General features: G+C 38.2%; 1 protein-coding gene across 3 annotated transcripts; it reads right to left on the bottom strand.

Annotated features, from left to right (window-relative positions):
* Window positions 1-60,100: 60,100 nt before the first annotated feature.
* MOXD1 (monooxygenase DBH like 1) lies at window positions 60,101-140,474 on the bottom strand. 3 transcript variants are annotated; one of them, XM_057528010.1, is made up of 12 exons: window positions 140,109-140,474; window positions 119,273-119,419; window positions 117,465-117,632; window positions 117,247-117,330; window positions 82,330-82,509; window positions 81,611-81,713; window positions 80,283-80,449; window positions 78,980-79,171; window positions 77,059-77,118; window positions 73,090-73,232; window positions 62,054-62,222; window positions 60,101-61,570 (listed from the first exon to the last, which is right to left on the bottom strand). In XM_057528010.1, the coding sequence occupies exons 1-12, from the start codon at window positions 140,370-140,372 to the stop codon at window positions 61,427-61,429; spliced, it is 1,821 nt and encodes a 606-aa protein (XP_057383993.1). In that variant the 5' UTR covers window positions 140,373-140,474; the 3' UTR covers window positions 60,101-61,426. The 3 variants fall into 3 exon arrangements, with proteins under 3 accessions (XP_057383993.1, XP_057383995.1, XP_057383994.1); XM_057528012.1 differs by lacking the exon at window positions 78,980-79,171; XM_057528011.1 differs by lacking the exon at window positions 82,330-82,509.
* Window positions 140,475-144,179: the final 3,705 nt, after the last annotated feature.

Genomic DNA, 144,179 nt, shown 5'->3' with positions numbered 1-144,179 from the left:
TATCACAGATCTTCAGACACTGATTAATTTTTGCTTTTTTCCTTTTCTTTCTTTCTTTCTTTCTGTCTCTCTTTCTTTTTCTCTTTCTTTCTCTCTTTCTTTCTTTGTGTTTCTGTGTGGATAAATTTTATTGATCAGTCTTTAAATTCAGGGACTAATCCTTTTTCAGCTGTGTCCAGTCTACTGATAAGTCCACAGATAAATTTATTTCTGATGTTATATTTTCAGTTCTATAATTTCCATCTTATAGTTTCCATTTTTCTGATGAAATGTATCATCTATTCATGCATGTTGTTCACTTTTCCATAAGGCTCTTTATCACATTTGTCATGGTTATCTTTTAAAATCCTTGTCTGGTAATTCCAATATCTATGATAACTGTGATTCTTCTTTTATTGACTAATTCTTCTTTTGATTTTGTATTACATTACTTCCAGTTTCTTTGCCTGTCTCATAATTTTTTGTTTGCTTCACATGCTGTTTTTCTGTCTCTTTTAAGCTATACTTTCACTTGATCTACAGGTTTAGTTTCTTTATTCACTGCCAACACTTTTCTGCTCCTTGTCTTTTCCTTTGTTTTATTGTGTCTCCTTGCATTTTTATCACATTAGTCTTTTTTGAATGCCTTGGAAGTAGTGAGCTCTTTTATTGTGAATAACCAAGACCCCGGTTCACAAGATACTTGCATCTGTTGAAGTCTTAAGACCAACAAATACTTCGATTCTTCTATTTTGGAGAATTCTGGCTCATAGCAGAAAAAGATTGAGGAAAGGTATTATGAAGGATGAGGACTTGAAGAGCGGGTTAGATATTGACCAGCAGAGAGGAAAAGGGAAGCATTTTTGACAGAGAGAACAAAAAACACAGGGATAAAGAAAAATAAATAGGACATTTGTACGTCTGTGAGGAGATGAATATGATGAGAGCAGTTATGTGAGGTCAGAGAAAATCCTGATGAAAGAAAATTTTTAATTCTCCTTTCCCTCCTTGCCATTTTCCCCTTAGGATTAAATGATATGAGTAATATAATATCCTCTAAACTACCTTCTAAACAGAGAGCTATCAATGATATTTCCTGCCCTAATATCTTTATATTTTAGCCTCTATGTTTAATAACCTAATCAAAATACAATTAGGTTGTTTTCCATTTAGACTTGACTTTTCCTTGCCACTCTAGATTCTTACCTCTAAATGTCAAAACAAATGATATGAAAGTGATGAAAGAATTTCAACCAAATGACTGTTTCATCTCCGAGGGATTAAATCACCAGTATGAATAATTTTTCAGTGAATTGGTTCATTTTTTTACCCAATTTGCCAATCAATAGAGTTAAAATAATTGAAGTATCTGTGTAACTAGCAATGAATCATGAGACCAAAACTCATAATTTTCATTTTGTCAACTGCCAAGCTAGAAACTGTTTTCTCTTCCATATAAACCTTTACATTCTCTTCTGTGACCTTTAAATTCTCGACTCTGTTGGACTTCTAACACATCAAGAACTCCATCGCTATTCTACAAAGCACAAAGAGTAATCACAAAAAAGTGTCTGCTCTGTGGTAAAAGAAATTCCTGACAGGTTCCTCCCTAAATAAAAATAAATGGAACGACTCCCATAAAATTCATGTGGTCCACACAGAAATAGTTGGACTACATCAAGACCTCAAAAATGTCTGGTTAAAAACATAAGAGCCACACTGGGATAAACTTCCTATTGATGCAATCTCTCAGATCATGGAATCCCCATTAAGAGAAGCTTATCACTGTCACCTTTGAGAAACACACTGGGCGAAACACCAAACAGTAGAAATAGAAATCACGTATTACGTGGAGGCACAGTAAAACTCCATCTTATCTCTAAATACTAAGATTCTCAGAGATTCATGTAATACATGCATTTTTGCCTGCTATTTAAAGGCGTTTCTTGAGTTACAAGTTATGTAGGCATATTTTGCCCATGTGTTTTTGGTTCAGAATCTCTGACTTATTCGATTGTTGATAATCAGTGAAACAAAATGAAAATGTTCTTATTTAGACCCCTCTGTCTCCAAATCCTAGGATTTCAGCAGTGTGCTCAGCACTGGTGATGGAACTCTATCTTGACTCCCTATCTAATCTACGGTGGGGTGAAGGACCTACATTTATGAGAGGGCTGGCTAGGACAAGGCTGCTTTCTGTGGCCTTGGAAAAGAAAAATTATTAGGTTGCCAAGGATTGAACTCATAACCTATTCTTCATTAACTTCATTTTATTCCTGCCTTGAAATGTAGAACTAAATTGCCTTTTAAGAAACTAGTACGAGTGTAAGTAGTAGTATTTAAGACATCTGGGTGTTACTTAAAGTTGAATAATTGTTATGGCAAAGTTTAGTCATAAAATGATTAAAATCACAGTATATGTGCAAGTAAAAATATGATGGTGAAGATACAGATATAATGTCCAATAACTAGGCTGTATTTGAATAGTGACCCCACACTTCAAAATAGCAGATAATATTTTATGCTCTTGGAGTTATTTAACACAGAAACTTCTACTTTGCCTGTATGCTTCTTTTAACTAGGCTATAGAAGCATCCATAAGAAATATATGAATTAGGCATACCCCTTATATAAGCACCTTAAAATATTACTTATGTCATCTTTCAATCTGTCTTCCTCCCTAAATTTTGGAGAGGGGCCATTTCTTTTTACATTTGCATCCCAGATTCTAACTCAGTTCTGTCATATCCTTTAATGAGCATTTATACATGCAATGTCTAGGCAACTGAGAATTCAGTATCCAGTTTATTTGCTTCTTTTTGCCATATATAAAAACAATGCATGGAAATGGAGCAGAAGTAAACAGGACGAAAGAAACATATTATCATACAAATACACTAATAAATTAGTTATTCCATGTAGAACTATTTAAGGCTGCTAAGTACCGTCACCAAGCCAGTAACAGTTTATAGGCCACAGTTTGCATAATCGGAAACCTCTACATATATAAATCATAAAAAAGGTTTCTGTAAAATAGTATGGTACATCTAATTTAATTGTTATGGCTTCATTTCTACGAATGGGATGATTGGCAGAATTTTACTCCTTATCAGTTGCCAAATACAGCCTAGCTTATGTACTTCTGGTGTTTTATATACATTTTATGTGACAGGCATGTGATTCTCTCAACAGCCTGTAACACCATAGCTATGGGTCATGGATGTGGTTCTTGTGTTGTTCACAAGATATTTCTGCAACTTGGATATGGTTCTAGGTATCACTGATGTGGTTTACACGTCTTAAAGAATTTTTTTTCATTTGTTGTTGTTGTTGTTTTTCTTCAAGGAGGGACTCATTTAGAATTCCTTACTCTGCAGGATTTGGGGTTGTCATATTGAAGAGAACAACCTTGTCGTGTTAGGAGAGGAGCAACTAGTGTATTTGATGGAAGGTTGACAAAAGTGTTTTGTCCCTGGAGTTATTTTTATTATATGACTACTGTGTTCTGCCAGGAGGACTGAGACCACCTACCCGTACATTGAAAAACACAGCTGAGATCTGTCTTTGTGACCCAGACACATGCCCTCTCAACTTTTCTCTGTCCTTAAGGAAAACATCACAGCCCAGGCCAGATGAAAACAAGCACATTTTCCCCCGCTTTTTCTGTGGGAAAGACGAGCTGAAACCAAAGCTAATATATTTGAAAAATCTGGGAAAAAAACAGAACAGATTTTTAAAAAGTCATTCCTTTAGCCCCATCGGTATGTTACTTGCAGGAGTCTTACAAAGAAAACTTCTGTTGAAGTGGAAAACACTGGAGGAAACCCATGTTATGTGAGACTTTAATTCCCTGGAGCTGGGAAAGGTGAAAGAATCAGGTCCCTATACTCTTGGACTGTTTTCATTCATTACCAAGAATGTTTATGCCATTGATTTTAACCACTTCATCAGGAATCCCCTTCATCTGCTTGATATAGTTAACACAAATTGGTTGAAGCTAATTTTTAGAAGCTATACTATTATATAAAACCCATTCATGAGGAAAGACAAAGATGCAGAAGAGGAAGAAGAATTGACTTGTTCATTTTTTTATTCTCTGTATTTCATCACCCTTATTTCAACAATACAGCCTTGCTACAACTTCATGGAATCTCTGATTTATGTCTTAATGCTTTCTTCTTGGATGGGATACATTTGTCACAAAATACCCAATTTTACATAATGAAATCACAGACCCTGAGCCAATCTTGTCAAACCATTGGCTCATGTAAAGTTAAATCACATAATATAATTCCTACACAACAACCTTTCCCATTTTGTTTAGTCACTCTATTCCTGGCAAATATAATTCAACAATACCAAAATGAAAATGGCTGGGCCACTTGGTATTTTGCATGTTGGACTCCCCCAACTTTCCACCAAAACAGAGGTTCATTTCTATCAGACTAAACAAATTAATTTAACAGGGTAAACTTTAGATCAATATTTTTCTAGCTTTTTGGAGTTCGACTCACATTAAGAAGTATATCTTACCCCAGGTCCCATATATAACCTGACACAAATTTTCATAATAGAATACTCATGATTATTTTTTCCCCCTAGGAACTAAATTTATTTTTTATTTTATCATATTCATTTTTCTTTCTTTTTGTTATAGGAAGAATATTTAACATGAGATCTACTCTTTTAACACATTTTTAAGATGTACAGTACAGTATTGTTAAGTATAGGCACCATGTTGTATAGTATGCTCATGCTTATTTTATATGGTGCTCTTCAATATGGTCTGTTCTACTTTATTCATGTGACTTATTTGTTTGTTTTCATTACCCACGAATGTGTCATGAACAGTAATTTGAAATACATAGCTTTAGGTAACATTATCTATGAAAGCCTGGCACAGAATAAAATTGCACCTAAGACCATTAGTAATAGCCAACCCTTATTGAGAACTGAGCTTAACACTTCTTTTATTTATTCATTATCCTACAGACCTCCATCACAAGCATACATTTTATAGATGAAGGGCGTAGAGGGGCAAATATCTTACCAAAATTTACACAGCTAGTTAGTGACAGAGCTTTGATATGAACCCAGGACTACCCAGGTTCTTAGCCACTAAATTAACACCTAAACAGAAGGCTGAGTCTTGGGTCATGTCCTAGACCTAGAAATATTCTGTTGACCCCAAACTCTTGAAATTAGAGAAGATATTTATGAGGCCTTACATGGTTCTGAGAGGATCTCTATAGCTCTAAAGTATTTACAGCCTTCACAACAGGTCTCCACATTGTTATGTCCTTCAATGAGCAGAAGAACAACTAGACACTTGTTTCATGGTTTTTTAAAAAAAGTAAAAATCCTAAATATGATGTCACAAAAAGGTAAAGTTAGTTCACTGCTCTATCTATGCTTATATATAAACATATCTCATCTCCAAAATGTATTCCCTTTGTGATGGGGCAAGTTACTTAAACTTTGTCTCATTTAAAGTGAGGATGGGGGCTTCCCTGGTGGCGCAGTGGTTGAGAATCCGCCTACCAACGCAGGGGACACGGGTTCGAGCCCTGGTCTGGGAAGATCCCACATGCCGCAGAGCAACTAAGCCCGTGTGCCACAACTACTGAGCCTGCGCGTCTGGAGCCTGTGCTCCGCAACAAGAGAGGCCGCGATAGTGAGAGGCCTGCGCACCGCGATGAAGACTGGCCCCCGCTCGCCACAACTAGAGAAAGCCCTCGCACAGAAACGAAGACCCAACACAGCAATAAATAAATAAATAAATAAATAATTTTAAAAAAATAAAAAAATAAAGTGAGGATGCTCATAGTGCTTATTCTGTAGGTTTGTAGTGCAGTTTAAATGAGTTAATGCACATAAAATAGTATAGTGCTTGACATGATAGTCAGTGTGCTGATAAAAGCCTAGCTATTAGGATTTTTACATCTATACCCTTCCATGAAGAAAAACTTTTTCATATGACTAGTATAGTTCTCTGTAAATGGAAAAATCTCTTCTCAAAGACACACACCCACTTACTAATTTGAACTAACAGAAGTCTGAACAGAGTTTGAAAGAGATTTCTCTTTAACAAAATGCCAGAAATTTCCATCAACCACGTAAGTTAAACAGTGAATACATAGGTATTGTGCATTCAAAATCAAGTAGTAATAGTAACATAAAAGAAAAATCAGGGCTTCCCTGGTGGTGCAGTGGTTAAGAATCCGCCTGCCAATGCAGGGGACATGGGTTCAAGCCCTGGTCCAGGAACATCCCACATGCCTTGGAGTAACGAAACCCGTGCACCACAACTACTGAGCCTGCACTCTAGAGCCTGTGAGCCACAACTACTGAGCCCGCAAGCTTAGAGCCCGTGCTCCGCAACAAGAGAAGCCACCGCAATGAGAAGCCCGCGCACGGCAACGAAGAGTAGCCCCTGCTCACCGCAACTAGAGAAAGCCCGCGCACAGCAACGAAGACCCAACACAGTCAAAAATAAATAAATAAATTTATTTTTAAAAAAGAAAGAAAAATCAGAGTATGCTGTGAAAAAAGAAATAAAGAGGATTAAACAATACAGAGGATTGTTAACACATTATTCCAGAATAGTTTTTCTATTCTTAAGCTATGGTGCTCATGGTTTGTAGGCAGCTGTACATTCTGTATGAAAGACTTTTATACACTTTAATATAGAAATCCTTAAAATCTTTTCTTCATGTGCCTTCTGGATGTAAACTATTGTGATACCTTATATTCCGAGAATCTGGGGTTTGAAAAGGTGATCTGTGAAGAATTCTAAACCATGAGATTTATGTCAGCAAAACATAATACTACTCATTTCTGGGTAGAGAACTAATTTTGAGATCTATTTGGATCTAGGCTCTCAGAACAATAAGCTCATGAGAGTCAAGGACAGTGATAAATTGATATTTTAAGGATTGCAAAGAATCTAATGAAGAGACATAAGTTCTCTGGATGTCCACTGTCCATTTGCTGCCCCTGCTCTTGTGAATGTTGTTGATAATAATGATGAAGAAAGTCTTTATCTCCTGGATAACTTTGACCACAGGGATAAAAATAAATCTCTTCGAATTTTCTTTCCTTAATTTTTAAAATGAATTTTTGATGGATGAAAGGTGCCTTAGGGATGGTATCTCTGGAAGCAAAGGGCTGTTCTCACAGGTTGGGGCCTGTGTGACTTGCCTTTGCAGCTCCCCACAGTGTTATGGCAAAGACAAGTTAGGCTTGGCCTGGAAAAATAGCTCTCTGCCACTCTCTGGATATGTGCATCTTCAGGGCACAGGCTGCCAAGACAAACAGGCACCATCAGATTCCTTTCTACCTCCCACAGAAGAATGGCCTTATTGAGGATGACCTCTAGAATGGGGAGAAAGGATTCATTCACCCATCACTGCCTTAACCCTCCCAAATTCTTAGACCCCTCACTTGAACCCTGCAGGGGATGCAGACAATCAGCAAAAGAATGTTTTGGTAAACACCATTTTTCAGACAGTCCTTCATCAGTGAAAAATGAAGACATACCGGAGCTTTCCTCTGCTTGTGCTGCTGTGGACAGGTTCAGGAAAGTTGGGAAAGCTGGCTTTTCAAATGCCACCTTGCTGCTGAGCATGGCATTTATAGACCTACATATCCAAGCAGATATATTTAATCTAAAGGTACTCACTAGCAGGATGTGAGATTTGCCCTTGCTGCTGGATAAGAAGTGTCAGAATGTTAAGAGCTGGAAAAGATCTCAGAAATTAATTAGTCCAACCCTCTTTCCACATAAAACATGCCTTGCTTGTGGCCCAATAATTCATAATCACTCAAGAAAATGCTTACTGTATGAAATTTCTCAAATAGTTTCATAAATTTGTCTACCATTCCCCAACATTTTTGAAAACATTTATTTTAAAAGGCAATGGGCCTAAGTAACCTGTTAATTCTGATGCATGCAAACTGTGAGACCAATGAGAAAATACTTTGAATTTGGGGAAAGAAAAATCTATTATTAAATATATGCACTACAAGCATCATTATTATAATTATCTGATTCTAAAAGCATTTTTATTTGGTATGTTTTCAAACTAATAAGCCAAAAGCAATTATTTTTCTCGCTGGCTGATATGTTCTAAGCTCTAAACTTGGTACCTTGAAGAACAGGAAAGAAGTGAGAGGCACTTCTTGCTCACAGAGATGTGGCAGAAGTGAAGGTATTACAATGCATTCAGGAATCGAGAAGAGAACGATGGATGAGACGGAACCAGATGGCACAGCGCCTATCAGCAGGACCCTGCGCGAAAATGGAGATCAAGGGTAATTGGGGAAAATCTTCCGGAAGAGATGGGATTTGAGTTTGACTATAGCTACAGAGGGAAATCTTTTGTTTTTACTCCATTTACTATGGTCCTCAGCATAGAGTCTCTGAAGCATGAATTGTTATGAAAGAGCTACTTCTGACCACTTCACGGAATGAAATAGCCAGCAAGGGAATAATGTGGGTTTTACAGACCACACATCCACTAGTCATTGATTGGATCTTCTGGTCCTTAACTGGTACTGTTTCACTTACCAGTTCTGTTTTCTAAGTTTAAATACAACACCTGATGGAAAGAAATGTAGGTTTAGAAGCACTGACACAACAGTGAAGGAAAAATCATATGACTTCTTCAATTATAGTATTTCATAGCAATTTAGCCCCCCATCCTAAGTGTACTTTTCAGATTTTCTCATACTAAGTCGCTCATCAGTAGTTAACATGTAAAAAAAGAATGTTTTTCAACTTAACGACAATGTCACAACAGGAACAACAACAGCAAATTCAGAGAACAAAAGGTCTTGATTGAAGTTTGTTCAGCAGCTGAGCTTAGTGTACAAGGGAAATCACTGACCACCCCCTCGTATGAAAGTATTTATAAAATTATGCCACACATGCATAATTATATGCACAAGTCAGCATATTCACCACTCTACCCAGCAAATTTTCAAACTCATTTCAGATACATCCTATTAGGTTACTCAAAGGCAGATTGCGTTCATCGCTATTTATAAAATGTAAAGATATATACTTTACTGAAACCTGAGATAAATAAATATATGTGTGTGTATCCATTTATAGTATACACACATATATATAAATATATAATAGCATACAAATCTATTTATAGCATGCACACATACCCACATTTTCCTGAAATGTAAGTATTCACTTAAACACATGAAATACATTTTCGTTGTAGAATTAGCTGCTGAAGCAAAAGTTTTCATAAGTGCATGATGGTTTCAAGGTTTAGAATAAATCCGTACCTTATCTTGCAAATGAGTTGACAGGATCTAAAAATGTTGACCCATTAGAATCTCTATGACCTATAGACTGGTGCATTAGTTATCTATTGCTGCATGTCAAATTACCCCAAAACACATGACTTAAAACTAATCATGTATTATCTCGCACAGTTTCTGTGGGTCATGAGCTTGCAAAGGGAAAGTAGGGACAGCTTGTCTCCATTCCATGATGCTGGGGGCCTCAGCTGGAAGACTGAAGTCTGGAAGTGGAATTATTTGAAGCTTCTTTCGCTGACGTTTAAGGCTTGCTGCTGGTGTCTGCCAGTAGCTTAGCTGAAACTTCAACCAGAACAACTACATATGGCCTCTCTCGTATGAAGAATGAAGACTAGGCTCCCAGGCAAGCATCCTGAGAGAAAAAAGCCAGCTAGAAACCTCATCCTTTTCATGACCTAGCCTCAGTAGTCACGTAGCATTGTTTTTACATACTACATTGATTGGAGCTTTCACAAGCCCCTGCCCAGATTCAAGTAACAGCAGACATAAATACAGGTCCGTAGTTACTTCTTATTAGGGGGAAAGGTGAGCTAGTTCTCTGGAATGGCTCTCGGAGGTCTTCTGAGGAAATGCGTAATGTTCTATTTTTGAACTGGGAGAGAAAGATTGTGTGAGTGTTCTCGCTGCATCTCTTCTCAAAACCCTCAAAACACGCCTGGACATATTCATCCTAAGGGATCACCATTTTTCTAAAATTACAGTTCAACCTTCTTAGTATGTCATAACAGCCTATGTCTCCTCCAGCCCCTGCTTACCTCACCAGTCTTATCATTCACCTTCTATCCTACACCTGATTTTTATTACATGTCAACTTTTTATTCAAAAAAAAAGGCCCAAACAGACTAAGATTAGAGGTTGGTGGCTCAAAACTGTTCCATTTTGGACTGGTTTACATAAAACCTTGGTCTTTTGTATCTGAACCCTCTATTTGTGTATTTGGCTTTTTGTTGTTGTTGTAATCGTTGTGCTTCTCAGCACTCCTTTGGCTGTTCCTTGAGAGTAAAGCCATGAATACAATCCCTGAGATGATGAGGATTCTTCAGGTCTTTCCTGGAAACTAGAGAGGAAAAATGTGTTTTACACATTTGAAAAGTTGGAAATAGCTATTCAGGCTCTGGATTTATTCAAACCACCGATGTCTAATTTGTAAAATTCTTCACATGGTGTTGGGCATAGAAAGCTGTACTAAAATTTTTGAAGGTGTTTACTTCTCTGAATTATGTATGTGTTTTTGGTCGTTTCCTTGAAGGGCACTTCTAGTTAGCACGGCTTGTGCTTCATGTTCCTTTTGGCTAAAGGTACAACCCTGTACTGACTTTTTGGTCAGAACATATTTCTTATGTTCCAACCTGTCAACAAGTCTTTGTTTAGCAACTCTTGCATGCCACGCACTGTGCTAGCTCCTTGGTATTTTGTGGTAAACAAGATTTCCGTTATTCCTGCCACTATGAAGTTGTAGACTTGTGATTATACAGAAAGCCTTGGTTTTGTTATATTTAAATCCAAAAGAAGATTATTTTATGATTGTCTTGAAAATTTATAAAAAGGATGAATTCCTTTACAACTTTCTACTTACACTTTCTTTATGATAGTTAGACTATCTGATCCATTTACAAATATAGGACAGACTTCAGCTGAAAAGAAAGGCCAGAAAAGAAAAGACAAATCACATGAAAAAAATAACACTAAGAACTTATTACTAAATAGGTCTAAGTGATTATGGGTAATCTGTTAGCCAGCCATTTCTTCCTCATGCTAAAAAACTGTGGTTCATGACATGAAAAAGGTCCAATGGCAGAGTCATAGACCTCATGTTTCTTGTATAAAGTACACTTCAAACTGGATGTTTTGGCTTCCTATATGTTTGAGAACATCTTGTTTCTTACCAACATAGAGTAAACATAACATTTAATAAGAATTTGTCACAGTTGATAGAATACTGATGCCTTTTGATGCCAAAAGGCACCAGTGACCTGGTTCTAAGATGGCTGCAGATACTTAAAGCTGCAAAGATGATAAAATCCATTCTGCAACATTTTTATGTTTATAGGAGATGCATAACTTCTGTGCATCAGTTGTATAAACAAGTAAAATAGTTTTAAATGAATTTTACTTACACATGAATCTTCTTTTCTCAGCCACAAACAACACTGCTTCTCTTAATTCCAACTGTTCGTCCAAACCATGGAGGGAAACAATAGTATTCGATAAAACTGAATTGTTGTATCAATCCTAAATACATCCACTCTTTATTTCTTTTTTGGAGTTGCTGCGAAATAAGTGTCTTCTATTAAGTTTTGGAAATTTAAGTGGTTCTCAAGAATAGTCCCTCAGGTAAAAACAACAGTAAAAGAGCCTAAAAATCTTCTTATAAATCACTACCTGACTGGTTTTTCTCTCCTGTAAAAACAAAACTCATAAAAAATTGACCTAAATTCAGTATTTAAGCCATTTTTCATATAGAGATAAATTTCCAAGTAACTTTGAAGCAATTTGGAAGACGTTTCTATCTTAATTAATTTTCCTAAGAGTTTTGCGGAAATGTTAACTTTCTTAGACTAAGATACATACCACAGTTTTTTCTAATTATCTATTATATACACTGTATGTGTATGTGTGTGTGTATATGTATGTATATATATGAAATATTTATTTATAAAAGAACAAGGCAGATCTGAGAGAGAAAAATGGACAGTTTATTTTGCTGTCTGTGCTCCTAAATACTATCAAAACATCCTCTTTTGCTGCCTATTCAAACATTGGTAAATTACTTAGCAACAACAGCATATATTTGGGGCATATTTTTTAGTTACCACATCAGTGTCAGGGATAAGAAATATTATCAGGTATGTACCTTCCAAAAATACCACATTATCAAAAAATAATAATATTGCACCAAGTAGGTCAACCATTCATTAAAGTCTAGGGTAACAGCAGTCACAGACTCATGTCAAGAGAAATTAGGGCTAGCACAATGTAGAGAAAAGTACTTTGTCTGCAGTAGACCGAATACTAAAATTGGGATATGGAAGAGGAAATTGCTCCCTCGTCAAGGTTTTTTGTGGCTTTTTTTTTTTTTATCTTTAAGCATTCATTCATCTGACAAATATTTATTAAATGTCTACTACATTAAAGACACCAGGCCTGGGGGTTGGGGGAATTGGGGAATTATTGTTCAAAGGATATAATGTTTCAGTTATGTTAGATGAATAAGTTCTAGAGACCTGCTGTACAGCACAGTGCCTTAATGATATGATATTGTGCTCTTCAAAGTTTGTCAAGAAGGCAGATCTCATGTTAAGTGTTCTCACCACAAAGTAAATAAATAAATAATAAAAAGACACAAGGAAACTTTGGGAGGAATTGGTTATGTCTATTGATTGTGGTGATGGTATCATGGTTTGCCTATGTCCAAACTCATCAAGTTATACACATTAAAATGTGCAGTTCTTTGTATATCAATTATATAGCTCAATAAATCTGTTTAAACATTTACAAAAGAAAAAAGACACTGTTCTGGGTATTTGGGGCATAACCGTAACAAACCTTCCTGGATCTTACTTTCTAGCAGGGGAGAGAGAAAATCAACATCATAGAGTATCAGTTAGTGATATGCTAACATCGCCGGTGACACATCTTAAGGTTTGAGTTTATTAACATCATCATCACACACATCAGCATAACATCACTACCTTAAAATGACTTTTATTCAGCACTCATATGAAGAACCACTAGGTCAAATACTACCCAAAGCAAGTTAAAGATACTAGCTCTGTACCCTGGAGGCATTTGATACAGAAGAAATTGCCACAAGTCAACAGAAGAAGACCAAAGTTGTGCAAAAGTTACAGTTAATTTGTAATCAACAATTGGTACTATTGAATGTGAGGTATTATAGAATGTACAAACACAGAAGTGATATGGAGATTGCCTATCTTGTTCCATGGGTCAGAAACTGACCTCTTCAAAATTTTCACCAACAAAGGAACAGACTTTCATTTAACTCAGTGAGTTGCCACAATATTTTCCCCTGACTCAATTATTTGAAGAACTCTTACGTAATCTTTTGACACTTTCTGTGACAGCAGAACCAAAGGCTGGCATGAACAAGGAAGACTCCTTCCTGGGATGAAGGCCCAGTGCAGGAGATGTTCATTGTTCTCATCAATTCTGTCTTGCTTGCAAAGAAAGCTCCATTACGGGGACAGGGTATCAGGAAAATGAAAACCAGAAAACAAAGTGTAGTTGATCTCGTTCGAACTGACCTTGCGTCCTGGATCTTCCTACCTGAGCCATTAACCATGTTCCACATTATGACCTTGCAAATTCAGGTGATAACAATTGGTGGACTTCTTATTCTAAATTGCTGAGCAATAATAAAATTGGCACAATACATCTCTAATTGGGCAGAGTCTTGTATCAGGTGATGTCATAGGGCGGTGATTGTCAAACAATGGATTACCGTTCCTTAGGTACCAGGTCAGTGCATGATACAATCAAGGACAGGGGTGTGTCCTGTAGTTCATAAGGCTGCAGCTAAATGCTCTGAGTCGGTGTTTCTCGGGATGAAGTAGTGAGCAGGAGAGGAAATGAAAATGTTAGTGTTCATATTAAATGGAAATATGTTACCTGGAATCAACCACAGAATAACTCATTGTATTAGCAGGTAAATTAGCTATCCCACAGTGGATCTCAGGGTCTCAAGGTGAAGGGAAAGAGAGCAGGTAAATTTAGCTGGAGGGAAGGAGAATAAATGAGAGAAGGGGAAAATTAAGTAAGCTATCCAATCCAGAGAGGCCGTCTTTGGGTGGTATGTAAATGAGTGATTCTCTGGGCACGTACAGATACCATTAGCAGACTGGGTCCCCCGCAGGAAGAGAGGGAGAGTAGCTGTCAAAGTGGGATGGGTAGAAAAGCCACTCTTCCTCTTTCTTCATTTTGCTAGAGGCCAGACTTCTCTGTGTGACATGAGTGGCAAATTTTCAGTTTTCATCTGGGTTCTTAACAACATAGATACACTGTTGATGGTCATGAATAATCTAACAAAGACAAAGATGAAAGCATAAAATGCAGAAGCCACCAAAATCCTTCTGAGACTGAAGGGGAAGTAAACTAATACTAATAGGAAAGAGCTGAACACATCTCCCCAAGCCACATAGTCCTTTCTGGACACACTCAAAGACTCAGCTCCTTGTCTTCTACAGGAAAGGCATATAATACCTGCCAGTAAAACTACTTACCATGCACTCTGCGAGACCCCTATTCCTTTCCAGAGGGTCCAGCTCTGTGCTAAAAAGCACAAGAAAAAGCAAATGGTTTGGAAAGAGAAGTTGTTGATGTCTCTTTTCCCCAAAGGTACTTCAAGCCATAAATGAACACACACAATCTGTGTTTATTTTCTTTTAAATATATTTTTGAAAATATTCTGTGATCCAAAATATGTGTTTTCAATTTTGCCTGCCATTCCATGACCATGAGTGATGTATTTTATCCATATTCATAACCAGGCACAAACTTTCTTTTCATAGCTCACTCTGCAGTATAAATTCTGGCGGCCGGGAGGAATTTCCTTGTGTAGCCCGCATCTGGTAATCCTTTACCGGAGGCCTGGCTCCGAATCAGTGTTTGCATTCCTCCAATGGCTCAGGTTAAATGTAAAGGAATGAGGTATTTGGGTCTTCCTTCAAAAAATTAACTGCATTTACTTTTCTCAGGTAGGATAGGACAGTATGTTCATAAGCTCTTGCTAGCTTCAGGAATGTCTAACCTGATTTCCTGTCATAAATATTTCATTTAAAAAAAAAAAGGCTTTAGAAATATGCCAGTTCAAACTCAGTGCAGACCCTTGCAACACCAGTGCTCTGTGGCAGTGGGAAACCAACACCAGAAGGTCATGGACATCCCCACTGTCCTCCTCTTCATCCCCAGCATGAGGGAAAGCCATTCCCCCGGGGGGTTTCTTCTGGGTGGTAGAGGTAGAATTGTGGGTGGTAGCCCAGTGTGTGTGCACAGCTTGGAGAGGAGGAATGTTTACTAAGGGATGACTTCAAAGCTGTCTTACAGAGGAAGTATCTGTCCCCATGTCCACCCCTGCTCCAGAGAACAGGGTTTTACTTTCAGGTAGGAATCTTGGTTGGTTCTCTCTCCTTGGAGTGACTCCTAACAGCCCTTTTCCTCTCACTTTGATGAGGTGACACTGACCCATCACAGGTTCATCCTGGTGCCCAAGCTTGGAAGGTACCATCCAATCCGTGCCTGTGGGCTGATACCTGAGATGAGCTGGCCTTTGGGAGTGGAGTTGCCTCCTAGGTTAAACAGTGAGCCCAGGGTGTTTTGCTTTTCAGAGTTCTTCACCCAGTGTCATCTTCCCACTTGGCTTTCCTTCCTGGGGCTGCCAGTGAACTGAAACTGAGAGGCTATGAAAACATACACAGGAGAGAGAGGTAAAGGAAGGGCACAGGGTGTTCCGCTGGTTTCTTGTTCTCGCCTCTCCTTACGTGGCCGTCCTACCCCAAATAAGATATCCTCCTGCTTCCTTTGATTTGCCTTAACTGGGAACGTAAGGTCAACTTTGGGAAGGAAGCAAACAGATGTATTTAAATCCACTAGGAAGCAGCCACAGAATGTTCCTTCTTTCCGAGAGTAAACAGGAGCAGGATCAGGGTGTTTTTATCATACATTTCCCAGATGCAGTTCTCAGGTTTCCCTCAATGCAACTCAGGAAAATCCTGTTTTTACTATTAAACTTGGGTTCATTCATGTGGATTTGTTTCAATCGCTGTTTTGAGTGTTTTCAAACTGACTGGCATAAAGTTAATAACACAGACCAAGGGCAGCTGTGTCAACAGAGGCCAAGAAATTATTGAATGGCCAATTCATTGATGATATTTATAACTCTTGTCTATGGATAATGTGTCAGTATTATCAGAAACAACAAGTAGTGGAAGGTTGATCTACATATACAAAAGATAACTTCATCAATCACCTTCATATTAGTAACTTGGGTATGTGTCTCTTTCTAGAAAAAAATCTATATTCTGCTTCACTCATCAATTGTATACTCAGTTGTGTATCTAAAAAGGATTAATGAGCACCTACATTTTCTGGGAACTGTGTGCCACTCAAGAGATACAAGATATGGCTTTCTTCCTTAGTAGATAATACAGGTGAGCAAACCAACAATTACAATACAATGCTATAAATATAAATTTGGAGATGTGCTTAAGGTGCTATAGAAATAAGAGGTATATATCTATGTTGTATTGGGAAGTAGGGTCTGCGAAAAAGTTTCTCTGTAGAAGAAAACTTTGGTTGACTCCCAACTGATGGATAAGATTTCCCAGGCCAGCATGGGGTAAGGAGTGTGGTGGGTTGTTCCAGCATGTGCAAAGGCATGCATACATATAAAAGAGTATTAGGAATTTGCAGAACCCATAGTGTGCTAAGATTGGAGTATAGTATTACTTTGGGGACACCCAGAGTTAAGGTGGAAAAGTGTACTCATTTTTCATGATTCATGAAAACTCTTTGATGCCATTCTGTGGGATTTGCAAGTATCCTGACATCATCACCTTCCTTGGGAAGCCAATGCAAGATTTTATCAGAAGAATGATCTACAGTTATCATTTTAGAAAGATCATTCTGGCTGTAATATTGAAGACTGATTAAGAAGAGAGGGGTAAGAGAAGACTGAGGGAGGATATTAAGTAGCTACAAAATTGGGTTTCAAATAAAAGGAAGAACTCTACAGCCTTGAAGGGGAATATGCTATAAAGTTCAGTGCCCAATCTGGGGAAAGGGTAGGTATCTGAGTGAGGGAAATGTCAAGAGTTGTAGGGCTTCCTTGGTGGTGCAGTGGTTAAGAATCCACCTGCCAATGCAAGGGACACGGGTTCAAGCCCTGGTCTGGGAAGATCCCACATGCCGTGGAGCAACTAAGCCCGTGCGCCACAACTACTGAGCCTGTGCTCTAGAGCCTGCAAACCACAACTACTGAGCCCACGAGCCACAACTACTGAAGCCTGCACGCCTAGAGCCCGTGCTCCGCAACAAGAGAAGCCACCGCAATGAGAAGCCTGCACACCACAATGAAGACCCAACACAGCCAAAACTAAATAAAATAAAATTAATTAATTTAAAAAAAAAAGAATTGTAAAAGGTCAAAAATTTTACACTACTTCCAAGCTAACCATTTAACCTGCCATAGTTTCATGGATGCTGAGAGCAGACACAGTCTCCTGTGTCAGAGACAAAGGAGAGTTTAATCCTCATAGCAATAGCAGTAGTCAGAGTATCTGCTTTTTTGTGCCAGTACCCTGAGCCTCCATGTCCATAGGGTGACATAAAGAAGGACCAGATGTCACTTGCACACACAACAGATTACATTACTGGTAAAGAACCCTGCATTTAGAGAGCCTAAAATTTTTATCATGAGCATTAAGCATGCTTGCCTTTTTCTCTAGAGGAAGATGCTATCTATATCTTCTAAGACTATGAGCAAATCTGCATGTTGTGCCAGAGAGAGACACTACTTCTGTCTTTCAAGACTCTTCACTCTACAAACATTCTTGTAAAGACAATGTTGAACAGTGGGCACTCAATGCCTGGCTTGCAAGATTTGCAGAAATGCAAGACACCCACAGAAAACTGTTTTGCAACAGAAACACCCAAGGAAAAGAAGAAATTAGAATGACTTCCAGTTCTGTGGCATGAACAACAGGTGAAGAAATTGTAGGAAAAGGAGGAGAAGGTTTGGTTTCATGTATGTATCAAAGCTGAAATGGTAAAGAGCGTGACACAAATGTCTTCAATATCACAATCACGTGTGACAACAGTTAACCTCTAAGTTCACACAGAGTTTAGATTTCTCTTCTCAATACTGTAGTAAAGAATCTCCTTAACCAGTATAGTCCTTTCTGGAAGGACTGTTGCCTGTTGCCTGTTGACTGTTGACTGTTGCCTGTTCCTGTTGCCAAGTTTGAACCAATCACCAGCTTGAATATCTTGACCTACCTGTCCTTCTGGCCTTCTAAGAAGAATCAGTGAGACTAAGAGAAACCATTGCAAGAGCAGAATTAGAAGGAAACACATAATTCAGTCTTTGACACACTTTATGAGAACTGTAGATCCTACTCAAATTTCCTCGGACTAGGGACACAGACAGTTGTCTACAGGCTGTTATCATTCACAGGGCATCCTCCAAGCTAAAAGGAAGACCACTGAGTTTGTCATGAGCTGAACAATGATTTCGGAGACCCTCACACATCTATTTGCAGCCCCACTGTAGCATTGATTTCTGAGTTGTAATTCTGGTCACAATTGTTCATCTCTTCCAATAAACCACAAGTTTCTAAAACTAGGGAGTGTCTTATTCATCTTTATATTTTTCTTGCACCTACCTTCAGTCTGATTATGTTACATAAATCAGAAATGAAAAATGTATTTTAAGTTTAACCTTTGCATTTTAGAAGCTCCTTTGTCCTCCATACCATATATCTTGGATACCATCCAAAAAGTCAAATTATCTTCAGAAATTAAGTAGAATGGCACAAACAGTTTCTACAAGCAAGATTTAGAAAATCTTATTTATATACCATTAATAGTTTATTCATGGATGAACAGAATCCTCTCATACCAAAAAAATGAATTGCTCTAATCTATATTTCCTTTCTTAAGGTCATAAGGCTTTGGTTACTTCAATAGAACAATAAATTGCTTTGTAAAGGAAATAGTGGCATCATTATATTAATCTACGAATTAAGTATAAAATTTTAGTTGCTCTGAATTTTAACAGCCCAATTACCATTTGTCTTGCCGGTAGCCTTTTTAAAGATACAATCTATTTACATGTGTTAATGTTTTTCAGTTGCTATAGATTGCCTAAGCCCCAAGGATTTTATCACCAAAACCATTACAGCATTATAAAGTGATTTTGGTATTACACAGAGAACAATCAGTGGCTTTGTATACCACCATTGACTTACATCAGAAAATCCAAGGTCTAGAGTTTTGCCACTGAATGGGATGGTAATAATAAAAAATAAAATTGACAGAAAAGGAGGAGAGAGTTTTTAGATACCTGAATAAAATGATTTGGAGCTGGGTTGTGGAGATTTATTGGGATTTTGTTAAATCAAATATTTCTTCCTTAAAAAGTTCAGCTATTGTATTAGTTTCTGAGGGTTGCTGTTAACATAGTACCACAGGCTGAATGCCCTAAACAACAGAAATTTAGTGTGTCACAGTTCTGGAGCTAGAAGTCCAAGATCAAGGTGACAGATGGGTTGGTTCCTTCTGAGGGCTGTAAGAAAGAATCTGTTCCTTGTCTCCCTCCTCTTCTGGTGGTTTGTCAGGAATCCTTGGCATTCCTTTCTTTTAAACACATCACTTCAATCTCTCTGCCTTGATATTCACGTGGAGTTCTCTGGGTGTGTGTGTGTGTGTGTCTGTCTCCAAACTTCCTCTTCTTATAAGGACATCAGTTATATTGGATTAGGACTCACCCTAATGACCTTGCGTACTTCTGTAAAGGACCCTATTTCCAAATAAGGGTCACATTCTGAGGTACTGGGGGTTAAGAGTTAATTCTGAGGGGGACATAACTCAACCCATAACATCTGTTAATATCCAAACCCCAACTTTAACAAACCTCTTCTAACGTATTTGGCTCTGTTCCCCAGAACGTACAATCTCTTTCAATGACACATATTAGCCAATGAGAAATAAATAACACTCCAATGAACTTGGTTCATTGGAAAATAATTTTTCTCAATTGTATATTTCAGACATTCAGACACAATTTTTTTTAACATAAGCAAGAAGCAAAATTCCAACTGAAGTGAGATCAGAGTTGGGTGCATTACCATTCTCAACTTCTATCTAGAATTTCAAAGATCAAGTAAAAGAAACTGAATTATGAGCTTAATTATGTCAAAGTGCCTAGGACTGTTCTGAGCACATATAAGATCCTTAATAAATATCGGTTAACTTTCTTTAAATATAGCAGTTATAAATCCTAGGCTCAAGAAATAATTTATTTCTCTATTATCTACAAAGCAAACTAATTCCCTTACAAAGTCCCCACCCACTGGGTCAAGAGGAAATTCCATCGTAATGAGATTCTAATTGTTTTGCACAGACACATCTTGCTGAACTATCCCCATCTCATCTCTCCAGGTATAACTCTTTCCAGTTCAAAAGAAAACTCCTTATCTCCTTCTTTTCCGAATCACTACCTCTGACCTCAAATATTATTTGAAAAATAGATTTTATGCCACAGTATAATCAGAAACTGACTCATCAGCAATTAAAAACCCGTTCTTTCCTTCGGGACAAAAAGATTTTAATATTCAAATCTCACAAGAAAGTAAAAAAAAAATTGTTTTAATCTTCTAACAAATTTTTTAAAAAGGACAAAGAAAAGAGAATTATGTTTCTGTAATAAAATTCATATTCAGGCTAGACTAGACTGTAACACCTGAGAGCAGGGGTCAGACCTATTGAATGCACCTCTTCATACACAGTGAGTTGATGAATGAATGAATGAATGGGTGAAAGTAGTTCTTTATCGATATGGACATAGGAAAAGCCCTAAGGTATCCTGATGGAAAAAGTGGGGGGAAAGGCAACGTATTTTCGTTCAAAGGCTTACATTTTGTAGTGAGAAAATCCATGTTCAAATTCCAGTTCTTGATGTTTCACCCATTTTGAGCCTTGGTTTCCACAACTGTAGGTAAAATGGAAATAAAATCTTTCAGAATTCTTGTGAAATTTAGAGATAATTTATCTCAACTGCTTGATACATAAAAGTACTTCACATATGGGTAGTTGTGATATTTGTTATTATTACTGTTTTGCTGTTGTTATTGTTTTACATTCCCAACAGATCCTGTAGAGCTTGGTACATAGTTGCTGCTCAGGAAAATGTTAACTATGGAAAGCTGAAGCTTCCTCATGGTTTCAGGGTCAGATAGTCTGGGTCTACTGAATATTAAACTTCAGTGTCTCACACTAAGACACTGTGGTAGATAGAATAACTCCCCCTAAAAAAGATGTCCATGTTCCAATCCCCAGAATTTGGATATGTTACTTTATATGACAAAAAAAAAGGACTTCGTGGGTATGACTAAGTTAAAGATCTTGAGATGGGGAGATTATCCTGGTGGACCCAATGTAATCACGAGACACATAAAAGGGAGCAAGAGGGTCAAAGTTAGAGAGAGAGAAGGGAGACAGATGCAGAGGTTGGAGTGACCTGGGAAGGTGGAAGTCCAGGCTGCTATCACAGAATACCACAGACTTAAAAAACATAGATTTATAAATCTTCTGATATTCCAGGAAGTGACTTCATGAGGGGAGAGAAAGACCAGCCAGAGTTGTGGCAGATTGCTGAGATTAGGTCCCTGCTATGGAAAAGTACTAGTTTCCCAAGTACATTGACCGAGCGTGAGAAGCCAACACCATGGGAAGTCATTCTGCATCTACGCTCCATGGGACGTCTTCATCCTGTAATCCTTTTGCTTTTATTAAATTGCATCTTATACAGCTTGTGTTGGTATCACAGAAGACTGCAAGAAAGAAGAGACATGATGGTCCAGAGTACATGGGATAAGAGGCAAGAAAGTCAGATAATGAGTGGATGGAGTAGGGCAGGCAGAGTAGCCAGCAGGACAGGAGAGAGCTGTGTGTAGGTGGTTCATTAGAGAGGTTCTGCAGAGAAGAGGAGAAAGTGTCCAAATTCCATGGTGATTTGTCTGGTAGATTCTTCCCCAAAGGGAGAGATGCCAGTATTTCTTTGTCACTAGCTTGTTGAATATAATGAGAATCAGACACAAGTAACAGTGCAATAATAAGAAAACCAAGAATGTGCAGTATCCTGGAACCCAACTGAAGAAAGTCTAAAGGGATGATCATTCATGTCAAATGCTGGTGATAGGTCAGATAGGATGCAGCCTGAGTGGTAGCCTGAGATTTATAGCTGCTATATTTAAATAAAGCCAATTCATAGTTAATATAAACATCTGTTTTATGCCCAGAGAGTGCTAGGCACTCAGGCACCTAATGAAGACCATAACTTTTATTTGATATTTTCCCCCCTCTTAATTGTGACGGGGTGGCAATGAACCAAACTTTCACTTTCACTGGTGTTATTCACTCACTCCCACCCTGTTACTCCTCACCCCATGCAGGATCTACTCGGATCACTATATACTCTTTGCTTTTTTCCAAACAATTCCCTCCCGTGTAATTTTCTACTTTGTGCTCCTCTGTCTTCACCCTTGTCCACCTAGCCATTCTTCAACCAAACTCAATTGTCTCTTCCTAGACTGGAATAGCCCTCTTCTTTCTTTATTTTTGACTGACATTTATTAGGGGCAACTCTATGCTGGTACTGAGCTCTCATTTTCTATGCATGGTCTCCTTTAATGCTCAAAACAACCCAAGGAGGAAGGTCCTGTTATTATTCCCATGTTACAGAAAAGGCACAGAGAAGATAAACAGTTTGCCTAAGGTTCCCTTACTAGGAAGTCGTAGGGCTAGGTTTACAATCCAAGTCTGTTGGCTGAATTCAGAACTGAGGATCTTAACTTCTATATCACCCTCCCCTCCCATTGTCCCCTTGTTCCCCTCCCTCCCCACTTCCTGCCCAGAGAGCCACTTGCTTCCTCTCCATGTACCTGAGCTCCTTCTTTCCTGGCAGTAGGGTACCTGTAGGATACTTCCTGTGTCGTTAAGCAGTTGAACACGTATCTGACTCATTGGACTCTGAACCTACACCTTTTCTCTTTTCCTCACTAGTGTATTCTCTGTGCATGGTGTAGGGGTGTATATATAGTAGGATCTACAGTAGGGCCTTAGTGTTTGTTGACATCTTTCCCTTCTCCATAGAAGAAAAACCTTCTATGTATTCTAGACTTAATACTCAGCTTAACAGCAAAGTTTTCTGGTTGTCACATAAAAACAAATATATTAATAAGAAGTTTCTTCCTAATTCTAATTTTACCACATAAGCTCCCAGGGTGACATCATTTAACTGTTGTGGTTTTTTGTTTAACTGGAGAGTTATGATAGAAAAAAGCAGAAGAAAACAGATTTTTGATGGGTATTTTGATGCAATTGATGCTGTTTGTAAAGAAGTGCTCATTTTCCAAAACCTGAGGGTTCAGAGTATGTGAAATAAAGCTGAATATTAAGGGAATGTTTTTCACATGTTTGCTTCCTATGTAATAGTAGATAAACTACTAAAATCGTCAGTTCTATACTAGGATAGCGGTTTTTTGGGGGGTTTTTTTGTTTTGTTTTTTTTTTTAATGTTTTAATGGCACTAGGAACTGTACTAAACACTGTAGGTATTCTTTTTTTTTTTTTTTTTTTATTTATGCCTGTGTTGGGTCTTCGTTTCTGTGTGAGGGCTTTCTCTAGTTGTGGCGAGCGGGGGCCACTCTTCACCGCGGTGCGCGGGCCTCTCACTGTCGCGGCCTCTCTTGTTGCGGAGCTCAGACTCCAGACGTGCAGGCTCAGCAATTGTGGCTCATGGGCCCAGTTGCTCTGCGGCATGTGGGATCCTCCCAGACCAGGGCTCGAACCCGTGTCCCCTGCATTGGCAGACAGACTCCCAACCACTGCGCCACCAGGGAAGCCCAGGATCGCAGTTTTGAAAGTCATGAAGGGAAAGGTGCTTGTATATTTTTGCTTCTCAGGCTGAGCCCTCTAGTCCGTTATTAAGACAGTCAGCATTTTAAAGAAAACTTTATCAGGTGTTGGCAAGACAAGTCTGAACCCTGAGCCCTAAACCAAAGAATAAGTTATGCACATTTGTTTGCTAATATGTGAATCATGTTCTTTTTTTTTTTTTTTTTTTTTTTTTTTTACATCTATCATGGTAAATAAACTACTTTGAAGTCCTGTAGACAGAAATGCCACCTCCCATCAGCCCCGCCTCCTGACCGGATCTTCAAAGCTGGTCTTACCCTGAAAGGTCTCTTCCTGCTGACAGCCCCACGCTGTGAGATGGCCCTCCGTGCCCAGCAGGCAACAGCTCTACCCGTGCAAGGTCATGATGCTCAGGACCTTTGTTTCAGGAGGTTTGCTATCTTACAGAAGTGAAAAATGCAATCCCCCTTAACCACATGGACCCTGCAGGGAACGTTGCTGTGGATAGATGTGCTTTGGTTCTAGTAGGGTATTTACTCCCTGAAGTATTATGTGTCAGTTTCAAAGTAACTAATTTGAATAGAAGTCTTTCTCAACAGCTTTTTATGTTTTCTTCTTCTTGAACCAGTAATCAAATGTCATTTGAGATTTTCTTCATCACTTAGTATCACCCACACAGACATTTCTTAATGAGCTCTGTTGCAAGGATATAATCGTTCTGGAGTTTATTAAAATTGATCAGGATTTGGACCCTTGCACTAAACTTATAAACATGGTTTCTTTTTCCATTTAGCTCTTTTCTCATCATTTCCTGTGGACTCACTCTCTTCTGTGAATACAGAAGTCAACGACTGCAGATCTGAATTGCCTTGGATTTGGAAACCATTTACATCTGTAGTAACCATAAATAAGTCGTGTGATATGGTAATAATTGTGATGTATGTGTGATAATAGTAAATACAGTTGAAGTGAGGGCCAGCTATGCCCTCCCAAGGATACTGTAACTGTGCCTTAGTACCTTGATTGAGTGTGTTTTTAGCAGCTCGCAGCTGCTGTATTTTTTTTATTCCTGGTTTGCAATTATACTCCAAATATATAAGGTTGCCAAGTAGATGGGTTCCTTAACAGACCAGGTACTAAAGCAGTGAGCTCATTTCTCTCATTCCTGTACTATTATGTTCATCTGTAGAGTTCAAAACAGCTTGTACCGTGTGGTGGGTAAGAGACTGGGCTCTGTAACCTGGCCTGGCAGCTTGCATATCCTTGCTCAACCACTTATCAGCTGTGTGACTTTAGGCAGGTTGTTTAACTTTTCTGTGCCACGATTGTTTTCTTATAAAATAAAGGTAATGAAAGTGCCTAACTAAGGGGCTATTGTGAAGAGTAAAAATGTGGCATCCATAGCGCCATGCTTAGCACATACTGAGCATTCAGTGAATGTTGGCTTTTATTAACATTGTTATGGCAAAACGGAACTGTAGATACTTGGTGTTTAATTGAGTCACTACAGGTGCTCCGTATCCATGATCCATCTTTAATTCCACTTCCTGCAAAGACATTTTCCAAATGTAACAGACCCTGTCTTTAAAATACCAGGGGAAAGTTGATCTGCTTTTCTTTTGGTGCTTATCTTGCTGTACCTGCCATTGCAGTTATGGAAAAAAGCTCAGAAGAGAGCAAGAACCACTGTATTGATCACCAGGACCTAAAGCGCCCAAGACCGATCAAATACTAGTTTTGAACTGAGAATAGACATATATTTATATATCATGCAGCTCTTTCACTCAAAAGTCATATATCAATTACTCCTTGAGGAATATCCCCAATTAAAAATAATCTCACAGAGGAACACTTGCCTTGAGAGTGAGTAATGTTTACCAGAAAAATAAAATTTTCCAAGTGCTTTTTTGGGCTGCTAAATCTCAGCTATGCACATCAGTAGAAAAACCAACCACCTCAAAGAATGCGACTCAGTAATAGCAACAGGACTTTACTCTCATGCCCAGACCTTTTGCTGGGAAAAGGAAAACCAATACCCCACAGGGGATCCTCCAGGTTGACTTCCTCCTGGGTTGCCCTGCTCTGGCAATGTGAGTTGACAGCCCAGATGGAACATGTTGAAACACTTGGATGCTCTTCCAACAACGTCAAGCTGAAGCCTGTGGAACATCTCTCTGATATAACTACCCTTTCACATACTCTCCCGGTTCCCTCAAGTGAAGAAGGGAGGAATGTGGATTAAAGGCATAACACCTGATCAGTGGTAACTAGTCTCTTTGGATCATTGTTCATAGGTTACAGTACCGGACAGTTCACAGTCTATGAAAATATTCATGGACTCCACTCAAAAATGTGTTATGACTAAAGGAGAAAAGTTGCACTCCATAGGGTATATATATTGTGTGGTCACTTCTAAAGACAAAAATCGTCTTTGAGGGAGGTTTAGAAAGAAAAAGAGAGGTTCATGTTAGTTAGGAGGAGGTGACCTGAAGAGAAGCATGACTGTCCTGAGGAGAGGGAGGAACTCAGCCTCAGGAGAAAGTACTACAGGCAGGACCCAAGTTTCCCGATTTGCAAATAAACTTACCACCACTTCCCCCTGCCCACTCCAACACCAGCACCCCCAGTTCCAGCTGCTCCACTTCCCTGCTTTACCTCCTCTGACGGGGGCTCTTTCCCCCTCTAACCTCCCTTAGCCTCTCCTTGCTGCAAGACAACCAAGCTAGACTGGACTCTTTACACCACCTTCTGGCAACACCTAAAAACGTTTTAAAAGGGTGTGTTTTTGTTTCTTTTAGTCAGAAGTATTCCCAAAGGTTTCACCTAGCTCTTCCTTTTCTAATTAAATAAGCTTTAAAAAAGAAAAAAACATTTAAGATAACTAGAAATTGGTTTCATACTGTTAAATAGTGTAACATATACTACTTTGTACTCTAGTAGCATAAGTTGTTGTTAAGGATCCTTTATCACCATTCTTATTTGTGTATTCTTAGTTTTGTGCTGCTGATTAGCAATGAACTTTTATGATGTAAGCTTCTTTTTTCAGTTGGAAAAAAGCAGAACTACCACTGAAACAATGAAGCAATAGTAATATGAAATATATGAAATAATAATAATAAATAAAATTTTAATGTCAGGAAGAATGTAGAGACAGAATCATATTCTGGTCTTGGTGAGCTTTTAGGGTTTCAGAACTTCATTCTCACACGTCACTGAGAAGCACAAGATAATTGGCTGCACTTCTGCTTTCCTAAGTAAATCCCTCCTCAAATGTCTACAACAATCATAGACTGCTATTATTCCCCTCCCTTCCAATAAAATCTCTACAAATTATTGATATCTCTCAGACCCTCCTTTGTTCCCAAAGTTCAGTAACTTGGAAAATATATGGTGTGTCCTACTTAAAGACTAAAACTTCCATACAAGAGAATGGTTGAATCTGAAGAAGCCTCATTAGAATGTTTGGATTGTTCAAGATAGAAAGGATGTGAACAAATAGCTACAGTCATGGACATGTCCATGGATGAAAAGAAATGTTGACTTAAAAGAAAATAACAAAGAGAGGGTTTTAGATTTAGAAAGAAATTTCCAAACTCTCATTCATTGGCTGGAGAAATGAAGAGACATAACCAAGGTCATACATGGCTTATTGGTAGCCGTGTGGGACAAGAGCCAAGAATCTCTGATCTCCAGCTCATTGGACCTTCCTACAACAGAGAAGGAGATTCAGGCCATGTTGAAATAATGCCAGTGAAGCTAAACAGGACAGTGACAGCAGTGGTCCCCCTCTAAATCTAGACTTATCTGGATGCATTGTTCTAGGCTGCATGCAATATATAGAATTCTATGTAGAAGAAGGGGAAGATCTAATCATAATTGGATGTACATCAAACCTCCTTGCCCACAGTTTTAGATAACTCCATGAATAAAGAGCCAAGGCCTTTTATATCTTCTTCTTAAAGTTTGATATATATATACAATGGAATATTACTCAGCCATAAAAAAGAATGAAATATTGCCATTTGCAGCAACAGGATGGACCTAGAGATTATCCTACTAAGTGAAGTAAGTCAGATAAAGACAAATATCGTATGATATCACTTATACGTGCAATCTAAAAAATAATACAAATGAATCTATTTACAAAACAGAAACAGACTCAGAGACATAGAAAACAAACTTATGGTGACCAAAGGGGAAAGGGGGAGGATAAATTAGGAGTATAGGATTAATGGATACACACTACTGTATATAAAATAGACAAGCAACAAGGATTTACTGTATAATACAGGGAATAATATTCACTATTGTATAATAACCTATAATAGAAAATAATCTGAAAATAATATATATACATATATATATACAACCGAATCACTTTGCTGTACATCTGAAACTAACACAATACTGTAAATCAACTATACTTCAATTAAAAAAAAAAGAAACAAGGGCTACTTTTGGATTTCTTGCCAATCACAGAAACAGATTTCAGCAGATTGTTACACTAAACGTTAATTAGGTGAATTCTGAAGCTGTTTTACTCTTGGATGTGTAGCAGCTGTAGACATGGTCCTCCAGTTTGCACAAGGAACCTCTGGTGCAGGCTTCAAATGAGGCAGCCGATGGGTAACATCCGTCTTGCATATCTCAGTTCCAGCAAAGCCAAACTTCTGTGTAGCCGTTGTCTGTTCTAATCTCTCTCAGGCAAGGATTTCAATGGAAGCTCTACTTCTGTAAATAGAAAAACATCACATCTGATTTTTGTCATATTGAGCTAAGGAGAATTTCCTTCCTGTAATGGTTCTCTCATTAAAACTAGGACACTCTTACTATTTTTCAAATGACTTTTGCATCTGCACTTGAGGAGGAAGTGAGGAGGAAGACCCATTGCTGTCTGGAATCCAGCATGCTTCCCCAGCATAGAAGGTACTGTGCTCAATGTCACTCTTGTTGAACACATGAGAGGCAGACATGCTGGGACATCCTCAGTCGTGTGAAGTCAAAGAAGCGTTTGCTGCGGGCTTTGGCTTGGCAAGCTTTGAAACATTCCCCAGCTTTTCGGAGGTATTATTATATTTTCCACACATAATGGATCCACTTTTTTATGCTGCCAAAATGTGGTATATGGGAAACACAAGATGGAAAGTTGCCTATGTTTACAGAATTCTAGTTACTGTATGTTTCTGTGATCTACACACACAAGTTAGGACCTGGGCTCAATCAGGAGAGCAATTACCCCTGACATATCACATTACTGAGCCACTAATTGGTATATGAAATGGGGTATCCAGGCATTCAGAGAACAAAGCATAAGTAGTACAAACTAGTGGCTAAGTATGTGGCCTCAGACACATTGTTGCCAACATATGAAATGAGAACATTTATCCTTTGGATTTGTTGCAAGTATTAAATGGTATAATGCAAGTACAGCAGTACATTCTAAAAATGTTACCTACCATCAGCATTACATGATGCTAGAATCCTGGGTTGAAAGTGGGAACAAGACAATAATCCAGACTTTATTTAAATGATTAGGAATATGAAAATATTTGAAATCATTTGATCAACTGATCTTTTAAAGATTTGGAATAACACCGGCTTATCCTTAAATTGCCTTCTTTAAACAGTTCATTTCACATCAGGTGCCTAGCATAGTGTTTTGCATGTAGTATTGGTACAATAATTGTTCGTCAAATAAATGAATTTTAAAATGAATGAACAAATGTATTGTTATCGATCACATAGTATACGATTTGTTCTTTTATGAAAAAATTGCATAGAAATTTATCTTTACCCTCCATTTGTCTGAACATATATGGGAGCTGTAGAAAGATTTGAATACAAGTCCATGAATTTCTGGCCCTCATTTATATGAATGTGCTCATTTCTAGTGATAATATGTTAGTCATAATAATAATATCTTACTATTGTAGGGTACCTCAACAGTTTTCAAAGCACTTTCACATAGACTTCATGGGAGAAGTAGTTGGGGATCACTGTCATTATTTTACAGAAAATAAAAATATTCAACCAGATTGTAAATTAAATGAGTACATGAAAGAAAGGGAAGAGTGTCCGCACGTGACTAGTTCTCAATACATGTTTCTTGGATGGATGGAATACATCTTTCACCATAACAAAACCAGTTATACATATTCTAAATCTACTGCTTTTTCTACTACATCAAAACAGAGATTAAAGAACTATATCTTAGTGCTTGTATCTATTTCTAATTTTACCATCTTTTTATATGTTTATGGCAAAATTATTTACCATATTTGAAAAGCAAGTTAATCCGTGCACAAATAATTTTCATTACCTACTAAGTATTAGATATTGGTGATATAAATGTGGAAAGGAAGAACTTCTTCAAGGAGTTCGTATTCTATTTGGGAGTTGGAGAGCACTGACAGGAAACACTACAAAAGAAGCATAAATGTAACCTTTTCCATGATTGCTAATTTATGGAGAAGGTAAAATGGAATAATATGATAGAGTCTAGAATATAGGACATGGGGTTGGGGAAGGTTAATGTTTTGCACAGTTATTTGAGAAGTCTTTTCTGAAGAGGCGAATGGGAAGAAGGCTGTTGTGAAGATGTTGAGAAAGAGTCTTAGTTTTTCTTTCAATAAACCTTTGTTTGTAAATGGCTTTAAGATATCTATAATTATATACTTCTTCTTCATATATTATTCAACATGATTACAGAAGGCTATTAATTTATAATAGCCTCTTCATACCTTTTTATTATTACTTATAAGCATTCTATATTAATTTTTAAAACACTGCTAATTCTCAGGGGTTTATTTATTTATTTATTTATTTATTTATTTATGGCTGTGTTGGGTCTTCGTTTCTGTGCGAGGGCTTTCTCTAGTTGTGGCAAGTGGGGGCCCCTCTTCATTGCGGTGCGCAGGCCTCTCACTATCGCGGGCCTCTCTTGTTGCAGAGCACAGGCTCCAGACGCGCAGGCTCAGTAGTTGTGGCTCACGGGCCCAGCTGCTCCGCGGCATGTGGGATCTTCCCAGACCAGGGCTCAAACCCGTGTCCCCTGCATTGGCAGGCAGATTCTCAACCACTGCGCCACCAGGGAAGCCCTCTCAGTACTTTTAAAGCTACTTAATAATTATATTTTACAGTGAGGTTGTTTATGCATATATTTTTAAATCTCTTTGTCTCTTTCTATTTCTTGCTCTAATTGGATTAAGTCAAATTTTAGGAACTAAAAATTTCCTTTTATCCTTTTTAAAAAATTCCATTCGGATCAAAACAGTCTGATAAAAATATTGGTACCAAATGATTTAAGACCAGGTGGAGTAAGATAAGAAGATCAGGAAGGCAGGAACAAATGACTGTGCCTTTTTTCCGAGATTTTGATTGGATGCTCGTTATTAGTTTTGATGTAAATAATGGTTAGTGAAATTCATGATTCAAGCAAAGCTCAAGAGATCTGGTATCTTTCACCATAACAAGACTAAATTTATAGTAAATCTGAAATAGAACCCCAAGGAAAGTCTTGCAAAGAGCCTGTAACTTTACAGTTGTTGAAGATTTTTGCAATGAAAATACCCAGAACAAAACAAATTGTAGCATGCATGGGATCCTCTCCTGACCAGCTTGATGCACCTCGGTGGATGCATCATGATGGCAAGTTAGGGGACAGGATCCACGGCCTGCTATCGGCTGTGTATTTCAGGCAGAGGAACAACCTGCAGACGAGAGAACCCAGTCTGTCCAGTCCACTGATTCAATGGCAAATTTTAAGAATTCTGTTTGCAATTTTCAAACATACATACAGTATAATGCCTAAATTGAGAGTAAAAAATTAAACTATGGTGTTTCTGTGTTCAGGAGTAAACAAGGTAAAAAATATACAATAAGGATAATAAGAAGTGATAAAAGCAGCATGGTGGGAGTGGGGGGTAGGGGCTGTGAAGATACAGACATTTATACACTATATAACTTAATTTTAAGCCACCAAACTCAGTCTTCTCAAAGGCATTTAATGCAATTCAACTCAATTCAATATAATATTGAGTGCTTAGTATGTGCCAGAACTTGGATGCAGGTCAATTTTAGAAATATCTTCAAAACCAAGCCTAATGCCTAGTATATGCACCGTAAATACTTCTGAATGAATAAAAGAATGAGTGAATAAAACTGCATGGCCCATTCAAGGATCTGATTCCAGAACTAAAATCAACCATGCTTTTTCTTTTGATCTGATTCCATCTCTTATGTTCACTATCTCACTTAATGATAGTCGTATGTTTCTAGTCACCCAAGTTGACTTTAGCTATTTCCTCACCTGGATTGGTTTTTCCATTACTGTTACAACACTTGACCACAAACTTATTGCCTTATAACAAAACCCATCTATTATCCCACTGTTCTGTAGGTCAAAAGTCCCAGTGAGCTCATCTGAATTCTCAGCTCAGGGTCTCGCAAGGCTGAAATCAAGGTACTTCCTGGGCTGGCTCTTTTTGGAGGTTCTGGGTGAAGAATCGCCATCCAAACTCATTCAAGTTGTTGGCTGAATTTAGTTGCTTACAGTTGCAGGATAGAGGCCATCATTCTCTTGCTGGCTGATAGCTGGGAGTCACTTGCAGCTTCTAGAGGCAGTCCTCAGCTCTGCCGTTCCATCTGCAACCAGCAGTGGCCAGTCGTCCAGTCCTTCTCATGGGTGAGTTGAGTGCTTCTCATTCTTTAAATCTTTCTGACTTTCTCCTCTGCTCCCAGGCAGAGAAAACTGTTTTTCAAGGGCTTATGTGATTAGACTAGCCCTATCTGGACAATCTCCCCTTTGTCATATAACAAGACATAATCACAGGAACAGTATCAGGGGGTGAGGGTTGTGGAGGCCATCCTGAAATTCTGCTTACTCTACTCCCTATAACTTCTCACTTTGAATTGTCAAGCGTTACAGATTCTCACATTCACTCCCTTGCGTTACTACTACATACAAATTAAGGAAGTGGGCTCGTGTATTTGCCAGGAAGTGGTAGGAACTAAAGAACAGATGTCTCCCATAGGCAGTAGCCCAATGCTAGGTTTTAAATAAAAGCCTAAACATCCAGATTTGGAGAGAAAAGTAGCTATTTTAGCTATATCAATATACTTTTTAAAATCTATACAGATCAAAACAAACATTTTTGCTGGCTGCATCTAACCCTGGTTTATCATGTTATAATCTCCACACTAGACTCTGCACAGATTTTTAGCTCTCCTCAAAACAGGGGCTGTAAATGTATATCTCCAACATCTGGAATTTCTCTGACACCTGTTAGGTGCTCAATTAATGTGTATTCAATGAATTAATGATAACGTTAATCTTTTAGTTAAAATAAGGTAATGGTGTATGTCATCTGCCTCTTTCACAGGAATGTGATGAGAATCAGATATTTTTTTATCTCCTTAGATAATAGACACTGCACCTGATATACGATCACAAGAGTTATTTTAATAAATGAGGAGTATGGTGTGTTTCAATGTGCAACTCTATCACTGAAATTGAGATTGCTCAAGAAAATTAATTAGGACTTTGACAATATTTATATCCACATTATTTAGAGATTGCCCAAAAGCATTTATTCTGTGTATGAAGCCATACTTTAAATACCCACAACTCCCTGAGCTAGTTTATTGGATACTTTACAAATGGACTTTTTACTCTACCTGAGGCCCAGCGTTTTGAGTACGTTATCAATCCCTGCTACACCAAGAATTTCTCACATGGCTCTTTACCAGTGTAATAGTCGTACCTAATATTATATTTAGCAGCAACTTTGATGTCTCTTCCAAAATTGAAATGTTATATGTTTTCAAAAAATAAAACGGCTCAAATGATTGAGTGGGTGCTGGGTAGGAAAGGATTAAGAGCATGAACGAGGACTTTACTGAATTATCTCAGTCAATGACACAGATAAAACGTCCATCAACATGCAATAAATTTTGAACTCCTGGGACAATTATCATACTTCATTTCCTTGGACCCTCATGCTATTTGTTTCCATAGCAAAGAAAATGCATCGTTGAGCTCAGAAGCTATCAACAAGGAAAGGTAGAAGAACTGCCAATGTTATTGCTACTGTACAAAGATTAATGGCATCCACTGGATTAGCCTGAAAATAAATTCGGAGCTAGAATGTTGTCACAGTGTCACTTAACTGTCAAAATTAAAGTGTATGGGCTTAGATAAAAGATTAAAAACAAAAGCTTGCTCTGGGTTCATCAATAAATATATGGCTTCACAGATGTTGTCTCCCAGCAGATACATAAAAGTGTTATTATTCTCTCTTTAATACCCAAATAGTAAGTTCCAAAGGGGCAAGGCACTGGATTCAGATAAATCATTAGCCATTTTCAGTAGGTAAGTCTTAATTTTTCATTTGAAGTTTTATGTGCTTTATGAAAAGAATGACATTTATAAACTGAAAGGAAACCTGGCATTCTTAAAAATTGTGGAGAAAGTTAATCTATACTTTGAGGTAGAACATTCTGATTTTTATTCTATGATTACCTGTACAAAACTAAATTTAGTTATCCAACCAATAATGTCTAGTATGCTATGCCAATTGAATTAATACTGAGTTCTCAGAAAAATAAATGAAACGAAATGAGTTATTTTAAGGGAAATAAATCTCAATCATATAAGATAGCTGCTTTTCAAATAATATCAGTTGGAATTTTAATATAACTTATGAGAATTTTGTTTTCTTCCTTTTGGAAGGGATGTTTTAAGTCAAATATAGTAACCAAAATCTACAGTTTGGCTTTCTTCCCTCCAGGCATTCTTATGTTCAATTCCCACTATTTTTAGCTTTCCGCAGTTGCTCCAAGAACATACCTTTTCTCAGAAAGCAATATTTTCTCCCTTCAAAGAGAAAAATTCAAGAGAAGTTCAGAAAATGCAGACGCCCTAAAAATGTACTTGGCCTGCTTCTTCTTAGAATTGAAAAACAATTGGCTCTCTTCAGTTCAGCCTCTCTAAAGAACAAAGGCAACAGCAGAATTTGTTGTAACTAACTTGACCAACGATAAACTACTAAACGACTTCAATACCTTCAAACCACTTATGTTCCCTACTGTTAGCTGACTTACCTTATTGTCACTGATACTGACAGTCAAGACTGGTCTTGATAGTCTACAACATATTAGCCCAAAAGACTCCACTGCCTTTTTAGTTTTTCTGTTTAAGAAAATTGGGAGCTTGGCAGTATAATCATATCTGGCTAGCATGTGATGATCAGGCAGGGTACGCAGTAATTGCATTTATGTCTTATTGTAGGGATGTGATATAATGATATATTATAGAGATGTGATATAACGTGGTATGTGATACAATGAGTTACAAATAAACAAGAACAGGTGATACTAGTATAAAAATACCTAGAAAAGTGTGAGGTCGGGCGTCAAGTATAATTCACAGGAATGAAAATGATTAAAAATGAAAACTGACTGTGGTGATTTCTACTTTCTAGGGGGTAGAGTAGTTGTTTGGATAATTAATACTGAAAAAATAAATTTCTATTCTGTTCCCTTCCACGTACAGAAGCTGTTGCAGGGGCATGGGGTAGGGAGGGTGACGTTTTAAAGGCTCTGCTATATGATGAGGTCGTTAGGTGGATCTTTGTGGATTGCTGTGTATCAATGAGTCCTTTGGAGATAAGAGGAGGCTCAGAGGTGAGTGGATCATGGAGGGTTAACTTGAAAGACACTATAAGGTGTTGGGCCAAAAAATAAAGGAGTAGAGTGAGGGAGGGGAGGCCTTAAAAAAGGGATGGATCTGAGTACCATGACTAGAGTAGTAAAGGCGACCAGAAGACTTAAGAACAGAGATGGGCAATAAATAATTTTGAGTTATATGCATTCCACAGCTGTAAAAAAGTCACTGTGTCGTATATAAACTTGGGTACAATCTGAAATAAACACAGCGCCACCAGTCTGGTGAACGCAGTCATTTTCAAGCATTAGCTCAAATGTCATCCTCTCTTTGTGACTTCGCCTGACCCACCCATCTCCTGGGAAATCCACCAGAGAAAATTAACCGTTTCTCTTTTTTTAATCAATGTTCATTGAAATATAGTTCACTTACAATGTTGTGTTTAGTTTCAGGTGTACAGCAAAGTGATTCAGTTATATATATTCTTTCTTAGATTCTTTTCCACTATAGGTTATTACAAGATATTGAGTATAGTTCCCTGTGCTATACAGTAGGTCCTTGATGCTTATCTGTTTTATATATAGCAGTGTTTATATTTTAGTCCCAAACTCCTAATTTATCCCTCCCCCACCCCCTTTCCCCTTTGGTAACCACAAGTTTGTTTTCTATGTTTGTGAGTCTATTTCTGTTTTGTAAATAAGTTCTTTTGTATCATTTTTTAGATTCCACATATAAGAGATATCATATGATATTTGTCTTTCTCTGGCTGACTTACTTCACTTAGTATGATAAATCTCTAAGTCCATCCACGTTGCTGCAAATGGCATTATTTCTTTCCTTTTTATGGCTGAGTAATATTCCATTGTATATATGTGCCACATCTTCTTTATCCATTCCTCTGTTGCTGGACACTTAGGTTGCTTCCATGTCCTGGCTACTGTAAATAGTGCTGCTGTGAACATTGGAGTGCATGTATCTTTTTGAATTAGAGTTTTCTCTGAAAAGTAACCTTTTCTTGCTCTGTGTTCTCATAGTACCTCATCCATAACTTCTAGAACTTACCTACCTGAATTATATGGTATTGCTTTGAAAATCTGTCTCATCCATAATACCATGAACTATTTTAAGTCAGGGACCTTTTCTAGTCATCTGTGTAGCCCTGAAATCCTAGCACTATGCCTGGCTGGCACATAATAACCATTCAACACATCGTGGCAATCTTCTACAAGTGAACTTTTTAAAAAGAAAGAAAAGGTAAAAATAAAAATCTTCAAAAACCACTTATTGATCAGATAGAGAGATAAATTAGCTTAAATAGAGAGAGAGAGAGACCAAAATTGTATTGTATTGCATTGGTACTTGAATTGTATTAAAGTACCAGTTAGTGTGGACCTCTAATGTTTGGCAGGTCATTGTCTAGGACACATGTCACTTTGTACATGAGTCCCTTGTAGTATTTAGAAGGTTGTATTGCTACTAATTGTTTTCAAATCTTTCACTAGACTGTAAACCCTGTTGATGCCAAGACTGTTTTATATACTTGTATACATCCCCAGCAGCACAGTACCTGACATATATAATAAGGGTCTAGAAAAGTTTGAGAAAGGAAGAAGGAAAGGGAAGAAAGAAAAGGGAAAAGTTTAAAAGGGTGGAAAAAAAAAAAAAGACAAAGGGTAAACCCTTAAAACTGTAGTATAAAAATATTACAAAAGAATTTTTTGCCAGGTTGGGGGTGTCTAGGCCAAATAAGGCTCTCAGACATGTAAGAGTTTCCAAGTTGACAGTGACTGAGCCAAAAGAAAATCTGATTCTTTCCCGTCTCCTCTTTGTTCCTCAGGTGCCACATGTGTATCTGACTAACGTCAAAACAGAAAGCTGGACTCTGTGTACAAAAATGTGCTGGCGAGCCATCCAGTGACCTTTAAGAATCAATCATTGCAAACGGGCATCGGGGCAAGAGGAAATGATCTTCAGCTGGGCCATTTCTCTTCTGCACACGCTGGCTGGCGAAGAGGCAAGCATACAGTTACAGGGAGCACAATTTTTGTTTTCAAACTGCCTGCCCAAACCTTCCAGTATTTTCCATAGCTTTACTGCAAAAAATAACACAAGTCTAACAGGATGTGAAAACTCCCTCCATGTCTTGAGACAATTCCCCTCCCTGCAGCTCAGCCTACTGGCCTCTTCTTACTCAGCCAGTGTGATCTGCGTCAATTGTTTTAGCAGCCAGATACTGAGAACAAATATTGGCCTTTCTCCTTCCTGTGTCCCTGAGTTCTCCCCTTATACACGTGCACCTGGCAATTCCCCAAAGTCAGGAGGTATTGCCTAGCTCGTATTTGCTAGCTCGGTGTGGATAAACACAGTTCATCAGTAGCTACCAGCCCTCCTTCCTTCCTCAACCCTCTTCATTCTTTCCCAGTGTAGGGTCCAGCTGCCTACCTGGGCCTCTTTTTAAAATACCCTGTAGAGTGGGATGGTAGACTCATACCTTTCCAGACCTCTAAAAACAGATAGAAAATATTGTTTGTAGGATAATATTACTCCTTTGACATTTGTTAAAGTTCTGGCTCAGAAGCTTATACATTGTTTGTCATTGAATAGTTAATGGGAATCGTCAGTTCCTGTTATTCTTCTAATGAAGACACAAGTGCGTGCAGGAAATGTGTTTTGTTTATTTCTTTGTTTCTCTGTTGTTTGCTTTTGGAACAGAAGGAGGAGGTGAGGAAAGGAAGTTGCTTTGTTTTTTAGAATACATTCTTTTAAGGTTAAAAAAAAATCTGGTACATCAGCTTTCAAAAATCATACTGTATCAGTCAGAACTTTGGATATAGGTCATTTTTTCCTAAAAGATAAATTTCTAGTTTAAGGAGGTCAATCAGAAATGAAGGTAAGCTGCTTCTGCTACTGCTAACATTTAAGAAGCAATGTTATATTAGAATAATTCGACTTTGGATATAAGATTTTGTCAACAGCTGATGATAAGTACCTGCCTGGCTGAAGAAGTTTACATGATGCTCAGAAGTCAATCTAATACTGTAGACACAATACTGTTGATTAAAAATATTTTTCCATATTGAACAAATCTGTAAACTATAGTACCTGTAATAGTCACTGTATATCTGGCTGTGAATAAAATGTGAAGATGTAAATGCTTGTGAAAGAAATTCATATTATATCCCCTGCTAAAAAACTTTATTAGCTTTGTCTTTTCTTTTTCAGATATCATATGGGAATACATTTCAAAATCTCTCATCTTTGTCCTCCGCTGTTCTTATTTCTTCTTAGAAATTTTCTGTGAATGTGTCTTTTGAGCTTTAAGAATGCATTCCTATGAGCTCAAAGCCTACCTAACCAGAGGGAGAGGCTTCTTTTCAACAAGCTGGTATAAAACTAGGTTTGTCATACAATACATTTGACATCTCTCCACTGGTAGGAGACATCATTAATTAAGGAAGCTACTTTCTCCTGCAGAGTACAGATGAGACTCAACCCTGCCAAATACAGAGCTCAGACAGCTAAGGAAACTAGCTCTTGGACTGGTTATAGAGCTGAAGGAGGTCAATTCGATTCTCTAAATTCCTTCTCAATGCCTTATACAAGCATATTTTGTTTTATTCCACTTCACAGATACTGCATTTTTTGCAAATTGAAGGTTTGTGGCAACGCTGCAAAGCTATTCGGCACCATTTTCCCAACAGCGTTATTTATTTATTTATTTATTTCCATTGAGATGAGACAAGCTCTTTGTTATGACTCATGTGTATGTACAAGATCATATATTTATATTTCCACACTGTGAGCAGATCTGAATACTTCAGAAAATCAAAGAGGGAATAATAAACCCAAGATTAAAGTATTGAAATGTAATAAAATTAATCTTTTCACAGTTTGTACACGCACAGAAGATTTTGAATACTTAAAGTCTAAGTACATTAAGCTAAGCAGGATGGGTTTCCGTATCAATTTATATTTTTGAATGTTGATGTTGAATTCAGTGCCACTGTATTACTGAAATACAATATCATATATCCCACATAAAAGAGATTGAGAATCACATGGCAGCATATGCTTGTGATCTTTATGACCCGCATTACATGATGCTGCTAGATGGAAAATGGCATATGTCTATAGTCTCATTTATTTTCTTTTCTTAAAATTTATTTATTTATTTTTAACATCTTTATTGGAGTATTATTGCTTTACAATGGTGTGTTAGTTTCTGCTTTATAACAAAGTGAATCAGCTATACATATACATATATCCCCATATCTCCTCCCTCTTGCGTCTCCCTCCCATCCTCCTTATCCCACCCCTCTAGATGGACACAAAGGACGGAGCTGATCTCCCTTTGCTATGCGGCTGCTTCCCACTAGCTATCTATCTTACATTTGGTAGTGTATATATGTCCATGCCACTCTCTCACTTCATCCCAGCTTACCCTTCCCACTCCCCATGTCCTCAAGTCCATTCTCTATGTCTGCGTCTTTATTCTTGTCCTGTGCCTAGGTTCTTCAGAACCTTTTTTTTTTCTAGATTCCATATATACGTGTTAGCATACGGTATTTGTTTTTCTCTTTCTGACTTACTTCATTCTGTAGGACAGACTCTAGGTCCATCCACCTCACTACAAATAATTCAATTTCATTTCTTTTTATGGCTGAGTAATATTCCATTGTATATATGTGCCACATCTTCTTTATCCATTCATCTGTCGATGGACACTTAGGTGGCTTCCATGTCCTGGCTATTGTAAATAGAGCTGCAATGAACATTATGGTACATGACTCTTTTTGAATTATGGTTTTCTCAGGGTATATGCCCAGTAGTGGGATTGCTAGGTCATACAGTAGTTCTATTTTTAGTTTTTTAAGGAACCTCCATACTGTTCTCCATAGTGACTGTATCAATTTACATTCCCACCAACAGTGCAAGAGTGTTCCCTTTTCTCCACACCCTCTCCAGCATTTATTGTTTCTAGATTTTTTGATGATGGCCATTCTGCCTGGTGTGAGGTGATACCTCATTGTAGCTTTGATTTGCATTTCTCTAATGATTAGTGATGTTGAGCATCCTTTCAGGTGTTTGTTGGCAATCTGTATATCTTCTTTGGAGAAATGTCTATTTAGGTCTTCTGCCCATTTTTGGATTGGGTTGTTTGTTTTTTTGATATTGACCTGCATGAGCTGCTTGTAAATTTTGGAGATTAATTCTTTGTCAGTTGCTTCATTTACAAATATTTTCTCCCATCTTGAGGGTTGTCTTTTCGTCATGTTTATGGTTTCCTTTGCTGTGCAAAAGATTTAAGTTTCATTAGGTCCCATTTGTTTATTTTTGCTTTTAATTTCCATTTCTCTAGGAGGTGGGTCAAAAAGGATCTTGCTGTGACTTATGCCATAGAGTGTTCTGCCTATGTTTTCCTCTAAGAGTTTGATGGTGTCTGGCCACACATTTAGGTCTTTAATCCATTTTGAGTTTATTTTTGTGTATGGTGTTAGGGAGTGTTCTAACTTCATTCTTTTACATGTAGCTGTCCAGTTTACCCAGCACCACTTATTGAAGAGGCTGTCTTTTCTCCATTGTATATTCTTGCCTCCTTTATCAAAATAAGGTGAGCATATGTGTGTGGGTTTATCTTTGGGCTTTCTATCCTGTTCCATTGATCTATATTTCTGTTTTTGTGCCAGTACCATACTGTCTTGATTACTGTAGCTGTTTAGTATAGTCTGAATTCCAGGAGCCTGATTCCTCCAGCTCCATTTTTCTTTCTCAAGATTGCTGTGGCTATTCAGGGTCTTTTATGTTTCCATACAAATTGTGCAATTTTTTGTTCTAGTTCCATGAAAAATGCCATTGGTAGTTTGATAGGGATTGCATTGAATCTGTAGATTGCTTTAGGTAGTATAGTCATTTTCACAATGTTGATTCTTCCAATCTCAGAACATGGTATATCTCTCCGTTTGTATCATCTTTAATTTCTTTCATCAGTGTCTTATAATTTTCTGCATACAGGTCTTTTGTCTCCTTAGGTAGGTTTATTCCTAGGTATTTTATTCTTTTTGTTGCAGTGGTAAATGAGAGTGTTTCTTTAATTTGTCTTTCAGATTTTTCATCATTAGTGTATAGGAATGCAAGAGATTTCGCAACAGCATTATTTTTTAATTAAAGTATATGCATCATTTTGTTAGACATAATACTATCACACACTTAATAGACTATAGTATAGTGTCAACAGAGCTTTTATATACATTGGGAAGCCAAAAAATAGGTGTGACTCCTACTATATTTAAAATATGTAACCAACAAGGACCTACTCTATAGCTTAGGGAACTCTGCTTAATATTCTGTAATAACCTAAATAGGAAAAGAATTCTAAAAAGAATAGATACTTGTATATGTATAACTGAATCACTTTGCTGTACAACTGAAACTAACCCAACACTGTTAATCAGCTATACTCTAACATAAAATTAAAATTTTTAAATAAAATAAAAAGCAAAAGATATAAATAAACCACAAAAAATTGATGTGACTCACTTTACTGTGATATCTGCTTTATTGCGGTGATCTGGAACCAAACCCATGGTATCTCCAAGGTCTGCCTGTCATTGTGGTTTCTTATCTATCACGATCACTCTGGGCATTCTTCATGGCCAATTTGAGAAATATGGTCATATTATGATTACCTACAGCTTTTCTACAGTACTGTAATGGATAGAAAAGGGTTTCTGACCTCTCCAGTGTTACGAGTCAGAGAAGTTTCCAGAATATTAATAATGCTAGACAAGACCTTCTCCTGGAGCAGCCAGTGCCACGACAGGAGGGTCCTGCAGCTGTGGAAGGAGCACATTCCGTTCCTTTCCTTGATCAGCCAGATTAAACTAGAGCAGGGCTCCCCTCATCTCTGCAGCCGCATTCCAGCATGGACTGGAGAGGTGCCCCCGGCACACGGTGTTTCCTACTAAGAAATGTGCTAAAATTACCCAGAAGTTCCTCAAGTCCTGGCTCGGAGGATGCCACACAATCAGCATCACTCCCTTTCTTCTTCAGCACTGTTTTCCTTGCTATTTCTGGAGCAAGTTACCTTTGGCATTTTGGAGGATTTATCATTGTTGGTCTTAAACTTGGAACTCTCCGGTAATGACCAAATAGTGGAAATTTCAGTGAACACAATTTTTGACTATATGAATTCCAGGCATGAGCTGCAAGATTCTGTTTGTGCATTTTTCCTCCACAGGCCCTACCTGGCGTTTGCAGCCTGAGTCCAAGGAAACCTCATGAAATAAAAGCTCCTGATGGTCACGTGTGTTATCTATTGGGCCACCCCTTTAGTATTGTCTCTTTGGGCCAAAAGTGCCATTCTTTCCAATAAACCATCTGGGAGTGAGGGGGCCTGCTCTTCTGAGACCAAGTCAGAGGCACCACACACAACATGGCCTCAAGCAGCTGAGGCAGGGAACCTGGTCCCTGTGAGAGCAGCCATGCTTGGGCCAGCCCCCAAGCCCTCCAAGTGAATGTCACCTCGTCTCCTTGTTACTGAGTCTAAGCCCTTACCCCACGACAGGCCAATCAATGGAGAGACAAGGTGTGGAGGCAAGGAATGGCAACTTTATTCAGAAAGCCAGCAGACCTAGAAGATGGCGGACTAATGTCCTAAAGAACCATCTTGCCCGGGTTTGGATACTACTTTCTTTTATGATACAGAAAGACAGAAGTAAGGAGGTAAAGCAAAAAAGGCCATAAGTTGCTGCAGCTATTTCCTGGTTCTGGCCAGACTCCAGAGGGAATGTGTTAAAAATTCTTCTTTCCTGCAGCTCTTCACAGATGGACCTGGTCAGGATGTTTCCTGTGAGCTAAACAAAGGCATTTTAGCTTAACATTCAGGCATGGTGGGCAGGGTTCCCAGAGGTGGATCATTATGTATGTTTTAACCTATAGGCAACCTTTCTTCAGGGATTCACTTGCAGCAAAGGCAATAGAAAACAAAAGTTGAAGTCAAAGCAACAGATCCAATATGGAGTCAGATTTGCTGTTTCCTATTATAGCCTCACAGAGGTGGTCCAGGCCAAGGGAGACAGCTGAGGGCTTCCTCTACCTATCCCAGGCTGACTCCACACCCCAACACAAACACTTGTTGGATTGCTCACCCCACCCCCTCTAGCTCTCACTTTGGCCTGACGTGATTTCCCACCCTCCGCTCCAGCCTGCTTGGTGCCCTCACCTTGCCATGACTAGCTTCTCTTCTATGTTCCTCACAGACCTACAGTCCTGCTTTCCTGCTAACAAGATAGACCTGTGCTCCAGGGCCCTTTCTCTCCAGGTCTCTAGTGTCTCTCTGGAACCTTCAAATCAAGATTCTGCTTCCCAGAAAGCAGGAAGTTGGGACAGAGCCCAGAAGAATGGCTGCTGGTGGGGTGAGGGGCCAGAGAGGAGTATGGTGCTGGGTGATGAGCACGGCCTGGAGAGCATGGACTCCTTGGCTCCCAACCGTATGCAGGTCTCTTACCTACTCTGCGGCTTGGCTTTTACATCCTAAAAACATGATCCTACTAATAGGCAAGGATGAATTAAACAATCTCTTCAAAGCCTTGAGTCCTGGCTTGGTACATGGTGCCTCTCCATATTAGTTTTTATTATTACAGGGGTACTTACCAATGCATCTCCTGAAGAAAGGAGTCTTGTGATTAGCCACACCAAAACATGTTCCAAGTTCAAATATGCCTGAGAAATGGTATGAACTGAAACTTACCCAAGGTCAAGGGAGGTTTGTAAAGTTCAGAGTCAGTTCTTCCACAGAGGAGCCTGGATAAGTTTCTTAACTGCTCTGCTTCCATAAAATGGGGCCAGTAATAGTCTCTTCCTCCTATTACTTTGTTAGCAGAAATCAGGGGCCATATATTAAACATTTAGCAAAATACTTGACAAATCATATGTGCTCAATACGTGTTAACAGGGAATATTAAAATTATTACTATTACTACAACTATTTAATGATACTGAGAATTCCTCAAGTTAAAAAAAAAAAAAAAAAACTTGTAGGGCTTCCCTGGTGGCGCAGTGGTTGAGAATCTGCCTGCTAATGCAGGGGACACGGGTTCGAGCCCTGGTCTGGGAAGATCCCACATGCCACGGAGCAGCTGGGCCCGTGAGCCACAACTACTGAGCCTGCGCGTCTGGAGCCTGTGCCCCGCAACGGGAGGGGCCGCGATAGTGAGAGGCCCGCGCACCGCGATGAAGAGCGGTCCCCGCACCGCGATGAAGAGTGGCCCCCACTTGCCACAACTGGAGAAAGCCCTCACACGAACCGAAGACCCAACACAGCCAAAAATAAATAAATAAATAAATAAAGTAGCTATTAAAAAAAAAAAAAAAAAAAGCAAAATAAATAGAAGTCAGGATGTTATAAGCTGGCTAAATCTATTAAAAAAACAAAACAAAACAAAAAAAAAACTTGTATATGTTGAACCAAGTGTTTCCCAAACTTACTTGACCACATGGATCTTCTTTCTGGTGACAAGTAGAAAACACAGGCTAAAGAACTGAACCCTTTAGAGATGCGTGGTTTTCAACAAGAACCTCTGGACCCGAAGAACCTTTCAGGCTACAGTAATATTCACTGAACTCTTCTTGGCAGGGATGGTTCATGCTGCAGAAGGCGAAATGTTGAAGAGGGCACAGTAGTGGCAAAATTATGAGCTTCAGAGCCCAGATGTGAGAGCATCCCAGCAGAGTGCCAGGAGCATGAGCCTGCAACTCAGCTGGAACTGACTCCAAATCCTCAGGGAGCCATTTTTTATTCTTTCGGGGATAATAAAGGGGAATTACTTAATCTCCCTAAACTTCAGTTTTCTCATCTGCAAAATAAGAATGATAGTGCCTACTTCACAGACCTGTTATCTAGTATAATAAATGATATATAACTGAACCTCAAAAAAACTATATCTTTGTTTTCCCTGATGGCGCAGTGGTTAAGAATCCACCTGTCAATGCAGGGGACACGGGTTCGAGCCCTGGTCTGGGAAGATCCCACATGCCACAGAGCAACTAAGCCCACGAGCCACAACTACTGAGCCCGTGTGCCCCAACTACTGAAGCTTGCGTGCCTAGAGCCCGTGCTCTGCAACAAGAGAAGCCACCGCAATGAGAAGCCCACACACCACAACGGAGAGTAGCCCCGCTCGCCACAACTAGAGAAAACCCAGGCGCAGAAACAAAGACCCAACGCAGCCAGAAATAAATAAAATAAATAAATTTATTAAAAAAAAACAAAAACAAAAAACAACTATATCTTCTTGTTATAAAAATTGTATTATTTTTATATTTGTTATTTGTACCCCAGGTTCTCTACAGAGCTAGTGTATGACCTTTGGCATGATATATTTTTGTTAGGGAACCATTGACCGAAACTGCCTGCCTTGGCCAGGCATGACGAGAACTAGTTGCCTGAGTTGTCTCACAGCAGGAGGTCCTGAGAAGGAACATCGTGCTGCCGAAAACTAATCAGGAGATTTCGGGAGGGGCCAAAAGGAGAGAGGAGACACCAGCCCATAATACGTCCTACCAACCTCCCAGAACCCTTTGCGCTGCAATCCATCTTGTCTGAGAGAGATGCATGTGCCACTGGGAAGGACCCTAAGTCAGACCAAATATGGGCCAAGCAGGATGACTGGCCAGAGACAACCCAGAAACTAACCTCATCACCATAAAACCTGAGACTGCAAGCCACGCGGCAGAGCAGTTCTCCTGGATTCCCTTACTTTGCTGCTCTCCGCCATGGGCACCCCTTCCCAATAAAGTCTTTTGCTTTGTCAGTATGTGTGTCTCCTCAGACATTTCATTTCCAAGTGTTAGACAAGAGCCCACTCTCTTGGTCCCCCTTTCTATAACACTTTTATGTGTTGACTTTGGAGGGTTAAGTGAGAAAATGTGCGTGAAGAGGGTGGCACTGGGAAAGTACGTACTATAACTCTGATCCTTCCCCCTGCCTGTACCTTCCTATGACACTGATTTTCATTTTCTGCTGGTCTCCATTGTTTCTTATATTGAGACTTTGGTGGTTTTTTTTTTTTTTGACCAGACTATAGATCCTGAAAAGCAAATTGTAAATTCTCTCCCCTCACTCTACTCTTTTCTAAGTGCCTAGAATGTGCTAAGCATATAGGAAAGTGTCTGTGATTCTCTGTGTGAAAGGAATAATGGAATGTCAGGCATTAAACCAGGCCAGTGTGGAAGAATTTTTCAGAGTAGCATCTTTTTAGAACACTGCAAACCAAAACCAAGGAGAAAATACCTTTTCTAGTTTTGTGTTCCAAAGTGAACAGGCATCACCTCTCCTGTGGAAAAGAGCAAACATAACTCTTGGTGTACTTTATTCTTCCTGAATTAAAGTATTATTATGTTGGATATGCCTTAAGTTCAAATGCAGAGTCCCCAAGTTGAGAGAAAAAAATCTGATAAGCATTTTACTCTACAGAATCCTATCTTCCCAGAACTAGTCTGCTAATTTCCAGGCCCTCTGCAGCTTCCAGAAAGCTGCAGCATGGTTACCCCTAGGGTAGAGTCAGTGGCCCCTGCTTTGTTCTGAAGGGTTTGTGCTAAGGTAATTACATGGAAAAGGGAAACTCTTCTATCTGAAAGTCTTGTGATCTCAAGTTTCTGTGTTCTATAACTACTCAAAAGGCAAGAATGGGCCTTGTTCATTTTGTGTCAACGTGACTGGGCTAAGGGATATCCAGATAGCTGGTAAAACATTTTGTATTTCTGGGAGTGTCCGTGAGGGTGTGTAGGGAGGAGATTAGCATTTGAATCGGTGAACTGAGTAAAGCAAGTTTTTTTCACCAATGCTTCAGGTCATGCAATCCACGGAGGGCCTGAATAGAGCAAAAAGGCAAAGAAGGGGTGAATTTGACCTCTCTCTATGTCTCTGTCTCTCGAAATTTCTGTCTATGTCTGTCTCTCTCTGTTCCTCTCTCTATCTCTCTCTCTCTCTCTATCTCTACGTCTCTCTCAGCTAAGACCTCCATCTTCTTCTGCCCTTGGGCCATTGATGTTCCTGGTTCTTGGGCCTTGGATTCAGAAAGGGACTTACACCATCAACCTCCAATTCTCAGGCCTTCAGACTCAGACTGAATTACACCAGCAGCTTTCCGGCTTCTCCAGCCTGCAGACAGTCCTCTCCACTCCCATAACCCTGTGAGCCAATTCCTATAATAAATTTCCTCTTATAAATATCTATATATATCCTATTCGTTCTGTTACTCTGGAGAACCTTGAATTATACAGGCCTCATAGGATGGCCATATTGTGCAAACATTTTTATATTAAAAGTTTATTTACACTCTATTTTGGAAGTTTAAAAAATAGAAAAATCAGCCATAAAAGTATACTTTTTGGGGGGAGAAACTAAATTAATATATAGCTCATTTTTAAACAAATCTATGACCTAAACATTCATTTTTTAAAAAGTAAAACATAGTGGGTAGTTATTTGCTTCATTGGTCAGTGAACTCCTTAAAAAGTAAGGACTTTATCTTTTCTCTCTATACAACTTGTATGCAGTACAATACTGACATGTAGCAGGCACTAAGTACATATTTAACACAACAAACTCCTTTCAAGTGCATTTAAAACATAAAAGTTAATTTACACAGCTTTGATTGCCTAACCCATCTATTTCATGAGAAAGATGATATCTGAATTCTAGCAGACAGGTAATATAATGTGAAGCTTTCTATTTATTCATTAAACAAAATTCAATGAAACCAGTATGTTTTTATCATGACAGACCCCTGCTAAACATTCAGGTTCTTGAGATAGAAAATTTTAATTTAGTAGCATTTCTCACAAATAAACATTGACAATAAATTTGGGGAAGTTTTATTGTTTGTTTCTATTTGAAGTAGCTAGAAACACTTAGCCATGTCACTATTTTTAATGAACACCAGACCAGAGAAGACAAGGGAAGGAAACATTGAGTTCAAAACCAATACTTTGTAACAAATGTTTTTTAACAGGCTGTATTAAGATGAACTTTCTTGTTCTTCTTACGTAATGCTAATAGGAAATGTGAAATTCTATTAGGATTGCCTTCAAGGTATCTATGCATTTCCTCAAATGCCCACCCGCCCTTTTGGCAATATTTAAATCCTTAAATTCTTACGTTGGGAGTCCGTCCAGAGAAATTTATCACTCTCTTTGCAAAGTGACATATCTACCACAAGAGGGCAGTGTCATTCTAATTCAATCTAAAAGAAGCTAAAACTCGAAACAGCACTCTGTCCTAGCTTACCAGAGAAGGTTTCAGCTGTTGCAAAAGAAACACTTGCATGTGTCTATTGTATTGGAATGGAGATAAAAGAGAGAAGTCGTTATTAGCTCAATAGTTCCAAAGGCAAGAAAACAAGTGGAATGAGAACTGTTGGTTTGTCAGCACTTCTGGTTATTTTTATTCATGCTACAAGAGGGCACCTCTTCCTCCATCACAGCTGCGCTGCCAGCCCTGAGCCAGTTTCTTTTTCAAAACTTTGGGTTGGCAATCAGCACTGTCATTTTGAAAAAAGAATATTTCTTGTAAGTAAAAGCTTAATTAAGAAACTTAAGAATTTTTTTTCATCTACTTATGAAAATTTGCTATTTTTCGAGGATGGGTTTCTGTCAAAGATGATCAAATGTTAGAACAATGAAATGAAGAGATATTTTCACTCTACTTGAGGAATTTTCTCCAGCCCCTGAGCACAGCCTCATTTAATACAGGTAATGCTGGGTTTCACATGGTCCTTAGCTTGCAGTACAAGGTTAAAAGTCTCTCACCAAAACCAACAGAAATACTTTGTTTAAACAATAGCAATTCATCCATGAAAAAGATAAATTATTTTTTGAGGAAAATGATTTCATTATTTAGTGTTACAATTCGGTTTTCAATTCTTTTGAGTTTAGCTGGAAAATTTTCTAGCTGGAATGTCTGCCCTCATTGTGCCTTTTGACTTGCAGAGTCCATTATTAAAGTCCTCAAGCCTGAGGCACTTCTGGGCTCTACAGCAGCACCTGCGACTATGGTTTCTCTTTGTCGCATTAGGGTGCTGTCTGCTCTTTAGGAAGAGGAATAAAGAGAGCAGCATGGGTGCAAATGGTTTAAGTAAGAAGTATAGACGATATGATATAACAGTAAGAATACTGATGAGCATATTTAAGTCACTGCATTGCTTTAATGAACCAACTGTGAATGTTCTAGGCCCATCCCTGAGATTATGCTTCAGTAGGTAAGACATGGCGACTGGGACTAGGGATCTTTATTTTTACAAAATTCCGCAGGTGATTCTGACACACATCCAGGTTTTGGAATCACTGACAAGGAAACTATGGCAAAAAGATCAAATGAGAGATAATAAGGACTTGAGTTAAACTCGTAACAGTGAGAATGGCAGAAAGCATTCAAGGGTCTACAAGACATAGGGACAGACAGACAGTGAGGATTGAAGAAATGGGTGAAATTGACGATGAGTTCAAATTCCAGTTCAGGTGAATGAGAGGACTGTGTGACCAATTCACAAAAAAGGAAATAGATAAGAACATAGACGTTTTGCAGCAAGAGGAGTTCTATTGGGGATATAATAAATTTGAGATTTGAAATTAAAAGTATATAACTATATATACCATAATATATATTATATATAATTATCATATATATAATATGTAGATATTATATATAATTATAATTGTATAATATAATTGTGTATATATATTTCTGTTGCTATGTCTAGTCCAATATGTTTGAGGCCAGGAATTATCATAATACAAACACTCGTGAACACCAGGGAAGACAGAACCCTATAGAGCAGGAAGGTGCTAAATCACATAAATACATTTTGTAAGGTCTGCTCAACACTTTTTTAATTTAAAAAAAAAAAAATCAAAACCTTTAGTTGAGTTTTGTGTTCTCCGATTTGGACACAGACCTCTTCATTCCAAATTTTCTTACGATCATCAAGTATAATGCTTATTTATATTACCTACTTTGTCACCATAGTTATGGCATTTGCCTCCTCAATTCAAGGTCTGTGTAGGGTTTAAGAAAAGATAAACGTCCAAGAAAGAACAAAGAGAGAATTGTAATGCACAGCCAAGGAGGGGAAATATGAAGAAGACAGAAGGGGATCATTGTGTTAAATGCAGCAGAGACATTAGATGAGATTGATCTCAGAAGCAACCTGACACTTTTCATCTGATAATTTATGATAGAATGCATTTATTCAACATATGTTTATTGAGCATTTTCTCTGTACCTGGTAGTATGTTAGGAACAAGTGAGACAACAAAGTTATAATTCTTTTCTTCATGGAATTCATAGGCCAGAGGACATAGAAAAATATATAAGGAACAATAAATCCCCCAATGATGACATCTTATATAATCATAGTATATTGTCAAAAGTGGTAAATCAATATTGTTACAATACAATTAACTCAACTATGGACAATGTTTATATTTCACCAGTATTTGCATGTACTTTTTTTTTTTAAGGAGAGGGGTGCATAGTTCTATGAAATCTTATTACCGGTACGTATTTGTGTAACTATCACAATCAAGGGACAGAACTATTCCATCACCACAAAGAAACTTCCTCATTTTACCACTTTACAGTCAAATCCTACACCCAGCCCTAATTTCCGGCAACCACTGGTCTGTCCTCCATCACTATAATTGTGTCATTTTGATAATATTATATAAATGGAATCATACATTATGTAATCTTTTGAGATTTTCTTTTTCGCTTGGCATATGACATTGAGAAGTATCCAAGTCCTTGTATCAATAGTTCATTCCTTTTTACTGCTGAGTGGTAATTCATAAGCTGCATGTACCCAGTTTATTTTTCCATTCGCCCATTTAAGAACATTTGGTTTGTTTCCAGTTTTTAGCTATTATAAATAAAGCTGCTACAAACATTCATGTAGGGCTTTATGTGGACATGAGGTTTCCGTTCTCTAGTGTAAACACCCAGGAATGTGATGGCTAAATGAATGAGTTGTAGGCTAAATGAATGCTTTTCTTTATAAGAAACTGCAACCTTTGATCAAAGTGGCTGTACCACTTTACATTCCCACCAGCAATGTGTAAGTTTATATATTTTTGTTTCAGGTCCTCATCAGCATTTTTTTCTGTGTTTTTGATTTTAGCCATTCTAATATATGCACAGTGGTATTTGTGTGATGGTTGTTCATGGTACTGCTTTCCCTTGAGGCTGTCAATTCTACAAAATCAGGAAATTTGTCTTGTTGATGACCCGGCCAAGTTTGGTGCTCAGTAAATGTGTGCTGTCTAGCTGAGAGTTTGCAAGAGGGAATGAAGACGGTGGGGGGGGGGGGGAGAGAAATGGAAGGTGGAAGGGAGGGTGGGGAGAGAACACGGAAGAAAGGAAGAAGAAAGATGAGAAATCTGTGGGACCACAGTGTCTGCTCAAACCCCAGACTATTGTTCCGTCTGCAAGAGCGGACTGCTGGACCCTCCAGGATTGAGACTATTTCTGTAGCTGCCTGGGCATCTGTCCCCACAGTGGCGCCCATGTCCTTTAAAACCAAATGGGGAGTTCAACGACGTGTTATTCCTTCTACTCTTTGGGAAGGTCACACCTACCACAAAAAGGGGAGAAGGAACACCTGTTATCCTTTGGCATTTCACCCCATAACCTTTTTCTTGATTAATTAAGGCCATTTCTACTCACAGAAGATTGAAAGAAAATGTAGCTGTTGTATATGGGGACCCATTTTAAACTTTGCATTAGACTTTTCCTCATGTTAAACCACAGGCTCCTATTTTACACTGAAGTAAATATCTTGCTGCTTTTATGGATGACAGGAGAGAATGCATTAAATGCAAATTACCTTGACAAATCCTGGTTGTGTGGCTTAGGCACACATATAGTGCTAACTACAGAAATTGGAGAGAAGGTTGTCTTAGACTCTGTTTAGTGTCCATTACTTTTTTTGCAGGTAGTCTTGTTCATTCTTTCATCTGAATACTCGACCCACTTCATCTCCTCCAACCTTCTTACCTCCACCACATTCCATTAAATTCCTTCTTCCTTAGGAAGGAATAATATATAATGTATTAGCTTTCCAATGACCAAATAATAATGTTCTGGTTTTGAAATTTTAGGCAGCAGCCAGCTAGGCAGAGTTTTTCTATTCACCCTCTAAGTATCTGAATTCATAAAGCTAGATCACATGATGGTTATCCTTTTGCCTATTTACAAAGCAAGCCCTGCGTACCAGACATGGCCTTAAGCTAGTCTCATAGTTCTGGTTACTGTGTTTTTCTACCAACAGTAAGATATCCCATAAAAGAACTTTATATGAAAAAGTTTGATTTACTTAGTCTGACATTACGTGCTTTATGTCACTTTTGGTACAAAACGAATTCAAAATTTTTTAAGTTTTAAATACTAAACATATTTAGCCTACTGGAAATTAGCAACCTACTTTTAAAAAACTTTAAAAGCATAATTGGAGATACTCTAAAACTACATATTTCAGAATTCTTTAACTAATACTTATAATGAAATTACTATAGGCAGTTCACTGTGCTAAACTGTATAGGGGTTACAAAGGAAAATGATGAAAATTTTTCAGTTAAATCACATTAGACAGTCTAACGGACATGAATTTTAAAACGATTTAAAGAGAATTTTAGAAAATTTAATATCTTATTCTAGCTTCTTCATTGTACTTGGGTCAACTTTAAATCAATCTTATGTTCATTGTAATGAAGTAAGGCAAAGATTTAACGTCAAGTCATCACATCAGAATAAGTACTAAAAGCTGCTATGACCCAGCGACTAAGCATTGTGTAACAGTCCCAAGCAAAAGTGTTTTCTGTAGGTGTGGAATATGAGCCACAGAACACAGCCCAAGCTCTCCTCCTCTGAGAGCTCTCTGCCTGCTCATCCTACCCTTCTTACTCTTGTAAGCAGGTGCTCACAAGTATAATTTATACATTAAAGCTGCATGGATCCAAATCACATGAAAAATGATATTCTTGTTAGAGATGCAGGCATATATTACTTAAAGGAAGCCCTTTTAACTGTTAAATAAACTCATCTGTAGATAATACAGAAAATAAGTTAACAGTCCTAAAAATATCACTCACATGGAGGGTAAATGCAACACTTAATTGTAAGCAATATACAGGTCAAACATTACGATAAGTAAAGCTGTAAACTCTATGTAAAAAAAAAACTATGTCCCATGGCTATCAGAACTGATGCTGTATTAGCTATGCAAAGAAAAATTAAAAATAAAAGATTCGTTTAAAGCTGTACCTACAATCTGTTTTTCTCCTGAGATTTGAACTTGAGCTTTCTTGTTCACCAGTGTATTTCAAGTCTGTAGCAGCATGTCTGGCTGAAGGGTAAATGATGGATGAAAAGTTAAAATTGTTTAAAGGCTGCACACGGACTTCCTGCAGAGCCCATATGTACAACCACATCTCAATTATGCAGGACTGCAGGAAATCTTTGTTAATTGTAAAAATGGAAGATTTTAATACAGAAAAAAAGAAAATTTCTCCAGCTCATTAGCCATCGCAAAAAGTGACAGAAAAAAACGGGCAACCCCAGGAGTAGGCCTAGTTACCATATTTGCTCATTTCTCCAAGTGCACTGCCCATATACGGCTCCTGGCTAGGGGAATGAAAGTGTCATAGTTTACTCCAAATCCTGTGCTTTTATAATTTGGAGACTATGGAGTTGTAAAGAACAGAGTACTTCATACGAGCACTAAATGGTCTGTGAAAAGTAACACTATCCTTGCAAATCCAGTGTGCCATCTGAGCGATAGGGTTTATGACTCTAGAAAGATTCACCAATGACTTCAAGCATGAAGACTCAGCCTCATCGGCCCTGGGAAACCCTTTACAGGGAGCCAGTGATGTAGATGGCAGAGAGTTCCGGGGCAAAATTTCCTCCACTTTTCCTTGTTTACAGAGTGCATTCTCGCTACTGCTCACAATCCCACTTAAGGGCATCAAGCTATTATTATTATTATTATTCTAATTTATTTATTTATTTATTTTTGGCTGTGTTGGGTCTTCGTTTCTGTGCGAGGGCTTCCTCTGGTTGCGGCAAGCGGGGGCCACTCTTCATCGCGGTGGGCGGGCCTCTCACTATCGCGGCCCCTCCCGTTGCGGGGCACAGGCTCCAGACGCGCAGGCTCAGTAGTTGTGGCTCACGGGCCCAGTTGTTCCGCGGCATGTGGGATCTTCCCAGTCCAGGGCTCGAACCCGTGTCCCCTGCATTGGCAGGCAGATTCTCAACCACTGCGCCACCAGGGAAGCCCCATCAAGCTATTATTAAAGAAGTGTATGTATATATATATATATATTTTTTTTTTTGATAGAGAACTAATGGACTTAATAATAAAGAGATTGGGAAGAAATGATTAAGATGGTTAGATCAGAATTGAAACTGAGAATTAAATTCAAAAAACGAAAACAGTGAGAGATAAGAGAACAGAAAGTTAAAGATCTAAATAATCCCAAAATCGAAGGTGAAGTATAAAACACAGCTACAGTAAAATGACAATTTGGAAATTTTAGAAAGAGGCTTAGAATCATCACAGTAAAAGGTTAAGAAACTTAAGATTGACCTTCGAGCTAAACCCTCAAAAAGAAAGCTTAAACTTTAGGTAACTGAATTTAGAATTAGCAAGAATAAAGGTAATATGGAAGGAAGTAGGAAGAGACCAACACGTGAAGCCTCAAGAGCAGTTGGAGGAATCCAGCATGTTTAAATCCTGCTTCATAGCTGACAGGATTGACGAGCAGATACACAGAGCGCCCTCTAGTGGCGAATAGAAACACGTTCCTTGTTTAATAGGGATATCTCTCTCACCCCACTCTTATATTTCCCCCATCCATCCTTATTTTTGGTTAACAGAGTATCATTATATTTAGTAGGATTATTTAGAAGAGTCCATTTTTCCAGAAATATCTTAATAAGAGAAGACAACTTATAAAATAATTTCTCAAGATGAGGTTAAGGTACTGTAATCAAATGTGGAAGAAAGTCTCATGAAGCAATAAAAAAATAGAGAACTTCAAAGCTATTCACATAAAAACTAATCATATAAAAGACAAGAAACATAGTTCATTTGAACTCTGAAATATCATTAGTTTCAATGAGAATAGATTATTTTCAAGAGGAAATAAAAGAGCAAAACAGTATTTTACCTCTTTGGAAACATAAAACATAACAAGTAGTCAGTCATTAAAGATTTTTACTTTTGAGGGAGTGATTGCCAAATTCACTCAGACCTAATATTCATTTGATAGTATCATTCACTCAGTAAAAGTGGTTTGGTTAAAGTCAAATTTCAGTTGATTATGTCTGTGAGGTAGGAGAGAAAATCTACATTTGTTATCAGATACTGTGCACCTTAAATGTGAGATCTTGCAAAGGGAGGAAAAAAACTAATATTGACAACTCATTGTGCCAGGTGCTATACCTTCATTATCACATTTAATCCACAAGCAATTTTATTAGGTTAGAAATTATTATCCGTAGTTTACCAATGGGAAACAGAAGCTTAGTAAGTCCAAGTAACTTGGATCTAATTTATACACGTGTAGTTTGTAAAGTGATTGAAACTTAGGTTTGCTATGATTACTGCAGTACAACATGCTGTCTACTTAGCTTTTCTGAATACAAATACTCACTTGTAAAAGCAGTTTTAAACACTAAGTGAGAAATGTGAAAGCACTTTGCAAATTCCAAAGCATTGTATAAATATATGGAATTATTTTGGTTGTTAAGATCTAATGGGCTTATTTAAAAATATTAAGGGAGAAATTGGTTCAATTCAGGATTACATTCTACATTTGTAGATGGTCATTCCCAATTTTCATTTTTTTTTATTACATCAATTCCACACCATTAGTCTGTGTCTATAGGTCTGAAACTTTCCAAAAATATAGTCTTATTTGTCAACACTTCTCAGATACCTTATTCATGCTATGTAATTCATTTTAGTGTATTTTTTTAATTAAAAATAAAGTAAATTCCCTTTTCTTTGTTCTCCGTAAATTGTACTAACTCTAGATTAATAAAAAATAGTGTTTGTTGGCAAAAAGAACAGCAAATAAGGAATAGACCAGTGAACACACGTGGAAGGCCCATGTCTGTTGGGCTACGCTTTGCAGCTAGCCATGAACACGTTGCAATCTTCAGAAAAATTGTTACATAAACCTGGACATGCTCTGCGGGGGAAAGTGTGTGCCCCAAAGCTTGTTCCTTGGGGAACATTGCTCCACTACAACGTGGTAGAGTGGTCAATGAGTTCGGGAAATGTTTCATACTATATAGCTTGGACTTTCAAATGCACATTCATATGTTCGAGACTCTGAAAAGTGCAAGAGTAACCCTCTTTAACTTTGTATCAATTTTCCACCGCTATTCATATTTTCCATGGAACACACCTCTCGCCGGGGGGTAGGGGATGCTGCCGTAAGTCTATTCAATTGACCATTTTCTTCTCATAAACTACCGGTTTGACTATGCTGGATTTGGATACAACTGTCAATCAAGATCTTGTAAGGCTAAGATGACCAAAAATAGATAAAACTATATAAACTATGTTTGTGGTCCAAATAATCTATGGAAAAGGGATGATTCAGGATGGTGAATAAGCATTTCATAAAGCTAAATTTATTCAGTTTGAAGGATTGACATTTATTCCCAATCCTTCCATTTAAAAAATAAATAAATAAAGATAGGAGATTTTATTTGGCTCAGCTATGAGCTTTACCGTGAGGCTATAATCTCCATCATGGCAGAGACAACATCTGTTTTTACTCACAATTATAAGCTCAACATTCTAGTAAGAGCCTGGCTCCAAGTAGGCTTTCAAAAAAATTGTTAAATAAATACTAATTATCCTGTTTAGTGACTTACTTGACAAATATATATAGTTGACAACACTATACTGGTCTGGTAATTGTCTCTAAACTCAAAACTCTTGGAATTTACTGGATTAGATGGAAGTCAATTTTGCCAAAAATATCTATTGCAGCAGAGCTTCTCTTCTGTAGTGCTATCATTAGGAGGCAGCTATCCAAACAGACATTACGTTCCCAGCCCCTTTCACATTCCAGTGAAGCCACGTGACTAATTTTAATCAGCAGAGTGAAAGTGGAAGTCATTTATGTCATTCTAGTTCAGGTCTTTCTCTGGTTAGCTGGCTGAATGCATAGGACACCCAGGCTCTAGGAATGATGGAACCCTAGGATCTTGGGTCCCTGAATCACCACAAAAAGGAAAGCCCAGGGAGATCTGCTTGGTGCTTTGTGACCACCTAGAGGAGTGGGATAGGGAGGGTGGGAGGGAGATGCAAGAGGGAGGAGATATGGGGATATATGTATATGTATAGCTGATTCACTTTGTTATAAAGCAGAAACTAACAAGCCATTGTAAAGCAATTATACTCCCATAAAGATGTTTAAAAAAAAAAAAAAGGAAAGCCAATTAGCAAATGAACCACACACATCAAACTAGTAAATGAATATGAAATAAACTTTATTGTGTTAAGCCATTGATATTTTGGAATTTGTTTCGGAAGCTAGTGTTATCTAATATCAAATATGGATTCACATAAATATATACTTTCACAGACACATACTAGAAGCATATGAACCAAAAAGTTAGAGTTGGTAGTCTCTAGATAATAGCATTAACAGATTTGGGTTTTGTCTTTTTTTTAAGTTACCATATTTTCTAAATTTTCTTCAGTGAATAGGCATTACTACACATTAGATTTATAATCAGGGGAAAAAACAGGAAATAAATGATACATATTTTTAATGATTTCCAGCTCCAAAACCTCTTCGTTTTTTGTTTTGGGATCCTTTCCAAATCCCTAGATTTTTCAAGCCCTTTGTTCTGGACCTCTAAACTGGGAATATATTCCATCCTTAGTCAGAACTGGCAAATTGCCAGTCATCCCTGCCCTCAGCCATGGGCATCTGAGGCATAATCACATTCCAATTTCTCTCTTTGCCACTGTCTAGGGAAGATCACCTGCCTGGATCACTTTACTATAGGTGGATCTTTCATTATTGCATTTGTAACTTTTTATTCTGAAATAATTTCAAATTTTAAAAAGTTGCAAGAATAGTATTAAAAAACTCCTATATCTTTCACCCACAGTCCTCAATTGGTATCATTTTACCATATTGAATTATTATTCTCTCTCTGTGGACAGATGATAGATAGATCGATGATAGATAGATAGATAGGATTCTTTTTTGAACCATTTGAGAATAATTTGAACAATAAGTTGAAGGCATCTGGCAGTATTCATCAAAATTCTCAAAAATATGCAATTATTAATATGTAACTCCACTTATAGTAACTTATAAGGCAATACTTATAGAAATGAGAGTTTTAATTATAAGAACGTTAATCACAGCAATGTTTATCATACTGAAAAATTGGAAATGGCCAATTTTGGAATATGTCCAACAATAAGAGTTCAGTTGAGAAAATTGTACAGTGCAGTTATATCCTGCTTCCAAATGTCCTCCTATTTGCTATTCATCATTGGCCTCCGTAGCCATTAAGATAAAGTCCAGAGCTCTTAATTCATCTGCCTCTGTTGACTGCATCACTCTAATCACTCTTATCACCCTTGACCCTGCCTGAGACTACTCCAGAGAAAATGAAAATGATCACCCAAGATACTTTCAACCTCACATGGCCTTGATGAATTTTGGTTTTATCACGGATGCCTCTCTGACCCTCCCCACATGGCAGCTCAAACCAGGGACCATTGTACATGGAGACTCTGTCCTCCCTTGAGTCTCAGGCACTCCTCCCTGATAGCCTAGGAAACAGGTACTGTGACTTGATCCAGGGCAGCAGTAAAAAGCCTGGGCTGTTCAGGAAGGTCTGCTCAACTAAAGAGCAAACTAACTTAGAATATAATCAGAATCCTACCAAATATTCAACAGATAACCTATCCCAATTTCAAAGAAAGAGTCAATGCCTCAAAATTATATATATTCATGAGAATTCCTATGAGAAGAATGTCAGCTTTATTCTTAGCAACATCAAGTAGAAAAATAGATTCCCCTGGCTCCAAAAATTTGAGTTTCCAAAAGCTGTGTATCCTTTTCTAGCCAGTATGTGCACCTTCTTTACTAAGAACAATGAAAACAAATATAATATTACACAATTTCCAAAGGAAATCATTTTACTTTGATATCTCAGATTCAGAAATTCTGAAGTAAAAATAAACATGAAATTTCAAATAGGGAGTGTTTGGGATGATCATATTTCTTACAAAAATATTTGGAAGGAAAATCATAGAATCTGATATAACACTTATGAAATAAAAGGAATTAAAGTTAACAATAAAATATTCCTCATAAACATTACAAATATTTCATTAGATGGACAAATTCTGAGAATCAAGAAGGAAAAACTCTGAAACACAATATTTATTTAAAAGACAATACAGTTTGTGTTGAAGACATTGTTTGCTAGGGAGAAATGGCTTAAAAATGGAATGGAAAAATGCAACATTCTTAAGTGATTGGACTGGCAAATCAAGCGGTATTGAACCACTTGCTTCTCTCAAGGAGTATGCAAGATACCACACAAAAATTTAATTTTATTTAGTTTATTAATATGATCCAAACAGACTTAGTTTAAGAAGTGAGCAAAAGACACAAAACAAGATTTGGCTAATCTATACTATACCAAGAGAACCAAAAAAGGTGACAAGATTTTCAGTTGGTGACAATTTTACGATGGAAAGTTAGTTTATTAACTAATATAAAAATACATCTACAATAGCAACTGTGACTCAGATTGAGCCAGTATGCAACACGTCTGACACCCACCATGGTCAGGGAGGTACTACAGGGACCTCACACCCTCCTCAGCTGGTTCACACTATCTGGCCTTTGCCCTGGAGCCCCACAAAACACCCCTCACAGCACAGAGTTTGCAGCCAATTACATTTTCTCCTCAGTCTACAATCAGTTGTGTACCATTTCTATGTTTCCCATAGCCTCTTTCTTTTTAGATAGTGACAGAGCTCAAGGAAAAAACTCACCTGGCCAGTGTTAGCAAGGAAGGGGGAAAAAAAGTACTTTGAGATGGGTTCAGGGTAGTTTGGGACTCAGACTCAGATAAATGAGGAGACTAGAATGGGCACCATCAGAAAGCATTGAGGTCCATGGGTAATTCACAGAAAAGGACAGAACGAGATAACGCGGAAAGGTAGGAAGGACCACTGTTACATCTGGGAAGTCACACCAAAGAGAAATAAAGAGGAAGAAAACTGGAATGGAGAGTACTTCCTTTTACACCTTTATGATGAAAACATTAAAAAAAAAAAGGAATATAGAAACCAAATCAACAATTTTAAAAAGTAAAATAACAAAGAATATTTCAATAAAATGAAATACAGAAGGAGATAAAGAATTCTTTTACTTCCACTTGACTTTATCCATAGTTTTTAAGAGGTTATATTAAGTCAGGCCAGCTTTGCTCTATTTGGGGGTCGATACATGTTATCAGATGTTTCTGAGGAAAAGACGAGAACCCGACTGACATCTCTCAGGCAGCCTGGGAGGAGGGGGAGGGGAGGAAGGGGACGTGTGAAAGGAAAGTCTCCAAGAGCTTCACCCTCACCCTTCATGCCCAAAGTGTCTTTAACCTGCACGTTAAATGTCAGGTTCGGATCTCGGAAAACCATGGTCACGGAGCCCGACAGGATTACGGGCACAAGCTCGTGGTACTTAGTGTGCCGCCCAGACCACGAAGCACAGGAGCAGCTCGAGAGACACATTTCCACGCACAGAAGTGGAAGAAGCTCCACACACCAAAGGCTCTGCTTTGTAGGGTCTTTCTATATCTGGAGGTAATGCTGTCATCCCTTGAATCTGCAAAGGAAAGAGCAGACATTGCCACTGAGTGTGTGATTTAAGAGCAGGACTGCGGCCAAGCTTGCTCGGCCCTTGCGCTTCTGCGGGGCTTAAAGGGGCGGTGGTGTGGATGCTGAAGTTGTGCACCGTCCGGGTGTCAGAACCTTAAGGATTCCCAGCGAGGGGGCGAAGAGGGCCGGACACGCCTTTGGGAAAGAAGAGATAGAAAACACGCTCTGTCTTTTTTTGAAGGTCTCATCCCATCTTATTCCTTCTTCAGCCCAACTTTAGCTTTAAAATAGATTGCCTTCTTCGAAGGAAGTGGAATCAGGAGTTTTGGGCCAATCTAAGTAATCACTGAATAAATTCGCAGACATATCAAAAGACAGCTGGACCACTGGGTTTATGGATATCTGTCTGTTCCTTTGATTGTATCTGCTGTGGATTCAGGTAAGATGTAACATCTGGTTTCCCCGAAGACTAAAACAAAGTGGGGCTTACCGACCACTCCGCGTTGTCTGTCTTGGAACACCTCACATTCACCGGCAGGCTAAGGACAAGCTTATTGAAGGCAAGACCTTCCTTTTTAGTCCATTTAAACTTATTCATTGCATCCATGAAAGAAAGGTTTTTATATTGCTTGGGGCTTTTAATAATGAAAGGCCAGGTCCTGAATTTAAAATAAATAACCATAATTAGTCATATTCAGAACAAAAGCATTACATGTTTCCATCACTTTTCAACATTCTAAAATAGACTTCATACTTGTTCATTTTTACACACATAGATAACCTAATGCAAAGCACTGATGAACTCTTAAGCAGTTGCTAGAAGTACATATAAAATAAGGAGTTTTTTTAAAAAAACAAAATTCCTCGGTTTAGTAACAGACGGGTATTACTTTTAAACAAATCGTTTTGGCTTAGAAAGCTTCCCCAGAGCCTCACAATTCCTCACGTACTTGTTTTGGTTCTAGTTAACAATATAACTGGTAAGCATTCAGTTCTGACGAGTATAATGCTAATGGTGTAATGAAGAAACGTACAGAATCTCAAAAGGTACTGAACAACGTTGGAAATTTCAATTCCATACTGTTGAAAAGCCTGACCCCTGCTGGCTGCCCTGTTTTAGCTTGCCTAAGTGACAAAAATTTTTTTTAAATTTGAAATTGAACCAGTGTTTTTAATATTCCACTGAGAAAAAAATACTCTACAGATGATACACTCTGCTTCTACTTGCTTCTCTAAAAAAATATATGTTAAATGTCCAGGAAAGAAGGACGAAATCACAGAAGAATGACATGACCAGCTTCAAGAGGTACTCTTCAGGTGACATCTTTCATTAAATATAAGTTTGATATTACTGATTCTTGAAAAAAGGAAAAGTGTAAGTGTTGGCATAGCTCAGAAATTTACATAAACTACTCCACGGACCTTCCAGGAGATTATCATGGGTAACCAGTAGGTATTTGGCTCCCTTGATACCCCAAGAGGAAGTTCCAGTGATTTTCAGTAATTAACAATGAATTAACCTCCAGCTGAGGAATCTACATTTTTAATATCTGATCTTCACAATTTCTTCATTTAATTATGTCACTACCGACTCTCTCTCTTACACACATAACCTACTCAGGCACATTGAATATTATCTTTTTAATTAAATTAAACATCCTTTATTAATCTTTTACAGTTACGAAGATACATTTTTAATGTTTAAAATAAAATCATTTCCTCTGTACTCTAATAAGTAAGACAATGAATAATACAATAGGTCATATATGAGAATCTTTATATTCTTTATTCCTAACCTTCTTTTTCCTTTAATTAAAGTCAATATATCTTTGTTGAGTTTTTTTTTTTTTTTTAATTTTATTTATTTATTTATTTATTTTTGGCTGTGTTGGGTCTTCGTTTCTGTGCGAGGGCTTTCTCTAGTTGTGGCGAGCGGGGGCCACTCTTCATCGCGGTGCGCGGGCCTCTCACTGTCGTGGCCTCTTTTGTTGCAGAGCACAGGCTCCAGACACGCAGGCTCAGTAGTTGTGGCTCACGGGCCTAGTTGCTCCACAGCATGTGGGATCTTCCCAGACCAGGCCTCGAACCCGTGTCCCCTGCATTGGCAGGCAGATTCTCAACCACTGCGCCACGAGGGAAGCCCTTTGTTGAGTTTTAAATGTACTATTTTGCACAGAGACCTTAAAGTACCATAGAGAGCAATCACCATCATACTACATTAAACATATCTAGCAATGACCTTAGATCTATAACATTGTAAATTAAATACACTGTGAAGACTCGTAGAGATACAATCCAGAATTAGTATAAAATAAAACTTGTACATGTAAAAACTTGTATAAAGTAAAAATCTGACTTGAAAGGGGCCCATTATATTTACATACAATGTCCTTTTAAATACACTAAAAGCTTTATATTTCATTAAATATAAAATAACTTTAAATCAAATATTAAAAATCAAATTTACTTTTCAAAGAGATACGGTATTTGTCTTGAAAAAAGGAAAATCAACTTCATCACCAGGGAAATGCTGGGGGTTAGTGGGGGTGGGAGGTGGGGGGCGGTGTGAAGATCATCAGCCTGTAATCACCTAAAACACCACAAGGTGGCAATGGAATCTCTGCTAAAGCACTAAGGCGGACTAAATGCCCTAAATTTTCTGCAGCCTTGCTGGTAAGAGTGAATAGTGTATTACATACACAGATGAAATCTTAAAACGTTTTACTGCTAAAACAAATTAGTAAACTAGTATCCATTTGAGATTTCACAGTATAAAATGACAGAAGAGGTATAAACACATTTATTTACTTACTATAAATATATGGAAAAGGATGTAGGAAAGGGCAAACCCAATGAATCCCATGTCGGAGCCAGCATGACAGGCTGGGTGAGGAGAAGCATGTCGCAACCCCCCTGACCTGGCATCTTGTCTCATTTGTATTGTCTCCTTTCCCTTCCTACTAAATTTGTTCAGGCTCCTACTCTGTAACATCACACCAACTAATCTCCTAACCTTTCCAGCCTGTCCTACACCACACTTCCAGATTACCATTAGAGAAAAGAGAAGGAAAAAGACAGAATGAGGAGAAATCCTGGAAAAGTAAATATTTATCCTGAGTATTTTTCCTTAAAAGACTAAGCTGTAAACCAGAAACAGGGGATGTTGAAGTAGCAAGTTCTTCTGCTCTCACTGGCACTGGGACTTAGTTATTAGAAACATTAGGAATGTTCTAGAAATTAGAACAGTTACATTTCTGCACATCTGGGCAGTGTCCAAATGACTACCCAGATATACATATAAATAGAAGGGTATTATTTATATATCACTATAGTTGATAAAAAGGATTTAATATTGATGAGTAATTTTCCTTTGTAAGCTTAATTTAATTGACCAGTTGAATTAAAAATACACAAATATGGAATAAACTTAGACTATCCAAAATAATTTTGGAAAAAGAAAAAGAATGACAAGTTTGGAGACTTTTACACATTACACACTCTTAGTTCAAGATTTACTATAAAACTATAATAATAATCGAGTGTGGTATTATAGTAAAGCTAAACATGTACCACAATGAAACAGAACTCAGAGACCAGAAATTGTCAGTATATGGGGAAATGATTTTCAGCAAACCTTCCAGAGTAATTATATAGGAAAAGGGTAGTTTTTTTCATCAAATGGTTCTTGTACAACTTGATATCTGTATGAAATACAATGAACCTCAGCATATACAACACACAAAAAATTATTCAAAATGGATCATCAACCTAAAGCTACAACTGTAAAGTTTTTAGGAAAAAAAACAGGAGAAAATCTTCACAACCTGGGGCAGGCAGCAATTTCTTACATGGGATATCAAAAGCACAAAACAAACCAAAAATGATAAAACAGACTTCAAAAACTACAGTTGAAAAAGTAAAATCAAGCCAGACTGGAAAAAAATTATTTGCAAACATATACCTGACAAAGATTTATATCCAAAGTATAAAGAACTCTTTAAAATTATGAAGGACTCTTACAACTCAGTAATTTTTAAAAAAGTAACCCAATTAAATGGACAAGAATTTGAACCATTATGAAAGAACATATATAAATGACTAATAACCATGTGAAAAGAGGCTCTATATCATGCGTCACAGGGAAATGGAAAATAAAACTACAATAAGATACCACTGCATACACATTAAAATAGATAAAATTTAAAATATGGAAAATACAAAATACATTGGAAAGATTGTTAAGCAGTAGGAGATCTTATTAATCTGGTGAAAATGTAAAAAGGTACGCTATTCTGGAGAACATTTGAGAGTCTTATGCAGTAAACATAAACTTAGTGTACAATCCAGGGATTCCACCACTAGGTGTTAACCCAGAAATTGAAAACATATGTCCATACAAGGATGAACACAATCATGTTCATAGCAACTTTCTTCATAATAGCCACAAACTGGAAAGAATCCAAATGTCTTTCAACTGGTGAATCGATAAATGAATTTGCGTATATACACACTGGGTAATACTACTCAGCAGTAAAAAGCAAAGGACTGCTGATACATACATACATATATATTCATATATATATATGAATCTCAGTATATATTCATCAGTGTAGATGAATCTCAGAAACAATGTAAGTTAAAGAAGCCAGGCACAAAATAGCATATACCATCTTATCCTATTTTCATAAAATCTAGAAAAGATCAAAGCCAATAGATAGTGACAAAGCAGTTTCATGGTTTCCTGGGGCTTTGTGTGGAGGGGGGATTGTCTCCAGAAGTGTGAGAGAAGCTTTGGCGGTGATGAAAATGCTCTATATCTAATTTGTGATGTGTTTAAGTAGGGGTACACATCTGAGAAAACTTGAGAACAGTATACTTAACCATAGGGCCATTTTATTGTATGTATGTTCTACCTCAAGCAATTTGACTTAAAAATAAATAAATAAATAACAAACCGACGAAAAAGACACAGTGTATACTTTACCAATCAAATTGTTAAAGAAGGAAACCAGGAAATCTGACTTAACAAGGCACAATTCCTAATCCTCTCGACACTCCCTGAGCCAGTGAATGTTGTGAAGCACCCAGTAAAGCTCAATCTCCCTGATAGAAGCAAAAGCTTGAGAGCTGCAACAGATTTGACAGCATGATATAAGGCCTGGGACATTCCCTTATGGAAAGGCATTCAGCCCTAACCACTTAGTAACCATTCTCTAATAGATTTTTAATAAAATCTGAGAAAGGAATAACCCATGCATTGTGATATAGAGTCCCACCTCTACACACACAGCCCTTTACCCTCAAAATATAGAAAAGGAAGTACATAAAATACATCACCCAAACTTCAAACTGTGGTGTGGAGAGAAAAAAAAACTACTCTCAGATTTGCTTAGAAGGTAGTAAAAATTCACCTATATTTTACCAGAGCAAAGAGAAGTTTTAAACAGAACTGGCTCAGCGTAAGCAAGAAATGACAAATAACCATGCAAACTTAGGGTGAAAGGAAATTATATCACATTTCATATAAAGAGACAGAAAAAATCAATTCTAGAAGAAGATATAAATCAATTATACTGGAGAGAGTTCCCACAAGTGTTTCACGCTGTAAGTTTATTTAATAAGAACATGAATTCAATTAAACAAGAGCTCAAATAAAAGATGATAAAACAACACAATGAGATGAAAAGAGGGACAGCAGACTAAAGGAAATAAATTTAAGACAAAAAAATTAATACCAAATAAGTTAGAAAAAACAGGAAGCAGAAGAGCACTTCTGAAAAATTATGGGAAAATGCTTGAGAAAAATCCCAAATAGATTAAAAAAAAGTTTGTAGATATAAGATAAAATTTTCTTGAAATGAAAAAAAGAAGTGAATATATGTACTGAAAGAACACTTTGTGTTTTGGGAAAATTTGATTCATATGCTCAACACTGAAATATGTTCAATTTAACTTATGAATTCTCCAGGTAGAGGAAGAATGAGCCCATTCATCCAAAGACATCTCCAAAGGGGGGAAAAAAACCCTATGACCCCAAAATATTATATCCAGCCAAATGCTACCCAAATATAAATGCAGAAATTTTCAAACATAAAAGAACTCAGGGCATAAAGCACATGGAAGCCCTTCTTGATTAAGCAACTTGAGGACAAAACCCTGAGGAATCAAATTAAAGAACTCAGAAATGCAGAAATCATATAAAGATTAGGGGTTATCACTGAATCTATAAAAGTTGCACTAAATATTGTGGAAATTATGTTTTAGAATTAAATGTGAAAATTAAAAATCTTGAGAATACAAAAATTCTTATATAAATAATAAATATTTGGAGGTACAGAAGGGAGGTTGGGAGAAAATGTGAAAGTGTGAATGTCCTCATCTTTATGATCTAAAACTGAAACATGTTTTTAAAAAAATGTGTTAATATCTTTTATGATCTATTTTCTCAACATTTGAGAGCTCCTTTATACAATATTATCTCTTGTAGTTAAAAACAATAGCAATGCTTATTTGTTCAACAATTATTCAATTGTGATTTAGTTTCTTTTTCTTCTGATAAATTAAAAGAAAATTAAATTTTAATATTTTTGTTTAAAGCATTGCACAAATTATAATCTTTCTAATGCTACTCTATTCATCTTCATATAAATACCTACATAGAAAAATGTCTGTAATGACATTCCATTAATGTTAGTGTTGCTTATTTCTAACAGAATTTGGGGTGATTGCTTTCGTCCTCTTTTTTTTTTTTAATTTATTTATTTTTGGCTGTGTTGAGTCTTTGCTGTACGTGGGCTTTCTCTAGTTGCGGCGAGCGAGGGCTACTCTTCATTGAGGTGTGCGGGCTTCTCACTGAGGTGGCTTCTCTTGTTGCGGAGCACGGGCTCTAGGCGCACAGGCTTCAGTAGTTGTGGCATGCGGGCTCAGTAGTTGTGGCTCGCGGGCTTAGTTGCTCCGCGGCATGTGGGATCTTCCCAGACCAGGGCTCGAACCCGTGTCCCCTGCACTGGCAGGCGGATTCTCAACCGCTGCGCCACCAGGGAAGCCCCATCCTCTTTTTTAAAACCTTTTTCTGCATTACCTAAACTCTTTATAATAAAGCCTGTGTGACTTTTACACCTTATCAACATAAAGTAATTTTTTTCCTGCAAAGAAAAATACAAACACCTCTCTTGGTTTTTTTTTTAAGAAATGGAACAAATAAGGCAGGAACTTTCCATCATATAAACCTCACTGGAACCACACAGACAGTGGTGATGTTTGGTGCAGCAGAGAATACGAATTTATCTGAGCTCATTGTCTGCTCTGTTATCTGATCTTTGGGAGTTTTTTGTTTTTCCTTAAGCCTTGCCAGATCTGTAGGAGGCAGAGAAAAACTGCATCCCCCCAAACAGACAAATCCTGAGACAGGATGTACTTGTCTCTATCTTTCCACCAATGCATCCTTTAATCCTAGAATTGCCACAGAATGTTTAAAACAAAACTGGACACCTAAATAGTCCCTACATTAAAAGCAAAAATAGGAGATTCTAGGTTATATGTTTTATAATATTCCTGTTTAGTATTGTGTCCTAAAACCAAATTAGCGATATTCTTATAAGCAAAACAGAAAAAAAGCACTCAAACCATTTCTCTCTTTCTGATCTTTTCACCAGAACCTTGTTGGTTTGGCCTTTAATGATATTTATGTCTGTGTGATGATGAACTAGACTTGAAAGTCTGATTTAAAGTCCAAACATGTATTTTATAACAGAGGCTCTTTTTCACTCATATTTTTGAAGAATAACTATATTTAACCATGTAGTTAAATGGTTTTATGTGGGCAATAACATCTCAAAACTGGCCTTGTTCTTTGAAGCAACTCTCCCTGTCTTTCGAAGTGATGAAAACCCCAACTTCAATATTTCCTGAAGGAGACCAAACGTGTGGACACTGGCAGAGCTCGTTGGGACACAGGAGCTGAACGTTTCAGAGGCTTCATGCAAGTTGAACACACAAAAAAATAACTGGACCACAGAACACATTTCATTCATCTTGTAAATACACGGCTTTGAATGTTCATCCAACATTCACTCCAACATTCTCTTGATTAGGAAAAGTTTCTAGTCAATACGTTAAAAATATTCTAAAGGGAAAAAAAAATTACTTAAGTCTTAGTAAGAAACAATATAGGGCTTCCTTGGTGGCGCAGTGGTTGAGAATCTGCCTGCTAATGCAGGGGACACGGGTTCGAGCCCTGGTCTGGGAAGATCCCACATGCCACGGAGCAGCTGGGCCCGTGAGCCACAACTACTGAGCCTGCGCATCTGGAGCCTGTGCCCCGCAACAGGAGGGGCCGCGATAGTGAAAGGCCTGCGCACCGCGATGAAGAGCGGTCTCCGCACCGCGATGAAGAGTGGCCCCCACTTGCCGTAACCAGAGAAAGCCCTCGCATGAACCGAAGACCCAACACAGCCAAAAATAAATAAATAAATAAATAAAGTAGCTATAAAAAAAAAAATTAAAAAAAAAAAAAAAAAAGAAACAATATAATCTCAATATTTTAAAAACAAGACTACATCCTAGTGTTTTTAGAATGACGTTTTATGTGCTGTTTTGATTTTTATTGATATTTTATTTACTTATTTGCAATGTAGTTATTGATTGTGAACAAAAAGGCACATATATCAGCAACCACAATACAAACCCCAGCTCCCCCATTTAGTATGTACTCTATGAGGTTGAACAGATTTTTAATCTCTTAGCTTCCATTTCCTTCTCTAAACTGGGATTGCAAATACTGCTCTACCTATTGGAATTGTGTGAAAATAAATTAAATGAAATCATGTATGTGAAAATACTTCATAACCTACAACCTAATTTACACCAGCATTTTGTTATTTGTATTTTGGTAGATACAGACTTATTGTCTAGTGGTCATTGGGTTGTCTGGATAAGAACTCAGTAGAACATATCTATGAATAGCAGGTTTAATTTAAAAAGAAGAGTGTTTTTAGTTCCTAATTTATAATCCCTATAAAATTTTGGAACAAAAAGGAGACCATAATTATATTCTCCTTCAGATCTGCATTTTACCACATCCTCATTAAGAGTTTAGTTAACCTCTCCTTAAATACACCCCCTCAAAAATCTATGTGTATCTTTTGCCTAATTACATCAGTCCTTTTCATTTTGAAAAATCCTAATCATTAGAAAATTCTTCCTTATATTAAAATAAAATCTACACTTCAAAATTTCTACCAGCCACCCTAATTCTTCTTTGTGGCACTACTAGGAATGGATAAACTCCTTTTATTCTACATCAACCTTAATATTAATAATAATAATTAATTAATAATAATTCTCAATTTCTTCTTCAAACATGTTTCCCTGCACCACTCACATATCATTACTTTCCCTTTACTCTTCTCTTTCCCTCACCATCCCCCAGAGATGCAGTCAATCAACAAGCCCAGAGAGTGCTACCTTCAAAAGCTAACCTGATTGGAACCACTTCTCATGAACACTACTGGCACCGTCCTGGTCCAAGGCACCCTCACCTCTCAACTGGACAACCACAAGTCTCCAGGCAGATATTATTCTTTCCAATCTTGCCCTCCTAGAGTCCTTGCTCAACACAGTAGCTAAATTAACATTCTTTTTTTTTTTTTTAATTATTTATTTATTTATATATTTATTTATGGCTGTGTTGGGTCTTCGCCTCTGTGCGAGGGCTTTCTCCAGTTGCAGCGAGCAGGGGCCACTCGTCATCGCGGTGCGGGGGCCTCTCACTATCGCGGCCTCTCTTGTTGCGGAGCACAGGCTCCAGACACGCAGGCTCAGCAATTGTGGCTCACGGGCCCAGCCGCTCCGCGGCACGCGGGATCCCCCCAGACCAGGGCCCGAACCCGTGTCCCCCGCACCGGCAGGCAGACTCTCAACCACTGCGCCACCAGGGAAGCCGTAAATTAACATTCTTAATACCCTATACCCTATAATAGCTTCTCTTTGCACTTAAAACCCAAAGTCCTTATGTCGCCTATAAAGTTCTACACTATATGGTCCCACTTGCTCTTAGACCTCCTCACCTACTCTCTGCCAAATTTCACTCTGCTTCAGCCAAACTCACCTTCTTGCTGTTCTTTGAACATGCTAGCCTCATACCCGCCATCCATTATACTGGCTTTTCTCCCTGAAGAGTATACTTGCATATCTTTCCTTGGCTGGCTCCAGATCACCGAGGTCTCTGCTCAAACATCACCTCCTGCTATGGTCTGAATATCTGTGTTCCGCCCCCCCCGAAATTCACATGTTGAAATCTTAATGTCCAGGGTGACATTATTAGGAGGTGGGGCCTTTGGGAGGCTCTGTCCTCATAAATGGGATTAGTGCCCTTATAGAAGCAGCTTGAGAAAGCTCCCTTGACCCTCTGCCACATGAGGTCACTGTGAGAAGCTGTCTGTCTGTGAGGAAGTGGGTCCTCACCAGATGCTGAATCTGCCAGAATCTTGATCTTGCGCTTCTCAGCCTCCAGAACAGTGACAGTTAAATTTTCTATTGTTTATAAACTACCCTGTCTATGGCAGTAATAAGAGTCCAAATGGACTAAGACACCTCCCGAGAGAAGCTCTCACCACCCTACTGAGAACAACTATATACTTCCTTCACTATCTTTATTATTTTCATAACATCTTTTAATATCTGAAATTTTATATTATGTTGTTTATTTGCTTATTACCTCTTCCCCACTCTAGCACACAATCTCAAGGGAGCAGGAATAATATTTCTCTTGTTTATAATTTTATCCTAAGTCATTTCTATTATATGCAATTGTGCAGAAAGAGTTAACACAGCAGGCCTGAGACTGCCATCCTTAGGAACACCTGCTTGGAAGGCTGACCTCTGGCTGGCATCAGGGAACTTAAATAGCAAACAATTTCCTATAAGGACATAAAACTTTCTCCAAATGATAAGAGCAATTTACTGTACCTAGACTGTCTGTACAAATGACGCTGTTTATGTTGAACACTTGCTTTCCTTCTGGGAGTCTGGAATTTTGGTATTTGCTAAGCAGAGGGTACCTATGTGACCAGCCCCCAGTAGAAACTCTGAGCACTGAGTCTCTAATGAGCTTCTCCAGTTGACAACACTTCATATATGTTGTCATAATTTGACGTGGGTGGAATTAAGCACACCCTGTGTGACCCCACTAGGAGAGGTCTCTTGGAAGCTTGCACTTGGTTTCCTGTGGACTTTACTTCATGTGCCTTTTCCTTTTGTTCATTTCTCTATATGTTCTTTCACTGTAATAAATATTAGCCATGAGTACAACTATAAGCTGAATCCTTTAGGTCTTCCTAGAAAACTACTGAACCTAAGAGTAGTCTCAAGGCCCCTGGACATAACAAGCAAGAAGGTCCCTTGGACTCCGCAATTGAAAATAATCAAATAGAACAGCACATAAAGGAATCCCATAACATGGTGATGAATCTAGTATGAAAATAAAGCCCATCCTTACCCCTACCATGAAATCTGTTTACTACTTACGTGACTGGCCTGTAGATCTCCTTAACACCAATGAACTGAAGTTGTTCCATAATGTCTGGGATACTTGCACATCGAGTAAGATTAATTCGTGGGTAATAAAGAAGGTATGAGAGACACATTTCATTCCTGGTGCTTAATCCTCCCTGAAAATGGAGATACTTTATTTAGAAAAGTATATGTTCCACCGACTCTGATACTTATAGCACACAAGCTGCAAATGTTATGCAGTTTCTTCCCATATTGAAATATCATAAATCTTAAAGCTGAAAAATAATCACTTAAAGGCCAATTTGGTTTTTCAACAGATAGCGGCACATTTAAAAATTAATAAAGTTATTTCCATCTCTTTAAAAGCTGCCTTTCTTAAATAACTTAATAATCTCCTCAAAGTTCAGTGTATGTGATGTAAACTTCTCACCACAGTGAACATTCCAGAGGATGTTCAGTAACAAGATACCAATCGGTCAGTTTCATGGAATCTTTGCCCCATTGATTGCACTGAATTTTCCATAATCTTGCTGTCATGTATATAAACATCAGCAGCTGCATACCACAGGGGAAGCACAGGTCACAGTTTGAATCTAAGTAGTAAATTATGTACTAATTAAAAAAGAAGAACAGCATCTGGAGTTGCTACAACAATGTCCAGTTTTCAAGCAAAAGTTATTAAACATGAAAAGAAACTGGAAACTATGATCTGTATTCAGGACAAAAAGTTAGTAGAAATTAATTGTGAGAGGACATGGATGCTGGATTTAGCAAAGACTTAAAAACAGACATAAATATATGTAAAGAGCTAAAGAAAGATGTTCAAATAATTAAAGGTAAATATGTTAAAAATGAGTGAACAAATAAGGAATGACATCAGACAAAGGAAAACATTAGAAAAAGGAACCAAATAGAAATTCTAGAGTTGAAAGGTACTATAACTAAATTAAAAATTCACAGGATGAGCTCGACAGCAACTTGACATGGCAGAGGAAGGAAGCCGTGAACTTGAAGATCAATCAATAGCAATTTCCCAACCCAAAGAACAGAGAAAAAAAGACTAAAGAAAGTGAAAACACCTCAGAGATCTGTAGGATAATATCAGATGTTCCATGTGTGTAATTTGAATTCCAGAATGAGAGGGAAGAGAAAAAAAGAATAGAAAAAAATATTTGAAAAAAATGGTGGAAATCCTCCCAAATTGAGTGAAAAACATTAACTTACAGACCCAAGAAGCTCAATAAATGCCAAAGATAATTATGAAGACAGCCATACTTAGACACATCATAGTCATATTGCTGAAAGCCAAAGACAAAGAGAAAATCTTGAAAGCGACAAAGAAAAATGATACATTGCATACAGGGGAGCAGTAATACAGTGAACAACTGACATTTCATCGATGGAAGTAACAAAAAGATATTGGAATCACATTTTCAACTGCTCCAGGGAAAAAGAAATTAACCAAGAATTCTGCATCCAGCAAATCATCTATCTTTCAAAAGTGAAGGTGAAAAACATAGTAGTGTTGTTCATAGTTATACATTAATGTAGTGGCTAATATGCAATGATTTTACAAATTGCAAAACAGAATGCTTCGCACTTGATGCAGGATTGGGCAAAAGGAGAAGCTGATCTGCAAATGAGGTGCAGCTGACACCTCAGTAAATATATTTAATCTGTCCTTGAGCTGGGACGGCTATTCAGAGTTATACCAAATTGTAGGAAGGGAATTGGGCTTTTGTATTCTCACATCAACCAGTCATTGGCTGCTGGCTGCCCCACTGAAGAGAGTATAACTTTAAGTGGGTCATTCCTTGACTCCGATGGCAATGTCCAGTGAGGGACACACTTCTGCTTTTTTTCTATTGTATGTTTGTCTTATGTTATGGATTTATAGAATCTATTTTATATGCTGGATACTAATGCTTTATGTATTGCAAATTTTTTTTTTCAGTTTAGAACTTATCTTTTCACTTAATAGTGTTTTTTGGGTAACCAAAAGTGTTAAGGTAATCAAATTCATCAATCTTCTAATTTATAGTTTGTGCTTTTTATGTTCTGTTTAAGAAGTTCTTACCCCAAAGTACTAAAGTTATATTTATATATTTCTCCTAATAGTTTTAATATTTTGTTTTTCGCATTTTAATGTTTAATCTACCTGGAAATGATTTTTTTGTGTATTGTGGGAGATAAAGATGTAATTTTATTTTTGTCATCTGGATACCCAACTGTGCCAGTAAATTCTTTAATGAAAAAGTCCATCCTTTGCCACTTATCTGAATGCCATTTCTATATTAAACCAAGTTTCCACGTAGGGGGTTTGTAGGTCTGTTTCCAGGATCCCTATTCCCTCCCACTCTTCTAACTCTGGACCCAAACCACACTATTAATCACCATAGCTTTAAAATAAGTCATCAAATCTAGTAGCTTGTTTCCCATCTTGTTCTTTTTAGTAGTGTCTTGCCAATTCTTAACCCTTTGCTCTTTTATGTAGATTTTACAATCAACTTGCTCCGTGTAAAAGCTAAAACTGTAAAATTTTTAGAAAATTTTTTTAAAAAAAATAGGAGAAAACCTTTGGCTAGGTGAAGATTTCTTAGTTAGACACCAAAACCCCAAATCATAAAATCTCTCTGATCTTTCTTTACTGGAATTATATCAAATTTATAAACCAATTTAAAAAGAAAGATTATCTTTGTTTCACTGAGCTTTTCTATCCATGAACACAGTACCTCTTAATTTCTTTAGGTGATCTTTAATGTCTTGCATAATGACTAATAATTTTCTCCATAGATATCAAACACATCTAATGTTATTTTATTTCTATAGGATGTGTAGCCTTAAATTGAATTTTCTTGAGATAATTTATTGTATACTAAAATACAATTAACTTTAGATTTATCAGTTTGGGGGAGGTTTTGATGTGGAAAATTACAATATCTGTAAACAATGTGTTTTACTTCTTCGCTTCTTCCTTTCTGATCTTTATATCTCATTTTTTTCTTTTCTACTACGATATTGAATAAAACCAGTGATAATAAATACCCTTGTCTTCTTCCTGACTTTAAAGAATTACTTCTAGTATTTCACTTAGTTTGATATTTGCTATAGATTTTTCACAGCTAATCTTTATCTGGTTAAGGCAATTCTCTCCTATTCCTAGTTTGCTAAATGTCCTTTATTCCCCCCATGACTGACAAATTTTATGAATGCTTTTTCTGCCCCTATTGAAGTGATCATAAGTCTTTTTCCTTCAATCTCTTAATGTATAATGGCATTAGTGTATTTTCTAATTTGAACCAATTTTACATTCCTTAGTAAAGCCCAAATCAGTCCTAACGTTACATTTTTATATAATGCTGGATTTGGTTTGTCAATACTTTTTGTCAAAGTTACTTCCCTCTGGTGCATATTGGGGACCTTTCTCGTATGGCCCATATCAAGTTTCAGTATTAAGCTTATGCTAACTTCATAAAATGAGTTGGTAGAAGGTGTTCCCCCTTTTTTTGTGCTCCCTGGAAGAGACCGAGGAAGGCATGAGTGATTTATTTCTTGAATGTTTGGCAGAACTCCCCAGTAAATCTGTTGGGGCCAGATTTCTCTTTGGGTCAGAAGCGCTAAGGTCATGGAATTTATTCTTCCTTTTGAAGTCTCGATTCATCTAAGTCCAGACTCACGCGCATGGTCATTAGCGACCACAGGTCTTTATTAATAATATGGGGTGAGGGAAAACTGAAAGACTAAGTATAGCTTTTCATGAAAGGGTCACTAAATTATACTGCAAATATTACCAAGGTATCATTAGTTAATCTGATAAAATGCTAAAACAGCTCTGATTTCACTTTTATGATGATTCATGTTCAAGACATTCAGGAATTTTGCTTCCAAATGTGAATGCTTTTCACTTTTTTCTCTTCTAAAATCAAAGTTTATTCCTTCTCCTCCACAAAAAAATTTTAATAATAATAAAATTCGTCTTACCCAAGTCATCCAGGATCTATCTTTTGTGTTGTAGCGACACTCAGTAATTAGATTATCTCCCTAAAACATAAAAGTAGAAGCTTTCAGATTGGAGTTTCATGCTGTTTCATTTATCTAATACATTTGTAGACAGTTTAATTTGCTATATGAATGCATGCATTAAGTAATTTGATTCATAAGAAGACCTTTGATCTATTAAATTCTAGGTTTGCTAGTATAATAAGCAAGCAAACAAACAAATAAGACTCTCTTTGTTCAGGCCAGACTCCACCATGTTATAGCTACATGACCTTAGGTAAGGAAATGACTCAACTGGGCACAATTTGTTCATCTAAAAAATAATGATAAAAATAGCACTTATCTTGCACAGCTGTTGGGAGGAGATTACATGACAGAACACACATTTAGTTCTTAGTACAGAAGAAGCACTTCATAAATGTTAGCCACAGATACTAGTTATTGTGATTATCTCTTCATTTACATTATTTTCTTTAAAGGTCCTTAGGTATTCATTTTCTTAAAACAGATTTATGAGGCAAATTACTAGTAATTTATTTTTCCCATACTTTCCAACCTTTTGAACAGTTCTGCACGTAATGAAAATAATTTTTTATGGCTCCCCAGTCAGGTAAGTGGACAGGCTATTCATCAGAGGGAGTGAGCTCTGGGTAATGGCCCCCAGATTTGTCCTCCCTGCCTGGCTATTCAGAGAGCCCAGAGATCAGTATCTCAACATATTAATACCCTACTTATGGCACGCCAGTTACGTGTCACAAGGAGTTCTGAGAGAACCCAATAAAACAGGTTGGAGAGTCCCAAGACAAGACAACACCATAAAATGGAGGGTAGTCCTTAAGAATCTTGAGATCACTGTTTCTCAAATTTCATCTTCCTACTCTCAGGGTGTGTCAGGGGATTTCTGCATGTAGAAAAGATATTGCTATTACTCTCACTTCATAACTAGTATATGTATCTGACTTTTAAGAAGAGAATAAGGGGCTTCCCTGGTGGTGCAGTGGTTGAGAATCTGCCTGCCAATGCAGGGGACACGGGTTCGAGCCCTGGTTCTGGGAGGATCCCACATGCCGTGGAGCAACTGGGCCCGTGAGCCATAAGTACTGAGCCTGCGCGTCTGGAGCCTGTGCTCCGCAACAAGAGAGGCCGTGATAGTGAGAGGCCCGCGCACCGCGATGAAGAGTGGCCCCCGCTTGCCACAACTAGAGAAAGCCCTCGTACAGAAACAAAGACGCAACACAGCCAAAAATAAATAAATAAATTTTTTTTAAAACCAAAAAAAAAGAGAATAAGGGTAGGAATTTATATAACGATTGAGCTTGATGGCCATTAAATAAAAAATTTGACAAAATGAAGCATCATAAAATTTTTAAAATTCTTCAGTATTATAAAGCATAAAATTCTCTTCTGTGCCCTTCCACTAGAACCCCAAGTACTGTTGCAAGCTGGATTACACACAACAGAATAATTAGCTATGTCCAAATATCTTTGTCAAATGAAAGAATTACCTTATATTCATTTTTACTGAAATGAAACTTCCAAAAACTATCTTATGTTGAAAGCAAACTTCTTACCATTACTTGAACTGCAAGCCAAAGGATTGTTAACTGGGGAGTCAAGTAAAAAAAGAAAAAAAAAAAAAGATGCTTACAGCACAAAACCCAAGTTTTTATTTTCTTTTTAAATCAACAACTTGAGTTGCCCCTGGGAATAGTAAGAAAAATGAGTTTCAATTTGGGAAACCAGATCAAACACATTCCATGTGGCTTGTGCAACAGCCATGGTGGGTGGCTTTGAGGATACGGATGAGCGATTTATTCCACCAATAGAAACCTGGCTAATTCTCAGCAGACATATGTCTCAGGACTTTGATGACATTCAGTGAAAAAGAACAAAACAATCATACTGGTAAGATTGTTCGTTCTTCCTTAAGGTACTGAAACTCCTGGAAATTGAAGTCAAAATCATCATCATAAGCGAGTAATCCCATTTCCTCCCCTTTGCGAAAATGACGCAGCCTGATGCCTCTGCCTGCCAGGTGAGCGTGGAGCAGAACAGCAAACACGTGGATGCCACTTGGCTTTTCAACTTCCAAAGCCTGCAGGGGACACAGGGGACACAGGGGACGGAGGCCTGATTAGCCCAAGTAAGCTCAGACGGTTCACCTTAAAACACACTTGTAGGGGCAACGGAGAAGAAAAGCTTACACGATTTAAGTGAATGCATGAGCTGCCAGACATTTTGAATTTGGATTTTTCCTGACTTATACCTAGCAGTGTTATCTTTGTGAAGCAATACTGGCTGGGAGAAAAGAAAAGGAACTAATGCTTGCTGAGGACCAACTGGACCACTTCTAAATATTACCTTTCTTTTTTCTTCTTTTAGTAGGTAAGAAAGCAGTCAAAGCTCCTGACAAAAAGATTCCAGTATGTTGGTAGCTTGCACGTTGAAAACTCTTAAAAGGAGAATCTATTCCCACTTTTCCAGATAAGAAAACTGAACTGGGTGAGTGAAATTAAATGAAATGCTCATGGTCCTACAGCTAGTGGTTGATGTCATGGCAATTTAATTCATGGTCTAAATGTCTTAAATAACTCAGAAGAGCACAATCTTTCCACTCCACCAGTCTGCCATACTGTCTACAACCACAATATCCTATAATTCATAAAGAATACTATCCATGTCGAAATACTTTAATTCAAGAAAAAAGAACTATAAATGGAAGCAGCCATTATGAAATACTTATATATGGTTTTCTCTTATCCAATATGTATTTTTATATTAGTTATTCTTGCTCTTTGGTTAAAGAAGGGAAGGCAACTATAAATCAGAGAAAATGAGAAAAAAATGAAAATGAATCATGGGAAAAACAAATATGGGTAAAGATAAAGTTGAGAAAGGAGAAGGGGACTACACAAACAAAGGTTGAAATTGTAAAAGAGAAAGTGAAGTATCCACCATGAAATAATCAAAGGAGGGGAAAGGAAGGAAAACACCCTGAAAATTATTCCTGTCTTTAGAATTCTACACCTGTAGTCTTCAAGATTTAAAAAAGCAATAAAGGTCCTGCTAAAATTGTAAATAATTGTTTTACAGCATGACAACAAGAAAAAGATTAATAATAAACTAACTTGGAATTTTCCAAACATAGTTTCTAAGAGCATAGATGAATCTGGTAACAACAGCTCATAGACTCAGACATAGCATACCTCTTCCAGGCATTCCAGGGTGCAGTGACCCTCAGACCGGAAATCAGGCAGGCCTGGAGGGATTGTGTGGAAGAGGCTTACCCAGAGGCCAGCCTCAATCACCCCAGCGTCGTATTTCCTTATATCTGTCGTGTGAAATAACCTCAATCCAGAATTATCTATTAAGCCTGGAACGAGCATTTAAACAAGAATCATTAAAACTGAGTTTAAGTTCTTAAAAAAGAAAAAGTTTTCCATATTCAGTTGAAATGGGTTCATTGGCCTTTCTTAAAAATCTCACAAGGGAAAGGAATACAAGCAAAGATTAATGGACGGCAACATTCAGCTTCAAAAAGAGGAATTAAAAGATGAGTCACCATATGGTCTGCAACCATTCTTGTTGCATCATGTGAACAGCACAACAACAGGCACAGTGGGGAGGAAAGATGAATAAGACACATCTCTTGCTGTGACATAGTTATCATAAGGGCGGACAGTATGACCCCAAACACTTCATAAATCTGTTCCACTATAAAATTGCTTCTTCTCTGCAGTGGTGACTTACCTACCTGTGACTACCGAACTGACCTTTGGATCAATTAACATATACATAATTTTGTATTAATTGTTGTGATTATTTTATTGTTTCTCTTTTCCACTACACTATAATGTCCATGAGGGTGGGGACATTATGTTGTTAAACACAGATCCAGCACATCATTGGTGCTCAGTATTTGCTGAAAAATTGCACGCATCAGTGTAAAATAATAACTTTAAGTTTCTTCTGTTGATAATTTCATATTAAATCCTTCAATTTTTTGGCTTTGGAATATTACATAGTGAATTCAGGTGTAAATACTTACCTCTCTTCATTCCAACATCATATTACACAGTGTCACTGCATAAATATTTTTGAGTATATTTATGGTTTGCCTATCACACAACAAAATGCTTAATATTTTCTAGTGTGATGAACGATAGTTTTTTATATATGTTTTTAGAAAGAAAATATTTTGTAAGCACCATGTATTTGGGACTAATTTACATCATAAAGGGAGAAGTCTATTATTCTACTTCCCGGTAAGTAATATGCAAATTGCTTTTTAAAATTAGTGATCACATGCGCCCATTTGCCTGGTTCATCGCTGGTTAATGACTGCTGTCCCAGTGTAACTATTGATAGTGCCCTTTTTCATTCTAAAAAAAATATCCTAATTGGATGACAAATGTATAGGTTAATTCCTTCTACCACTGGATGTTATTTTATTTTAAGTCTGTTTAACTCTGTTAAAATTAAAAGTTACAAAACTTTAAAAATCATAGGTAGAATGTATAAAGAATACACTCACCTTCCTTATATGTTGGATTGTCATAATGGACTTCCAGGAGCACATAATGAGGGTCTAACGGAGTGCCGAGGGATAATCCAACATGAGGTGGATAGGAAAAACCCTAAACAAGCAAAATTCCATGACATACAGTCCTGTGAAAATCCCTCAGAGCTCTGCTCCACCCAAAAGCCAGCCATTCTCAACGATATTTCAACGTTCTTCAACTCCATTAATCTATAGTTGATCAAATAAAATGGCTTAAGGGAAGAATTACTTCCTATGGAAAGAAAAATAAACCACCCTCATATCAAAAATAGTAGATAGGGCCTCCCTGGTGGCGCAGTGGTTAAGAATCCACCTGCTAATGCAGTGGACACGGGTTCGAGCCCTGGTCCGGGAAGATCCCACATGCCACAGAGCAACTAAGCCCGTGAGCCACAACTACTGAGCCCGCGTGCCACAACTAATGAAGCTCACGCGCCTAGAGCCTGTGCTCCGCAACAAGAGAAGCCACTGCAATGAGAAGCCCGTGCACCGCAATGAAGAGCAGCCTCCGCTCGCAGCAACCAGAGAAAGCCCACGCACAGCAACGAAGACCCAACACAGCCATAAATAAATAAATAAATAAATAAATACATTAAAAAAAATAGTATATAGAGTTTTACATGTAAGTGTTAGACTCGTAGGGGGAAAAATGATGAATTAACTACGTTACATCTCAGTAATCATTGGCCCACCTCTCCACCAATGGCCCACGCAAAAATGACAGTCTCGCAGGTGAGGAAGGCATCGGGCATGTTAGGGTGATAGCACTCGTGGCCGTGGTCCAGGACGCTGTCGCTGAAGTTGCTGCTGCACTGATAGAGCAGGATGTGATGGACCAGACTCTCGTGGCCTCTCTGTATCACGGGCTTAACCTAAGCAAGCACAGGTGAGAGGGAGGATGCAATGAATAAAAACACCCTACAACACCCTACGATAAGCATGAAACTAGCATAAATGATTATTAGTTTTTCAAAGGAATAGTTTTCTCAACTACGTAACGGTTATGTGGCTGAAGCATAATTTGTTCTGGAGATGACGACAGTGATGATGATGATGACGGCAGCGGCAAAGACAATGGCAACAGCAAAGATGCGATAACCATTTACTCCTCCAAGAATCCTAGGACTTCACTAATCTGTTGTTTGCTTTTTAAACTCACTGTTGTTTCCCTTAACATTCTGCATAGCAGCTGTTTCAAAACTGGCTTGCTCTCTTCCAGGTTTGACTTTGCCCTGGCACTCTCTGTCTCTCTCTGTCTCTCTCTCCATCTCTCTGTCTCTGTCTCTCTCTTTTTCACGTAGAAAAAAAAATCACATAGGCATAAACGCCTTCAGTCTCCCTCTCCACCACCTCAAAATGTTATCTTTACCCATCCCTACTGGCAGTAATAGATCATGTATCACCTATCTATCTATCTTTCTATCATCTATCATCTATCTATATGGTACAGAGCATAGTGCTAGGCACAAAGGAGGGCTCAATAAAGGATATTTTTATTTTAGTGATTAAAATCAAATTCTAACAAGAATTTTACCATTAGAACTTAGGAGAGAAAAAGTCACTGTAGTGATGCGCTCCTGTGACACTGCTCAAATTAGAAGAAGGAAACTGGTGAAAATAGAATAAGTGTAAAGTTGGTCCTGAAAGCGTGATTTAGGTGACTATGTTCCTTCCATTGTCCCTTCTGTAAGTTCCCTTAAGAACATTGTCCGGGAACCCAGAATGAGCTTAGCACATCCTAACAACCCAAAGAGCCTTATATCCAGAGGAAGTGGACGAGCCCTGTACTTAGCTTAGCTGGGCTATCGGTGTTGCCATCAGTTACAGGGTTCTTTGAACCTTCTGTTCATCTGCCAAAGAAGGCCTGGTGTGTTCCTAACTTTCCAAGAGTTCAGCTCTCTTAGAGCTCATCCACATTTGTGCTTTTAGCCCTAACTACTCAAATGCAAACAATTCATTTTAAAATCCTTGCTTTAGACAGTCATAAAGATGAAGTGTTTTCAGCTATTTTCCCCTAAGTCTCTCCATTTTGATTTTCTACATAGTTTTCTTTATATATATATATATATGTTTATATATATGAAAATCTAAGCAGCCAAAGAGAGAAGCAGTAGGCAGTGAGTAGAGATCTGAATGGGCAGCCAGGGGTTCAAGATTTTAAATCCAGCTTTTCTTTTGTGTTGCATAGAGTCCTGCCACACCTAACCCACACGTGCATTTTTAAAATCACATTCACAGAAAATGACGTTGCACATGGTTGTGTTTGCACTTGCCTCATCTCTAGAGGATCGTGTGCCCTGAAGACAGAAACTATTTTCTATTTTGCTTGAAAATGACGGTTATTGTTCAAGCATGGTTGTGTAATATATAACAAGTACACAGAAGGACAGCCCAGGATTTCTACGAGATTGTAGTTTCCACATTTAGTTTGAGCTTTTTTGCAAGCACTTATTTGGGCGCCTCAGTACTTCAAGGGGGACAGGAAACTGCTAATATGTCCATAGTAAAATATTCAGGCGCATGTGAGATTTTTGCTCTGTGCCTTCTAAGTTCAGGCAGAACCTGTAGGTTGTACCGAGCTCTACCAGGTAGGTCCTGGATAGGAGCCCTTAGGGCAAATGAGGGTTGGCTGTTGCCAAGGCAGCTACATAAACTAGAGGCCTTCATAATGGCACAGGAAGGGGGCGCTAAGAGAGGGTGGGGGGCAGAGTATGTAAGGCTGGGTGGTGCCTGTCTTAGAGGAGCTTCAAATAAACTTCTTAAAAAAGAACTCTTTAAGAACAAGTCCCTTTTGTATGTATAAAGGACGTGCTGAAGCCAACACCAAGTTGCCAAGCTAACAATGCATTCTAGGAACAATAATAGTAACATCTGTCTTTTATTTAGCACCTACTAACTACCAGCCACTATTGAGTCATTTCACATATTTCATTTACTATTTATAACAAATCTATAAGGTAAATGTTATTGTCTCCATTTTACAGATGAGAAAACTAAGACTCAGAGGTTTAGGCAGCAAGTTCAAAGTACCATGGCTAGGAAGTGGTGGATGGGGATTTGAAACTAGGCTGGTCTGATCCCAAGGTCAGTACCCTTCTGCTGCAACACGTTGTTGAAGGAAGATACATTGGAGATGCACCAATGACCTTGGAGGTTGCTACCAGTGAGCGGGCGGATGAAGGGTTTCACATAAGGCAAGTTGCCAACAGCTGTCAGGCAGATGTCAATGCCAGGAGGTGCTTTCAGAGCCACTGCTGAAAATCCCCATGCAATACTGCCATCAGGGGAGCAGTGCCGGACTGGGAGGGAGCGTCATGCCTGGGGCGTCTCCTGCCCTCCTTGTCACCCAGTCCAAGTACCCTTAGCCTCTAGGGAGAGGAGACAGACTGTGACCTTTAACTGTACTCTCTCCTAAGGAGAGCAAATAACAACGTCTCTCCTCGAAACCCAGTGAAGGCTTTAAGGAGAAATTAAATTGCAATCCAAGCCCCAGGTTACAAATGGATAGTACAGCCTAGAAAATGAGGATTTCCTAAGAAAAATACACTCATAAAACAAGAAGGAAACTTACTGCAGGCAAACCTAGGTTTGATCATAAGAAAATGTAAGAAGCCTTGGAAGAAGCAAAGCCCTTGGAAAAAAAGAATTTTTTTTCTACTGTGAGACAAAAGAGAGAAAGAAAGAGAAGTGCCTGAGAATGATACATAAGGATAACTACTGAATGAAGGGGCCACAGACGTGGGAGGAAAAATATGAGTTATCAAACTCCTGAAAAGAGGAGAATTTCTTGATAGAGAATTTTAAGTTGACCATGGGGGATAATTAAGCGAGACACCAAGAATATCCCCATGGATGGGAATAACCCGGTGGTGCAGGGTCCAGGTCCCAGGGAATGTGAGCTCCTTGATGAGAGCGGGACAGGGCCACTGGCTTACGGTGCCCAGCACAGGAGAGAGTTTCCCACAAAGCCTCCTGTCATGCTTAAGAGCCTAGTGACGTCAGTGCACGGCTACCAATCACCAAATGACGGCTGCACGTTATCTTCTGCTGCCACGACCAGTTCCACAAACATCTGAAGCAGTCATAGCACTTGAGTTTTATCCCCTGCCGTGATATCCTTCTTTTCTCCCAAGTAAGGCTGAGGCAGAGACCAGTGAGTACATCTGAGGAAGGAGAGTGAGGGGCACAAGGGGTCCATGCCTCACACTGCTTACTGGCTGAATGCAAGCACTCAACACTATGCTTTCTTGTGCTCTTGGTTAACAGTCTACAGGAAAGAATCTTCCTTTTGCATCACTGCCTTGTTTGAAACAATGGTGGAGTTCTATACTTTTGTATTTAAATATTTCGGAGACAAATAAGGCTTGTTTGTCTATCAGTGCTATAAGGGGCAGCACTTAAAAAGGATTCCCTATTTTGATTACTACTTCATAGGTGTCACGTTATTATCACAATCAAAATGGGAATGCCAAAAGTTGCCTCTATTCAAAAAAATATTACAATGATAGAAATTGTCAAAGAAGGTCATGGCAAGATAAAGTACACAAATATAAATAAATTGGTATTCCTGAGACTGTAATGAACATTTAATTGAATTTTGCTTTTAGTTGGCTATATGCCAGCAGAAGAAATAAATAAAAAGAAATATTTTTTAAAAGTGCCTATGGAAGTGGGTGGCAATGACACCCACCTGATGACATATTAAACTGTGTGATTGATCAGTGTTCTTGCACACAGATGGAATTTACAGACCTAGAACAGATGGTAGGCCTGTAGGCCCACCTTCATATGCAAAAGAAGCCAGGCAAGGATGGCCTGGCAGCTGCGGGTTATCTGTTAGCATGGGTGCACACTAAAACACAGCCGGAGAACAAAAACGCAGATGAAAAAGAGAGGGAAGCCTTCAACCTGAAGGATTTTAGCAGGTAAAACAGTCCCTTCAGTTAGTTCAAGAAACTGGAACTTTGGGATACTCTTTAGAGGACTTAGCAGTAAAAAAGAGAAGAAGAAGGGGCTTCCCTGGTGGCGCAGTGGTTGAGAGTCTGCCTGCCAATGCAGGGGACACGGGTTCGAGCCCTGGTCTGGGAGGATCCCGCATGCCGCGGAGCGGCTGGGCCCGTGAGCCACAATTGCTGAGCCTGCGCGTCTGGAGCCTGTGCTCCGCAGCGGGAGAGGCCGCGATGGTGAGAGGCCCGCGCACTGCAATGAGGAGTGGCCCCCGCTCGCCGCAACTAGAGAAAGCCCTCGCACAGAAACGAAGACCCAACACAGCTAAAAAATAAATAAATAAATAAATAAATTTATAAAAAAAAAAGAGAAGAAGAAGAAAAAAAAACAAGAGCTGCTAAGCATAGCCAAGACAAAGATGAAAATTAACACTGATGATAAAATAACCTAGACATTGAAAAGCCCCAGATATTTATACTGTTTCTCATGACCCCATCTTTTCTTGACCTCTTTAGTCAGGTCAAAGCAAAGTCCCTGGAACACACAGATTACTTCATAACTACTTATTGAATGGAAGTGAAGTGACTACTACCTTTTTCATGAAGCCAATATTAAGGAGGCTGTGTCATCAAATGCAATGCCTCCTAACTTCCTGATCATCTCAACTCCAGTGACTCATGCTGCATCCCACTTCCCTCACCATCTCCCAGAGATGCAGTCAATCAACAAGTCCAGTGAGTGCTACCTTTAAAAGGTAGCCTGATGCCAAGGAGCAACTAAGCCTGTGCGCCACAACTACTGAGCCTGCGCTGTAGAGCCCGCGAGCCACAACTACTGAGCCTACATGCCACAACTACTGAAGCCCACGTGCCTAGAGCCCGTGCTCTGCAACAAGAGAAGCCACTGCAATGAGAAGCCCGCGCGCCACAACAAAGAGTAGCCCCTGCTCACCACAACTAGAGAAAGCCCGTGCACAGCAATGAAGACCAAACACAGCCAAAATAAATAAATAAAACAAATATATTTATTTTAAAAAAAGGTAGCCTGAATGTAACCATGTTTTCTCAACTTTCAAATATCAATTACCTTAGTACTAACACTTGCAGAAAGAATCCTATTTTTTGCTTAATTCCCCTACACTGGGTTGAGCAATGTTCCTCCAAAATTCATGTCCACCTGGAACCTGAGAATGTAACCTTATTTGGAAATAGGGTCTTTGCAGATGTAATTAGTTAAGATGAGTTTCCACTGGCTTAGGATGGGTCCTAAATCCAATGACTAGTGTCTTAATAGAAGAGAGAGGAGAAGGAGATTCAGACTCAGACACACACACACACACACACACACACACACACACAGATGGCCATGTGAAGACAGAGGCAGAGACTGAAGTCAAGTTGCCACAAGCCAAGTAACCCCAGAAAGCAGCAGAAGCTGAAAGGGCCAAGGAAGGTTTCTCCCTTAGAGCCTTCTGAGAAAGCATGGTCCGGTCAACACCTTGATTTTGGAGGTGCCAAAATCTCTGGCTTCTGGCTGCCAGAGCTCTGAGAGAATAAATTTCTGCTGTTTCAAGTTACCCAGCTTGTGGTCATTTATTATGGAAGCTCTAGGAATCTAATACAGCCCCCCATCTCAATTTTTTAAAATAAAAAACTAACAATTCTCAGATTTTTACACATGTACCTAGGCCATGGTTGTCTCTGCATTTGTTTGTGATGTGAACTTATCTCAAATATACATTGTTTCCTCTTATTTGAATAGATCTGTAGATTAGTTAATAATATTGTATCAAGGGTAATTTCCTGGCTTTGATAATCAAACTAAGTAAATGTAAGATGTTAGCATTTAGGGAACTCTACTATTTTTACAACTCTTTTTGTAAGTCTGATATTATTTCAAAATAAAAAGTGTAAAAAGTAAAAAAATATAAGATTCATTATCTATAGCTAAATATATGTGTTATCTGCTTTTGTTTTTATTTTTGGCGGGTAAAAGAGAGGGGGATAAAATGCCCTTCTTGACTGGTCTAAGTATACTGAGCTCAGTGAGAAAAACAGGAGGTGATTAGAGCTCTTACGAGCAATTTTCCTATACTTCTTCTACCAAGTCTACCCATTTAAGATGTGACTTGTTGGAACATGAGTGGAACATAGCTCTCCAAAACCAACTTGCAGTTCTAATAAATTAAAAATTAAAACAAAAGGAAAGAGGTGATGGGTGGAATCTGTAATGAGCTGGAAATTTTGTAAATCCCCATCACCACTTTTCTGCCTGCCCGTTCTTGTTCCTGGCATCCCTCTTTACATACCCACCCGAGGCACAGGTTGCTGTCCCTGTAATAGCAGGTAAACCAGCTCTGACAAAGGTTATCCAAAGGGCACCTGGCTCGTAAAGTGATGCAGCCTATGAGAACATTTCAGCCAGAACTAGTAGTATAGATAGATGATTATAAGGTCATGTGACTATTTGCTTCCCTCTCTCCCTTTCTCCCTCTTTATCTTCATCCCTGATGGAGAGAACTCTTTGAGAATGACAATATATCTGACTTTTTTAAAATTAATTTATTTATTTTTGGGTGTGTTGGGTCTTCGTTTCTGTGCGAGGGCTTTCTCTAGTTGTGGCGAGCGGGGGCCACTCTTCATCGCGGTGCACGGGCCTCTCACTATCGCGGCCTCTCTTGCTGCGGAGCACAGGCTCCAGATGCGCAGGCTCAGTAATTGTGGCTCACAGGCCTAGTTGCTCCGCGGCATGTGGGATCTTCCCAGACCAGGGCTCGAACCCGTGTCCCCTGCATTGGCAGGCAGATTCTCAACCACTGCGCCACCAGGGAAGCCCCTATCTGACTTCTAAGAGGCAACCAAATTGAGCAAGAGAATGATATCACTGTCCCACAGATAATCCACTCTGAAAAAGTTCAGGGTTCAAAGCAAAACCCGACTTATTGATATGGCATCAAGAGGTCACAGCTTGAATGGACTTGGCAGCTAAAGCCCAGGAAATCATGTTCAAATCAGATGGAGATGACTAAAACAAATGAAGAAAAGGGGAAACCTGAGGGAGAGGAGATCTCTGGGAAATAATTCACTCCGTACTGCAATCCTGAATTCTCCTAGGAACTACCATCTTCATGCATGACCATGCCCGTGCAGACACAGTTGACCAGTTCAGGGATGGGTGCCCAATGCATCAATCCTTTCTGGTGATTTTCAAACTATGAAAAAGAACCCACTGCCTTCTAGAAGGTGGAGATTGTGGAAGAAGCCAGCCTGTAGTGAGATACAATAAAGTCAGCGCACAGAAAAGTGCCAAAGACAAGGCAGTCTTTGAATACCTAACTTAAGCTGTTCCTGAAACCAGCTGCGTCTCTGCCATTCTGTGGATTATTTATTCAACCTTTCCTCTTATTTCATGAGTCAGTACATTCCTTTCTATTTCCTAAGCTAGGTCAAGTTGAGTTTCTGTTACTTGCAACCAACAGCCCTGATTAATAATCACACAACTATATATCAACAACTTATCAATATGTGTGTGCGTTTATGTATGTGCTATCTGAAAATATCTTTTTTTCTCTTAGGAAACTTGCCATATAAAACTGCTTTGCTTTTGTTTTACCCTTTTATTTTAATTATTATTCTTAATTGGATCTGGGTAAGTTAATAACAAAGTTACTTCAATAAAATTCTCTTAATACGCAATATGGGGAAAAAAATCACCCCCTCTAACACACATAAATGTCTCTCTCCCTTGCTTATTGATTCCTGAAATTCCACGTAGGCACTTAGTACTAAGGCTGTTTTACTTGGTGAACATGCAAATACCCTTGAGAAAGGTAAAACATTATGATTTACAGTCATTAATTTCTGCATGTGAATTAATGAGGTACTTTTGCCAAACACTTCAAGCATATTTAAAAAAAAACAAAATAAAACAAAATTACCTTTAAGAAAGTTCATAACAGCATGCTTAGTGTATGTATTGTCTTTTGAATTTTTAATAGACTATTCATGAACTCTAAGATAGCTTCTGGCCCTATATTTATATATTAATTTTTGGTTAACTGAGATATTTAATAAGCTAGAGATCACCTACCTACTCTAAGAAAATTTAAATTAACACCTGTATGGCCAGCAAGGAGTAGTGGAATGACCTGGAGGTTTGGAGACCAAGTTCACTTCCTGCTGTGCCACTAACCAGCTGTGGGACATGACCTTGAGCAAGTCACATCACACTAGTTGTTACTTTCCATCAGGCTCTAAGGCTCTAGTTTATATACAGACTAGACATATAAACATAAATATTACATTCATTAATCCTCAAAACAACCTAATGAGCTTAGGTAACAGAATTTTCACACATTTTATAGAAATGGAAAGTAAAACACATATAAGTTAAGAAACTTGCCCAAGTGTCAGAGCCCTGATTTGACCTCTGGTGGCCTGCACCGGGAGTCGGTGCTCCTAACCACCACACTGACGTACTGGCCTCTTTACTGGCAGGGTAGTAGATGGGGCAGTGTCTACTCCACCCAGATCACTTCAGGTCCCTGTAGCCTTTACTGTGTACCCATCACCCAGGTTCTGGTGCCTAATTTCTAGGCACCAGAGGCATGATTTTGGATTCACTTTGCAAACAGCAAGAAGTACCAGAAAATGTACATTCCTCTAGGGAAGGTGAAAGGTAAGAGAATATGAATGTCTGGTAATCTTGTGTTAAATAGGACAACTCTAAACATACTTTATATTCTTCATGGGTGCTATGTACTGAATATTAGTGTCCCTGCCCCCCAAATTGATATATTAAAATCCTAACCCCCAAGCTGATGGTATTACATGTGAGACCTTTGGGAGGTGATCAAGTCATGAGGGCAGATGCTCATGAATGGGATTAGTGCCCTTATAAGAGACCCCAGAGAGCTCCCTTGCCCCTTCTTCCATGTGAGGTCACAGTGAAAAGACAGCCATCTCTGAGGAAAAGGTTCTCACCAGATAGCAAAGCTGCCAGCACCTTGGTCTTGGCCTTCCCAGCCTCCAGAACTGTGAGAAATAAATTTCTGTTGTTTAGAAGCCACCTAGTCGATGGTATTCTGTTAGAGGAGACCAAACGGGCTAAGACAATGGGATTAAGTTACACCTGGAACTACAAGGCAGTCACACCCTTGCTTGGCTTCTTCCCCTTCCCTAGCCTTACTCTGCCCCCTACTGTTGTCTCCTGGTACTTCCTTAATCGATCCTTTGTACATAAAACCTTGTCTTAAAGGACTGAATCTGGGAACCCAACCTAAAGGAGGTAGCATAATGGAAGAGCATTTTTGGACCACATTTTCTTGGGTTTGAATCTTGCTCCATTACCTTCATATTTACTTATTTTCCTTGAAATGTATTTGACATATAACATTGTGTAAATTTAAGGTGTACAACCTGCTGATTTGATACATTTATACACTGTAATATAATTGCATCAAACTTGTTAAAGACTAGATTTTAATTATTCCCACCACAAAAAAAAGGAATTGATAATTACGTGACTTTCTATCTCTGTTTCCTAGTTACTTAATGTCTCTATCTCAGTTTCTTTATCAGAAAATCAGTGATAATGAGAGTTACTCATAAGATTACTTGAGAATCAAATGGCTGGTACATATAAGGCAACAGACACCTTGTAGGTGCTCAAAAAGTGATGTATTATTATAAATTGGGTTCTGGGTTTTTAAATACATTTTTAACATTGTGCCCACATAGATAACAAGCAAAACTATGCAAATAATTTATTCACAAATGCCAGTATTTCAAAATCAAAATTTAAGGCTTTATGTTATAAATATTCAAGCAAAAAAATATCACCATGGTCAAATGTTTTATTGCAAAATATGTCATCATATGAAATACAAATTTATGTGTGCCTTGTCAATTTATTTAGGATTTGCGTTTCAAATTTGTAGCTATAAGACTGAGATGTATTTTCTCGACAGAGATCTTTTTCTGAATTACGACCACCCTCCTTTCTCCAAAAGAAACTTAGCTACATTGACACTTATGTGTGTTGATGTATAATTTTGAATATAAACGTTCCTTATCATTTTGCTCTGAAAATCTTTTCTCTCAAAGAGATGCCCTCCATTCATTCATTCATGCACTCAACTAATCAACTAAAAAACAAAAAAACAACAAAAAAAACCCCACACACCTATATCTACTCTACTGTTTGCTCTTTGTTAGGTGCCAAGGGGGGAAACAAAGATGCATCATACATGAATCTGACAGTCATATGGTTCATATTCTAGAACAGCAGAGAAGCAAAGGCCAGAGAATGATCATTTTTGGTTGCTTTCCAGCACTGATTCTCCCAGAAGATTTTCCTACCAGAATCCTGAACTGCTTAACTACACCATTGGGCTAAGAATGATTCCTACTTTCCCTGAGTGGCCTAAACCCATTTATGTGATCCCATCCTTGACATGAACTTAAATTTGTCAAATCACAGGGACTTTTCCATGGTGGCTGACAGAAGAGCTGTCCTCTCCCTTCCCCAAGATGCGAAAGAGAAAGTGTTACATCAGGAATTGAGGCTGCCATTTCCATACCATGAGGGAAAACAGCCTAAGCCTGAAGACAACACAATGGTAAGGGCCAAACTCAAAATGAAGCTGCAGCTCTTGAAACATCACAAACCTCCAGACTAACAGATTTGCCTGAAATAAACGCAAGCAGTGCTCAGTTGAAATAAAAATGGTTTGATGCTGACAGTAATTATCAATGACAATTATTTTCTTCAGTCACCCTTCATTTGTTTCTTCCCTCGCTTTAGACAAACAATGCAAACTGAGATGAGCACCCAAATCTGGATAAAGTCAGAAGCTTTCTTAATTAAGATTTCTGAAAAAAAAAAAAAAAAGAGTTCCCCAAATATTAGCTAATGGCTGAGTCTCTGGTTCTATAACATATTTGAAAGCCGATTTTTTTTCATGAGAACACTGAATATTTAGAATATGTCACAGCAATATGGCTTATCCTATTTCATATTTCTCATCTTCAAAATATCCTTCAAGCTACTTTCCAGTCACAACATTCATCCTACTCTACACCTCCTACACATCCTACCTGAATTATACCAATAGCCACATACTTATCTTCTTAAATGTTTAGGAGCTTGCTTTCTGGACCACACTCCATATCCCAGCCAAACCATCTTCACAGATTACTACTTTTCACACTGTAAATCTGAATAACATTCAATGGCTCCGTACCACCCATCTGGTAGCTGATCAAGTCCACACTTCTTTTTCTGACATCCGGGGCCCTCTGTCATTGGCTGCGTGTTAGTTACACAGCCCTACATGCATGAATTTCCATCCATAAGAATCACTTCTCTTTATGCATCATGTTTGTTCTTACCTCCATGATTTCATTAGCACTGTTTTCTCCACCCAATACATTACCCTTACTCAACTTTGCTTGTTAAAATCGTACTCATTCTTGAAAGCCCAGCTTTTGTTTTCCCTGGATTCCTTCTCTGATTATTTTGGCTCACATTTGCCTTGTTTCTCTGAACTTCTTTTGGGAGGCAATACTCTGTGGTAGCTTGAAGCCAAAGACTTGGTTTAGAAGCCAATGTCCAGAGCTTACCAGCTGTGTGACCTGAGGCAAATTGCTTAACCTTACTGAAACTCAGTGTTCTTATTTATAAAATGTAAATACAAACCAACTTTTAATCCATTATAAAAGTAAAGGAAAATATGTGTCTAGCACATAATAATTCGTAGTAAGATGTTGAAAACTCTACTCAGTTCTGTATAACTTAGCACATCTATCATTTTTTCCTTATTGGATGCAATAATTTCATACATGAGCTTTTTTCTCCCTACTTGGAGTAGCAACTCATTGTCCTACCGCTTGCTGACAATTCATTACATGGAGCAGACTTCTTCAAAGTCTTTATTATTTCTGTGCTTTAATTAAGAAAACAGAACATCAAGACTAGTTATTGCTAGTTATTCTCTGACATGTAATTTCTAACTTACTTGTAAGTGTGAGCTGTTTTTAAACAGTGAATTGAAGTTTTAGGTAAACTTGCATTTCAGATTCTGGCAATTCATGGAATCAAAAGTACATACTGTTTATATAAAATAGATATGATTTGCTGTTTCATACTGCAGAAAAATGGTTCAGAGAACTTATCCAACAGTGCTATTAGTCAGTGCATGCTATTCGGTGCAGCAATACATATATCAAAGGTATGAGTATAACTGGATTTCTGCCAATCCTATGCAGGGTAGAGAGACACACGTGGACCAACATGTTTTATGAAGGATAAAAACTGCAGAAATGGGGGATATCTGATAGGAACATAGCTCAACATCACAGAATGACAGGGGAGACAGAACAGTGCAATAAAAATGCATGGACACTCCAACTTTATCTAAAGTGACCCATCCTCCTACTGTGGAGAAGTGGACTATACGTTAATAGAGGAAAGAATTGGAAGCAACACTCAGCTGAGCAAACACTAAATTAACACTAAGTAAACACTAAATTACCAAAATAATGAGGAAAATATTCGCAACATTTATGTCAAGCAAAGGGCCAATTCCCTTGATATAAAAAAGGTCTGATAAACAAACAAAAAGACAATAGTAGAAACAGGCAAAGTTACATGAGTGAAAAGTATATAGCAAAGAGATACAAGTGGTTACAAATAGAGAAAAAGATGTTAAAAGTAATTCATAACTAAATAAATGGAAATAAAAACAACATACTCTTTCACCTATCAGATTGGCAACATGTTAGAAGTTTGTTAAAAGGCAATGTCGGAGAGTGGACTGAATGCTGTATCCCCCAAAAATTCATCCATTGAAGTCCCCATCCCCAAAGTGACTATATTTGGAGAGAGAGCCTTTATGGAGGTAATTAAGGTTAAATGAGGTCATAAGTGTAGGGCCCTAATCCAATAGGATTAGTGTCTTTATAAGAGACAGGAGAGTGCTCTCTTTCTCTTTCTCTCTCTTTCTCTCTCTGCCATGGGAGGACACAATGAGAAAAGAGCCATCTACAACCCAAGAGAAGAGGCCTCAGAGTGAAACTTACCTTGCTAGCATCTTGATCTTGGACCTCGTAGCCTCCAGAACTGTGGGAAATAAATATCTGTTGTTTAAGCCACCCTAGTCTATGATATTTTGTTATGGCAGCCTGAGCAAACTAAGGCAGACAGGAAGTATGTAATCGCAGAAAACTGAAAATATTTAACGTTATTAATTAAATTATATTAAATTCAGACAATGGACTACTACACAGTCATAAAAGAATTAAATAGATCTGTACATACTGAAGTGAAACATTTTCCAAGAGATAGTTAAATGTAAAAAGCAAGTGTCAAAATATATAGTTTAATTCCTTTGAAGTCTAAAAATAAAAACAAGAAAAAATATATATGTAAAGAGAGAGGACTTAAAATGTAAACAGAAATAGACATAAAGGTGTATGATTCATATGCATAGGAAATTTCAGAAAAATACAAGAAAACATTAATGATGGCTTATGAGAAGCAGAACTTGCATGGTAGAAATTAGAACTCTTTGCTTTTCACTTTATAGCCTTCTGTATTTGAGTTGTTTACACTGAAGAAATATTAATTTTATAATATATTTTTAAAATTCTGGGTTCATCACTTATTAGTTGAACGGCTCCTGACAAGGTAATTAATTGAGTCTTTTTTTCCTACCTCATAAGGTGATTGTGAGAATCACATGAGATATTAGAAACTCCTACACAGTGCATGGTATATACAAACATCATCAAATATTAGTTCTCATATTTCCTATCCATAATCTATCTAGGATACTTCCTTGAATGTTACATATATATCACATTTGTGTTATGCCATTACACTTGAATATATAATACAGAGTCCCCAAAAATGTAAAAAATGTTTATTTCCCTAATCTTGAGTCAGTGCAACAACAGTCTGTTTCCTCTCATGATTTTTTAATTTAAAATTAGTTATTTACAGTAATAATTGACCAGGATGGAACAACATACTGTTCCTCTGAGAACCCAATTATAGCGTCCGAATTTTTAAGCCCTTAGAATAAGAGAGTTTTCTTCCCCAAACCTGCTGTTAAGACTTTCCGGCCCACTGGCAGATGTCACTGAGTTGGCTTCACCTCTGAACAGACACAGCTCCTGCTGGGAGGGTCCCAGAAAAGACACCGAGACCTTTCCTTGGTTCTGCATCAAACATTTTCTGTCTCCCTGGATTGTTTTTGCTTTTTGGTCTCCTTTGAAGCTACAGTTGCTGGTCTGCTTTTTGTTTTTGTTGTTGTTGTGTGTGCGTTTTTTTTTTTAATGGTTTAAAGGCCTAATAATTCCATCCATGAAAGGACGGAACTCAATTACTAACAGATGATCCACATGATAAAATGCCATAGCCCCAAATTAGGGGAAAGAAAAAATTTAGTTTTTCATTTAGCCCAATACAACTGACATGTAAAAATAACTGATTTAATTCTGCATATTTTAAAACTAACTCTTCAAGACTTGTTTCCACATCCTGAAACTTCTAGTACCTGTGTTTATATATAATTTATCATAATAATTTTGGCAGATTTAAGTAAAGTGTATTATTTTAGCATTGATTCATCATAATTTAAGGATTGTTTTTCCTGGAGAAATTTAATAGATGGGCCAACTTTTTTTTTTCCTCTAGGAGTACGGAAATAATCTTTACATGGCATTTTTTATTTCTTCAGGCATAGTTTAAAGATTAGATGTAATTGTAAGCAATACAAATGAATAACACTGCCTCATGCAGAATTCTATGTTGGCTTTTATCCAGAGGTGTAGAATTCACTGCTCTTTAAATTTAAATTAAATTTAAGTTTAAGGCATAGTCTATTTTTTTATCTTGTAATGAAAGTAGGAGAAACTGATGTTAAGTATTTTTCTCTAAGATACAAAATAATGTCGCTTTAGAGCTGGTAGTAAATGTAGGTTTCCAAATCATAATTCACTTCATTGAATTTTGGCCCTTTCTATGACGTGTCTACAAGTAGCACAGCAGAACTGTTCAGTTCAGCCCATAAATTAGATACATAATCCACAGTGCCACACATTCAAAGTTCATTTGTTTCAGGGATAAGAGATAATTTACTGATAATTCACCATCACTGACTTGAATTTAGATTTGAGTCATTCATCCAACAAGCATTCATTAAGCACCATTGTCAGGACCTGTACCCAGAACTGAAGGTCTAAGGATGAGCATGGCACAACTGTCCTGGGGCTTAACTTCTAAGGTCAGGTAAAAAGATGCGTCCCATAGGAAATATATAGGTGCTATAGCATCCGTAATAGCTATCATTTGTATTTATGTGTACCAAGCACATTACACATACTATCACATTTCATTTCATTTCATCTTCATACCATCCAGAGACAGGTATTATTGTCTCATTTTATAGACAAGGAAATTGAGGCACAGTTAAGTCAATGGAACAAACTCACACGGCTGCTGAGTAGCAGGCTTGAATTTGCACCCAGGGCTGCCTAGCTTAAGTCCCATTCTCTGGGGGACAGTTCTTGTCTCCCTTTCTTATCCACACAGACTGCAGTGGGGATCTGAAGGGGGAGCTATGGTTAGAAAAAGAATTGGAATAAGGGTCAAAAATAATTTTGTACTTTAACACTACAGTACTGTTTCAAAGAGTCATTTGATTTTATTTATGGAACTTTGCCCTCTGGTTGGAAAAAGGGTGATAAAAATAATAAAAAAGAAGGTGAGGGCTTCCCTGGTGGTACAGTGGTTGAGAATATGCCTGCTAATGCAGGGGACACGGGTTCGAGCCCTGGTCTGGGAGGATCCCACATGCCGCGGAGCAACTGGGCCCGTGAGCCACAGCTGCTGAGCCTGTGCGTCTGGAGCCTGTGCTCCGCAACAAGAGAGGCCACGATAGTGAGAGGCCCACGCACCGCGATGAGGAGTGGCCCCCGCTTGCCGCAACTAGAGAAAACCCTAGCACAGAAACGAAGACCCAATATAGCAATCAATCAATCAATCAATCAATAAAAATAAATTAAAAAAAAAAGTTTAACCTTAAGTCAATATAAATATGAAAAAAAAAAGAAGGTGATCTCACAGAATTTGTTATTAGCCATTACTACAATTAAGAAATACATATGGGGACTTCCCTGGCAGTCCAGTGGTTGAGACTCCGTGCTTCCACTGCAGGGGGCACGGGTTCCATCCCTGGTCGGGGAACTAAGATCCCGCATGCCATGCGGTCAAAAAAATTTTTTTTTAATTTTAAATAAAAAATTTTTTTAAAGATTAAAAGAAATACGTATGTATAGTCTTTACATTTCAGGAAAGTTAAACAAATACCAGCGGATGGCTTTTATAATTCTGGCTCCCCTCTTTGTTTCTTTCTTATTCTCTACATGTTTAAACATGAGGCCTCCATAAAAAAGAAGTCCTCATTTATAGGGCAATTCCATGAAAAGGGGAAAACAACAAAACGAAGAGTGTCTCACTCAGGCTATGGCTGAGTTAACACTGCTCTTCTGTGGGTGAACCTCCACTCTAGATGGATAACCCCTCCTCCACGAAGCCTTCGCTTGGCTTAGTAAACAGGATCACACTGAATTCACCTTTTCAAAGCCCTTCAGTCTCCTGCTGCCTTCTAGCTATTTGAATAAATAAGTCTTCTCCTCTAGATGTAGGTTTCTGGAAAGCAAAGCAAGTATCTCATTAATCTTTTAAGTTATTTGCTTGCTTCTGATTTTAAAAAGTTTATACCTATAGAAAATAACATCATTTATAATAACCACCCAGAATTAATTAGCATATTGTCATTTTTACTTTGTTGTTCCTCTTTGCCCCCACTAAATCCAGCATATTTCTCTCTTCTCACTAGGCACTCAATGGTGACCTGAATGATAAACTCAGGCATTCAGAGTCTCAAGGAATAACTCACGGGTCATTAGTCTTAACAGGTCTGATCTTCTTTTTCCTAAACATGGTCTCCATCTTCTTTAAATTAAATCTCAAATAACTTTTGCAATCAGTACTTTTTATCAGAGCTTAAATAGTCTTAGGTCTGCTGTTATAGTAATTACACACAAAATGGATCTATTTATGAGAGAAACATAAAAAGCATGGGTGATTTATTCCATATTCTTCTCAATCAGATAAAAGCCACACTCAATCTAAACTTCATTATTCACTACCTTCATAGGTATTCATATGAGAGAAATGTGCAGTTTCAGAAATGTGGCCAATCTCCTTTCTTGGCAGTTGAAAGAAGAAACCTAAAAATGATCTGATAAATCGAGTTATGATAATGGTTCCAAGAAAGAACTCGTCATCTTCTCTCCCCCATGAACCATCTCTTCCTTTGGATTTTTATTCATCTTAACCCCTGACATCAAATGAGCTGCCAAGTGTTTCAACTTCCACTTCTACAACAACACTTGTGTGTATTCTCTCCTTATTTCCCAAGCCACTCTCCCAGTGGAGGCTTTTTCCTCTCACGTATACTTGTCCTAGATTAGAGGCTAAACTCCTATCTCTAATCTTCTGTATTCTAAAATCTCAACAACAAATCATGCCATTCCTCTAGTCAGAATGCAACAGTTCCGCTCTGCCTCAAGAGAAACTCACTTTTCAACCTCCTACCCATGCTCCATAGGATTCTGTCACAAGATCCTCAAACATTACTAGGAAGATCTGTTCTCTGCGCCTGTGGTCATGGCATTCCAGCCTCCTCAATCCTGAATCTGGCAAAACTGAAATGTATCCATCAGAGCTTGAGCTTTCAGTAGGATAGCTAGCTGTTTTAAACACCCCTCAGTTGGAAAACATCTGGATTCTCAAAACTTAAACATACCTTCAAATGTACTGATAAGCTCGGTAAGAAATTAAGGGAAATTTCTCAAAGGTAAATTTATATGTATATATGTTTGAATCAAAGTGATAAACAAAAACAGAAACTGAGGCTCCTATGAGAATGTATGTCTATACTATGATCCTAGAGTCTCCGGGAATAACGGTGAGAGGATAGGCTGATTGAATGATAGGAGAGGGGAGCCTGAACTTGACACATATCTCTTCCCCCTCCCCCATTTAGACATAGAATCTGGACCCCTCAATTTGATACAACTCCAGTGAAATGTAGGCTAGAAAAATCTAAATGCTACCAAAGGCAGCCAATGAAAAAACCTGCTTCTGCCACAAATCTGGGTTAATATGTCCTCCCCAAATTCATATGTTGAAGTCCTAACCTCCAATGTGATGGTATTTGAAGATGGGGCTTTGGGGAGGTAATTAGGGTTAAATAAAGTCACAGGGGTAGGACCCTCATGTTGGAATTAAAGGCTTATAAGAAGAAACACCAGAGAGTTTGCTTTCTCTCTTTCTTTCTTCCTGTGCTTGCACAAAGAAGAGGTCATATGGGCACACAGTGAGATGGCAGCTGTCTACAAGCGAAAAGAAGAGGTCTGGAAATGAAACCCACATTACTGGCACCTTGATCTTGGATTTCCTAGCCTCCAGAACTGTGAGAAATAAATTTCTGTTGTTTACCAGTTTTCTATCACACCTCTATATGAATAGCTTAAAATTAAAGGGTTGGCAAGATGTGAAGTAACTGGAATTCTAATACACTGCTGATGGGAATATAAAATGGTACCACTACCTTGAAAAACTACTTGGCAGCTTCCTAAATAATTAAACATACACACCATGCAGTCCAGCTATTCCACTACTAGATATGTATCCAAGAGTAATAAAAATATATGTCCATACGAAGACTTGTAAAAGAGCGTTCGTAGTAGCTTTGTATGTGATAGCTAATCCCAGTATGGTTTTAATTTGCACTTCCTTAATGAGTAACGATGTTGAGCAGTGTCTCAAGACATTGGACATCAATTATACCTCAGCAAACCTGTTAAAAATCACACCATGCAACACCACTATACTCCCTCTAGAATGGCTAAAAATGGAAAGCACTGGTGATATCAAGTATTTACAAGGATACAGAGCAACTAGAACCATTACACACTTTGAAAAACTGTCCTGTATCTAGGTTGAAACTGTATTCTTGGGGCAAGAGTAATGGTATGCCAATCCCAAGGGCAGACATCAAATGGCCTTATAGTTTCTACTTTCTTGCTTGGAACATTGCCACCATCTTTGAACAAGCTCAATCTGGACTTCTGGAGAACATGCTACTATAAAGGAGAGCCCACTTCCCAGCTGAGGACTCCTAGACCAGCCTACAAAGAGCTGACTCTCAACCACATGCGACAGCCCAGCCACCATTAAAGAACCGCCTACACAACCCAAGCTGGTTACAGACCTATGAATAAGCAAAGCAATAAACAGAAGAACACCTGCCAGCTGATCTGTAAACTATAATAAATGTGTATTTATTTAAAGCCTTTGAATTTCGGGGTGGTTTGGGACACAGCAATAGCTAACTGAGACAAACAAATAAAAAATCTGGAATATACAGACAAACACTATATCACACAAAGATGAAAATGAACACATGATTTTCTACACGCAAAAGCACAGCTACTCACACAGCATGTTGAGGAAAAGAAGGCAGACACAAAAGAGTCTGAATATCTGATTCTCTCTGCATGAAGTTCAAAACAGGCAAAGTTAATAAACAATGATTGAAGTCAGAATAGTGGTTATGTCTGGAGAGAAACAGTACCTGGAAGGGATCTCAAGGGCCACTTCCAGGGGAGAGGTCATGTTCTCATTTCTTGATCTTGACTCTGATTCCATGAGTCAGTTCACCTTCTGAAAATCCAGTGAGTCATATACTAGTGTTTGTACACTTTTATATATGTAACTCAGTAAAAGGATTTTTTAAAAAGGAATCGGTAAGGAATTGAACAGCAAATTCACCAAAGAGGTAATATAAATAAAAAGAGCATCAGTCTCTCACTGAAAAAAGCAAGTTAAAGCACTCATAAATACTAGTTTTCATCCATTAGTAGGCAATGAACTTAAAAGACTGAAATATTCAGTACTTGAGAGGGAATGAGGAAATATCGGCACATTGCTAGTGTGTAAACTTTAGAAAGTAATCTAATGAATAAATTAAAATTTGTAATGCAGATAACCTTTACTCAAGGTTAAAGTTTATGAATCTATAAACTCATTTATTTAATCTATAAACTATTTAATCTATAAAGTAGTTAAAATCTATAAAATCTATAACTATTTAATCTATCTATAAACTATTTAATATACAAACTCATTCATTTATGAATCTATCCTACAGAAATGAAACCACTAATACATAAGCATATACTTACAAGACTATTTATTGAAGCACTGTTCATAGCAGCAAAAAAAATTTAAATCGCCTTGAATGCACATCAATTGTGGATCACTGCAAGAATTGTGGTTTATACGTAATAGGGAACTTAATTATATAAATATTAAAGTGTATGTATTATTACAGTTTGACCTGCAATGATAAGGGTGGTAATTTGAAAAAGCAAATTTCAAAGTAATATAGATATATAGTGATCCTACTTTTGTTTCAAAAAAGAAGGGATATTAACTCAATAAAATCCTATATAATTCTGTAATTTTTTCCTTGAGCATAAAGTTATAGAAATTAACAAATAAGTCTGTTAACATTGGTTACCCCAGAGAAGTGGAATTTGGAAGAAGGGGGACACCGCTATTGTTTCTTTTATACAGTTCACTTTTTTCTTGTTGTAACAAGTTTTCATTACATCGAAAATGAAATATGTACACACGTTAGAAAATACTTTTTTAAAAAACTCCCAGCATTTAAATTAAAAATAAGAACATCTATTCACTTCATTAAATGCAGTTTTCAAATTTTATATCCAATCAGCACAGGTAGACACAAACATTATACAAAATAGACCCCCAAAAAGAAGAAAAAGCTAAAGCATTCTCTTGAGAAACAGTGCACAGCACAAACTCCTTAATCTTTCAACTAATGAGGGATAAAATTTTAACAGTTGTGATCTCTTTTCAAGATTGTTAAAGGTCAGTCCAGGAGGACATCATATCACATACAAATTTCATATGATTATTAATTCAAGCTGAAGAAGAAATAGTCTGTAAAATATCTTTTAGCACTTGGAACAAATACACTTTGAAATAAAGTGACCAACCCAAAAATCCGTTGGAATTATTTGCTATATGAGTGGAAAATATTACTCAGAGTACTGACATTTCCTGTTTATCATTTAAAAAAAGAACTTAGTTATCTAACCTTGTAAATTTAATTCAGTTGTGAATCCTACAACTTCTTGCAATGAGAGCTTGCCTTACATAACAAATAAGATACGTTTGGCAGGCTAGTTCTTAGAGGAACCAAGCTTTATCTTAAAAGTGAATATAGAAACAAAAAGTAAAGATAGTAGAAAGAGTGAACTGCAAATTATAAAGAGCTAATATACCATATGAAATCCAGTTGGATATAAATATATTTCAATGTTTACCTCTTTTTAATGTCTCAGAAAACTCAATGAGATCAAAGTGAGTTTCACAACTGCTCTAAATTACTGGACAATTACATTTAAGTAATTTAGAGCTTTTCCAAAAGCTCTAAAAGTTCTTTCATTAGGGATTATTAAAAGATGACTGAGTAGAAAGGGATATAACTCTTGGGTATATTTTTTACCTTAAAATTGTTTTGTATTTCATATACTGAAAGACGCAGATAAATAACAGCAATTTGGGATTCATGACCTAAATTTGAATCATAGTTTCAATTAATTAACTGGATGAGGAAGGCAGTTTTTTTTTCACGAGACTTCATTTTCTGCAACCATGAAATAAATGATGACAAAAGCAAACAGAAGGTTTAGAGTGTCAGAGTAAAATATATCATATGCCTTTAGAGCAGATGCTCTACAAGCATTTTCAAATAATTAGTCTGTGAATAGGTAGTGTCTCCATTTTGCCAATGAGGAAAGTGACATCCAGAGAAGTTATGTTTAAGTCACCCAAGGTCACACAAGTGGCAAATGGGAGAGCCAGGATTTGAAACCAGCTCTAAGTGACCATGAAAACAAGGTCCTCGATACTTAGGTTCATATAAGTTAAATAAATTGTGTAAGCTCCCACTGCTAGACTACAGCAATATGTTTTACAATATTAAATCCTCTGGGACATTAGGAAAGTCATCTAATTTTTCTGAGCCTCAGTTTACTCATCTGCAAAATGACATAAGTAGTAAGTAAAGCACAGTGCCTGGTACCTAAAGAACAATCAACAAATATTTGTTTTTGAAAATTCAATATTCTTAAAGCACTTTCAGAGTAATCTTGAGAAGACAGGAACTATTACTTCCATTTTGCATATGGGCATATACTGATACCAAGATCATAAAAGGTAAGAGGGGCATATTCAATAACAGGCCACGGTATTTACTGCTGTGATGAAACTGTGTTCAATTTCCATTCAAAAGGACTAATTTGCCTTGAAGCCATGAAGTTAAAATCAGCTATTGTGGAGAAAATATCCAATTTCATTAATAAAGATAAATTTGGAAAGTCTATGGAATATTTTAATAATTATGAGAAACATTCATCTTTGGAGGGTGGTTTTAAAGAAATATTTTTTCAAAGCTCAGGCAACAAATAAATAAACTATCTCTTGAGATCTTTTCTAGGTCCATGATTCAACAAAATGAACAGCTAAGTGATACAAACCTCTTGTATAAAGAAGCCCACACACATTACATACTTGTAAACTACTGGGAAAACTCGACTGATGTTGACAATGCGAATGGATATCCAACAAACTCAATAGTCAAGTCACCCTACAGTGAATAGAGCTCTAGGGAAGACCTCTCACTTCCATGAGAACTGAAAGGCCATCACTCTCTTCTGAGGAAGTGTCTGCAGCTTTTCTTTAAAGAGCTAAATGGTTACATGCATATGTGTGCAATTAAGAGGTAGCCTTGGTTTCTATTTTGGAGTGTATGATGCAACTTGCCAGAGTTCTAACATTAAGTAAAACTATAAGTTCATGACTGGGGATAAAGCTACACAATGGTATCATTCAAGATAAAATCAGTGACCCCATTTAGGTAGTGAAGGCCACAGTCTACAGTCCCTTTCAATATTTGACACTAGGGGCTTTGGTGTAGTATGCCTAAGGCATTCTCTGATCAAAAAATGCAGTTACCCTGACAACAAGTAACTGCAGGGATTCTGCATTCTAATCTGACATGACTATGAATTTAAAGTTCAGCCAGCCGCTGCTGGTTAGCTCTAGCATAGGCAGATGTTGGCTGGAGCATCAAGGATTCTTTGAGACATTTCTTCCTTGGGGAAAAGTATACAAACAGGAGAATTATCAGCAATGAGTAAGTTATGTAACTTCTCTGGGCTTCAGTTTCCTAAAATGAGGATAATACTACTACCTACTTCCTAGGGGTTTTTTTTATGAGGATTGATGACTCACAGAATGTACAGTGTTGTCAGTAAATGTTGTCTTTCATCTAGTTTCATGTTGGCGCTTAAGCACGTGAACAGGGAGGCTGCCTCCGAGTCGTCCTCACCACACCTGGATCCTCACCTAAGATCCAACTGGTTGTACTTTCCCCAAATGATTCTTTCCACACAGCATGAGACTGTGCCCAAAACTCTACTTCTCTCTCCCTTCTTTTTGCCTCAACTGCCTGTACTTTGTAGTTTGACACCATGTTCGCTTGCCAGCTCTGGGGTTTCTCTGTTATGCATGTGTGCATCTCTTCTCCCCATCTAGATTGGAAGGTCATTGGGGTGAAAGGTTATGTCTTATATTGCTTTGTATCTGACAAAAGACGTAGAATTTTCTCAAGTGGACACTCATTAGACACTCATTGATTCTTCTTTGCGATTTAGAGGATAGTAGGAAGGTATATTTCTAGCTGATTAAGCATACTGTGTATTAAGTACACATCTGATTTCTGAAACATATCACAAACAAAGTGCCTCTCCTATATTCTCAGGACTTCTCACGCCAAGCTAAAAGGCTGAAAGGCTCTAGCATCTATGTACTCAATAACAGTTATTTACATGGTCTGGCCGTTAGTCAATATTTAAGATTCCACATAGAGCAATTCAGTGGGATTTCAGTGATGAAAAGATGTCTCTTTGTTGGTAATGGAATGCATTCAAAAGTCAGGAAGGTGGTCTTCCATATACAGTTTCCAAAATGGATCCATTACATTATAAGCATTAATGTACAGAGTTAACTTCGAGGTGTCTATTTCCCTAGAACATAAGTCTTTTTTCCTTCGTAGAAGAAAGTATCCCTTATATCTGAATTAGTTCATGTTGAAATTTTATAATGAATGTCAGCTGTGGCTTCAGGAAACAGCTGGCATTTTCGCCTCTCCACTTCCACAAAAAATGTGCAATGCATCAGGAATAAACTATCTCAAAACCATAAATTGCTTAAACCTTCATGTGCAGACAACTAACAGTGCATTTCAATAGTAGATGTTTGACGTGTGTTCAATTTTTACAACATTTGTTGAATAAAACAGTGTATTACTATAAAAATATGCACCGATGCTATGTAATATGAAGAGCATTTTACGAGGTGCTATAAAATCTAATTTAAGTATGGTCTCCTGGGAAATTTTAATACATATAAAACAGTGATTCTCAACCACAGAGTTCATATCAAGATCATTTAAGGAACTTTTCCAAATGACAGCAACAACTGCCACTAACGTAAGGGCCTGGACTGCATCCCTAAAGATTCTATCCACATGGTTCTAATGTGTACCCTAGGTTAGGAATCAAGAAAAATATAATTATTCAATGAAGCAAGACACAACCATAACTTTTTTGATATGTGAGTGTAATACTCTTCTTCATAAAATAGATATATTATTAAACTCTTAGGTATAATCTGAATTTTTGATGTAGAAATACATTCATTTTAAATGCACTGAGAGGCCTGATATTTTAAAGAACACAACTGTGCAGCCTTATAAACTTGAATAGTAAATAACTGATTTATTTAAACTAAGTTTCTACCACATATATACTTTTCTCTACTAATTACTAAAAGCTCCATTCATAAAAACTATAAGAAATTTCAATGTTGCATTAAAAAGGAAATAATGGGTGTCATCCTGTTTTGAAAAGTATAGAATTTTTCACATTGAAAATAGACATCAAAATAAAATTGGCATGTTATATCCCATGAGAACACACACACACACACACACACACACACACACACACAAATTATCTTCATTCTTTTTATAATTTTTAGTATAACTTTTTATTACAGTTTATTTAATAAATTGTATGAATGTGTCGATTTATTTTATACATTTCCAGTTTTATCAATTTCAGTATTTCACTAAAGTCATAGAATTTTAAGGGTTAAAGATCACTTAGAACAACCTCTTGGTTACATAGATTTATAGTCTTTGACTTGTGTTATTAACATGAATTCAATCTCTTGAGAAGCACTGTGGTGCATCCACATGAATGATCAGCTGACCAATGCTTACTGCAGGATTAGAACCCACACTCAGTCTGGTTCTTAAGCCACTCGGAGATATCAACACTTCAAGACCTCTCTCCAACAACATGGCTCTTCTTGTTTTTAGGGTACTTTTCTCTAGGCACTTTGCCATACATTTAACTTCCAAATGGAAATGTTAGTATTTTTTCTCACATTGCCAGTGAAGGGCAATAAAGTAGGTCATTGCCGTTATTTTCACTTAACTCCAAAGAGGATTGTAACTCAGCTTATAGAGAAGGCTATGGGCTTGTTTCCAATGATCCTTATGCTACAAGACATGTCCAATAAGATTAGCAAGCTACCTTCTTTCCACTGAAGTTCCTGTCTCCCTAACATCATCTCTGAGATCTAACGTTCCGTGTCCTTTTGTATCCATATGTATAATCTTTCACCTAATCAGCCTAACTCGAATCTTATTTAAATGACTTCCTAAATCACAAATGAAACTTTATAGGTGTCATCTCTTGTTCGTGAGCATTTCCAATCCCCAAGAGTGAAAACAGTAGGCCTCTGTGTACTCAAATGCCATCCAACCAGGTCTAAGCCAGTTCCCAGGATCTTTATACTGACATTTCTGGAAGGTTCCAGGGGGATCTGCTCATGTAGCCCTCTGTCTATGCACTGATTCTATAAGACATAAAAGTAGCCTGGGTACTGAGGAACTTATTCAAATTATGTTTCCTTGATATATATCACCTAGAAAAATCATAAGTCCTGGGCTAGTAGTATTGTAGAGAGAAAGATCCACTAGTTTTGCTATGAAGATCTGTGTTCAATCTTGGCTCTGCTTCACAGAATTTGTGCAATGTTAAGGAAGTTACTTATGCCTGCCATGCCTCACTGCGTTCATCTGGAAAGTGGTGGTAATTCAACTTACCTCAAGGGAGGCTGTGAAAAATCCAACAAGATAATGTATTTAAAGTAGCAAAAAAATAGGTAAGTATTTTGCTTACATACTTACCTGTATGTAAGTAAAAGTCATTCATATCTTAATATTACCATACTTCTTAATCCTATAGTGCCATCAACATCTAGAATCCAACCTAAACATCTTAGTACTCTTTCAATAGAAGTGCTATTATTTACCAATTTTTATAGCCAATAATCATCAATAGATGGGCTAATGCTTTTCAATTTTGTCATCCAACCTTTTGAACTACTTAAAAAAAAAAAGATGTACCAGATTGGGGGTAGAGTTGGGTGGGAGAAGAGCAACAAAGAAGAATAACTATCTTTTTATGTCTGCTGAAAATTATTTAAGGCCGTAGAGTGGAAGGCTAATGGGTGATCTAAGAATGTGAAAGAATATTTCCCAGAGGTTAGTCACCAGCTGGTTTTTATCCTTGCTTAGCCAGAACAGGAGGAAATTAGCTTAAGTTTCCTTTGGTTTAGAATAATGGAAACAAGCTATGAAATCTAATTCCCAGGGAATCTTTTCGTCAAAATAAAATAGAGACTTACTGCCTACCGTGGTTTCAGTGCGGTCCTGACTTTAAGTATGAGAAAATACTAGATGAATTTATAGTCATCCATCTCTATAATCCCCATCAAGAGAAGAAAACAAGCAATTATGAGCCGATTATGCAACAGGTGTCTTCACTTGTAACCATTTCATCTTCACTGGAAATTGTTTTTCCTACCTCACAAGGGAAGATGCACACTGAGAGTTTGGTTTGCCCAGGGTCATTGAGCTAATGAAAAGCAGAGTTAGAACACAACCCCCACCTGTCTCTAGAGTCCATCCTGTGTGCTGTGCCAACCTACAAGCCTTCCTCACCCTGGCACTCTTAATTCTATCCTTATTTTAAAAGGACATTATTCCCAAGATTTAGAGTTATTTAGTTGTTTGTCTGTTTATTTAGATTTATTTTATTTGGATTATATCCAAGATTTAGAGGTACCTGAACACCAATGTAAATTGGGAATATAGCTAGTACTTATTGAGCTATCTAATATATGCCAAATATATAAGAACTTTACAGATATTATCTCATTTGATAATGACAGTTACCATTTGAGACGAGTACTATTATTATCCCCATTTACAGATGGAAACCTAAGCCTCAGAATGTATGCTAAGAGAGCCTATGACCGAGGGACTAAAGAAGGAGACTTTTAACTTCAAGAAGGAGGACTTTTAACTTTAAGGGAGGCAGTGGGGTCCTAAGCATTGTCACCCTGGCATGCCCAGGGATAGTGAGAATGAAGCGTATCAGGAAGTCACACCACAGGGCATCCAAACCCCAGCACAGATTTCACTTTTAGTTTTCAGCAAGTCATAGATATTCAGAAGTAAAAAAGAGCCAACTGAAATCATCTGGTCCAATCCCTTTATCTTACAGACAAGGAATTTGAGGATCAGGGTGAGGTTAAGTGCATTCTCTAGGGTCAGAAAGCTAATTAGTGACAGAGTTAGCAATAAATCACTTCCATGAAAAGACATGCTTTCAAAGTGAATTCAATTACCTCCACTCTCAAGCGGCTACTAAGAACACCCATGTAGCTAGACAGTCTCCAATGTTTCAGTGAAGTCAGTATGACCCAAGAGGATCTAGAAAGAACTTGGCAGCACTGAACAATCTAAGTCAGTAATTTTTAAAATGTGCTAATTTGAGTCAACTCATTACTGTTAGGGGCGGTGCTCCTGCCAACTTCTCTTCTGTTCAAAGTTATAGTTTTAGCCACAGTAAATGCCCAAGTAATTTCATCTCTTCTCTGGTAGATAAAATCTGTACAACATTTCAGATATTCTTAGATATACTTGGACATAAGGGTAAAATTATTTTGGTATTTTGGTATTTATAAATTTTGGATGACAAATTCCCAAAGAAGAAGATTCTTATGTTTTTACAGCATGATTTTTTTCTAGAAGGTCAAAAATCATCCATTTTGTCAATCAGTGATAAAATCCACAGGTGCCAGTGGTCATGCATTGGTATTAAGAATTTAAGAACCACATATAGTGTTGCAAAGTATTTAAAAGGAATGGAAAGTATTTTTACATGAAGCATACTTGGAAAGCTAATTTCTTTCAACATACTAAATAGATTTATCTGAAGAGCTAAAGTTTGCCTTTAGGAAATATGGTTGAATTAGTAAAAGATAAAAGGGAAACATCAGGAAACCCAAAAAAGGACTATAGAGTTGGAATGAAAATGGGTGAAAATACAAACAACTGTTCAGTCAACAGTCAATAACAAACACCTACTAGTCTGCCACAGAGTAAAGTGAAACACACAATGAAAGAATGAGAACTAAAGCATGGAGTCTGTGCAAATGCATCCTGATGACAAACCAAAATGCTATTTCCATCAGGGGGCAAAAAATCACATCAACTAAAATATATTTTGAAATATCATTTCAGGGAGAAAAGGAAGAAGATACACTGACTGAGAAGAGATCATTCTAATTGTTGTCAAATCATGTAGTTTGACACTGAGAATTTCCAAGTTTTACTAAATTTAATCCTGAAGTCTTACACATTTTCAGAAATAGAAACCCGCTATCACACTTGACATTTCAGAATGTGTTAATGCTAAATTTCTCTATTTGATGGCATCCTTTTATTTCAAAAAGAAGAAGGAATGAACATAATAGGGAAACCGGACAGCAGTGTTCATTTAATTTCGTATATAAAGTCAAAGGTTCATGCTGTGTGTCTAGCACAGGAAAATCAATTTTTGAGTGACTATTTCATGGCTATACAGTACTCTGGCTTCAAGGACATTTCATGGTTATTCAGTGTCAATTGTGCTTAGATTTTCTTATCCTAGGAAACATTCCCCAAATTAAATCACTCAGATTTATGAATGCCAGCAATGAAAAAGAACAGCGGCATCTAATTTCATAGCAAGAAAGATGTTCTGTCCAGTAACAAGTATAAAGCACAGCATTTCACTTCTTGTGTAGATTGCTGAAGAGGAGAATGATGAGTGTTTTTTTCACTCAACTTCACGTTTCTCCTGAGCAGAGAGTTCTCAAGGTGGCCTCCCTAGATGAAATGAGCAACAGTCTCTGTTTTATTTGGAACTCTGACTGTCTAGAAAGGGTTGGCTGGTGTGGAATCCCTCAGAAATCCAGAAACCTAACAAGATGTTTAACAGATTAGCAACTGTGTATCACTAGTGATCAACATAATTTTATTTAGTTACTTTATTTAACAAACACTATGTGCCAGGCCCTGTTCTAAATTACAAATATTAAACGCCTTTGATTCATTTAAGGGTCATAACAACCCTATTAGGTGAGAACTATTATACCCATTTTTCCAGATGAGGAAACTGAAGTACAGGACAGTAATTACTTTGCCCATGATCACACAACTAGTAAAAGTAATCCTCTCTTAAAACTCAGCAGTAGTCAACCTTCTAGCATGATGTTTGTCCTTTTCTGGGCCTTCACACAAAATAGTAGTTTTCAATGAAAAGTCATTCAGAGAGCAAAACTGAAAATAAATGGACTGATAAGAGTAATTGAATTTATTAAGACTCTTCTGTGTTAGATACTGTACTAAGCGCTAATAAAATTTTTTTTAAACCTGCTATTTAATCTTTAGTCTAAACAATCCCATCAGGAAAGTATCATTCCCATGTAAAACTGAGTTGCATGTGATTAATAACTTTCCCGCCGTTCAGTGACTAATAGAAAGAAGGGATTCAAACCTGGCCCATCAAAGCCTAGAACCCACCTACTGCCTCCCTATTAGGGAGTCATCTCTTTTAAGGGGAGATGACTAAGGATGGTGATTCAGCCTGGCTGTTTTCCTTTTTCCTCCTCTTTAACATAATAAGCCATCAACAACTATTTATTAAATTGATTAAGACACATCAGATTTAAACAGATGAATCAGAAGTTTAGTTCATCTATGGGGAAAATCCCCTGACACTAAAAGCTCCTCAAGAAAAATAAAAAAGTGTGTTAAACCAACTGACAGCCCCAGCTTCTAGCAGAGTATATCCAAGCATTACTATAAGTTGGGATAATGATATTATATTGACTAAAGAGAGTGGAAAGAATCACTTTCTCTAAAAATTTTAAATTTGAGGTAATATCACATATTTGGCAAAGCTCAAATAGGGTCATACTTAAATATGAAGAGATAGGCTGGAGAGTGGGTCTCAAGAGGGACTCACAGAGATGATCTCATATGAGAAGTATGGTTTTAATATAATTTACCAAGAATTTTCTTTTCCACAATCTCCATATCTGTCATCTGACAACATCAACATTTTCAAGTCATAATTTTAGACATTTTTTGCAAGCATCAAAATACAAATCAATAAACTGGAATCACAAGTAAATTGGAATGACCAATAATTTATATCATAATCCCATCTTTCCTACAGATAAAATTATTTATCTTTGTTGTAATTTTAGAAATTATTTACCTTATTATTTTGTACTTTAGTAGTAAATCATTTTTATCATTATATGATTAAAATTTAAGCTGTAATTAGTATTTTGAATTTCAGTCATTTCTATTAAATGTATTCATTGATCAAACCACCGATATATTTTATTTACCTGCTTAGTTTTATAGTTATTACAACTACTAAATGTATACTAGGCAATACTATCAACGTTTAAACTTCAATTACAAACATTTGCTTTGAAATACAGTCCAGAGAATACCACTGATTTCTCATAATACTAGTGTAATCAATATGTTCTTCAAACTCATTGCAAATGACACACAACATAATACAATATACAAGCAATGTTCTTTTTTCTGACAAAGCACTTTTTGTTTGTATCAGAGAAGGACTGAGGCTTTTTCATGCAGCCAATGTGTGGGATATAAAATAAGGAATAAGGAGAAGCTCTTAGCCAATGGATTTTTGAAATATAGTAGTCTTTGGTTCTATGAAAAGAAGATACACTTTTCTTAAATTATTAGAACTCATCTCTGAGGGTGTGGAGGAAAGGGAACACTCTTGCACTGTTGGTGGGAATGTAAATTGATACAGCCACTATGGAGAACAGTATGGAGGTTCCTTAAAAAACTACAAATAGAACTACCATACGACCCAGCAATCCCACTACTGGGCATATACCCTGAGAAAACCATAGATCAAAAAGAGTCATGTACCAAAATGTTCATTGCAGCTCTATTTACAATAGCCAGGACATGGAAGCAACCTAAGTGTCCATCAACAGATGAATGGATAAAGAAGATGTGGCACATATATACAATGGAATATTACTCAGCCATAAAAAGAAATGAAATGGAGGTATTTGTAATGAGGAGGATGGAGTTAGAGTCTGTCATACAGAGTGAAGTAAGTCAGAAAGAGAAAAACAAATACAGTATGCTAACACATATATATGGAATCTAAGGAAAAAAAAAAAAAGGCCATGAAGAACCTAGTGGCAAGACGGGAATAAAGACACAGACCTACTAGAGAATGGACTTGAGGATATGGGAAGGGGGTGGGGTGAGATGTGACAGGGTAAGAGAGTGTCATGGACATATATACACTACCAAATGTAAAATAGATAGCTAGTGGGAAGCAGCCGCATAGCACAGAGAGATCAGCTCGGTGCTTTGTGACCACCTGGAGGGGTGGGATGGGGAGGGTGGGAGGGAGGGAGATGCAAGAGGGAAGAGATATGGGAACATATGTATATGTATAACTGATTCACTTTGTTATAAAGCAGAAACTAACACACCATTGTAAAGCAATTATACTTCAATAAAGATGTTTAAAAAAAAAAAAAGAAATCATCTCTGCTAAGGAAAAGAGCATGGAAATTAGATAATTTCTTAAGGTAAATTAGAAATCTATGAATTCTACTTTAAACATTTATTAAAATTTTATTGTAAACTGGCAGAGGCTGCAAATTAAAACTGTTTTTGAAAGACTATCTCAAAATTTATACAACCTAAATATTTTCAATTTATTTTCCAATAGAGCTTTCTCTTGTTTTTGTGTTCGTTGTTTTTTGTATATTATCCTATTTGAGTTCATTTGCGAGTTAAATGTTTCATAATACTTAATGACTTAAAATATTTTAGGGATTACCAACAAGCTCAGGAATCTAGTCTATAAGTGGTATTCATGAGTAATAACAGAGTCTAACATTTTAGCCACCAACCCTCCGCCCTGCAACAACGAAAGTCTGTATAAGCCTTGCTCTCCAACCTGCCGCCCCTCCCTCAAATCCCCTCTTGTTCAGGGTAAAGACCTTTTGTCATCTTACAGATCTCCAACCACTGCAAAAAAAACCAAAGCAAAACAAAACAAAAAAAACTGCTCCAAAGCCTTTCCAGTCACTGAGATCCCTCTTGATACCTATGAAGACAGCAATGTGAACCCGAAAGTACTTAATTCCAAACACACCCTTAGATAATAGATGCACACATATCTGAGTTTTACTATGATATGCTTGTGACGGGAAAGCTAGCTAAGACTTCTTAGATGAGGTCCTAAGCAAATACCCTACATAGAGGGTCAGAACATATACTGCCATCCCTTAAGTGTAGACAACTGTTTTTATTTCATTCAACTTAATTACTAGCATTAATAAAAACAAGAATAAAAATGCATTCAGGTAAGTGGTTAAGGACTTTACATCCTATCAATTAACATTTGCTGAAAAATGAATCAAGGACCTGGTTTGTGAAACATTTGCTTAACCTATAGTTTTACATTTGACCCTTAAGCCAGGTTCCAGTTAAATTTACTGCAAATGACACATAGTAATGTACGACACACAGTATGTATAAATATAACATTCTCTTTTCTGAGAAAGACTTTTCATTGATTTAAGGGAAGGACTCAGGCACTGTATTAAGTATGTAAGAATAGAATTTGCATTCCCCTTTCACATGCAAGAAATAGAAACTAACATTGCATGGAGAGGAATTGACTCATCCACAGTCACACTGTTGGTAAATCTTCTGATTGTAAAAATATCCTACAAATATTTAGGACTACTTATTAATTCAATAAACATTCCCTCAACCTACTCCTCTTGCTTCTCTAAGTAGTTATGCATCAATCTGTAAACAAAAGGCAGATCTATGCCACTGGAGAAATATATTAGAAATTAACTAATTTAAATCACTTTATAGAATGTGCTCAGTGTTTCCATCTTAACCAGAATGCCTTGAGGTTGGTAGGAAAAGTGGGACGAATAACCCTCTTTTACAGATGAGGAAACGGGGTCTGCAGCGTTACCCAGAGTGACTTACCTGAGACCACATAGTTAAAGAGCCAACTTGCTATTTGAACCTGCGTATTTCCCTCTAGATTTCAGAATCTAGAAGTTTCCCCCTTTCTCACATCCACACTACTTCATTACGTAGTCTGGGGGAGGACAAAAAGTCAGCAATGTCTGGCCTTCTGAATGTCTGCAGTATTTTGTGTGCACTATTTAATTCTATCTTATTCTTTCTTGTGTCTTGGTCATGTCTCCTACAATCTCACTGTAGGTTCTTTGAGAGCATGAAACATATATTCAGCCTCCGTGGAACTGCCTAACAATTCCTAGCACAGAGCCAAGGACCTGTAAATTTTTTAAAATACTTGTTCAGTCACTAACTAGATGCAAAAGTTTTGGGAGACCTATCCCTAGAGGAGGTGGGAGGGAATTAGATGCCACAGGCAAATTAGGCTTTGTTTATTACCCCATTATGTGTTTTTCAACTCTGTAGAAATTCACTACAATTTTCTTGTTTTCCTGTTTTCAAAAATATACTGTAACAGTTATTTTTATGACAATATCCAGTATTTTCAATGAAGCAGATATTCTCAAACAATATAGGGGAATGTGAACTTCCCAGATAGAATTTATTGATACATAAATATATTATTTTAAATTGCAATTCCAACCATTCCAAATGTTGAATTGTTGCCTACGAAATAACCAGAGGTATACAAATGCATCCCAAAACTTTAAACATATAAAATTAGGAGACAAAACACAAAATACTAGCTACAATCTGAGCTTCTCACTAAATTCAGTGACTTTTAGGACAGTGTGTGGGTCAGATAAGCCAGTTCCTTGGTCTCTAGGTAACTTTTAAATAACTGAAAATCATTTCTATAAATTTTATATTATTTTCATTTTAAGAACAACAATTTCTCCTCTGTTCATACAAATTAGGTTTAGCCTGTGAGTGAGTCACATACCTTTACTACATGATGCTTTTCCTGGAGCATAGGAATCTTAAACATTTGGCACCAATATGTTGTACCTTTGTTTGGGATGGGGACCTGTCTTAAAAAAAAGGAGAGGGGGACAAAAGTCACATTCTCTTGACATTCTATTAAAAACAATAATTTAAAAACTATTATGCACTTTCAATAAACCCACCCCTAGAACCATAAAAACCTGAAAAAAAACTTACGTTCTGATTTACCAGGTCAAAGTATGGTACAGCTGTAGACAACACATTGGTTTTCTCAGGATTCAATAACCGCAGACTCTTGGTACCACGACTGGATTCGTGGTACTTGGGACCCGCTTCTCCCACATCTTCGTGGTGGTAGGCCCAGATCACCCTCACCGTGCTCTCCTGGTGATCAGACAGGGGCATGATTATGTCTCATGAGAGCACTTTCCTTACCATTGAATTGAGTTTAAAGAACTCTATTCAAAGCAGGATCTAGAAGCTCAAAAAAGAAAATAATGACATTTGGAGTTATCAATATGGTCTCTCACATGAACTGTGTAACTCTGATTAAGTCATTAAAAATCCAAATAGATGAGTTCCTCTTTGGAAGAAATCATCTCTCCCATGCAAGATTATGTGTTCCAAAACAGAATGAAGGACAACTGATTTAGTAGTTATGCTTTCATGCTTACGGCAACAGTAAATCATTGTCATGCTAAACCTCCAAACTAGCAAACTAGTAGTTACCAAGCAAATACTCTTGTTAAGCAGCAGGGGTTTGGAAAAATTAAAACCTATTTTTATGCCATGGAACATTTTAGGGAAAACAAATAAATACAATTAAAATTAAAATGACTTCCCAGGTCAGGATTTTTATTTTCACAATAGATTTTTCCCAGACACTAGCCCACTCAGATGTATGAATTTACAGAAAGTGGAAATACAGCAGGAACTTCTGATTCTAGGTTTGTTTATTATCCTAGAATCTATCTATGGTCATTTTATGAATCCTGGGAATTTCCTAGGGACTGGGGTATCCCAACTAGAGAAAGCACTGTCAAGTGAAATCGGTTTCCATTTAGTAAATGAGAGATTGCCCAAAGGGCAGTGGGGCAGTGGGGAGGGTTTCCTGGGGTATAAACAGTTCAGTCCCCCCACAGATAAAGATGATTTTGCCAGATCTTTGTAATAAGAACTTTGAAAATAAATAATAAAACAAAAGCTATTTATTTTAAAAGCTATATTCTTTCTTAAGTCAAACAACTATAACTATTACTCCAATTAAAGTATAATTGCACTGTATATTACATAAAAAAGTGGTCCATGTCTTTGCATGTGTTTTTTTTTCTTCCTCTTTTACGCTTTATGCTGAATGTTAATCAAATTTGCTTCAGATTTTTACATTCCCATTTTTAAAGCTTTGACTTACCAAATAAAAATGATAATTTTGTTGGTCTATACAAAATGAAATTGATTCAAGAAATTCATGGAAACCTTCAAAGTACCACATGAATTTTAGATCCTCTAGATACCTAATTTGCATATGCACAAAGATGTTAATTTTTGCATGATGTCTGACAATAAGAAATCTTGTTTAATATGTTGACAGGCAATTTTCATCAGTCTACTATTCATCTTGACTTTAGAAATTTACAAAAATGAATCAGTTACAATTCAGATGAATTACAGCCTAATATTCAGTATCATAATTCTCTCTTGTGTAATACCATTTTTTCCAACCTTTATCTATTACCTATTTTCAAACTTTATAAAGAAGCTAAAACCTTTTACAGGTAAAATCTCACACACTTTAAACAGCTCTTCAAAATTTTAGATTCACACAAAAATTGCCTTCACTGAAATTTATAGCCTTAGATTTTTTTGTGGCTTCTAAAGAGAATTCAAAAATATTCCAAAGAAGACTATGTGACTTTGTTGTTACAGGTTATTTTAAAATATTTGTTTCTTTTTATTCTGTAAAGTGTTTCCCATTTGTAAATGTACAATCTATTCATGCATGCATTCACTGATAGACGCCTTACCGTTATACTCTTGTCATTTATGTCACATGTATGCAGTTCTCTGGTAAATTCAATTATTGTGTGTGTACTATTTTCCATGGCATATTCTAGGTGGTAATCTTGCTGAACATCTTTTTTCAATTCTCTATTTGCGTTTGTAAAATAATCCTGTGGAAAATATGAAAAAGAAAAATTAGGATGTCCTAAATTCAGGGTGAAAATAATTTAGATTGAGTGTACATATATCACCTTAAAAAATTAATTCTCAGTTTGCTTATTACAAAACCCTGTATTTATAGTCATTTTTTAAGTCCTGGGAATTTCCAAGGGGCTGGAGTATGGGATACTCCATAGTTGGGACTAGCGACAGTTCCCTAGGAAACTGGTCCATATTTGAACTTCTGGCCCTTCAGGAAAAGGCAGTGATGGATTTATAGTATCACAGAGCATTGAAAGAGATGGAATGAATGAATATTCGCAATCGCTGAGTACTTTTTCCTCATTCTGCAAATGAAAAGAACTTCAACACTGGGAAATGGCTTGCTCCAAATCAAATAACTAGTTCATGGCAACACAAGGACCAGGGCCAGGGTCAGCACTTTTCCACTGTTATACCTTGTGGTGCTTCCCTTCTGCACTCCTAAAAGCAAGGAGACCTATCCTGAGATTATAGGTTGTTTTAGTAGGAGCTTTAATGGATATGTTTATTAAAATGAAATGCAATGGGAAAATATGGAAAGAAATGACACTAGTTGAATTATAAGATATTGAAAAGCTAGGGACGTTTTGTTTTGGTGGTTCAGCTATAATTTTCATACTAAGCTTGTTCAATGGTGTAAGATCACTTCTGGGAGGCAGACAGATGCAATGGAGAGGGCATGGGCTTTGAGATCAAATGACTAGGATCTGACCCACAGCTCTACTCTGAAATGTCTTGACGAATTGTTGAAGTCAAACTCTGAACTTCTGTTCTAACATTAATAAAATTGAGATGATACATACTTATTTTGTGGATTTTGAAAGATAAATAAGTGAAATAGTATATGAGGGAAAAAACTGCCAACCATGGTTAGAGCTCATTCAATGCCAATCTCCTTCCCTCTTCTGCAATTAGAGTTTGGTTTTTCCCGAAAATATTCTCCATGCTTTTTACCATTAGCTTTCTATGTTGAGAGTTATAAAAATCGCGTTGTTAATTTTTATCACTTACAGAAGACACAAAATTTGCCATAATTATACTGGTTTTTCAGTACATAAGGGTATTTTATTTTTGATAATCACAAAGACCTGATTTAGAATATACATGTTGAAACATAATTATAATTAGTTTTTCTAACATTAAAATTACATTTGAAGAAATGATTGCATGCTTGACAGAGAAAATACAGTGTACAAGAGAAGAACTTTAAATTGTCTATAACCGTCATACTCAAATGGATGGTACTTGGCATTTCTATTCCTAGCATCTATTTTCTTTTTTTTGGCCATGTGGCATGTGGGATCTTAGCTCCCCAACCAGGGATCATACCCGTGCCCCTTGCAGTGGAAGCGCGGAGTCCTAACCGCTGGACCACCAGAGAATTCCCTCCTAGCACCTTTTTAAATTAGTTATCAAGTGTGTGTAAATTTGATATCCAGGGTACCAGATCTAGATACTGTTCAGACCCCACATTATCGGTAATGCACAGAGCCTAACTAACCTCTTTCACTCTGGTAACAACTACAACTTACTGTGTACATTCTATAGTTTAATCATGTTACACGTATTAACTCATTTCATCTTCAGATCAAGTGTATGAGATAAAATGAAGCACAAAGAGGTTAGCGTCTCGCCCAGGGTCACACAGCTGGTAAGTGGTAAAGCCAGTATTGAAACCTAGGCAGTCAGATCCAAGCCTGTATCCTTCTTTACTGTTCTACATCATAGTGGCCACTGCTGGAAAAGGACGGGTTAGTTTATATCTTTCTGGCTACAAAATCATCTTATCAAGTTTTTTTCACATAAAATGTTACTTTTTCTACTGCTGAAGTCAGGGTTTGTCCAAAATTTTTTTCTGAGAACCAGCTGTAATTGTGAAAGCAATTCAAATGAAATATTCCTATGATACTATGGTTTTCCCACTTTTGATCATATAGATTTCAGTATGTAAATGAAATAACAATGCCTGTGGACAACAAGGGATTTAGATAAACTAACTGTGCCTTTACACCAAGCTCACATTTCATTACGTGATTCAAGTAGTCACAGTTTTTGCAAACAAAAGGAATACAGTACAAAATGTAATCAGTTCGAAGAGTAGAATAATTATCCTAGTCTTGCAAATATGTTTCCAAAACCTTAGTCCCACAAAATATCCAGCTGGCTTGCCAATTTTCCATTTGTTTTATTTCCACTCACCAAAACCAATTCCTTTCAGCTATTCCACCTTTTTCTGGCTTTTCAGATAACTTAGCTATGAGAAAGCAGGAGAAACTTCATTCAGGACTTACTGAAAATCCCTTGAGCTCATCTGCCTCGTGTAAACCACTGAGTGTTCAATATTCAGAAAAGACAGATGCCAATTATGTCAAAGTTCTGGACTCTTGGAAAAATGTGGTTGTCTAAAACAAGCTGATATCTTCAACCTCATTGAGGGAAAATATGAATGGGTTTGAATAAAACTAAAATTGAAATGTGAAATAGCCTAATCACCACTGTAATTCCATAAGTGTTTCTTTGCATTCTCCAATTTTTAGGGTCTATTTGGAGACATCTTCAGATTTGACCGTTGTACACCTTAGCTATCCAAATAGTGTTATCAGTTACCTGTTTAATTAGCTGTGCCCTTACTAATGCTTGGAAATCCACATGTTAATCTCTTGCTTTTCCTGGGAGACCTCCCAAGACAAATATTCTAAACCTTCTCTATATAAGATGCCAACATTTCCCCACCCTCAGCTTATGATCATACTTCTCCCTTCATTGAGAGAATTTCAGTTATGATACATGAGAGCTCACATCTTGCCTTCTTTCTTGTCTAAATAATATTACTTAATGGAATCATAAAAAAATCAATCTAAAATAAGGCAGGAAAAGAGAAATATAAAACAAAGAGTAAATGGGACCAGCAGAAACCAAATAGATGTAATTGAAATGAACAAGAAATATTACAGTAGATCCTACAAACATTAAGAGGTTAATAATTTTATGCACACCTTGATGTAAAAAGCTTGAATAAATTAGATGAGAAACAGGCAAAATACTTGAAGGACACAAACCAGCAAAACTTAGTGAAACAGATACTTTGAATAGCCCTATAGTCTACCTATGGGTAAAAATCTTCCTACAAAGAAAATTCTAAGCCAAAGTGTTTTCACTTGGAATTTCACCAAATATTTAAGGAAGAGGTAATATCAATTCTTCACAAACTCTTCCACAAGATAAAAGAGGAGGGAATACTTCCTAACTCATTTTTTGACACCAGCATTAATCTGATACCAAAATCAAAGACACTACAAAAAAAGATCAATATCTCTCATGGGCCTAGCTGCAAATTTTCTTAAAAATATGTATTAGCAAATAGAACCCAATGATGTTAAAAAAAAAAAAAGAAAAAAAGATATTATGACCATGCAGAGTTGATTTAACGTTAGAAAATCAATCAATGCAATTCATTATACCAAAGTCTAAAAAGGAAAAAAATCATACAGTCATCTCAATAATGTAGAAAATCCATTTAAAGCATTTATTCATGGTAAAATCTGTCAGTAAACTACCAACAGAAGGTACTTCCTTAACCTTATAAAAGGAATCTATAAAAACCTATAGCTAATATCACACTTAACGATGAAAGGCTGAATTTTTCCCCACTAAGTTTGGGAACAAGTAAGTCCTGGGAATAAGGCAAGGATGTCCATACTCCCCACTTCCAGAAGGTTCCATTGTTGGTTGTCCACCTCTGACAGTTTGTCTCTGTTATTCCCATTCCCTAACTACGGTCATGGAACTTCTGTCCTTGACATTATACTACACTGTCTTCATCTTTTATCCTTTGGGAATCTCATCTACTCCAGGAGTTTCCAATCATCACCTTTATTCAGGATTACATACCCAAAAGTCCGTTGGATACCTTCACTTGGAAGTCTTACCGTCTTTTCACGTGCAATGTATCCAAAATTGTATTCACCCTTTATCTATAAGGATTTTTATTTCCTGGTACTGCCATTCTCCCAACCATCCAAATTCAAAACCACAGTTTTATTAACTTCTTCCTTTACTACTCACACCTCCACAGATAATCTCTGCTCCTATCAGTTCCTCCTTTAAAAAAATAACCCAGCTTTTACTTCTGCTCGTTCAGCTTCTCCTATCTCAGTTCAGATTCTATCACCTCATACTTTTGTCAAGGTCTTCCTTGAAAATCACTCTCAATGTGTCATTACATTTTATTCAACAGTATAGAGTGAAAAGTTCTATAATTTAGATTCAAGTTTCTCTAGAATTTAGCCTAACCTGGTTTTCCAGAGTGTCTATCATTAATCTCACCACATGGGACTTCCCTGGCTGTCCAGTGGTTAAGACCTCACCTTCCAATGCAGGGGATGCAGGTTCGATCCCTGGTTGGGGAGCTAAGATCCCATACGCCTCGTGGCCAAAAAACCAAAAACATAAAAACAGAAGATATATTGTAACAAATTCAATAAAGACTTTAAAAAAAAAAATCTCACCACACGATCTCTATTATCTATTTATTATTCCCCTCAAATAATCTACCTTTTTCAAGCCCTTTGCTTTTGTTCATTCTTCCTCTTTATCTCCCCACTCTCTTCACCCCACTGAGATATCCACTTCACTACCTCCACCCAGAGAAACAACTCCACTGAAATGCTTCCTTCTCTCCAAGACTCATGATTCTATCTCCTCTACGAAGTTTTCTTTGAGCATTCCAACTGGAAGTGATCATTCCCTCTCTGAATTTTTATTCCTCTATTTCCATTCCCGCGTAGCATGCAATATATTCTAGACACAGCATTATCTTCTCAACCAGTGGTAATTGCCTAGAAATAGACAGCTAGTCCTGTTAATCCAGTTATAAATTTATACCTTTAGAAAAGTTGTTTACATTGTAAATGGAACAAAAAAAGGGAACAATAGATTATTTTCCCATTTGCTCTCAATTATATTTACATATGGTTAAGACCTGGTGTGGAAGGTGTTTAACCAGATGCTAGAATGAGTTTGGGTCTGCATGACCTGTGATGCAGACACATCTGGCACTGAAATTTGGGAACGCTGTTATGACCTTTTAGCCCCTAAATGGACATGAATCTTATGCAACTGACATCAACATTTAGAAAAAGAGTTTACACATGCAACAGCTCTTTGAAATCCTTTTACACTAGGATGGTATTCCCTACCTATTTTAAAGAAATTTTTTTAAAAAACATATCTGAGAAAGAGAAAGCCTATTTTAGAATGTTTTCTGATGTTAATTTATATCCTCAGTGCTTAATGGAGGGACTTGCATATTGCAGAGCCTCATTAAATATGTGCAGTTTTGAAAGAAGAATCCTGCCTTTCCTTTTGCTAAATCTAAATGAGGGGATAATCTTGAAACTAAAAGATAAGGACCCATAACCTATCCTCCGATATTCACATCTTTGTGGTAAAGGAACAGTTTAACTTGGTGGGAGCAAAATATCCGGCAGTAGCACCTACTTTCTTCCTTCAGCCTGTATTAAGAAGATACATGAACTATAATCAAACAGGATTGATGGTGTCAATATTATACCGTAAGAAATGGCATATTGGCAAACCTTAAAAGCACAATTAAATGAGGCAAGAGGAGAGAAAAAGGCAAAAAAAATCCGGGTCTCAAATTTCTTATCATTCAATTATTCTCCCTGGGAGGGAGGAAAAACGGAAGAAGGAAGGAGGAAAAGAAAGCAAGTCAGTCAGAGAACAATCTTGAGAATTTATCCTGCGGATTGGCCAAACCAAAAAAAAGTATATTTAGTGAGTTTAAGGGTTTCCTGACAGTTTGACAAAGAGATAAATGTTATACAAGGGGATAATTAAATGGAATACTTATTTTGTTATTATCATCTCCTAGGGGAAAAAAATGGAGAATGAAATTAACAGCAAAACATTGACCAACTAAGAATTTGAATACTGATAACATCAGCTAGAAATTTACATTCACAAAACCATACAGTATAGTACTTATCGGCTATTTAAGGAAATTTTCCAGGTCAGTTTTACTATCAGATTTTCACCTTTAGAATTCGAACAAAATGGTCCCCCTCTCTCCCACTCCCCATCCCATTTAGCAAATGGGGCCAGATGCAGCTTCACTGCACATCCATGGTGAAGGCCATTCCTCAGCCACCTTGCTGTAGTGTTTGATATTCCAGGACTTATAAAATAAAAATAGAAATATTGATCACAGTGTACTCTCATTGTCATGGTCTGATTATAAAAATAACAGCCATTATAAAAATCTCATCATATGATATATGTATTAAATATATTTATAAACTATAAATGTAACATAAAATGCTGATAAATAAAAGTAGGTTCCGATTAAGTATCATTAAAAATTGACTTTATGAGGGCAAGAAGGTTGAGGAGGATTCAGAGAATCATGATCCTATAGAGATTTTGTAAGCATTTAAGAATAAAAATATGTAGAGGTTTTAATTGTGTAAATATAAAAGCTGGTATGCAGAAGTCATTCTTCTTTGTACTTATTCATTTTTAATGTTCTATAAAGTGAAATGTGAAGTAATATTTCCCTAGATAAATGGTTTTATGTGGATTTCAATCATATTCTAACTCAAATATCTGCATAAATATCAGCTTCAATATGAATTGTCATTGAGGTATTATTTTTTGTTTTTATTGTGATTATATTAATCATGTATTAACCTTGTTTATACTTTTTAAAGATAAAATATTAGCTGTTACCTTTGAAAACTGAGTTGATAATTAGACTCTGGCAATAAAATTAACCTGCAGTTGTGTCATAAAAATATTACTTCTAGATGAACCGGTTTGCAAGGCAGAAATAGAGACACAGATGTAGAGAACAAACGTATGGACACCAGGAGGGAAAGGTGGGGTGGTGGTGGGGGTGGGATGAATTGGGAGATTGGGATTGACATGTATACACTGATGTGTATAAAATGGATGACTAATAAGAACCTGCTGTATAAATAAATAAATAAATAAATAAAATTCAAAATAAATAAATAAAATATTACTTCTGAAGCATATTCTCACAGGATATTTTTCCTTTTGAACATGTTATGCTTTGAAATAAATGATAAAGTGTATTACTGAGGTTTCAAAATGCTTGTGGCGATAGTAAAGACAGCATCAGCAGAAGCTGGCATTAGCATTTCGCATGGTAGCCAGCCTACTGACTGCCACCTTCAAACTAAGATAACAAACCAAAAACACTAGCTTTGATAATCCACAAGATTGCTACGACGTCTCGTTAAAAAAACATGATTACACAGATGTGAAATTGGTTCTCACTCATTGTCAGTCTTTTTTTTCCTCTCTTGAGTAAAATCTCTGTTAACGAAAAGAGCTTTGACCGGGGCTGTGTTAAACAGGATGAAGTGAAAACTCTTATGGGTGTAATAAAAGATATGAATAAACCCCGGTTCAGCCTGGGGAACTGAATGTAAGCACAGCTGCAGAGCGAACCTTGAGAAAAATGTTACCATCTGTCATCATTTTCTTCAACAGGTGCTTGTAGTTTTTCTTCTTTTTCTAAATCACAAAAGCCTTGTTACTTCAAACATTTCTGTTTGTAATATCCATTTCTATAATAAGTGTTATGGTAGTTTAATAATATTGATAGTATAATAATAGATATTTTTGTGTTCAAGAGAATCTTTGATCCTAAAAAACCATAAAACCGTATAAACAAACTATATAAACATAATCTTCAGATTTCAGTATAAGCTGATTTTAATAAGTTATTTCTTCGCTAATCTTGGAAATTTGAGAGGAATGTCAAAACAGAAGGGGCTTGCCTTCCAGAAACCACTTCAGATAAAACTGAACTCTCTAGCTCTAAGAAGGGATCTGTTAAATGGCTGCCAGAACGCCAAAATGTGAGCCCTATTAGCTTGCGTTCCAGTGAGGGGCCCACCTGAGCAATCTGTTTGTCCTTTAAGTGCCACCTTCTGGAAATACACATCCTGAATTTTCTCCCACAGCCAATCATCTCATTTTAGTTTTCATATAGGTCATTTAAGACTTTGCTATAATTATAGAATTATCAGATAAAGTGTAAAATGAAAACTTTGACTCGATCTCTAACGATAGGCTTCAATGGAAAAAACAATTTCAAATCTTACCATTGACATAAGATGTTATTTTACTTTCACCGTATTCCATCGTTTTAATTTTTAAAAAAATTTGGATGACTTCTCTTAATTTTCCATGACCAGTTTATGAAAGGAATAAATTTTGAAGAGAAGACCCCTTCCTTCCTGCCTTCCCTCCTCCGTCCCTTCCTCCCTTCCTTCTTCCTCTCCTTTTTTCCAACACATATTTTATTGCATGGCTACTATTCCTCATCCCTGTTGTAGGGCTGAGAGCACACGATTGTACAGTATAGACAGTATAAGACAAAGTCCTTATTATAATCAAACTGATAGTGGAGTTGCAGGATAAGCAGACAATTTTTTAAATTTAAATAACAATATAACCAAAAATATCTTGATAAGTGCTTATAGGAAAATAAAACAGAGATTCTAGACACAGATTGGAAAGCCTTTGGGTTGAGGGATCAGAAAAGTCACCACTGAGACACTGAGACTTACTTTGAGAAATAAACTACAGTTAGGAGCCAGCCATGGAAAGTGAGGAGGAAGTAGGTCCGGGAAGAGAGAGCGGCTATTGGAAAGGACCTAGAAGGGGGCAAGGCGAGGTTTATCCAGTTTGGTGAAGCAAATAAAAGCCAGGGTGACTGAACTGTAGTGCCCGGAACAGAAAAATGAGGTCAACAGGGATCAAATGAGGCCCCAGATGTCGTGACGCCTTATGGGTCAGTATAGGGAGTTCAGATTTATACTAGACTTATATAGAAGTTATTTGAGCTTGAAGCAGAAAATGACATATTCTGATTGACGTGAAAAAATATATATACGTGTGTGTGTGTGTGTGTGTATTACTGTGGCTACCATGTGGAGAATGAAGAGAAGAAAAAAGAAGAGCCATGGTCAGAAGACAGGAGTCACACAGTGGTCCCAGGGGTTCAAGCTTGAGTGGTAGTAGTAAAACTGAAGGGACGTGGGCAGGTTTTAGATTTAGTTTGGAGGAAGAGTCAATAGAATCTGAAGAGCTGGGTTTTATATGTGGGAAGAAGGAAGGAGAAGAAACAAGGATGACGCCTAATTTTTGACTGGAGGTACCTGGAGGCGCCATTTACTGAGATGGGGAAGGCTGGGGAGGAAGCAGATTTAAGATGCTACCTAGACATCCAGGTGAGAAGGTCAGGAGGCAGAGAATATGTAGACTATTCTTAGATCAAAAAAATGCATCAACCAAGTTTCTGAAACTTACTGACTTTATATTCAGCCTTGAATATAAAGGCTCCTGAAGCCCTCCAATTCTTTTGAGTATATACAAGTCATAAGACATTCTTTTTTTCATTTTTTCGGTTTCAAAATGAATACATATTCACTATATATGATAAACATATACTCACTAATATAATTCAAGTATACTGAAATATATAGTAGGGAAAGAAATGAAATACTCTCACAACTAATGTAAAGATTCAATGCACACCTATCCACAGAGACAGCAGAACTTCTTGAGGCAGGTTAAAAAACAACATAGACAGTTTCATAGTTGCTAATGTCTTCCTTTCTGTTAATTTCTAGAATAACCTAAAAGCAAGGTTGTGGAGTAAATTTCTTTTCAGCATCACACTCAAGTTGGAAGACAGCCTGAAGGATACCTAATCCTAGCTCCCATCAAGACGATTTCTCTCAAAAATGTTTTTAAGAGAGGATCACATGGTATTCAATACCTCCAGTGACAAATCTCATGAGTTTACAATCTCACAAGGCAACTCATTCAATTTTAATACCTCTGATGGTCAGAAGTGTATTTCTTTTTTTTTTTTTTTAATTTATTTATTTATTTATTTTTATTTATTTATGGCTGTGTTGGGTCTTCGTTTCTGTGTGAGGGCTTTCTCTAGTTGTGGCAAGCGGGGGCCACTCCTCATTGCGGTGCGCGGGCCTCTGACTATCGCGGCCTCTTCTTGTTGCGGAGCACAGGCTCCAGACGCGCAGGCTCAGTAATTGTGGCTCACGGGCCCAGCCGCTCCGCGGCATGTGGGATCCTCCCAGACCAGGGCACGAACCCGTGTCCCCTGCATTGGCAGGCAGACTCTCAACCACTGCGCCACCAGGGAAGCCCCAGAAGTGTATTTCTTATACTAACCTAAAATAGAGTATACTAATTGGGTCTTTTTTCTTCCTTCTGGAACCTAATAGGTAGCATCTAATCCATATTTCTTGAGGAAGACTGTCCACTATTTCAAAGGCAATGATCATGTCTTTTCTAATTGTTCTTTTTCCAAGCAAACATTGCCAGTGGTCTCCCATTACTCAAGTACCCCAATTTCCAGAGATTTCAATCATCCTTGTAATTCTCCTTTAGAATGATCCAGTTCACCCACACATCCTTTAAAGAAGTTATTCAAGAAGGTATCTTCTGTTATGGTTAGCCTAGTACAGATTACAATGTCAGTATTACTTCCCTTGATGTAAACGTAGAGTTTATAGGCTAATATTGCATATTTGTGTTCAACAAGCACATCTTTTGAGCTTAAGAAGAACTAATATTTAGACCTTTTTCATATGAATTCCAATTAAGTCCAATTTTACACATTTTGTACATACACAACTAATCTTTAAACCAAGTGTTTAACTTTATTTGTATTCTCAGTGAATTTTTAACTTTTAGTTTCCTTCCATTATTTTAATATATCACTATCTTTTGAGTCCTTATTCTGTGGACTAATGTAGGCAGTCTGTTATCAACATGTTGTGACATCCTAAGAGACCTGCCAATTACTTTAGAATCATTCAGACACACCATTGATTTATTATCACAACTACAGGTTCAGCAAATCAAATGCAAAAGCAAATGCGTCTTGTGAGTATAACTTGTGTTTATTGAAACCATGCTGACCTCTAGTCACAAACCAATTGCTTAGGGCCAAGCATTCACAAACCAGTTGCTTAAAGTTTGTCCTTGAATTTCCTCAAAAATTACTATGAATCTCCCCCATCTATTCCTTCAACAGATATTTTTCCCCAAGTTGAAAATCCGGGACGTTTCTCTCCATGTAATCATCTGACAATTCTGATATTTCACTAAGTGACTCATTATAATAATACCTTGTATTTATTGAGTACTTTTAATGTGCCACATACTCTGCTAAGAGCTTTACATGCCTATTTCATTTAATCCTCACAAAAACCCCATGCATTAGATATAATTCCCTTCTTCATAAAGGGAACTGTCACTTTAGAAACGTTAAAGAGTTTTCCAAGGGCCACACAAGGAGTAAGTAGCAAGCAGTGCTGGGATTCAGAGCAGGACTGCCTGCTTTTAGCTGCTCAGCAGGTATTTCTTGAGGACCCGCCAGGCACGTGGACTCTCTCCTGGTCCCTCAGGAAGATTGTGGCAGCACTGACGTACTCATAGACCTGTAAACGTTCCATCCACACCCTAATAAAACACTAATTCTCCACCACTCCTACTCCTTTTCCTCCTTCTCCCTACTGCAACTACAGCTTTAGGGCATTTCACTTCTTATTAGTAACCTTGGAAAATGAAGGAGGGAAGGAAAAGAATATCTATTTGCGTAACTAGAAAGACACTTCAGAATTTTTCCAAATACAAAGGGAGTCCATTTTGTCACTGGTAATTTTAAAAAAAGATTTTAGAGCAGAACACGCCTCTTGAACAGGCTGAGAAATTATCTAAGACTTTCATTTATTATTATTCCTTTAATGCCCTGTGGCCATATATAACTTATGAATTTTAGACTCTGTGTGGGCAGATATTCCTGTTGCTTAGAAATACAGCAGCTAGTACCAACTGACAAAAGGTGTGTAGGAATGGTAGAGGGCTATGAGGAGGAGGGAGATTTCTGGCTCAGCATGTTTTAAAATACACCACTACCCACAGTTCTTCCATTGCTGCTCTCGTTTCAGCATGTACTTTTGAGAAAATACTTAGAATTATCACCAAATTTGTTGAACATTTCAGAAGTGTTTCAATTCTAGAAAAACCCACTTTATTTTTCTACTTTACAATATAATCTTAAATATCTAAGCATATGTTTGCCCTTGCTTCAAACATCAAGTGGTCACTCTGAATTGCTTTGTCCAGAATCCTGCTATGCGTCCCCATGCCCAGCACCTGGAATCTTCCAAGCTTCTATAGGTGGACCACACAGGAGTCACCTGATTCTGATCAAAGAGCCTAACCACATAAGGTCAGTAGTTCCTGAACTTGTCTGCACATTTCAGAATTGTCTTCACAGAGTCAATTAAGAAACTTTAAAATATATTAATGCCTGTGTCCACCCCCCCAGAGATTGTGATTTAATGGGTATTAAGGAGGGATGGGGGTTGCCTGGACGGTGAAATTTTTAAAAGACGCCCAGGAGATTCTAACGCGCAAATCTGGGAATTTCTGACGTAAGAAGTATCTTTCCCAGTTCTCAGTCTTCCATTAGCTCTGCCTGCTCACCACTGGATTCCAATCCACCGTAGCACAGATCCATCTTGGCCCTGCCCAAAGGGATCTGGATGTCCAAAGTACCAGAGGCCTTGCTTCTACATGGTTTCATCTACGAAGAGCTTCCTTGTATGAGTGGGTTTCTGTGCATGAAGTTTGCAGGGGGAAAAATGGTAGCAATTTAGTTGTATCTAAGAAACTGAGACTTCCAAGTTTTAGTCTAAAACTTGCCTGAAAGATGGAAATCTTCCCCAGACGCATGTGGTTTTGTTGCTCTAGCTTCTCAAAGTCCTTTAGCTCTCTCATATTATTGAAGACGAGAAAGAACACAGAGTATAAGAGAAAAACATTCATACCTAGTATTAAGAAAGAAACTCCTATAAAATCACCGAGTCTCTAGATCAAAGCTTGAAAGACTCTAGTTGAGCTTACTAAACATCTGTGTAACAATGCCACAGAAATGGAAAAGAGAGCTCATGCGGTTCAGACACATTAATTATATTTCCTCCAGGTAGGCAGTCTCCTATATTCAAGGTCTACTGAGTCCTTTGATGCCCATGCCAGATAATCTTCTTCATAGTATATGATATTTTGAATTGTAAACACTATGGTTAACCTTGAAAGACAACCTTTAGAACTTGGGATATTTGTTTTCCTTCGTGTTTTGATTATAAGCATCCCAGTCTCAAACAGCCACACGGTTGCTCCTTATCACATCACCCTATTTTAATTCTCTGCACAGCACTTACCACTTTCTGATATTTTTGTTGCTTGTTTATTTGTTTATCCCCCATCAAAATGTGAGCCCCCTGATACCACTGATTTCCTCTCACTAAATGCTATATCCCCAGCATCTAGAACTGTTCAATAAATCTTCAGTAAATATTGGTCAAGTGAATCAATGAACATTCTAACATTCTCTGCCAATCGGTGAGTACTTTACCAAAACAGTCATATGAAAGTCCCAAGTGATTCTCATGCTGTGTGGCCTGGAGCCTCAGGTTTATACATCTACAAAATGGGAGAAATAAGATATTGACCTTATAGGGCTATTGAGAGAATTACATGAGATATCACACTTTAAGGACTTATCATAATGTATGGCATATATTAAGAACTCCATGAGGGACTTCCCTGGTGGTCCAGTGGTAAAGAATCTGCCTTCCAGTGCAGGGGACAAGGGTTCGATCCCTGGTCAGGGAACTAATATCCCACACGCTGCAGGCCAACTAAGCCCCTGCACCACAACTACTGAGCTTATGTGCCTCAACTAGAGCCCTCGTGCCGCCAACTACAGAGCCCACGTGCCCTAGAGCCCACACACCACAACTAGAGAAGAGAAAACCCGCATGTCACAACTAGAGAGAAGCCTGCGCACCACAACGAAGAGGCCGCATGCCTCAACGAAGACCCCACATGCCGCAACTAAGACCCTACACAACCAGAAAAAAAAACAAGAACTCCATGAATGAAAAATCACATCATAGAAATGTATATCTATGACATTGATAGTACAACAAAAGTAGTAAGAGAGATACTATGATTTTATCACTTTTTAAAAATGCATTTTATTGACATGTTTTTTCACTATTGAGGAAGAAAACTGTTAATATGTTTTTATGTAAGCTACCAGTTGCTTGTAGGAGAAGAAAGACCACCAAACCAGGACTAAGAGGAAATGAATCCAGGCTACTGATCTGTATGGCCTCCAACAAGTCGTTTAATAGGTACCTAAGGCCTAGTTTCTTAACTGTAAAATTGGGGCAGGGGTGGTTTAGGAAATTTAAGGGGAATCAACTGAACTCTGAGCTCTTACGAGCAGCAAGTAAATGCCCAAAACATCAACATTTAACTTGTAAAAGCAAACATTGTTTAAAGATTTTCTCATAATTTTTGGCTACATTAGATGACTACAAAAGACCTCAGTAGTAAATTAAATTTGGTCTATACATTATTTGCACAGCACTCATATATAATCACCCATTTTTACAGTTAACAAAAAGTGATATATTTGAAGTTATTTTTATTTTTGTAGAATTCTCTGCTTATGTGTGTGCTGTATGTTGTCCTAATGTGAAGCTTTTTTTTCCCAGTCTATTTTAAAACTTAACAAGTTAAAAAGACATAGATTGGGAAGAGGTTTCCTGGAGAAATATTCTCTGCTTAAAAGTTCTGTACTAATTATTTTTTAAAAGTTACAATAAACAGCACTGTGAGGCATCCATAGGCAGAGGTGTTTTTTGTTTGTTTTATGTCTTTTGTTTTTACATATGGATCAAACATTTCCAGAAACATGATATATAATGAATTCACTCCTTTTGCCAGCAACTTTATTTTAATAGGGCTCTATTACAAATGATGAATCAATAAACCACCGTTCACTTTCTTTGAAGTGGACTCTTGCCTCTCCTTCCAAGAATCCAGAAACAGACTGTTGGTTGCCTGAAGTCTTAAACCTTGACGGTCAATTCAGGCGCACTGTTCTCTTGGCTCTTACTCTGCCATCTCCTCAGGCTGGCGCTATGAAATCATCTGCTCTTCCAGGGAGAACCGCACAGCTGAAGAGTGTCCTGGTGTGTTCCCGTTCCAGCTTACATTGGTGCATATGTACTTATTACTAATGCACAAAGCATGAAGCTTGGAGAGGTCCCTTCCTCATCTGGAAATTGATGGGGGGGTGGAGAGGACATAATTTGAAGATTTATAAATATCTCTTAACAAAGCCCCAGCTGAGCTGTGTCAGGGTTGCACACTCTCTTCGCCTTTCCCTTACAGCTTTTCAATTTGCTTTCCAAACATTTCTTTGTTGCCATTGGCCCCGGTGCACTTAAAAGAAGCCCATCATTAACCACAAAGAATGCTCACTGTTTTCTGTGATTTCAAATCACAGCATAATTTCCAAGCACTTCCTCAGGGAGCAGCCCTGCAGCAATTACCCCGCTGCTGAAGACTTCCTTCTCATCACAGAAAAGTTTCAGTCGTAGGGACGGCCAACCAGCAAGGCAGTAACAAATGATGACATAGGTTTCAGCCTCCATTCCCCAGCGATTTACACCCCCAAAGGAAGAGTGAATCCATTTTTGTGCAAATTCAACAGGCATATCTGACAATGCTGCCCTCTTCTCCAACTCACACAAACTAGGCATTCATCAACCCAGATTACTTCCCCCAAATGGGGACTCACAGTTGCTAAATGGCTTGGGTCGGGGTGGGATCGCTCTGTGTCAAAAAGGGGCAAAGTACAAGGAAAGGACACGAATCCGAGTACATCAGGGAAGTGAGGGTTGAGTTAGTTCATTGAGACAAAATAGTGAGGCTTTCCAAAGCCGAGGCAAAAGGAAAGACCGCTTCCCACCCCCACCCCTGGCCGTTCTGTGAAACACACTGTCTCGAAACTAACCTCAGCAGCATCCCAGGGGTAACGTGTCCCCAAGTGTAACCCGATCCAGAACAATTTACCCGACCGGGTACACTGGGACTGGCTTTACTTCACAACCGCGTTTCTCTCTTTTCTTTCCCATTTTGACGGTACCTGGTTATACACCATTTGAAGAAACATCTCCAGACAGGGTCGGAGGGTTACAAAACAGGCAGGGCAAATTTCCACAATACCTCATCTCTGGGTGTGGTTTTAAGGGTGTCCAAGCCAGTATACTGCCTTGAGGCAAGGAAATCAAAGTCTGATTTTTCACTCCACAACTCTCCAAGCAAACGTTGCGCTGCCCTCCGGAGACAGTCTCATTGGGTCCAGCCCTGAATTAGTGATCGGCAGCCACTGAAAAATGTGGGTTTGTGGAGGTTTAGAACTCTTTTTCTGGGGGGAGGGGTGGAAGAAATGTGGACTAGGAGGACTAACCATTCACTAACTTCTTGTGAGTAGTGTGTGCGCGCGCGCGTGTGTGTGTGCGTGCACGTGTGTGTGTGTGTGTGTGTGTGTGTGAAGGGGCGGGGAGAGGAAAGAGGTGAATAAGTAAGCACTTGCCTCCCAATCCGAGCAGCGTCAAGAGAGAGCGACTACGTGGAGACAGGTACTCAGAAGCGGTGGCGGAAGGGAACTGGCAAGTTGGTGACGATGGGTGTGGTGGCATGGATTTTCCGAGGATGGCCACACTAATATCTTCCCCTCCCACGTGACCTCCTCACAGCATGATGTTGAGGTGGCGTCTACATTCTCTCTTCAACCCAGTTGGGCTGTGACTACAGCAGAAGACACAGTCCGTGATTCCATGGCTAAATTATAAAGGGCCATCCAGTTTCCACCTGGGCCTCTCAAGATGTTCACTCTTGGGACCCAGCCACTCTGCCGGGAGGAAGCCGGGCAGCTACGTGGAGAGGCCACGTTCCCGCCACAGTACCAGCGGAGGTCCAGCCAACAGCCAGCATCAACTGCCAGTCAGACAAACCAGTGAGAGAGCCTCCCGATGACTCCAGCACTCACCTTGGAGCTGACACCACGTGGAGCAAAGAAGCCCTGTCACCACTAAGCCCTGCTCAAATTGCAGCTTTGTGAGCAAAATAAGCCACTGTGCTTTGGGGTGGTTTGTTACACGATGATAGATTAGCAAAAGAAGGGGCAAGGTCCCCTCTGACACTGGACATTTCTTGACACAGAATAAATCTGGCCTGAAGAGAAATGGGACCTGCCTCTCTGTCTTTTCTGGATTTTCATAATTTGGGTTGATTCTTTCTTAACTTTAGCTTTTCTTCCCCTTGGTCCCAGATGAAGCTGTCCATGGGATGTATCTCAACTGAAATTGTGTATGTATATGGGCACTACAGGGTGCTTTGTACAAATTTGAATTGTGGCTGCTATTTACTAATCAGAAGGTTTTACTTACACACACACACAAACTAAAAATCTTTCTTTTCTTGGGACTTCCCTGGTGGTGCAGTGGTTAAGAATCCGCCTGCCAATGCAGGGGACACAGGTTCGAGCCGTGGTCCAGGAAGATCCCACATGCCACGGCTCCATGCACCACAACTACTGAGCCTGCGCTCTAGAGCCCGTGAGCCACAACTACTGAGCCCACGTGCTACAACTACTGAAGCCTGGGCGCCTAGAGCCCATGCTCCGCAACAAGAGAAGCCACCGCAATAAGAAGCCTGCGCACCTCAAGGAAGAGTAGCCCCCGCTCGGCTCAACTAGAGAAAGCCCACACGCAGCAATGAAGACCCAACACAGCCAAGAGTAAATAAATTAAATAAATTAATTAAAAAAAAACTTTGTTCTCTCAAAAAAACAAAAACAAATGGAAGATCTGGCAATACTCGATTTGCATTCCTACATAACAGTAATTCACATGCAAAAACTCAGGTTTCTTCTCTCCCCTCTACTCTGCTGCATTACAATCCTGCCTGTTCCACTCAAGACTCGTCACTCTTTTACATTTGCTGCTTGACCTCTACATGAATTTGGGTTTATGACATCTGTTTCAACGACAGTTCTCTGCCTGGCTGGTTAGGATTTATTCTTATATAGTTAACCAGGAGTTAACATTCTATTGAAAAGAAGAGTTTAAGATCATCAGTTTAATAATAAACTGAGCTTAATAATCATTATTAAAAGTCATAATAATAAAAGAATAAAAAATATGTAAAGGTCAAGTTTTTTTTAATTAAATAAGAAAGGATGAAATAAAATATATGGAAAATAGCCACAAGGGGCAGTGACTAGGATGTCAACTTAGGTTGTTATCATACACTCTGATGCCATCCTACATTGTGCCCCAGAAGCCAATGCTTTTTGTTGTATTGTTTCATGCAAAATTTGTTCTTATTGGGAGTAAAATTACACAAAATTCAGTCTACTAGTGGAATCACATACACAATGTTTAACAACCCTATTTACCTTTTGGTATAGTTGCTGAGGATACCCTTATCACACCATTGCATGAAGAATCTCAAATCAATAGTTTCTAGGGGGAAGATACAATTTCAAGAGTTGGAAAATGGAATCACCCAGCCTGGATGATCCAGCTGGAACTGATACATTTCTTTTTATTTTTAGTGTCTGGGGTCTTTCATTTTATTAAAGAAGTTTTTAATAAATTTTCTTTCTCCTTAACTGATAAGCATAATTTTTATTGTATATTATATGTCCTAAAATGAATGGGATGCTTAAAAAAATGGAATAGTAAAGGATGTCAGTCAACTAAGAAAATGGTGATCCTTTATACATGAAAATAAAGATTTCATCTCCTTAGGAATACAAACAGAGGGGAAAGTCCTACTTCATGCTCATTAAATATATTGGGAAAAGATCCATTTCCAAGGTTTATTTCATAGTGATATGTGTTCAGTAATTACTTTAAGAAAAGTTCTATGTTTCAAAACCCATCTAAAGAGCACTTAATTAATTCTTATGTGATCTTTATGAAGAACCACCAGCGGTGTGAAAATAACTGTAGTTTAACAAACCCTATGTTTGTGGTGTGCCCATTATGGCAAGTTGAAACAGAATTCTACTCTTAGTCTTTCATTTGATACCAAATTGGATGGGCTTTCTAGAAATACTACTTTTCCGGAGAAAAGAATATCAAGTTATCTTTTAAAGTACACATGCTCTGTTTTATGATATCACTATAGTAAGACTTGCCCCCTTCAACAAAACATGCAAGGATAGTTAAGGGGCATTTGACTCTCCCCACCCTAAAAAACCAAACAGACAAGCAAACAAAAAGATGTGGCTCAACAGGTGTTTAAATAAGGTATTGTCTACTTCATATCAGAAGAGAGCTAAGTTATTCAGCTAGTGAGGCCTGTGCTTGGGGTCAAATTCTTGGTTTACAAATTTAATGTCTGAGGTGCTCCAGGAGGAGAAAATTTGTACATCAATGACTTCAACAGAGTGTAATCCTCATATAACTTTACTTTCTTGGAGTTGTCCTTATTTTGGGGAGGAAAGGACTAATTTATGAAAATATAGACAGCAGAATGGTTTTAAAGTTTTTATTGCTGTCATTTTTTAAAATTTCTAGCCGGAGTTAAAAGCCCAATGCCAAAATTAGCGTTAAAAATTAATTGCAGAATGTTGTGGAAATCAAACTTAGAAGTCAGAAATAAAATTACTGAGAAATGCTCTCTGAAATCCATCGTGCACATCGATTTTAACATCATCAAAGCCTTAACACAATGCCAGAACCAACTAGTTTTCATCTGGATCAAGAGACTTTTGGCAATGGTCAGCATTTTTGGATGAACTTTGATAAGCAACACTATATTTACCACGACGTTATGTCGTCGTGGAGAAGTGTCCAAATGTCGGTCAAGATCGAACAAAGATGTCCAGAAAACCAATCTACCTACCTAATCGTTCTGGTCATCTCATAATTTAAAAAAATTTTTTCCTATTCATAAAAACATCTGTGAACAGGCAACGACTCTACTCGGGCTCTTTCAAAGCAAAACGGTAGCCGTCAAATTAATTTTGTTAGCTATTAAAGTAAGTGAAAAGTTTTGCCACTTAATAGGGGGTTTTGCCTGGGGACTCCAGGTTTTGTAGGTTTTGCGGCTTCCTAAACGGCTCTCAGAATAGCAAGCTCCTAACGATTCTTGGTGGCCTTTCATTCATTTCTCGGGTAAGGTAGCTGACCCGGCCCGCGAGCCAGGAGGCTTCAGAATAGCCGAGATGCGGGACGTTCTGAGATCCCCGACCCTCGATAGCAAGACAGCAAATGCTACAGCTCTCTGGTCCCTTCAACCCTGAGAGCTGTCCCGTTAGGCCCCCAAAGCCGGGGTCCCTCTCCTTTCCTGTGAGGGATGGTGGGGGGTGCGTGGCAGGTGTGTACCTGGGGGATGTATTAAGTGGGGCGCTGGGGACAGGAAAGTGTTCAGAGACGAAAAGCTGCCTGGGGTCACCGTGCTCCGCGGTGAAACCTGGGGGCCGGAGGGCGGAGCTGGGGAGCCCAGCCGCGGGCGCCTTCGGCTCCGGGGCGTACAGGAGCGGACGGCGAAGGGAAGCGGGTGCCGGGCAGGGGCGGCGGGGCTGCGGAGCGCGACGGCGTCCAGTCTCGGCCGGAGGGAAAGCCGGGTGGCCCGGCGTCGGGACCGGCCGGGGCGCGGCGGGGCGGCTCCGGGAGGGGACGCGCTTACCTGCAGGTAGGGCCGCCCGCGGACCACCCCGCCCACGACGATGTCGGCCGCGGCCATGGTCCCGGTGGGCGAGAAGCCGAAGCCCACGTAGCCGGCGGTGCGCACCTCGAGGCGGAAGGCTAGCCGGCCGCCCCGCGGGCCCCAGCTCAGCCAGTACTTGCCCTCCGAGTCGAGGAGGGTGCGGTGCGGGAAGGGCCGGCCCGAGCCCCCCGCCGCCGCGCCGGGGAGCAGGCCGCACAGCAGGAGCAGCGGCCAGCGGCACATCCTCGGGCGCGTCCCGCCTGGCGGCACCTGGGCTCCCGCCGCCTGGAACGCGGAGGGCGCACGCCGAGCGGCGGCCGAGAGCCGGCGGCTGGGCACCGCCCCCCGTCCCGCCCGCCGGGAGGGGCCGGACCGTCCCGCTCTCCCTCCCAGGCCCGGGCCGCCCGCCAGCCCGTCGGCCCGGGTCCCGCCGCCTCCAGCTGCGTCCCGCCCTTGCCGCCCATCCACCTGCCACCCCGCGCCCCTGATTTGGTCCCCGAGGTGGGATTCAGTGGGGAGCGGAGCGACGGACGTCCTGGAAGGAGAGAGGAGGAGGCGGAAGCCGAGGAAAGGGGGTCGGGGGCAGAGGGAAAAGGAGCGGGGAGAGTGGGCACGTCTTGGGGACCAGGGGGTGGGGATCCCAGGGGAAAGAATAAGAAATTGCCGAGAGAGGGTAAGTTTAGCTTAGCCGAGGAGGGGAGGACCTGAGTAATCAAAGGGATAATCCTGCGTTTGCTGGAGGGCAAGTAAGAGAAAGTCCCGTCCAGGGTTAACCGCTTAATATTTCGGTATTCGCTGCCGTCGATTTTCCGAAACCATTGTACACAGCGATGTCTCTACCCCGCCGGGAACACAGTTCACCTCGTCCAGCGCATCTCTCTCACCCTTTCATCGGGTCTGGGGAGATCTGGTTCCTGACGGCAGGAGTCAGCACCTTAAGGCTTGCCTCCTTCGGCCTGGTTTTCGTTTGATTTGGTTCGGTCTTGAGGGGACACCTTCTGCCAAACCACTCTGCCATCAGCAAATAGGTCAGGGTTGAAGCATCACTTGGGAGTTAGATTTTAATTTGATATCCTCGTTTCCTGCTATTTCAAGTTCTGGCCATAGTCATGTTTATCAAAAAGTGTTTTTGTCTCTACCTTTGACCACATCACTCCTGTCTTCAGAATGCTAATTACTCCGTGTGGCAACTGCAAATTACCTTCTTTATTTATTCACTTATTTATATTCTGCCATGTTTCAAAAAAGTTCTAAGGTGGCTTATAAAATACAAATAATACAAAATATAAAAATAAGAGAGGATATCCGATAAAAAAAATATGGGTAAGAAGAATGCTACAAATATGTACTATTTACTTTGGATTTGGAAGCTCCACACAAGCTGCTTATATTAATTCTCTTTTCGAGTCGTGTTTCAGCCTGTTTTTTCTTGCTCCTATTTTCTCTTCCCATTCCTTTTCCCATAACTTTTCCAGAGTTGCCACCATGCATCAAAACTGTGCTCTCCCAGAGATTCGGGCATATTTGACTAATTCTGGAAAGCAACCTTCCAGCGGATCTGTTTACCAGGGAGTTCAAGGAGTTGCTTGAGAAGGGACTCATCCCAAGGAGAGAGGGGACTGAAGTCTACAGGTTTAGTCAATGACAGCAGACCACCATCAGAGTAGAGCAATGTTGAAACCTTGGGATAAGGCAAGAAATAAAAGAGCCTGTGAAGCCTTTAAAGAACTGAGGCATTGGGAGTATGAACTGCCAGCAGCCACAGGTCTCCCTGGGCGGACGTCAGGAGCAGCAGCATCAACTTCGGCAAACTAAGAATCGCATCCTGGGGCTTCCCTGGTGGCGCAGTGGTAGAGAATCTGCCTGTCAATGCAGGGGACACGGGTTCGAGCCCTGGTCTGGGAAGATCCCACATGCCGCGGAGCAACTAGGCCCGTGAGCCACAACTACTGAGCCTGCGCGTCTGCAGCCTGTGCTCCGCAACAAGAGAGGCCGTGATAGTGAGAGGCCCGCGCACCGCGATGAAGAGTGGCCCCCACTTGCCGCGACTAGAGAAAGCCCTCGCACAGAAACGAAGACCCAACACAGCCAAAAATAAATAAATAAACAGAGTTCCCTTTTAAAAAAAAAAAAAAATCGCATCCTTAGAACTGCATTTTTACAAGCACAGGGGCATGGCTACTGCTGTTGCTGTGGCCAGGAAGAGGAAGGGAATGTGGAGAGAGAGGAACAAAATGGTGGACGTGGAGGCCAAGAAGAGTGGGTCTTGGTACCATGTGAGGCACAGGCATTTCAGGGGAGTTATATTACTCCAGAGTGATCAAAGGCAAACTTCCTGTTTCGTGACCCCACTTTTATCCCTAGCATAGAGGAGCCTGGAATACATGGTCACATCTGCTTCCAGGGGTTTGTTACATAAATCCCAAATTCACATCTGGAACCTGCCCCCTGTTTACTGTTCCAGCTTTACCTTCCATCACTGCCATGTCCCTCACCCATTTCCAACCGGACACATAAAAGCTGCCTCTAGAATCCTCAAAAGAGAGCCCTGCTGTTTCCCATCACTGTGCCTTTTCAGACTGCTCACACTCTGCCGCGCTTGCCTTTTCTTCCCTCCATTCTTGGAAGTATTTTCTGACCCTTCTTCCCACATGTCCGTCAGATTGCACTGAGCCCTGCACAGTGGTACCCATGCCCGTGGAATGTTCTGTCCAGACCTCGTGATGGCACCCCTAACATTTCAGTGTCCGTCCATATGCTTGTTTTCCTCCAGGAGCCTTTTAAGTCAGGAACAGATTCTGGTTCCTTGTTCTAGCACATTGCCTAGAATATGGATGAACATGCAATAGTGCTTAATAAGTACTTGTAGGAAGAATAAATAGATGCATTTTCAGATCCCCCTGCAAGCATCCTCTTAACAAAGATGGGCTGTGGAGGGAAAGCTTGGCCCCCAGATGTGATTGAATGTTCTGCTCTGCCCTGGTATTGAGGCAAAAATAGAAAAGAAGACCATACATGAATACACAAAAGAGGAAGTCTTAAATGGTCTTTATTCTTTCATAAAGTCAGAATGTTGAATGTGAAGTTACTGCCCTTTGCTTGTCTGTAACTGGCATTGCATCCAAAACACCCTGCGTGCTTAAGAACTATTAAAACTAATATAATCATGTTGAGATTAGGTCAACAAACAGAACATCATTAGCATAATTCTTCCTCAAGAGACCCATTCTGCCTTGGCTTGAATTACCTTAGTAAATGAAGACAAAAGAGACAATTTTATCTAAGTGTGCTTTATAAGCTGCCTGAGTTCCCCAGATCAAAATCATCTCCCCGCTCAGTTGTATAAAGTCAAAGTTTCCCAACTGGGAAATTAATTACTGTACAACTGCTTGTCTTAAATCTGTAAGGAAAGCAGGAAGAAAGCACAGGTCCATTAAAAACTCAGGGTATAAAGCTGAGAAGAGAATGAAATCAGTGGCAAGAGGTTTCAAATTTACTTTTGTAACTATTGTTTTTGCAAAAATGATACTTGCTCCTTATTTAAAGCAAAAGATCAGGAAATGCAAAAAATATGAATAAGAAAGTAAACTAAAAAAACACCTGAAATTCCACCATCCAAAAATAACACTTGTATGAATTCCAAGAAACATCATTCCAGAACCTAGTGCCATTAAAACCTTGAAGGAAGAGCCTGTTGAATAAGAATTTGCAAAGAAACAGGTGAATTACTTTTGTAAAACTCCTCTTGAAATAAACAGAGTGACTCTAAACCTGCTGGTTACAATCACATTTTTTAGGTTTCTTCTCTACACATGTATCTAAAAAAGAAACAAAAGACAAAACTAGAGATTCAGTGAGGTCCTTCCTGAGTTCAGAACATTCAACCAAGTTACTCATTCTTAAAAAATGAATCATTTTTTCACACTTTTCAATCAGGAATTTTAAACGTGATGTGTATTTTGAATCCTCACCCATTCTGATACACAGCTTGCCATCAGCCAGCGTGTCTGCAACCATGCTGGGCTTCCTTACCTTGGAACCCTCGCTGCT

The sequence above is a fragment of the Balaenoptera acutorostrata genome, chromosome 14 (assembly GCF_949987535.1).
Source record: "Balaenoptera acutorostrata chromosome 14, mBalAcu1.1, whole genome shotgun sequence".
Lineage (NCBI taxonomy): Eukaryota > Metazoa > Chordata > Mammalia > Artiodactyla > Balaenopteridae > Balaenoptera > Balaenoptera acutorostrata.
Note: the sequence above shows the minus strand (reverse complement) of the source record. Positions and strands in the feature narration are given on the sequence as shown.

Bases quoted from the DNA above. Each gene is read 5' to 3' on its own strand.
- MOXD1 (XM_057528010.1), bottom strand. From the start codon at position 140,372: ATGTGCCGCTGGCCGCTGCTCCTGCTGTGCGGCCTGCTCCCCGGCGCG. The intron at 119,420-140,108 runs GTAAGCGCGTCC...TATTTTCCACAG, and splicing joins GCGGGCGGCCCTACCTGCAG to GATTATTTTACAAACGCAAA. The intron at 82,510-117,246 runs GTATGTGACTCA...GTGCTTGCTTAG, and splicing joins AAAAGCATCATGTAGTAAAG to GTTAAGCCCGTGATACAGAG.